Raw genomic sequence first — 143001 nt, 5'->3', positions numbered from 1 at the left:
ATGCAAAGCTCAGACACAATAAAGTTCCAAAATCAAATAACGGATCTTTTGCTGGGGCGCTCAAGGGAGTCAGTCGGGGCACAGGCCATTATCCTCATGCCTCGAGGCACTGGCAAGGTAGGGCTGATTTCTCGGTGTCCGGTGACTAGGGCCAAGGCACAGGAAAATAAGATGTCATAAGGTAAACGTCATGACACCTTGACACAAGGCGTCGCCCCCGCAACCATTTCCGGGGAGCTCCGTGGATGCCAGGCACCCGGTGACGAGGTCCACATGCACTCAGTGCCTCCGGTAGCCCTCTGCGCGGTCAGCGCGGCTCTGCTCTCCATCTCCCAGGTGGGACAACGGGCTCACAGAGGGGACGTAACTTGTCCCAGGCTGCAGAGGTAGTCAGCGGCCAACCAACCGGGACGAATGCCAGGGGCGGCCGTGAACCGCCGTGGCAGCCGGTTTCCGGTCGCCTGGGGTCCCCCTACTGCCCACCCCGTCATCGGAGCTGCAACCGCCCCCCCCCCCACCCCCCCCCCCGCTGGATAGCCACCAGCCACGTGCGGCTCGGGACACTTAAATTCATTCAAAGAAAATTAAATTAAAAATCCAGTGCCTCGGGCACCCTAGTCACATTTCAAGCGCTGGGAAGCCGCAGGTGGCTGCTGCCACCCCGTGACAGAGCGGCGACAAAGCCCATTTCCCGCCTGACGGGGCGTTTTCTAGGACAGCGCGCTCTCTCTGATGCGGCCGAAGCCTTCTCTCCGCTCTGCCAGTTGGGCTCCTCTCACTTCAGGGTCCTGGGGCAACTCGGAGACATACGCTAAGGTAATAACTCTCACGATTGCCCCCCCACCCCGGCCCCATCGTTCACCTCCTTGGCAATGTCACCCTTTCCATCCGCTGCCTGCAGTTCGTCCTCAGCCCCATCCCGTCGGCCCCCTCCTCTCTCTGGTTCTGGGAATGCGGAGCTCCGGTGGTGGTTCACTCTCATGCTGCCTCCCACCCGGATGATTGGGGGGGCGGGAGGGACAGCCCCTTTGGGGCCACAAGGCTGGAAGGTCCCCGAGAAGCAGAGACCCTGGCCACACCCCGCCTCACCACCTGCTGCCGGCTCCGCTCTCCTGAGGGAGGCCTCGCCCTAAGCCGGGCCCAGCTGGGGGCCACTAGGACTCCGATAGGATTTTGGAGCTGGTAAAAAAGACCCAGAACCTTTTTTTAAAATCCCAAGTTACCCGATGTAAATGAAAAGTGATAGGATGCTAGAAGGCAGGCAGGTTATTATCTGCCCTGCACACAGGGATGAGGGGGGAAGAAAGGAGACAAAGTACCCCCAGGGATAGTGGAGCTAACCAAGATACACTCACTCACCCATGGTCATGGAGGATGGATGTGGCGGGTTATTAAAGCCAGCCGATAATCCAAAAGGCACTCAAATACATGATGTGACCCATCCACACCCTTCCTCGGAACCCCGGCAGATTTATGCCTCTAATTAACTTTTCTCAGCTTGACATTAAAACGAGTATATATTTTCCAAGCTGAATCCGGCCAACGGCTAGAGGAGGTGGGCAAGAGCGTGCGGACTGGGAAGAGTAAAGAGTCTACAATGATCGAGTCACCATAGAAAATCTCCGTGTGGGTATTTGAGAGTCACCTGTACACACTGTCCAAAGAGGGGTTCTGTCAAGGTGACTAAAGAGTTGAGCCCCCCAAGACTTTTCCTGGAGGCCCACACCAAAGGTATACTAAAGAGTCAAGCCTGGGGTCTCCAGCTGAATGTCTCTCAGTCCATAATGAGTCCAGGCACATGGTATAAGGTGGCCAAAATCAGAGACACCCCCCCCCCGATGATTTCCAGAAGATTCTGAGGCAGAAGCAACTTCGATGCAGTTTGTGCCACTTAACAATGAGCTGTGGCAGGGAAAGGCAGGCTGGGCAGGCTCTGCCCCCTCCCTGTCCCTGGGATGTGTGGGGCACGCTATCTCTGAGAACACAGCTGTAAAATGGGGACAGTAAGCAACACTCAGGGTTCTGATGCAGTCATGCTCCAAGTGCTTAGAGCAGAGTGATAATGGAGCATGGGAAGGACCAGGGGGCAGAAGACAGAATCCATGTTCCTGAAAGCAAGAGTACTCGCTGGAGACATGTATTGGTTTCTGTCTTCCCTCTGAAGGGGAGAAAGTAGGTCAACACACTCAAAGAACTGTGACCAGGAACAGTGGGTCTGAGAGGGAGTCATTCGCTGAGCCCCTGCCAAGATGAAGCAGTGAGAGACACGCCTTTCATTTTAGGCCATTTGGCTGAGGTCACTTGGCTTCGGGAAAAACTCAGGCTGTTGACCCCCTGGTGTGTATTCCCTGCAGGCCCTGGGACCTGGGTGCAGGGGGAGGCTCGCATTTTGAAACCAACATCTAAATGCTTGGCAGGCGTGAGCTGGCAAGCACAGGAATGTTTATGAGCAAACTGTGTGCCTACTTTGGCGCTCAGACAAGGTGGACAAGGCTCAGGGCAGCTTGGCTAAATATAGACAGCACAGGGGGGCCTAAGAAGCAGGAGAGCGAGGTTTCATTTCCAGGTCTCGCAGTTAACCTTGGGGCAAACTCCCCGAGTGTCTTTCTTCCATATACTGATTTGTTCTTAGGAAGGCAGGGTTTTTGAATAAGCCTTTCCCGGGCCTGGAGAAGGGTTCATGCTGGGTCTACTGTGTTTTCTTGCCTTGTCTTCCCTCAGAAGATCCAAGTCTGGAGAAGAGATTGGTTGAGACCCGGTGGAAGGGGATGCAGCTGATACAGGACGAAGTCACGGTGACCCACTGGGAGCCGCAAGTCCTCCTGGACTAACCAAGGTTGTTCCTACCCAGAGCCAGAAGGAGGCTACCTGACCCCTGGCATGAAGGCTGAGGTGGCAGCGAAGGATACAGAAGCGCCCAATCAGAGCTCCTGCTGCCTAACGCACGGCTCTCAGGCAAGCAGTGTGAAATGCAAGAATTTAGGGAAGGCAGTTTTAGCAGAAAATTCAGAAAGCAGGGTGCCTGGGTGGCTCTGTCGGTGCAGTGTTGGCTCAGATCGTGATCACGGGGTCCTGGGATCGAGCCCCGCGTTGGACTCCCTGCTCCGAGAGGAGCCTGCTTCTCCCTCTCCCACTCGCCCTGCTTGTGTTCCCTCTCTCTCTCTCAAATAAATAAATAAAATCTAAAAAAAAAAAAAAAGAACATTCAGAAAGCAGACAGTTCCTGCCCTTTGTCACTGTCCACATGCCCTTCCTGTCCACAGCCAGATTCCACTTGTACAGAAGCAAGGAACCCAGACCAAGGCAGCTGCTTGCCAGTCTGTAGTTAGGTGGCAGTCAGTGTTCTGAGGAAAAACCTGGACTAGTCAGGGAGCCCGAGAAGCCGAGCCCAAGGAAACAATTTAGTATTTCCTGCCTCAAGACTCTTGGCCCTACTCCCATTCCTGGACACTTCCACTAGAAGTCAGAGAGCATTTCCCTGTGTGGCAGGAATATCTGGCAGGAGCTCCTCTTGTTTCCTGGTTGCAATATTGATAAGTGTGCCTTTTATAAAATTTCGACCATAAAGGAAAATATAAAGTAGAAAATAAGAATCACTCTACTCCCACCACCTAAATATTAGTACTGTTAACAGCCTTTCTGGAAATGCCAGTATCCAGGCCTGGATTCAGGCCCTGGCCCTGTTGCTTGGGTAAGTTACAGAACCTTTCTGAACCTCAGTTTTCTCATCTGCAAAATGAGATACTACTCGCTAAATAAAATGAGATACTACTAGACTAAATAAATTACTCTACCCAAGTGTTGCAAGGATGAGAGAATTCAGGTAAAGAGGTTTAAGAGTCCCCAGCAAATAGTAAGTGATCAATAAATGTTGGCCACCAGCATCATCATCATCACCATTCTATGTGTCTATGTTCCAAAGCATCATCTTGATGGCTGCATACTATTTCACTTGGGGATGTTACTACTTCCCCACTGGTCAACATTCCTCCTGCTTCCAAGACGTCGCTATTACAAAGCTGCTGTAAGAACATCCTTGCACGTTTATTTTCTTGAACATCTCCGATCATTTCCTCAACATAAAATTCCTAGAACTCCGTTCACAGGGTAAAAAACAAGTGTGAATATTTTTAAGGCCCTTGTTCTGGACCACAAAATGGCTTACTAGAAAAATCGTACTCATTTACATGGCTACCAGCAGGGCACGTAAGTACCCGTCTCTTCATATTTTCGCCAACACTGAATAATAACATCTTTTTAAGTCTTTGCCAATTTGATAGGGGGAAAAATGGTGTTTTGTTTTCATTCGTATGATTTTGAGTATAAGAAATGATATATGTTTTATGCTCTCTGTTAAACTTATATAAGAACTCACTTGTTCCCAGAGACAAAAATCCATAACAAAGTCTTAAGAGATGCTAAAATGAAAACACACAGGGACATCTACACAAAAATAATTCACATTTGAGTAGTTGATATGCTCATTTTTTAACCATTTTTAGTTGCAAACTATAACATATAGAAAACCATAGATCTTGATAAGGGTATTATAAAGTAAATACCTTTTTATAATCATCTACATCAAGAAATAGAACTTCACTAGCTGCTTCAGAAGCCTGATGCATATAGCCCAATCCTAAAATTAACCACTAGGCTGATTTTTATGGTAATCTCTTCCTTGCTTTTGTTTATAGTTTTATATCACCCAAATTACCACTTTTAATGCTGCAGTTTAGTTTTGCATTTTTAAAATATTTTAAAAGTCTCGGGGTGCCTGGGTGGCTCAGTCATTAAGCGTCTGCCTTCGGCTCAGGTCATGATCCCAGGGTCCTGGGATCAAGCCCCGCATCAGGCTCCCCGCTCAGATGGGAGTCTGCTTCTCCCTCTCCCACTCCCCTTGCTTGTGTTCCCTCTCTCACTGTGTCTCTCTCTGTCAAATAAATAAATAAAACCTTTTTAAAAAATAATAAAATAAAATATTTTAAAAGTCTCTTTCATGCTGCAGTTTAGTTTTGCCTTTTTAAAATAATTTAAGTCTCTTTGAATTTAGTAACTGATACACTGGTAATAAAAATTACACTGGACTATAATAGCATAAAACTTAAAGAAGCAGATGCTCGTTTTTTTTAATGGTGCTTTACAAACACATAAAACATAAACAATTTTCCCCAGGCATATGACTAAATAAATTACTCCGCCTCAAACTTGGCATGTCACTTTGATACAGTTATGTGTATTGGTTCGGTTTTGAAGCAATGCCTCCCATGTCCGTATAATTTTAACATTTTCCATTCAAGCTTCAATGTCGGTTACGAGTCAGGATTTTGATTTTCTTTTTTTTTTTAAGATTTTATTTATTTGATAGAGAGGGAGAGAGAGAGAGCACAAGCAGGGGGAGCGGCAGGCAGAGGGAGCGGGAGAAGCAGGCTCCCCGCTGAGCAGAGAGCCCGATGTGGGTCTCAATCCCAGGACGCTGGGGGGTCGTGACCTGAGCCAAAGGCAGATGCTTAACCGTCTGAGCCACCCAGGCGCCCCAGGATTCTGATTTTCAACCTTTTTTTTTTTTTTCTCAACCGATTAGATAGAATAGATTCTTAGTTGCAAACTACAGAATCCACTCTGACTAGTTTAAGCAGAACAGAAATTTATTAAACAATATCAGACCATCCACAGGATCTCTCGAGACCCACACGGCCAGGCTCTGAAGAAGCCAGAGGCCCGGGGCAAGCATAGTTGGGGCTGCTCCTCTGGCAAAGACCTCAGCTCCCACGATCTTTGTCTTCCATTTGGAATTTCCAGGCTGCCGGCGCCTCCCCTCAAAGAGCCCCTCGAAGCCAGTCAAAGAGAACGCTGGGCTGGGTAGACGTCAGCTGTGTGATACTGCCCATCGGTTGCTAGTGTCTCCTGCCCAGGACGCTGACCTGTCCTATGTTGGATGCCAGAAAGCATAGAAGTTTTCTGTAGATTTCGCTTTTTCCTACTCAACTCTTCAGTAGAATGTAAACCTTTAAGGGCAGAGACCAGTTCGTAATCACATGCTGATTACTGATTAATTACCTACTGCGCTCATTGACAAATATTCCTGAATCCCTACTCTGAATTTGGCATGGTGCCAGGGGCTAGAGCTACTACTGTGGGCAAGACAAAAAAAAAAAAAAAAAAAAGGAGGGTCTTCTCTCATGAGCTTCCATTCTAGGCAGTGTTGCATGACAACAAATACATAAATCAATAATCATGATTTCAGATGAGGGGAGGGGCAAGGCTGCCTTAGATAGGGTGGTCAGAGAAGGTCTCCGTGAGGGAATGACAGTGGAAGTAAAACGTAAAGCATGTGAGGGGCACCTGGGTGGCACTCTTGGTTTCAGCTCAGGTCATGATCTCAGGGTCATGAGATAGAGCCCCACATCGGGGCTCCATGCTCAGCGTGGAGTCTGCTTGCGACTCTCTCCCCCTCTGCCCCTTTCTTTTGGAGGTTGCCCTGGGAATAGGGAAAGATTGTTTAGAGAAGCGTAAGTGCTGGGGGTTTTGACTTAAATAAATAAATAAATAAATCTTAAAAAAAAAAAACAAACGTAAAGCGTTTGAAGGGTTAGGGGAAGAACAGTCCTGGAAGAAGGCAGATCACATGAGGAGGAAACCGATCCACTCACTGGTGTGAGGCTAGAGCATGATGAGTGAGCAGCAGACTACAAGGTTTGAATTTTAATCCAAGCCTGTTGAGAAGCCATCAGAGGTTGTGAATAGCAGTGACATATCTGGTATTACACTCTGAAGGATCACTCTGGGTGGTGAGTGGGGAACAGGCCATCAGGGAGACAAACAGAAACACTTAGAAGGCGAGTAATCCAGATGAAAGCTGATGGTGCTCTAGACAAGGGTGGCTGAGAGAATGAGAGGTAGTTACATCTGGGATGTGCCTCAGAGTTAGAGCCATTGGGAATCCCTGACTGGCTGTGGGAGGTGAGCAGAAGAGAGTCAAGGATCACAGCCTGACTCCGGCGCTTGAGCAACAGAGCAAACGATGCTGACAGTTCCTGAGACGGAGAAGAGCAGGCTAAGGGATTCGAGTGCAGATTCTGACGGGTGGGGGTGCCAATGCTTATGGGACCGGACATGGCAGGTAGATGGTGAAATATACGCGAGTCTTGAGCTCAGAGGGGAGCTCAGGTCTGGCGTGACTCTGTGCCAAGAGGATCTTCTGAGAGGATATGGGAAATGGAGAAGACACAGCTTAGAAGAGAACATTAATGCAGAAGGTCTTGTTGATCACTCCTTGCATGTCCCCAGGGGAGCCTCGAATCATAAGTGACCCTGGACCCACCCCTGGGAGCATAGCCCTCAGAAGGTTCTCTATGTCTCTGACTGATGATGTTGTTTTGTATGCCCAGAGCAATGGCGCCAGTTGTATGAGGACCTCTCAGAATTGTCTAACAAGATCCATGATGTACCTGGTTTCGATGCTGGAATCCTGAGCTGTGTTGCATAGAAGCCTCAGACCCTGAGGCTTGAGCAGGCTCTCCTGGGCAGAGACATGTCACAGGTGTCCCTGTAGTTTGCTGCTAGTTGCTGCTGGGTCGCCCTCGATGGGGAAGAACCTAAAAGCCCGGGCCTGGCTGAGGCCTACATTTTCCAGCCGCCTATCTCTGAATCCTTCGCTGTGAAAACCTGAGCTGCGGATAAAACCTGCTGTTGTGGCTTGTGAGTCCTTCTAGTGACTCGCCCAACTTGGAGCGGTTGTGGGACCCTCGAAACACAGCCAGCGCCCTCAGAGGGCTTAAGTTTCAGCCAGAGAGGAGAAAGGAACGAGCGTGAAGCAAACAGGATGATAGAGCTCGGTCCGCCTGAGGATAGGGACTAAGCCTTTCTTCATCTGTGTATGCCCCCAAAGAGGGCTGGGTAAGTGGGAGTCCTCAGGAAAAGTGTGCTGAACTTAGCGGAAGAGGTGGGACTTGCTGGATGGGCAGGATTTTGCATAAGCTAAGAGGAGAAGGAGGGCATGCCAATTGGAGAAAACAACTTGATGGAGACCCAAAAGCAAGAACAGGTAGGGTTTGTTTGAAGAAAGCTGTCCTCTTAGTCTCCCTACTCCATAATGCCTGGCTCAGTTGCCCAGCAGTGGGCACTGAATACAGTCGGTCACTTGCTGGGTATCCGTGTCCAAGCCTGCTGCCTCACCCTCCGCAGGCACTCCCCTGCTTTTTCTGGGCACGGCTGAGTACGAGAGGTGATGGTACGGCATATTCCTTCTGTGCCCCCCCATCACTTGCTAGAGAGCAAACTGAGGCTGAGTGGTCGAGCGGCCAATCTCACTGCGTCACGGACGGGGAGCTGGGCTCCTCTCCCTGTGACTCCGTGATTGAAATTCCAGATGGGACTACACTAACTATTCATCCTGAATTCCAGACGGCAGTTCCAAAGTCAAAACCCCCAGCACTTACGCTTCTCTAAACAATCTTTCCCTATTCCCAGGGCAGCCTCCAAAAGAAATCGGTTAACAACGACTTCACCCAAAGCGAGGCTCCCGTGAAGGGGAACATGGGTACCAAGGGAAAAAAGAGAAGACACTCTCGGGGATGGACCAAGAGGTTTCTGTCCGTCTGAAAAGGAAAGAGGATGGAAGGTTTCGTGCTTAGAGCTTAGGCGTCCTCTCCTAGAAGCATCGCCCCCACCCGCTCAGGCAGATGGCTATGAGATCTAAGATCACACAGCGGTCCCCGGCTGATGCGGGACCACACAGCATGGTCGGCCTGAGTCCCTGCGCAGTGCTCGACCCCATTTTAGTGCCCTGCTTAGTAGTTCTACCGCCCAAAGAATCATCCCCCCCTCCCCTCCGATGGTGGGTGCAGTGCAGTTCCCAATTAGCCACCAGCCCTCGCTGGAGCACGTTAAGGGCCAGAACAGGGAAAGCGGGAAGGGCGGCAAAAGGCTGAGCCAAGGCATTACAATTCCAAGGGCCAAGTGAGACCTGCTTCCGACAGCTCTATGGGCTCAGCAGCCTCGCTGTTTCTTTCTTTGCTCTGAGCCAAGTCAAGCATACTCTGTGTCACGGGATGGATGGGGGCTCGGGGAGAACAGCGAGCCAAACAGACCTTCCTGCTGGCACAAGGGTGAGGCCAGACTCTTAAATGACCAGCACAAGGCGGGGGGCGGGGAGGGGGGTGGTGATTGCCCTTGCACGTGACAGCCGCCCGCAAGCCCCGGCCCAACCAGCGTCGCCTCCCGGCCAAGGCCTGCCGGTTCACGGGGCAGCGGGGCAGAAAGCCCGGAGGCCACGCGAGCGCGACCAGCGGCCTCTGTGCCTTGCCCCGCTCTCCACCTCAGAGCCGGTGATGAATAGGCTGGGCTGGTTCCCGCCACAAGGGGGCTGGCAGGCAGCGACTTCTTTAAGGACTGAAGTCACTTCCTGTCGGGGACCCCAGGCCCTTGGCTGCGCTCCCACGCAGCTCAGGCTTCCTGGGAGGGTCCCAGGCCGGAGCCTGGGCCAATCGCAGAAATGTGGGAAAGTAACTCCGGGCAGTTGAGGGAGGCTGCCCAGGAGGTCTGAAAGGGGACACCTCTGTGCGGACCAAATCAGAGAATGAATGACTCCCGCCCCCTTGGGCATTCATTCTGCCTCAGTGCCTGAATCTCTCTCACAAAATGCGTGTTAGTTTCAGTCCCTCTCGGGACTTCCAGATCCTTACTCTAAAAAAAAAGGCATTATAATGTCATGACAGTAAATACCTCATAATTCTGGTTGAGGCGAGGTAGGGCAGAGTTAGAAGTAACTGGATTTGTGCAGATAAGGGAATCTTATCCTTTAAACTCCCCAAATTTTTAAACAGTATTTTTGATGACATGAAATATATACGTATATATTACATGATTCCCAGATTTCTTAACTCACTCAAATCTTTTTCCCAGCTAACTCAGGGTAATCAGAAGCAACATCTTGCATTGTGCTATACTATTTTGTTTTTCTGTCCCTTTTCAGGATATCGGGCCTTCAGTGGGCACGTCCCTTGTCAGTTTGTCTGAGCTTCTCCCCACCCCACCCCCATCCCCCACTCCAACATCTCTTCCTGTTGCTTTCTAATCTGTACAGCGGCGAGGAAACCAGATTACAGAACTGTTTAGAGCTAGTTGCAATTATAAACAAGGCACTAGAAAAGGCCTAGGGAATAAAGTGTGTGGCTTTAGTGCTATCTCTGTGTGTTTGAGGGAGTTTATAGCTCTTTTCTCCTTCCAGAATTGGGGCAAATTACCAGAGAAGAGAAGGTGCCAGAAGCCTGGCCTAGGGTTAAGTGTTGTGCTACTGAATATCTGCCTGGGATCAGGCCAGGCCTCAAAATTCCCTGTCCCCACACCAACTCCCTGGCTCGGACAGCTCTGAGTGACAGAAAATTGGGAAGAATAGCTAAGAATAAACATGAGGCCATGCCAGATTCTTCTTTCAGGAAATCAAGTGCTGACAAAGCAGGGGCAACACTGGCTTGGGAGATCTGCTCTAACTTCCAACACAGGAGCATCTCTGCATTGTTCCCAGAAACGTGAAGCGCTGAGGAAATGAAAAAGGTGACTTCTCGAGCTTAGACAGATCCTTAGGGAAACCCAATGGCATTTAAAAAAAAAATGCACTGATCAATTGTTTAAGTGCACAATACCCTATTGTTAACTCTTGGCACTATGCCCTACAGCAGATATCTGGCACTTACTCATCTTGTATAACTGTAACTTTATGCCCATGGAGCGACACCCCCCATCCCTGTGCCCCCCCATCTCCTGACAACCACCACCCTACTGTCTGCTTCTATATCTTTGACTATTTTAGACACCTCGAATATAAGGAATGGTGCAGCATTTGTCTAGTGACCAGCTTATTTCACTTAGGATAATGTCTTCTAGGTCCATTCGTAACTCACCAAATTATATATATTTATTATCTCCAGGTTTTTTTGTATACCAATTATACCTCAATGGAGCTAGGGGGGAAATGATAAATAAGCCATGGGTTCTACCTTCAAGAAAAAAAAAAAGGCACTTATCAGAAGGAAGCCAAACAAGGTGATTTTTGAAGTTTCCTAACTGTAGCAATACTTGAGATCTTTCCTAAAAGTCTTGGGAGAAAAGCGACACATGCAACTTACAAGGCGATAGCAATAGCCATCGTGTGTTCCATATTTTCACAATTCAGAAACCACTTTCATAGCCATTGCTTCATTTGACAAGCTGCAGAGAAGGCCATTCTGCCTCCCATCCTCAGCCACCCCTTACTTGAAGAACCAACACTTGAAAATGTTCGTTATTGACAGCGAAATCCCCACTGTGTCCACATTCTCTGTAGGGAAGGATTACCACCAGGTATTGCTGAGAGAGCTAGGCCAGGCCCCAAAGGCCCAGCTATGCGCAGGATAAAAAAGGAGGATGGCCTAGATGCTGGGGTCCCTGCCCTCTGGGGACTCCTAACCCCAGAGTTCTGCCTCTGCCAGGCCATTAACCCCCACATATTGCAGAGAAGGCTCCCTCAGCCTGTCCAGTATCATTGTTAGCCCAAGCTGGAAGTAATAAGGCAGAGCCCACAGGTTATCATTTTGTTATTTTGGGCTGGACATCCACCAACCAGCAGGATGATGATAGTGGAAAATGTTATTGATCATCTCTGAACCTTGATTTGACATTTGTAAAACAGGAAAGGTAAAACTCGTCCTCACCTAGTTTCCAGATATTTGGAGAAGACAAATGAAGTATCACAGTGGAATATTTTCATTTTTAAGGTGAATTTCTTTGAAGTCCTTGGAGTGATCACATAAGTCTGAGAGATTCTAACTGGCATTAAAGTTAAACATCCTCCACCACTTCGAAGTTTTACTAGAAATCATATGTAACATCTCCAACCAGAGATACGGAAAAGGGGAAAAAGCTTAGGATTTGATGTTGGGGGTGAGGAGGGACCTTAAGGAGGACAGTGGCGATCATAGCAGAGATATGAAATAGGAAGAGGAAGACGTGAAAGTGTCAAATTGAAGAATCAAAATTGTGTTACGGCAAAAGAAAAGGGAAATGTAAACAGCAACCCTCAAACGATGTTTTCACAACTAGATTTATTTTTTTAAAGATTTTTACTTATTTATTGAGAGAGATAGTGATAGAGAGAGCACATGAGAGGGGGAGAGTCAGAGCGAGAAGCAGACTCCCCGCTGAGCAGGGAGCCCGATGCAGGACTCGATCCCAGGACTCCAGGATCATGACCTGAGCTGAAGGCAGTCGCTTAACCAACTGAGCCACCCAGGCGCCCAAAAACTAGATTTAAAGATTACGTAAAGGAGGGGCATGGGTGGCTCAATCAGTTAAGTGGCTGCCTTCGGCTCAGGTCATGGTCCCAGGGGCCTGGGATCGAGCCCCGCATGGGGCTCTCTGCTCAGCGAGAAGCCTGCTTCTCCCTCTCCCTCTGCCCTTGCTTGTGTTCCCTCTCTCGCTGTCTCTCTCTCTCTGTCAAATAAATAAATAAAATCTTTAAAAAATAATAAAAATAAAAATAAAGATTACGTAAAGGAACTTTTTAAAGCAGTGCCAGCTAAAATAACTGAGACACAATTAAGAACACATTATAAAGGACATAAGGCTGAATTGTGTGAAATAAATTTAAATGGGAAACTCCAACCCAAGTGACTGCTGTACGCGGATCTTAGAAATCTTTGAACCATAATGAGTTTGGCAGTGATTCTATAAAGCGGATGTGATTTATATTTATGAACTGACATCTGGCTGAGCCTTGCCCCGATTCAAGAAAATGAGACCCACACAGAGTATAGCAATGAAGCCAAAGAGGGAAAGTGAAAACGGATCATCATCACCTCCTTGAGATACAGCCCTTCCTGAACCCCACCTCCTTACATTTCTGCCCCTCCCACCCTTCTTCACCAACCTGCTCATCAGCCAGCCAGCCACTCTGTGCATAGCTTACTTACAGCTGGTTCAGGGCTTACCCTTCAGAAGGGTACCTACGCCAGAGGCGCAGAAGCCAAGCTGCGGGTCTGGCTGATCTGCGCTCCTTGGGTTCATCTACACTGAGTCCACCCACTCCTTTCCTGTGCAAGACACTAAAGGCCCTAAGAGCAAAATGACTGCCTTAATTTGTTCATGCCTGAGATTCAAAGGGAAAACAACAGAAGTAAATTGTTGTAAGGGCTCGGCAACCCTACCCACCAAGTACCATAGGATTTATATATGTATGTATATGTACATAAATATATATATTATATATATATATAAATACACACACATACACACACACTCTAGTATACTCCAGTGGTTATGGTTCAGGTAAACACTGAATCACGTCAGGAACAACCAACCACTTTTTACCTCTCAGGTCCTTCTGGGAATTTGGTCTCCACTTCCAGCGAGAAATCTGGAAATGGCTCCACCTTCCCTCTCCCAGTGATACTCCTGGACATGGGGGGGGGGGAGGCGGCGGAGAGTACTGCTCACCCGATCTTGTCAGAGCACTCACCATAAATTAACTTAAGCTGAGTCAACCCTGAGGCATTAGGACCACGGCAGACATGGACGGCCTGCCCGGGCCTTGGGAGATCAACTTCACAAAGAGCAACTCTGGCACTTTCTTATCCAACTGCTCCCACAGCTCCAGGCAGAACCAGAACCTGGGAGGAGTGACAAAGGTGTTTGACCTGGAGGCAACTCTCATGTTTACATGGAGCTTGACTCTTAGGGACAGAAGCAGAAGGGAGAGTGGGGGTTTCATGGTGAGTGACGAGGGGGGAAAAGGACGGTAAGTGACAAACAGGGGTGTATGCATGTCCTGTCTCCTCTCCCTGGAGGAAACGAGCACTCTGGCACACAGAAGAGGGGGGTTGGTGATCGCAGTGCGGTCTGTTACAGAATTAGAACGTCAGCATCACTCCTACATTCCCTGAGTGGGATGGGAAGTTAATGGTCAGCTGGATCCCAGGGAATGCAGCAGAGGCCGTGTGTAGCTGCCATATGTAGCAGGTGCCCCTCTCCATATCCCCATCTCCCTTGCAGTTAGGTTGGGGCGAGCCGATTAGTTCCTGTCACTGAAATGCGTGAAGTGAGGTGCGTCCCTTCTGGGATGAGGCAATGAAGGCACGTGGGCTCTCAGCTGTCTTCTTCTCTGCCATGGTGCCCTTCGAGTTCATGTGTTCCAGATGGCATTGCCACATGACAGGAAAGGGCCAACCGGTCTGCCTCAAACTTTATTTATGCGAGCAACAAATAAACCTGTGCTGTTTATGTGTTCCTGCCTCAGAGGCTAGCCTATCGTGACTAATACAGGAGCCAAAGCAGGGGCCCATCCAGAATATTAGAGACCTTAGCGCAAGAAATTAACCTGGTCACACCCACGAACTCTACAAGGATGATCAGATTTCATATTTCCCAAGACGTTCTTCAACAAAATGTTATCTCTGAGGGAGGATGGTTCGTCCCAAAACAGTAACTTCAAGTGTAAAGTCTGCCTCTCCCAAGACACGTGTCTCCAAAATAGCATAAGACATCCAAAATTCATTCAGTAGCTCATGAACTCTCTTCCTAGGCACCCATCACCTCCCTACTTCCCATTTTCCTTCCATCACTGGACACAAAGCTGACTTAGAGCCTCTACATCAGAACTTCCTCACAAATTCAGGTTGCCATCAAAACCAAACAAGAGAAAAGTGAAAAAGGAGACACAACCAAGTTTCTCTCTATCAAGACCATCTCAATTCCTTGAGGGACCTGGCTCAATCCACTTTTAAAGTTTAAAATAGAAAGCAAAGCAACTTCCCTCATTCACTGTTTCTAAAATGTTGAGATCTCATTGGGGCGCCTGGGTGGCTCAGTCGTTAAACGTCTGCCTTTGGCTCAGGTCATGGTCCAGGTCATGGTCCCAGGGTCCTGGGATCAAGCCCTGCACTGGGCTCCCTGCTCAGTGGGGAGCCTGCTTCTCCCTCTCCCACTCCCCCTGCTTGTGTTCCCTCTCTCACTGTGTCTCTCTCTGTCAACTAAATACATAAAATCTTTAAAAAAAAAAATGTCGAGATCTCGTAGACCACCTAGGTTAGAAGGCACAATGCTTTAAAGCTGGAACCGAAAGAGCTGGGGACAATTTTGGTTTGGCACTCTTCACAAAGGAGGGAAGACCTCTTGACTATTTTTCACTATAAAACCCGCAGAAAGCCCTACCTTTCAGAACATCTACTCCCTGAGATGACAGGGACCCCATGTATGACCGCTGATAACAGATGACCAAAATATGGTCTTTAAAAGCATTTCTTTCAAAGGCAGGTCGCATCATCAGCATATGTTGGAGAAATTACACGTGCACATTTTTTCCTTGACCTAGGACTTAATGAAAACTTGGATGTATTCAGCCCCTGTTGAATGAGAAGGCCTGTCTGGTGGCTAGGGGCTATACAAAAGCCGTGGCCTGGGCCTCATCTGTAAGCTTGCCCCTCGCTCCGCAGCTAGAATCTGGTTCTGTTGGGAGGACACGGCCAGAAAAGTCCCTACTCTCTGACCCAGAAGGCCTCTTGTGAGCATTGCCCAATGCTCTGTTATACAACATGCAAAATAAATAATCAACTTTAAAAGTCAGGCAGTCAAAGCTCTGCTCAAATAATAAGCCCTTTTACAAGCTGCTTATCACCTGCCAAAATCAGCTCCAGAGGAACACCAGGAACTCTAAATTCTATTGTTCTCATTAACTACTTGGGGGAAATGGACAAGCTTCAATGGCTTTATTGATTTTCTAAGAGACAGAGGCGTAAAGGTTTTCATCCACCAGCACCCTGCCCTTGATCTCAATAATTTAAATATGGCTCCCATGCAGTGGTCTCTGAGAGGTCTCTATTACAAGCGTGAGCTAGAAAGGGGTCCTGTCCTTTTCTTAGAAAACATACCACTCTTTACATTCCCTCTCACCCGATTGTTGGGGTGAGAAAGGGAAGAACCTAAATGCCAACCTTTTCAGAAAGTTCACTGGGAGAGAGTGTGAAAGGGCAGGACAGAGGCACCTTTAAAGCAGTCTTCGGCCTGTGAAAGTTCTCTGGCTTAACTACAAAAAGGAAAGAGGAGTTTTGCTCAAGGAAAACGTCAAAACCATGTTTGGTGCCCTTGGGTAGGCCTGACGATACATCATTGTTGACCCAGATATGGCTTCTCTGGGTTTCAAAATACAGGATGGGGACTCTTGGGAAGGGGTCTTGTTAAGGAAATCTGTAATAAAACTCATTTCTGACGGACCACAAAAGGGCTTGTCACATCTATTTAATACATTAATATCCCAGGACCCTCAACCCACAGAGGCAAAGCTCAGGATGTACCTTCTATATAAACTTTACTACCCTCCCTTTTCCCCTCACTGATCCCTCTTATAGAGTTGGTCTGTTCCTCACTAGCCTCTCTACATGCTGACTTGCTCACATTTGCTTCCCGCACTAGCCTATGGGTTTTCTGAGAGCAGGGACCAAGCTTTATTCCTCTCTGCCTCCCTACAGTCTAGCACAGTCCCCAAAACATCATGGGTGTTCATTAAATCATGTACTTAACAATAAGATTAATAGTAAGCATAGTTAACACTTGAGCATTCAGTAACTCTGTTGAACTTCTTATATTTTTTTCTCATTTTCCAGTTGAGGAAGCTGAGGCACTGATAGGTAAATAAGCTAATAAGTGGCAAAGCAATGATACAAACTAGGTGATCAGGCTCTAGAACCTTCCTTCTTAGCCACATGGAGCAGTACACAGGAATAAGTGAGATGATAAAAGGGCTATCCACATATGAAAGCACTGAACATGAACTTAATCTGATTTAGAAACCTGGTTTATTCACACAAAAACTTACTAAGCACCTAGTATTCTATGCCAAACCCACTGCTAAGAATTAGTGGTGCAAAGATAAAGGTATGGTCGTATTCCTCGAGGAGAAGAGAGACAAGTAACAAGACGATATTGAGCACTGACTACATGCTGGGCACCGTTCTAGGTACTTCACGTGTCTTAGTTTCTGTAATCTTGACAAAACCCCTACAAGGGGAGTCCTAGTCTTTTTTTTTTTAAGATTTTATTTATTTATTTGTCAGAGAGAGCGCACAAGCAGGGAGAGCGGCAGGCAGAGGGAGAGGGAAAAGCAGGTTCCTCACTGAGCAGGGAGCCCGATGCAGGACTCGGATCCCAGGACCCCGGGATCATGACCCGAGCCGAAGGCAGACTCAACCGACTGAGCCACCCAGGCGTCCCTGAGGGTAGTCCTATTCTTATTAAATCAAGATGAAGCAGATGGGAAACTGCAACCCAAGGAAGTTAAGCAACTTGTGAGAAGCACTGCTTGAACACAGGCGGCCTAGCTCCTGAGCCCATGCTCTCCGCCACCACATTCTGCTGCCTCTTCCGTGACAACCACACTCGGCTCCTCCCAGAGAGAGGAAAAGTGGTTATGGAAACTCTGAGAAGGAAAGGATTCATCTTGCCTGAGATGGGGCTCAGAGCAGGCTCCGCAGAACAGGGGACGCTGGAGCTGGGCCTTGAAGACACGAGAAGAGGAAAGAAATTCAAATACGAATGGTATATAGAGACCAGGAAAACTCGTCTGTGTTTTCGAAACCATCACAACCAAAACACAGAGCTAAGCAGCAAGCCTGGTGCCTCACCGTCTTCTGCTGCTGAGGCCCACTTCTCACCAAGGAATAAGGAAAGAATTCGTGGAACTGTGGTTTGAATGTTTATGTCAGTTTTCCTGCTTGGTTCAAACTCTACCTGGGGTTTAGCCGTCCTCACAGTATCTGTAGGAAGTTCTTTTCCTCTTCCTTCCATACAATAGATAATGTTTTGGGAAGGGGACCCCCCCCCCACGCTCATTTTAGTGTAACTGAAGCCAGATCCTCCAAGGTTGGCAAAGGAGGCTGGAATCACCATGGGGGGGCAACTTAGAACAGCTAGATCTTATGGCTGAGATCTCCAATTCTTTTTTCCACACATGGAGATACTCTCTCCTTTGCTAACCACAGAGGTTCTAAGTCCAGTTTTATTAAAGGCTGTCCAGGGGTTTCCTTAGAGTCTGTTCCACTCAAACCTGCTGACAACGTCCCTTCCCTCAACCTCTAGCTTCTCTGATGACCGGCTACTATGCCAAGAAATGCAGGTGAATAAGGACAAGTAAACTCCAACAACCAGTGCAAGCGGCAGACTTGCAATTATTCTTCCCATTCTAAATACCCCCTCAAAATATCCCCCACACTGTTCCAGGGACTGCTCCACTTTTCCACTCTTCTTTACAGCAAAACTCTCTAAGAGGTTTGTCTATATTGCCTGTGTACGATTTTTCTCCTCCCCCTTCTCTCTTGAATCCACTCCCACCAAGCTTCTGTCCACAGAGATGGCTTTTATCCAGGCCCCTAGGTTGCTGAAGTCTACCGAGAATTCTCAGCTCCTCTCTTGCTTGGCCAACCAGAAATACTTTTCACAGTTGATCATTCCTTCTTCCCCGAAGCACCTTCCTCGCTTGACTTCCATGACATCATTCTCTTCTGGTTTTCCTTCTGCCTTACTGGCCACATCCTGCCAGTCTCCTTTGCTTGTTCCTCATTGTCTTGCTAACCTTTAAATGTGGGAGTGCCCTGGGGCTGGGTCCTTGGTCTCCTTCTCTTCTCTAACTGTTCTCATTACCTTCTGGTGTCTTCTTACCATCCATCTCAGGGCTTTAAATACTATCTAGATGCCTAGGACTAAAAAATGTTCATCTCCAGCCCCAACCACTCCTATGAATGCCAGGCTCACATAGCCTACAGCTTCCTTGATATCTCCATTTAAGTGTCTAACTGGCATCTCAAATTCAACATATGCAAATTTTTTTTAACATATGCAAAATTTAACATCTGATATACCCCCAACCTTGCTCTTCCCACAATATTTTTTTTTCAACAATTTATTTACATTTTTAAAAACTCAGTTCGGGGCACCCAGGTGGCTCAGTCAGTTAAGCATCTGCCTTCAGCTCAGGTCATGATCCCAGGGGTCCTGGGATGAAGCCCCATGTTGGGCTCACTGCTCAGTGGGGAGCCTGCTTCTCCCTCTCCCTCTGCCCCTCCCCTCTGCTCATTGTCTCTCTCTCAAATAAATAAACATTTTAAAAATAAATAAATAAATATTTAAAAACCCAGTTCAGGGCGCCTGGGTGGCTCAGTCAGTTAAGCGTCTGCCTTTGCCTCAGGTCATGATCCCAGGGTCCTGGGATTGAGTCCCACGTTGGGTTCCCTGCTCAGCAGGGAGTCTGCTTCTCCCTCTCCCTCTGCCCCTCCCCCCTGCTCGTGCTCTCTCTCTCTCACTCTGCTCTCTCTCTGAAATAAATAAAATCTTTAAAAAAAACCCAGTTCATCCATTTCTCCCACCCCCATCCCTGCCTCTGGCTACCACCAATCTGTTCTCTGTATCTATGAGCTTAGTTTTTGTTTGTTGTTGTTGTTTTTTTTTTTTAAGAGTCCATATAGAAATGAGATACGGTATTTGTCTTTCTCTGTCTGTCTTATTTCACTTAGCATAATGCCCTTAAGGTCCACCCATGTTGTTGCAAATGGCAAGATTTTATTCCTTCCTATGGCTGAATAATATTATTATATACACATATATATTCCATATATGTGTATATGTATGTATATATAATATATAATATTCCACTATATATGTGTATATATGTGTGTATACATACTATATTTGTATATACACATATATACACACAAAAATTTCTTTATCCATTCATCCATCAATGGACACTTAGGTTGTTTCCATATCTTGGCTATTGTAAATAATGCTGAAATGAACATGGGGTGCATATATCTTTTCAAGTTAGTGTTTTCATTTTCTTTGGATAAATACCCCAAAGTGGACTTGCTGGTTCATCTGGTAGTTCTATTTTAATTTTTTGAGGAATCTCCATACTGTTTTCCATAATGGCTGCACCAATTTGCATTCCTGCCAACCATGTACAAGGGTTCCCTTCTCACCACATCCTCGCCAATACTTGTTATTTCTTGTCTTTTTAATACTGGCCATTCTGATAGGTATGGGGTGATAGCTCATTGTGGTTCCGATTTGCATTTCCCTGATGAGTAATGATGTTGAGCATCTTTTCATGTACCTGTTGGGCATCTGGTATGTCTTCTTTGGAAAAATGTCTATTCAGATCTATAGGCAATTTTTAATCAGATTGGTTTGTGTTACTAAGTTGTATGAGTTCTTTATATATTTTGGATATTAGCCCCTTATCAGATATGTGATTTGTAAATATTTTGTCCCATTCAGTAGACTGTCTTTTACTTTTGTTAATGGTTTCCTTTGCTGTGCAGAAGCTTTTCAGTATGATGTAGTCCGGCTTATTTATTTTTGCTTTCGTTGTTTTTGTTTTTGGTGCCAGATTCAAAAAACTCATCACCGAGACCTACGACAAGGAGCTTACCACCTGTGTTTTCTTCTAGGAGTTTTATGGTCTCAGGTCTCACATTCAAGTCTTTAATCCATTTTGAGTTCATTTTTGTGTATGATGTTAAGATAGTGGTCCAGTTTCATACTTTCGCATGTGGCTGTCCAGTTTTTCCAGAACCATTAATTGAAGAGATATCCTTTTCCCATTGTATATTCTTGCCCCCTTTGCCATATATTAATTGACCGTATAGGCGTGGGTTTATTTTTGGGCTCTTGATCCTATTCCATTGATCTATATGTCTGTTTTTATGCCAATTCCATGCTGTTTTAATTACTATAGCTTTGGAATATAGTAATATAGAAATCAAGGGGCATGATGCCTCCGGCTTTGTTCTTCCCTCTCAAGATTGCTTTGGCTATGTGGGGGTTTCTGTAGTTCCATACAAATTTTAGGATTATTCGTTCTATTTCTTTGAAAAATGCTATTGGAATTTTTTTTTTAAAGATTTTATTTATTTATTTGAGAGAGAGAATGAGAGAAACAGAGAGCACATGAGAGGGGGGAGGGTCAGAGGGAGAAGCAGGCTCCCTGCCGAGCAGGGAGCCTGATGTGGGACTCGATCCTGGGACTCCAGGATCATGACCTGAGCCGAAGGCAGTCGCTTAACCAACTGAGCCACCCAGGCGCCCGCTATTGGAATTTTGATAAGGATTGTGTTGAATCTATAGATTGCTTTGAGTAGTACAGACATTTTAACAATATTGATTCTCCCAATACATGAGCATGGAATATCTTCCCATTTATTTGTGTCTTCTATTTCCTTCAAAATGTAGCTGCTGATATACTTCCAACCTTGTTCTTCCCACAGTCCTTACCAATGCAACTCCATCCTTCCAGTTGCTCAGAACAAAAACCTTGGCAACATCCTGAACAGAAATGCTGTGTTACACAACTCCAGAGGGCACCAGCCACATTTTAGTCAATGCTACTGGTGTTATGCAACATGGTGACCCTGTTTCCCTTCATTCCTCTTTCTCCAACATCCTACATCTGATCTGTTAGCAAATTCACTTGGCTCTACCTTCAAAATGTATCTCAAAATCCAACAACTTCTCCCCAGTTCTACTGCTATCAGCCCGGCCCAAGCTTGTCCCCTTATAACTTTTTATCCAAAACAACAACAACAACAACTAGAGCAATCCTTCTAAAATATGTCAAATCACATCACTCCTCTACTCAAAATTCCCCAATCCTTCCCCTCTCACTCCAAGAAAAAGTCAAGATTCTTACAATGGCCTATAAAGCCTTGAATTGTTTTTTTCTCTTTGGTATTTATCTCTATGTAGCCTATGTATTTTATGTGTTTGTCTCATTGATTATCTGTTGCCCACATATGAATATAAGCTTCGTGAGTCAGGAACTTGGTGTGTTTTGTTCACAGCTGAAGCCTCAGTATCTACAATAATACCTGACACAAAGTACACACTCAATATATATTTGTAGATGAAGTAAATGAAGCAGGTTACAAAGGGGGAAGTCTTCACACATGGGCCAGAATCATACCAAAACACATATAACAAGTGAAATGCTATTTGAGTAGCCAGCTAGTGCTGGGACCAAGTCAAATCCCAGGAGATGTTCAGTTCCAATCTCCTACTGTTCGTTTTTCCATTGCTTTGATATTTTACCTGATGCAGTCTCCTTTCTTTCGCCTCCTAAAGAAATGCACCTATATAAAGTAAGGAGCTCCCCCTGGTGGAGGCAACTCCAACGAAGCAATGGAAAAGAAAATCCTAGAGCAACAGGCTTTTAAGTTATAAAGGAGACCACGGGGACAAAGGAAGTGACTCCAACATTTCACAGAAAAAGTCCTCTATAGAAACAAGGGGAACCAATGATTAGATTCAAAGTACATTGGGGGGGGGGACTTATCAACTTATTTTGCTGTTGAACCTTTTTTGCAGCTGAAAATGAAAAAAAAAATTCACTGCAAGCTGAACAACGTAAGTACCTACTCCCAAGGAATTTTTAATCTGGTAGAGGATGTAAGTCATGCATACAAATAAGTACAAAGCAACAAGTATGGCTGTGAATGAGTGAATGCGGACCAAATCAGAGGAATAAACTAAGAGCTATAACTTACCCAGGAAAGAGGATAGCTTTGGGTGAGTAAATCCAGGAAGACAACTTGGAGGGGGTGGTTCTGGAGTTGAGCCTTGAAAGACAGATAAAATTTTAGTAAGAGAGTATTCCCGGTAAAGGCCTAAGTGTAGGGAAGGGCACAGCTGGTGGAAACCCAAGCAGGCCAACAGGGCCCTGCAAATGTCACAATCTGGCTGACAACACAATTCAAACCCCTCCTTGAAAAAAGCAGAGATAGATTCTCAAGAGAAAAGTCCTTGGCAGAGGTAAACACAGGAAGGAACCAAAGAAATCCCTTTTCTTTGTTTTCCCTTGGATGAGAGGAACACTACTAAAAACTATGGGGGGAAACAAAGATAAAATACGAACTCCATGATAAATTATCCAGCTTACATACTAGAGGATTCTGAATCCACAATATTGAGGTGCGCCTGGGTGGCTCAGTAGGTTAAGCGTCTGCCTTGGGCTCAGATCATGATCTCAGGGTGGCTCAGGTCATTTCTTTTTTCTTTCTTTTTTTTTTTAAAGATTTTATTTATTTATTTGAGACAGAATGAGAGAGAGAGAGCGCACAGGAGAGGGGGAGGGTCAGAGGGAGAAGCAGGCTCCCCGCCGAGCAGAGAGCCCGATGCGAGACTCGATCCAGGGACTCCAGGATCATGACCTGAGCTGAAGGCAGTCGCTTAACCAACTGAGCCACCCAGGCGCCCTGGCTCAGGTCATTTCATTTTCAACTTTTCATTTGAAACATTATAGACCGACCCCCCAAAAAGTTGCAAAACTAGTACGAAGAGCCCTTCACCCAGATTTCCCAAATATTACCATCTTATATAACCACAGTACATTATAAATCAAGAAATTAATGTTCATACAATGAACTATAATCGATAGACTATATTTTCATTTGCCCCACCAATGTCCTTTTTTCTGGTCAGGGATCACAGATGTTTTCTTAGACTCCTTTAACCTGGAACGGTTCCTCGGTCTTTTTTGGTCTTTCATTACCATGATACTTTTGAAAAACACTAGCTGGTTTCAATTTGGGGTTTATCAGATGGTTTATCATAACTCAATTTAGGTGATGTGTTTTGGCAAGAACACTCCAGATATGACGGTGTGTCCTTCTTGGTGCATCCTGTAAAAAGGCACGTGGCATTGGTTTATTTCATGACGAGGGATGTTAAACTTCGATCACTTGGTTAAGGCCGTGTCTGTCAGGTTTCTCCCCAGTGGCGTAACTATTCTGCCTTTGTAATAAACAAGCTTTTTTGGGGGAGATACTTTAAGACTATATAAACACACTGTTTCTCATCATACTTCTGCCCATTCATTTTACTATCCATTGATGGTTCTGGCCTGAAATAGTTATTACTGTTGTGCTGGCCAAATAAGTTTCTAGTCCCATTATTCTTTCTGTAGCTTATTAATTGGAATGCTATTATAAACAAGTGCTTTTCCTTCTCCCTCATTTATTTATTTATTCAGTTATTTCTTTATATTTGCATGGACTCATGGGTTCTTATTTTAGCCTCTGGGTTATGATCCATGACTACCATTAATTATCTTGTTGCTTGTCACAGATTTCACCATTAGAAACCCTTCGAAGTGACTCCTGCATCCTCCTGGCACATCCCCATTATTCCATGGACACTGTCTTACTTTCTGGCAGAGGAAGACATTCCTGACTCATTTTCTAGGCTCCCTGTCCCAGCCCGGGAATCAGCCATTTCTCCGAGATTCTGGTTCCTTTTATTTGGAGAATGGTATTTTGAAACCAAGATCTTGAGTGCGAGGTGTGCTCACTGGTATTGGGGTGTCGCTGCTTCCAGGACTTCTCAGCAGACAGAGCTAGGAAATATATGCATACCTACAAACCACTCTATTTCCGTACCTATCTCTGGGGGGGGGGGTGCGTGTGCGCATATAAAGTGATGCATGACGCATTCATACTGATAACCTCTGATCACCACCAGTCTTCCGTCTTTTCTTTTGTGTAACTCCTCCCAACAGAGTAAAAGCTGGCTCTTGTTATTCACAATATTTTATATGCTCAAGACTAGAATCTACGTAAAGTAGGTTCAGAATTGCCAACCCGTATCCCAGTGGAAAACAAACCCACTATCTAGAGAACAGGATTTGTGTTTGGTTTGGGGGGGGTTGGCGGTTGGTCTTTAGCCTTAGAACAGTGGTTCTTTTTTTTTTTTTTTTAAAGATTTTATTTATTTATTTGACACACAGAAAGCACAAGTAGGCAGAGAGGCAGGCAGAGAGAGAGGCAGAAGCAGGCTCTCCACTGAGCAGGGAGCCCGATGCGGGACTCGATCCCAGGACTCCAGGATCATGACCTGAGCCGAAGGCAGTCGCTTAACCAACTGAGCCACCCAGGCGCCCAGAACAGTGGTTCTTGAAGTGTTCTCCCTAAATCAGCAGCATCAGCTTCATCTGGGAACTTGTTAGAGATGCAAGTGCTCGAGCCCCACCCTCGACCTACTGAATTAGAAATGCTGGAGGGGGAGGCCATCACGCAGAAGTCCCCGAGCTCCCTAGGGGACTCTGATGCATACTGAAGTTTGAGAACCACTACTGTGGAGTACATAGTCAAAATACTCTTTTCTGGGGGCACCTGGGTGGCTCAGTCATTAAGCATCTGCCTTCAGCTCAGGTCATGATCTCAGGGTCCTGGGATCGAACCCCGCATCGGGCTCCCTGCTCCGCGGGGAGCCTGCTTCTCCCTCTCCCACTCCCCCTGCTTGTGTTCCTGCCCTCGCTGTGTCTCTCTCTGTCAAATAAATAAATAAAATCTTTTAAAAAATACTCTTTTCCAAAGTTAGTGCATTAGTCTGCTCGGGCCGACAAAACTAAATACCACAGATGGGTTGACTTAAACAGTAGAAATGTATTTCTCCCATCTTAGGGATGTGAGAAGTTCTTCAGGCCAGAAGTCCAAGATTAAAGTGCCAGCAAGGCAGGGGCACCTGGGTGGCTCAGTCGGTGAAGTATCTGTCTTCAGCTCAGGTCGTGATCCCGGGGTCCTGGGCTCGAGCTCCATGTGGCGTTCCCTGCTCAGCGGGGAGCCTGCTTCTCCTTCTCCCTCTGCCCCTCCCCCCAACTCATGTTCTCTCTCGCTCACTCTGCTCTCTCTCTCTCGCAAATAAATTAAAAATCTTTAAAAAAAAGTAAATTCAGAAAAGTTCTCATCCCTTCTACCTCATTCGCAGTCCTTTCAACCCTGTTCCCATCCACCCCTGTAAATTACTAATCCCATTAGTTTTTGGTTTCTCTTTCCACACAAGGAGCATTGGTTTTCCGTGGCTCCTGTAACAAATTACCACAAATTTAGTGGCTCAAAATGCCACGAATGTAAGATATTACAGTTTTGAAGGTCAGGAGTCCAAACTGAGATTCATAAGGCTAAATGTCCAGGCGTCGGCAGGGCTATGTTCTTTCTGGGGGCTTTAAGGAAGAAGCTGCTTCCCTGTCTCTCCAGCTTCTACATGCGGCCTGCACTCCTGGGCTACGGCCCTTCTTCTATCGTCAAATCGCTCTGACTGGGAGCCCTGCTTCCACAAGCACATCTCCTCCCTCTGACTCTGCCCCTTCTGCCTTCCTCTTACAAGGACCCTTGTCATCCGCTTGGACCCACCAGGGCAATCTCCTCAGATTTCCATCCCTAATCACATATGCAAAGTCCCTTCTGTCATATAAAGCCACATAGTCACAGTTCTGGGGATTAGTGTGTGAACATCTCTGGGGGAGAGGGGGCGTCATTCTCCCACACAGATATTTTTTAAGTTTTTAAAAACACAGAGTGACAGATCTTAGTATTCTCCTTCTTACAATCATTAAACAGCTTCCCTCTCTTCCTAGAAGGAGCCCAACCGCTTCACCCTGCCAGCCTCCTTCGCCTCCTTCCATGTCCTTGACTTTGCCAAATCCTTGATGGCTTTCAGCCTTTGCACGTACTCTTCCTCTGCCTCGAATATTCTTTCCCCAGCTCCTCTCATGGTTGGCTCATTCTTCCAGTCTCATCTCAAATGTCACCTCTTTAGAGAAGCTATCCCTGATTACCAGACAGGTAACAGCCCATCTCAATGACTGCAATTTAGCCTATTTATTTTCTTTATCATTGATCATGGTCTGTAATATATTATGTATCAGTTTGTTTATGGACCCATCTTTCTCACTAGAATGTAATCTCCGTGAGGGTGGAGACCGTGTATATTCCTGTACATCCCTAATACCTAGCATAGTCTTGATACCGTGTGTATTCCTGTCTATCCCTAATATCTAGACACTCAGTAAGTGTTGACAGGATAGATGAATGCTGCTTCAGTCTGGGCGGCCAACGGAGGATGAATGTGTTGCGGATTGAAATAGAGTAAACAGAAGAATCCCTGTGACTGTAGGTACTGCTGATGCAGACTTTCACAATCCCCAGTACAGCCTGAACAGTTTCCTATATGTCATTCATTCCTTCATTCATCCACAAGTATTCGCTGAGTAGCTAATATACACACATTTAATCCACACAACAATACCATAAGGGAGCTCCTATTACTATTATCCCCCTTTTACCGACAAGAAGACTGAGGTTCAGAGAAGTAGCGTGGCCAAGGACACGCAGCTAGGAAGCTACTACATGCTAGTATATGTTAGGCTTAACGCTAGGCTCAGGGGCTATACCAGGGAACGAGGGAACATGGTCGTTGCCCTCTCTGGTGGACAGTCCGAGGATGAATCCATGCTTACAGGGTGCTGTGCTAAGTGTTAGGATAGGGCTCTGCTAAGGGGGCCATGGGAGCACTGGCCTGGGACAGTGAAATCAGGGTGAGGAGTGAGAGGAGGCTTCTGGGAAGAGGAGGCGCTTGAACTGAATTTGAAGCCTAAGTAGATCTTAGCTAGAGGAATGGAAGACCAACTAGCCAGCTACTGATCAGGCTCACGGGCTATCATTTGCCTTGATGAAGTTTCTGGTTTTCTATGGTCTGGCCTTCACGGCCACTTTGCAGGGTGAGAAATCCAATACTGTGAGTAACCGAGAGTTATCTGACATTGGGAATACTGGCACATGCTAATAACGCTCAGGAGAGAATGAAGTTTATCAATCAGAGTTCGTTCACTAAACTGGGAAGTGGCCATTCTCTCCAAAGGCGTGCCTCCTGGGGCAGTTTCCTGGGGAGCCGAGACCCGGGGTCCCCACGCTTTCTCTTTTTTTTTTTTTTAAAGATTTTATTTATTTATTTGAGAGAGAGAGAATGAGAGACAGCCTGAGAGGGAGGAGGGTCAGAGGGAGAAGCAGACTCCCTGCCGAGCAGGGAGCCCGATGCGGGACTCGATCCCGGGACTCCAGGATCGTGACCTGAGCCGAAGGCAGTCGCTTAACCAACTGAGCCACCCAGGTGCCCCCCCACGCTTTCTCTTTAAAGGGCCAGATGGTAAACATTTTTAGTTTTGTGGGTCATATACGGTCTCTGCGCCACTACCCCACCTTTCCACTGCAGGGCAAAAGCAGGGACAGGTAACTCATAAACAAATAAGCGTGGCTGTGTTCCAACAAGACTTTATTTACAAAAATAGGAGGCAGGGTTTACGGAGCCCGGGCCTAGAATAAGAGAAGTAGTTACAAGATTCAAATGCTTCAGCACATTCACGTGTCCGCTGATGCAACAGAGCTAAACCCGCCTCCGGCATCAGACTGGGCATGTTCTCTCCTAGACAGTGCCCAGACCGACACCGCCAACATTGGCCTCTCTGGACCTTTTTTAATGCTCAGCCGCCTTACGAAATCCCACCCTTTCCTAAAGCGTTGGGTATATGAAGGCTCCACTCACCAGTAAAGCTCCAAGGAAAATGCCAGCAGCATCAGTTCCCAGCGACTTCACAGAGAAAGCCCTGCTCCTTTGTTACCTGCAGGGGGAAAGAGTAGTCTCCGTTCTTACAGATGTTTCCTGCAAAAAAAGTGGCAGATTCGGCAACGCTAACACTTAAAAGAGACCCACGAAGGGAGAGATTGTTCTTTTAAATTAGAATTTTTTATTTTTATAAAAGCAGTGTGGGTTCCCTGTAGAAAATTAGAAAACAAAAATAAGGGATAAGTAAATATTTATTATATTTTTATATAATTATATAAATAATTTTACATAACTATTATTTATTATATTTTTATATAATTATATAAATATAAATTATATGACTTATATAATTATACAAATATATGTTTATATTTATTATATTCCCACCTCCCAGAAACTACCCATATTAAGAGCTTAGTACAGGGGGCGCCTGGGTGGCTCATTCAGTTAAGCCGTCGGCTCAGGTCATGATCCCGGGGTCCGGGGATCGAGTCCCACGTCGGGCTCCCTGCTCAGCGGGGAGTCTGCTTCTCTCCCTCCCCTCTGACCCTCCACCCACTCGTGCTGTCTTTCTCTCTCTCTCTAATAAATAAAATCTTAAAAAAAAAGAGCTTAGTACATATCCTTCCAGATCTTCTTCTAAGTTTACATAATACATATCCGTACTTTCTACCAAAATGAGATAATACAGGTACAAAATGTTTTGTAACTGCTTTTTATCAGTCACCTCCACCACCACCCATTTATAAATTTTCATCTCATCGAATACCCCTCCATATTCAAATTTCCCTACTTTTCCCCCAAATGTCCGATAAAGCTGGCTTGCTCAAATCAGGATCCAATCTCAGACCACACTTTTCATCTTTAGTCTCTTTTCATTTAGAATAGTATCCTTTTTTTCAGGACAGGGATTTTGTTTCCTGGCCTAGCTCCAAAGCCTTTACGAGTTCTTGGTATCCAGTAGTAGCTCAAGAGATGTTTACATAATTAACTAATTAATATAAAACTTAGGGGAAGTGGGGTTTCACCCTAGAGCTTATCTCCTCCACCCATCACCCTTTATCTCCATTTTATAGATAATGAAAATTAGGACCAGAGAAGTGAAGTGACTTCCCAAGGTCACCCAGCAAGTACATGGCAATTGCTTTCCATTTCTCTATTTATTCTATTAAACCAAGAGTTGGCAAACTTCTGTGAAGGACAGAAAATCAGTATTTTAGGCTTTATAAGAAAATATAATGACAGAAATACAATAATACAATTACAAGGTTTTGTAATACAGGTCTACTAGTGAAAAAAAAAAATGGAATAGAAGAATAACATTTTGTTTAATTGTGGTTGAAAGTTAGTGTTCCCCACGATCCAAATGAGTGTAAAGGTTCATCTGATAAAACATTCTTAGTTTGCAGGTCATAGTTTGCCAGCCTCTGTCCTATGCTATGCTGCTTGTCTGTGATTTGGCTTTTTCTTTGTGTTTGAGTGAAAATAACATCCTTCTTAATTAAGTTATAAATGGGTTCCGGCTTATTGAAGTTATATGGTACTAAAGTACCAATGGGGAAAACTCCTTAGCCACACCCTTAAAATGCATTATTTTGTCTTACTTCAGCACCTAACTGTTGGTAATGTCTGTCTTCTTTCACTTAAATTGCAAGAAGGTAGGTTGCATTGTGATTGTGGCTTTCATAATTAACCATGTGTTAATGTTTAATGCGGCTGACCAATTTATAAATCAGTGCAAGTGAAGATGGTAATTGGCCTATGTCAGGGCTATTTTTTTTTTCTCAAATAAAAACATTCTATGCTATTCAGAGAACTAAATAGCCCAAGAGTTAAAAGAATAGAAAGTGGATGCTTTTGGGGGAGCAGGGAATGGGGAGAAAAGCCGGGGACTCCTCTCTTTAAAAAAAAAAACAACAAAGCTTGTAGAACTTTTGACTTTTAAAACTATGTACATGTATAATTTTGATAAAAATACAAGAAAGAAAACCAGAGGCACATTAAAGCCCCTTCTAGAAAAGGCTTCTTGAATACTTTCCTCCATCCTCCCAACTGAGGTTAGGGTCCCTCTTCTCTGCTCCCCACAGCATCCTGTGCTCAATTCCATCAGCACACGTAACACACTGTACTATAATTATGTTTCTCTGTCTCCCTCTTGGAGCCGTGAGCTCCTTGCAGGGATGGCCTATGTATTACTCATTTCAGCAACTAGATTTTATAATTTTTAAAAAGCTAGTCATTAAAGTGAAGTGAAACTAACCAAATACCCTCAATCTAGGCAAATTAACATCACAATGAGATACCAAACCAAAAGACTAAGCAGGTGTTGGTGAGGATATGGAGAAATTGGAACCTTCATACATTAACCAATAGCAATCTTAAATGGTGCAGCCACTTTGGAAAAAAGTCTGGAAGTTCCTGAAAAAGTGAAACATACAGTTGCCATCTGATGCAGAAATTCCACTCGTAAAGCAGGGAACGAGGGAACATGGTCTTTGCCTTCTCTAGTGGAGAGACAGAGAATGAATTCAAGCTCACGGGGCAGTGTGTTAAGTGTTATGATAGAACTCGGCTAAGGGTGCCAGGGGAGCACCAGCAAAGGGCAGTGAAATCAATCAAAGAATTGAAAACATATGTCCAGGGGCGCCTGGGTGGCTCAATCGTTAAGCGTCTACCTTCGGCTCAGGTCATGATCCCAGGGTCCTGGGATCGAGCCCCACATCGGGCTCCCTGCTCTGCGGGAAGCCTGCTTCTCCCTCTCCCACTCCCGCTGCTGTGTTCCCTCTCTCGCTGTCTCTCTCTGTCAAATAAATAAATAAAATCTTTACAAAAAAAAAATATGTCCACACAAATGTTCCCAATTATTAGATGACTCTTAATAACCAAAAAAACAAAAGAAAGAAAAAAGAAAACAACCCAAATGTCCATCAACTGACAAATGGATCGACAAATGTGGTATATCCATAAAGCGGTATATCCATACCATGGAATATTATTCAGCTATAGAAAGGAATGACATACTGATCCATGCCACAACATACGTGAACCTGGAAAACATGATGCTAAGTGAAAGAAGCCAGTCACAAAAGACCACACAGTGTAGGATTCCATTCATATGAACTGTCCAGAAGAGGCAATTATATAGAGAAAGAAGATGGATAAATGGTTGCTTAGGGCTAGAGGTCCGAGGAGAAATTAACTGCAAACAGTTTTATGGGAATTTGCGGGTGGGGAGTGTGAATGGGGACCAAAATACTCTCAAACCAGATTGTGGTGATGGGTACACAACTCCACCAATTTACTAAAAATAACTGTACACTTAAAATGAGTAAATTTTGGGGGGCGCCTGGGTGGCTCAGTCGGTTAAGCGTCTGCCTTCGGCTCAGGTCATGATCCCAGAGTCCTGGGATCGAGCCCCGCATCGGGCTCCCTGCTCCGCGGGGAGTCTGCTTCTCGCTCTCCCTCTGCCCCTCCACCTGCTTGTTCTCTCTGTCAAATAAATAAATAAAATCTTAAAAAAAAAATAAAATAAAAATAAAAAATTAAAGGTAGTGCCGCATGGGGCTCCCTGCTCGGCGGGAATCCTGCTTCTCCCTCTCCCACTCCCCCTGCTTGTGTTCCCTCTCTCTCTCTCTCTGGCAGATGAATAAATAGAATATTAAAAAAACAGTGAATTTTACCGTATGCAAAGTGTAAGGCTCTTTTTAAAATCCCTCAATCTATCCCATTACTTAGTTTCTCTCGAAATTAACTTTTCTCCCCCCAGCTGGCCTACCCGCGCGCGTTACAAGACCTGGTGAGAATGGTGGTGAACGAAGTTTCTGACGCATTCCTGGCGGCTGGGGCTGAGGGTTGTGCTGACAGACACATCAAAGTCAGCATCTGTGTGCGTGTGAAATTGTAAGATGTGTCGAGGTGTACGAGGCATTTCCGGCTGGCTGATCCAAGCGTGTGATCCGGGCAATCCGTGGCCGCTTCTGCCAGGCTAAGTGTGGAGTGTGCCCAAGGCCCCTACTCCAGGTAAGAAACGTCGTCAGGTCAGAGATTCACTTCTGGGCAGCTCTGAAGCCCTGTGCACGCCCAAGCGAACGTTCCATCAGGGCACATCCGCGGAACCGGTGAGGTGGGGACGGCGGTGGGGGGTAATTTGGTCAGCGCTTAGGGGGCAAGGAGGTCCTGCCAGAACAGCCAAATGACCCAAACTACGCCCCCACCCCCGCTCCCCGCGCTCGGCGCACTCCCACGGGGGTCCCCCTGGGAACAGCACGTCCCTCCACGGGGACGATGGGATGTGACAGCACCTCTCCGAGCTAGGGGAAAGCCTGGCACCGAGTCCCCCCCCCCCCCCGCTTGCCGGAAGGGCACAAACTGCCACAAAGCCAGAGGGAGGTGTCTCCTCCCAGGGGCTCCGGGCGCCTGGGAAACTCACGCGGCTGCTCGGCAGGGTGGCCGGGAGGTGACCGGTCAGGGAGCCCGGACTTGAGTCGCTGTCGCCGCCGCAGACCCACCGCGCGGCCGGCGCAGGGCGGAAGGAGAAGGCGGTGGAGGGGGCGGGGGGTGAGGCGGCGAGCGCGCCCGCAGCGGGTGGGGCCCCCGGCGGACCCCAGGACCCCGCGCGCCGCTCCCGGGTCACGTGGCCGCCGCCCCTCCGCGCCGGGCGCTTGTGTCGCAGCGCCCCCTGGCAGCCAGCAGCGGGCACGGCGGCGCGCACGGGCGCGGGCCGGCTTCCGGTGCCCCCGCAGCCCAGGTGAGGCCTCTGCCGAGGGGGGCGGGGGGCGTGCGGGGGGCGCGGCCGCCCGGGGAGCCCACGCAGACCCAAACGGGGGTCGCCCAGGGCTTTTGCCTTCCACCCTGGCCTCCTTCTCCCCAGGGACCCCAAAGAGCGCAGAACGGCCCAGTAATGACCTTGCACCTGGATCCGGGCTCCCTTGTGCAAAAGTGGAGCAGAATCAGGCAGTTTGGGGGCGCCTGCGTGGCTCAGTCGGTTAAGCGTCTGCCTTCAGCTCAGGTCATGATCCCAGAGTCCTGGGGTGGAGCCCTGTGACTCCCCACCCAGCGGGGAGCCTGCTTCTCCCTCTCCTTCTGCTGCTCCCCATGCTTGTGCTCTCTCTCTGTCAAATAAATAAATAAAAATGTAAAAACAAAAAAGGCAGTTTTGTTGTGGGTGGGTTTTTCTTGATGTGCTTGGAAAAAAAGGTATTTTCAGGTGCGTGAATGTGAGCCAATTATGACCTCCCTGAGCCTCAGTTTCCTCCTTTATAAAATAGGGGTAATAATAGCACCTACTTGACAAGGTGTTTGTGAGGGTGAGGATTAAATAAAATAATCCACCTGTTAAAAATAAGACCGCTAACCCAAAAATGGAGTCACTCATGCTAAGCCCTGGGTCACCAAAACCAGACCTAATATCGTTTTCCACCTCTCCCAGAAATGGAATCCTAGAGCAGTCAGGAATCACCAGGTCAGTACTAATGAAGTAACCGAAAGAAAAGTGACCTCAACCCAACCAATTCACTTCTTGCTAATATCTTCCTTGTTCCTGCTCCCTTTTGTATACAAAAGTCTTTCATCTTGTACAGCACCTCTGAGCTTCTTTTCTATCCGCTAGGTGGAATGCTGCCCAATTCATGAATCCTTAAATAAAGCCAATAACATCTTTAAAATGGACTCAGTTGAATTTTTTTTAAGATTGTATTTATTTATTTGAGAGAGAGAGAGTGTACGCATGAGCACAAGCAGGGGGAGGCAGAGGGAGAAGCAGACTCCCCACCAAGCAGGGAGCCCGATGTGGGGCTCAATCCCAGGACCCCAGGATCACGACTCGAGCCAAAGGCAAATGCTCAACCGACTGAGCCACCCAGGTGCCCCATGAATTTTGTTTTTTAACACACATAACGGGTTTGGCAGATTGGTTAAAGCTAGTTATATAATTTGTTTTGCAGGGCTTACTTAGCAAACTACCTAAGAGTAAGGGTCAGGTGCCTGGGTGGTTCAGTCATTAAGTGTCTGCCTTCAGCTCAGGTCATGGTCCCAGGGTCCTGGGATGGAGCCTCTTACTACTCGGCGGGAAGCCTGCTTCTCCCTCTCCCACTCCCCCTGCTTGTGTTTCCTCTCTCACTGTCTCTCTCTCTCTGTCAAATAAATAAAATATTAAAAAAAAAAAAGAGTAGGGGTCATCTTTCCTCAGGATTCAGGGAAACGAAAGGATTTTGACACCACAAAATAAACACATACCTAAGGTGAATTATTCATAAAAATGGTAAGTATATGAGAATGAAAACAGTCTCTTGCCACACCTTACTGTCCACATACACGGGACTTTGCTCATGTGCTATCTTCATTTGCACTGCTTTTCCAGGACTCTACTGTCCAGACAAAATTTCTTCATTGCAGGAACTTCCCCATAGTCCCATCAACTCTTCAATGGAAAGCATCAACAGTTTGTGCTCTAAAATCCTTCCCTTTCCTTGAAATTCTCCCCTTGCTGTTTCCACCAATCCTAGACTGTTGGCCTCATGATCCTTATCCAATCCTAATCAAGTGTCCATGTTGAAAGACCCTCTGCCTTAAATCAAAACCTTCATTTCTCAATAAATCCTGACCTCTCCTTTCCTCCCTGAAACACTACCGAAACCTTGTGAGGTGGGGGTCTTCCATACTGAGGTAAAGAATAAATTCAGCCTTGTCAAATCAACAGGTATGTCGGTGATATTTGGGGAGTTCAGCATTTGACAGCTTTGAAGGCCCCACAGAGATCCGGTGGCGGCTGAGACCTCATCGCTATAGTTCAAGACCTTCAACTTGAAATGAGTGTCCTCTTCTGAGGCCTCTTAAGCTTCCTGCTTGGGGCTCCCTGACTGCAAATGGGGGTTTTGTAGGTTTCACATTGGCTGAAGCTCTGATCCCTTTCTTTGAGCTCCCAGTTGCTAAGGATACTGGTCCTGTGGTCCACACATCACCCCCAATGAGAAGCCATTCCTAACTCCCTGGACTGTAGGGCCCTCTGTGTGCCAGCTGTCCCAGGCTCCTCCTTGCCGTGGCTCTCACTATAATGGTACATAAGGGTAAGCCTAGTGGGACCAAAGTTCCCTGCATTGTAATCATGAGGTCAACCTGTGATGTGGCTGGGACCTGGGTGATTTTATGGTGATCTCTTTCTCTCCACAGGCCCCATGCCCCCCATCCTTGAGTTCTCTTCTTCCTTTTGAGTTCTCTTCTTCCATTCAAATCTTCTCATTGAGTGCCCCAAAGAGTTTTAACATTTTCTTCTCAGTCTTTCAGATTTTATATTCATGTTCCTCATTATTTTAAGACATTCCCACAACTCTCTTGCTTTTCCTGTGAAAACAATCATACTCACTACAATTAATGCTCAGGCAACTGTGTTTATTTCTTGTATTTTTGTATGTTTCTATATTTGCTTAGACTTTACCCCCCTTACTCCTCTTTTTGCAAACGATCTTTAATTTCTGCTCTTGAAATGATTACATTTATCATTAGAAAAAGAGCAAAAACTGATAGCTATGTATATGTAAAATTCTAGAGAGTATAACCTCAATAAATTTTATATGTATCTACACTCACATACAGAGTTAGAAAAACATTTTAAGAGAAATATGCCAAAAGGTTCAGTGCTTACCTTTGGCTTTTTTTGCTCTTTCTGTGCACTTTTGTAGCTATTTAAATATGAACCATACAAAATCTTTTACATAGTTTTGTGTCATTCTGAACATCCTACTCTTACAACAACTCTAAAATTATTTAATAAATAAAATAGTTGTACAAAACATTCTGGCAGGCAGCAAAGGAAAAAGTTTGTATGTTGTCTCTTAAGTGTCAACTATCAATGATACCATAGAGATTCTATTTTCAATTATGTTCTCTTGAGTTAAAATAGATCTTGGTTCATCCAGGATATTTAAAATCAACCTTCATCAGGGTGCCTGGCAGGCTCAGTCAGAAGAGCATGTGACTCTTGATCTGGGGGGGGGCATGAGTTTGAACCCCACGTAGGGTGTAGAGATTACCAAAAAAAAGGTAAGTCAACTTAAAAAAATTTTTTTTAATCAACCTTCATCATATCTCTCTAGTAAAATTTATTTTACTTACAAATTTTCAAAGAGCTTTAACCTGTGTTTACCAGACAGGAAACTGGGCAAATATTTGTATCTGCCTATTACCCCTGCCCCAGTAACTAATCTTCCACTGCGATACAGTTTTTCTCAGTAATGTCAATACTTTGCCTTGAAATATATGATAGGAAGTTCACAGGCTTTGGTGCCAGGCTTACCATCTGTTTACTGCTATATCACCTTATCCTGTTGCTATCTCTTCCTGAGACTCATTTATATCCTTTAAAATGAGGTTAATAATTCTTACTCAATTATTGACATGTTCAACACCTCCCAATTGAAAAATAGTCATCGTTATTGTTATTACTCTTGATTATTCTTTAGTATAAGGAAAAGAGCAAACAGTACCGAAAACAGTCATATTTTACAGGGCAGTTGCTTTTTTTTTTTTTTTTTTTAAGATTTTATGTATTTATTTGACAGAGAGAGAGAGAGAACAAGAGAGGGAACACAAGCAGGGAGAGTGGGAGAGGGAGAAGCAGGCCCCTTTCGGAGCAGGGAGCCCGATGCGGGGCTCAATCCCAGGACCCTGGGATCATGACCTGAGCCGAAGGCAGACACTTAACTGACTGAGACACCCAGGCGCCCCTACAGGGTGGTTGCTTTTAATATTTACAAATGCACATGGAGTGACTGGGAATTTGAAACACCTAAACCTAAGGTCTGATGATGTCACAGCAATGAAGCTACAAAGAAACCCATCTCTCACCTTCTGCCATGCGAGGGGCGAATGGTCCAACTAATAAGCCACAGCCTGCGAGAGTGAGAAGCAAGCAATTGATCTAGAACATCTCCCATGTTTCTTACCTTATCAATGAGAGGCGGATGGCGGTTCCATGCGCGCTGTTCTCTCCTTGACCATCTCCTCCCCGGCAGCTCTGGTTCCAAGAGAGCAGCCTGGCACTGCATTCATTCCAGCTACAAACCCGTAAGGAGAGCCAGCTTGTGTTTCAGGCAGCGTACTAGGAGCTGGGGATGCGCCTGTGAAGTAAGCAGACTAAAACATCTGCCCTTTTGAGTTTATATTCCAGCGGGGAGAGACAGGAATAAATAATTGATATAATACATCAGTAAATTAGGTAGCCTAGAAGAGAGGCATGTGATGGAAGGGGCGTGGGCTTGCCGGGGGCCAGGTGTGCCATTGTTAATGGGCTGCTCAGGGTCAGCCTCACTGAGAAGGTGCCATTTGAGCAAAAGCTGGAACGTGATGAGGGATCAAGGCACAGGGACATCTGGGGGGACAGTAACAAAGTACCAAAATATCCAAATGGTGCGCTGTTAGGTATGGGGGTTATAAACTTAGAGGGGAGGACAGATATAAGCAATTATGACAAACTGGTAAGTACTGACTCTCAACTCTAGAAAACAAACTGAGAATTGCCGGAGGGGAGGTGGGTGGGGGGACGGGGTAACTGGGTGATGGGCATGAAGGAGGGCACGTGATGTGATGAGCCCTGGGTGTGATACGCAACTGATGATGAATCATTGAACACTACATCTGAAACTAATGATACACTGTATGTTGGCTAATTGAATTTAAATTTAAAAAATGATAAGGACTACCTAAGATATAAAGAATGACCTCGAGTGGAGTCAGGGAAAGCTAGCCCAAGGGGCAGATGATTTTAGAAGTTCGACAAGGGTTTGGCCAGGTGACAAGGAACACCGGGCCGATGGGACAGCACGTTGGGAGTCAAAGACGACACAGAGGACCGTAGACTGGTGATCTTTGAAGGCCCTTTTCCAGAGGGGCCACACTTCATTTGTGTGGTGAGGCCCCAGTCATGGGAGGGCACACCCAGAGTTCTGGATGCATCGCATTCCATTCGAAGCACGGAGCCTACTTTATTCAGCCAAACCTTACTAGCGGTCTTTCAAGTAGTTTGCAGCTTCCCACTATGACCCACGAAGGCTAGGGTAAACATCTTTATTCATAAAACTTCTTTACACTCGTTCAGTTATTTTCTTAGCATGAATTTCAGGAAGTTAAGCTGCTGGATTCAGGGGTTTTCATATTTCAACCTTTGATACATTTCCCGCTTGGCCTTCCAGAAAGAAGGTGTCAATTCTCAGTCCTACCAGCAGTGTGGGAGAGAGACTCTTTGCCCACATCCTTACCAACAGTTTGTTATTTTTAGTATCTTATCCCAGAAATTGAATATAAAAATAAATATGAGGAGAAGACAGTTTCAAGCTCTGAGAAGGAAGTTTCCGAAACTGATCGTTTTTCCTGTCTTGTTCAATAAAAGAAATGAGACGGAGGCCATCCTGCTGTGCAGACTCTAAATCGTGAGTATGACGGTTCAGAACCGCGAACTCAGGATGCAGCCAGCAGAATGATCAGACCGTTTGTACCCATTACCTTAGGAATGCCTCCTACAGCTTAGGCACCACTTCTGGCTCTGGGGTGGGGCAGATCTGAAGTTCAGGGCCAGCTCCACCCCTCATTCGCTGTCTGATCTTAGGCAAGTTACTGTAAGTGGGTGTGCCTCGATGTCCTGGTCTGTAAAATGGGCTGGTGAACACAGCACATATCTGAAGGAGTGGTCGTGAGAGACCACAGTGAGCTGTAGGTTCTGGTCTGAGATGAGCAGCTGCAGCCGGAGAGCCATGCATCCTGTCAGCATGAGGCAGAAGACCCAGCCCTACTCCTTCTGCTCCCTTTTATGCTGCAGGGTGAGGCCCCTGGTAGTAGTGACAGCATTTCAAGGTTACCTGGGTCATAAAGGACTCCTCGGACCGCAGTCCCGTCCCCTTCCCCGCCCCACACTGGGGAGGCTCGGTGTCCCTCTGACATGAGCACGCCTCGCCCCCATCTGTTGCTCAGGGGGGTGGCTTGGGTGGAGGAGGACTTGGCCGGTCTTGGGCTCTCCGAAAGGACCAAAGGACGTGTGGGGGAAGAAGACATGCCCTGGGGACACATAAAACAAGGAGAGATCCACCACAGCATTTAACAAGTGTTCTTTTCTCACCCGATATCACCGTCACCATCACCATCACCACGAAACTCTCAGGCATTTCTGAATCCACCCCGCGACTGTCGCTGCTGCAGCCAGGCGGTCACATTGTCAGACTGACGCTAAATAAGGCCCGTCTGCATGGCCTGGACAGCCTCTCATTTGCCCCTGTCTTCCCTTCTGTGGCAGAGTAATGCGTTCTAGCAGAGTAATAGCTAGCGTTTCTTGAGAGCCTATGACGGGCCACCCAGCCCCGTGCCCGTCATACACGGGGCACCCCTGGGAAAGGCAGGCCATCTTATCCTGAGTAGACAAACCTCAGTTTACCCAGATGATCACGGCTCTGCGGGGTTGTGATCCCAAGCCAGCCCTGAAGCCCACGCTCCTCGCCCCCTTCTGACCCCTTCTTTTTTTTTTTTTTTAAAGATTTTATTTATTTATTTGACAGAGAGAGACACAGCGAGAGAGAGAACACAAGCAGGGGGAGTGGGAGAGGGAGAAGCAGGCTCCCCGCAGAGCAGGGAGCCCGATGCGGGACTCGATCCCAGGACCCCGGGATCATGACCTGAGCCGAAGGCAGATGCTTAACGACTGAGCCACCCAGGCGCCCTTTATTTATTTAATTTTTTTTTTAAGATTTCATTTATTTATTTGTGAGAGAGAGAGCCCAAGAGGGGGTAGGGTCAGAGGGAGAAGCAGACTCCCCGCCGAGCAGGGAGCCCGATGCAGGACTCGATCCTGGGACTCCAGGATCATGACGTGAGCCGAAGGCAGTCGCTCAACCGACTGAGCCACCCAGGTGCCCCTGACCCCTCTGACGCTGCTAACTAGCTGCCCGACCCCTAGGCATGTTTCTTAACGTCCCCGCATGTTTCCTCATCTGAAATGTGTGCTCAGGGTAATGCCTATTTTCGGGGGTTAAAGGACTTTGGTGCAGGCTGCCCGGCCCACAGTAAGCTCTTCATAAAAGGCAGTTGTAAGGATTTTTTTTCTTTTTAATACGATCAGGGAGGGATCAAGAAGAGGAAGGAGATTCAGCAAAGGAGACCGAGCAGCGGTGGCACCAACAAGATAAGGGAGGGGGAACCGGGAGAGAGGGGTGTCATGGAAACCGAGGCGAGAGTATGCCAGGAAGGAGGGGGCCCTAACGCAAAAGGGTACTCAGAGGCCGGTTTCTTCTGACAAGACAAAAGAGCAATTTTCATCTCTTAGCGACCGATGAGAGTAAAGGCAGAAAGGAAGAAAATTGGCCTGTAGCTTTATTTTTTTAAGTTTTTTATTTAAATTCCAGATAGTGAACAATAGGTGTTATAGGAGTTTCAGGTGTACAATAGAGGGGTTCAACACTTCCATACATCACCCAGTGCTCATCATGACAAGTGCCCTCCTTCATCCCCATCCCCTAGTTCCCCCATCCCCCACCCTCCCCTCCCCGCCCATAACCATCAGTGTGTTCTCTGGAGTTCAGTCTGTTTCTTGCTTTGCCTCTCTCTCTCTTTTCCCCCTTTTGCTCATCTGTTTTCTTAAATTCCACGTATGAGTGAAATCATAGGGTATTTTTCTCTGACTGACTTGTTTCGCTTAGCATAACACTCTCCAGCGCCATCCATGTCACTGCAAATTAGCCTATAGCTTTCAGGGAAGCCTTTTTTTAGACTAACTCCATTAATCTGATCAGAATGCCCAGGTGTCAGTTCCATGTCTTCTAATTAGGGAAAATGCGTATTTCTTTGTTTTTCTTTAAAGTGAAACAAACAAGCAAAAAGAAATGTCAGGTTACATCAGGTTGGTGAGATAAAAATTCAGACAATCTCAAACTGACACTGCGGAGGGGAGGGGAAAAGAAGAAAAAGGGATGGATCACAGAACAGGTTTTCAAAGCAATGGTCTATACTGAACCCTCAGACTAACTCCCCTGAAAAGGAGGGTAGGAAATGGACAGAACTTACTGGTGTTTCATTCCATCTTTCTATTCTACCTGGTGCCACAAAGAAATTATGGCCGCCTAAACTGTGTCTTTGGACAAATATTCAACAAGTGTTTCTAGAGTAAAATTGAGAAAAAACGATCGGGAAGCGGCCCACTATTCTAATCGAGACTAGATGAGGGAGGTAGATAACTCCCGAGGGAAGATTTAGGGAGACATAGAAAGGAATTAAGGGTGAAAAATCTACACACGCTGTAAAGCATTGGGGGCCCCTGTGGCTTTGGGGGCCTGGGTGGAGCTGTCACTTACCTGGGGGTGGGGGAAGGGTCCCCTTTGGCTCGGGAGAAATGAGGGTGGCTTTCAGGGTCCCAGAGGTGCCCCAGAGGGATGCAAAGAGTGGCCCTGTCCTGGCCAGTTATCAGCTAAAGGCTCTGAGGCAGAGAGGCCCACCCAGTCTCCTTCTGGCCAGGACGGTTAAGAAGGCTGAAGCTTAAGGCAAATTCAGGGTGCTGAGGGTGGGGGAGGGAAGATGGCAGAGCACAGGAGGCCGAGCCTCCAACCCTCACCACCCAGGGGTGAGTGTGGGTGGCTGGACTGCGGGTTTTAGGGTTGGATTGTGAGGTCATTGATGGAAAAGGAGCAAGAAGCCAGGGAGGAGCCGAGGGGCTATTTCTGGAAAAAGCAGCACTTCAAGGCCGGTTCTGGGTATGGCAGCCCAGGGAAGGCTGCCCCGGCTTCTCCGCTCCCTCGGGGCCTCAGCCTGCACCCCCCCCACCCCTACGGCTGTCATCAGCTGCTAGCCTAACTAAAACCCTAGTGTCTCTCCCAGAGCCCCTCAACCTCCGCCATTCCTAGGACAACACAGCCCAGAGTTGTGTGATCCCCTGGGCTCTGCGATTCCTCCCAGGCTTCGTGTGGCTATGGATCTCCGTGTGTCTCCCTGGTCATCGCGCCCTCACCGGGGCTCCCCTTACCCAAACAGCTCTGGGCTTCTCCCCATGCCCTCCCCGCAACCCCCCCCCCTCCCGCTGCCACTGCTGTTTATGATAACCTCTCAGCTCAGTGGAGTCCCCATTTCAGGCACGACAAATGCCCCCGGGGGGCCTCAGGTCTGGCATTCAGTTCCCTCTCCGCACCCTGCCCTAAATGCAATCACCCCCCCACCCCCAGCCGTATCCTATTCACAGAAATAGGGACGTGTGCCCCTACACAAGACCCAGGGACCCTCGGGGGCTGGGGCCACACGCGTCCTCTTTTATCACCCTCCAAAATGAGATCCGGAGATGAGACAGGGCAGGTTCCAGGAAGGTCCACCTTTTCTTTCCCTCCATCCCCCGTGAGTGCCCTCCAATCGACTGAAAGGCGGGCTGGGGCTTCCCGGGTGCTGCGGGGCAACTAGATGGCAGCCAGTCTCAATTCTTGGGGTGGGGAGGGGTTGGCTTGGAGTCCACGGGGCGCCTGTGTCCTCCAGCAGATCCCTTCAGGGCTTATGGGGGGAGACTCTGGCTCTATCAGGAGCTGAGCCTCCTGGGCTGGGCTCCCAGGAGGAGATGCTCTCTCCTTCCCTTGACTGGGGAGTGAGGAGCGGTGGCATCGGGACCCAGGATGTCCACAAGCAGCAGTAGCAACAGCAATCCAAGGAATCCATCTGGAGGAGGAAGAGCGCTCCTCCCCGAAGTGACCAGGAACGGTGTCCCAGGAACCCCCCATTTGGGGGCTATTACCTCAGCGCCAGACTCCTCCATCAGACTCCTTTGGATACAGTAGAGAAGAAGAAAGCATTGGGGCGGTCAACAAGTGGGTGCCATAATCTGGCTGTATGACCTGCGGGACAGGCCAGTTGTGGCAGGGGGCTCTGTCCCTCTCCCTCTGGGGACTATTTCAGCCCATTTCTTCATCCCTTTACCACATCTGCAAATTGAGGTTGATCAGAACCCCACCTGGGGGTCCAACCCCACCCCTTTATAGCTTTTTACTATATTTCTCTTGTTCATTTTCTTTACCTTTTCCTAAAATAGTAACACAGACATTAAAACAGATGCTGATAAATATTTATTGACATAGAAAGAAGCCCACGACATACATTGTTTGGTGAAAAAATACAGACTATAGAACAGCACTTATATTTGATCACTTTTATCTATACATATATCTATCTGGGTACGTAGGTAGAGGGAAATATCCAGAAGGACATTCGTCAAAGGGTTGACAATGGTTAGATCAGGGCGGAGAGTTTGGGGTAACTGGTACTTGACTTTTGTGTACTTTTCTTTATTGTTTGGAGGTTTAACAATGAATTATGCCACTTTCACAGAGAATAAAGCCATCAAAGAAATGGGCACACAAAGAAAACAGACTCTTAGGCAGCAGAGAGGGAGTGGGGAAGCAAGGGCAGAGGTCAGGCTGTCTCCCTCCACTGAGCTGGTATCCAAGACCCTTTCTACTCCGCTCCGCAAAGAAAGCTGCTTGGTGGATTCATGCAATTAGAAGCGCCCCTCCCCAGTCGTCCCACTGCTGGACTCTGAGTTTGGGTTAAGGGTTCACTTAAGGCTGGGGGCTACCACCTCACTGCGGCTCGGAAGGGTCACTTTGTTCGCCAGGGGCCTCTCTCGGCCCCTCCTCCTCCGTATGGGTCAGCTCCTGCAGGGTGATGATCAGATTCTCAAACACCTGGGCCCTGTTGCTCTCATTGTCACAGGTCTCCTTCGAGTGGCCCTCCTCACCGCAGTATGAACAGCGGATCGCGTGTTTTCGCTTTCTGGCTCTACGCAGATTCCCAGAACCATCATTCTTATACCCTGAACCCCCACTGGTGGAAGGAGACTGAGCCCGGGAACTGCTGGGGGAGTCAATGACTAGCACTCGGTCCCGAGGTCTGGGCCTGCGTCTGGGGAGAGGAGAAGCCGAGAAGTGCAGTGGAGGGTCCGGAGACTCCACCAGGATCACATCCTCGTCGGAGTCATCAAGGGCATCGTCTATCTCTATGACGTTGCAGTCAGCACTGTCCACCACTATCGGGGGGGAGCCCTGGAAGGCCACCGAGCTGGTGGCCCTCTCCACCACGGACTCAGATCTTTTGGGCCGTTTCTGCTTAATAAAAGTGTCATCCCAATCCTCTTCCTCCCTTATCATCTTGATTAGCTCTAGGAAATTGGGGAGCCGCTCCTGCTCATTTGCATACATCCTAAGAAGATGCTTCAGCCTAAAGCGCAGGTCCCCGTTCAGCTCGGCCCCTAAAAGGAGCTGGTGCAGGCGAGTCTGGTTGGCATCTTTCTGAGCTATGATCCCTGCCTGAATAGCGTTCTGGAGCTGCACCTCTAAACGGATCACATACAGGGAAGCTTTCTCCCCCTGTGCCTGCAGGGTGTTAAAAAATTTACCGTGAGCGGACACACTGCTCTCAGATTCTCCAAACACCAATTTCATGGCGCGCAAGAAATCTGCCACGCTTAGATTGGGGTTGGCCGCCTGGAGCAAAAGCATGACCTCCCTGGCGGGGCCTCGCAGGGTTTTCAGCAAGCGCTTGAGCTTTTCCTCCTCAGACATATTCCAATCGGGTAGGGCCCCATTGACTTGGATCAGCCAGTTTTCAAAGGTTTCTTCCCCCTGGGCTGGCACCACCCTCCCCGAGAACACCTTCATGTTTCTCTCGGCCATGGTGGCCATTAAAGGACCGAGACTTCTCCCCAGGGCCCTCAGCATAGAATGGGCCCAGGGCGGCAACGGCGCGTTCTGCCGCCGGCTATTACCCATGCGCGCAATGATGCTAGCCATGACTGACGACGATCGACGATCGGGGGATCCGGAGTATAACAAGACGCTCAGGCTCTGTGGAAATGCCTAATCTGCAGGCGCGCTGGGGGACTCTGCCTTCCTCCTGTCTCAGGAGGGACTGTAAAAAAGAAAAAGAAAAACAAAACAAAACGGGGAAGGGTTAATAAAGGAACTGGCTGCAGTATTCTCTCCCTTCCTGAATGTCCTGCAGTACAGTTTTTATCTGCCCACTGCCCTAAAAATATCTTCCAGGAGACTGGCAATTACAAGCTCACGGAGCCAGCCGGTGTCTCCGTTGTTAGCAGGGTGATTTTTACAGCCACATGCATCCCCTCCCGCCGATCGCCCTGGAGGAGGGAGGGCAACTGTTGCTTCTAAGTGTAATAGTGGATGGAAGCTGATATTGGGCTCTCAAAATAGAGCACAGTGGTCACAGATTTGTAGGAATAAATAAAGTGACATCAGCCTCCTGGTCTCAGGTCCCAACCACACCCCCTTCTCAAAGTTCTCCCCTCCCCCGTTATTTCTCAGATTCTTACGGGAGCGCAGGAACAGGCGCGCGCGCCTTTATTCCGCTTCCAGCTTCTGCAGCCGGGGGCCTCCGTGAGAAAGCTAGTCTCTGGGCTCGGGCCGATCTCTGGCCACCGGGGGTCGCCGATCCGGGACCTCGGGGCGTCCAGACTGCGCCGCCGCGGAGGGCAGGGAAAGGAAGGGTCAGGTGCAGCCTCATCCCTCATCCCGCTCCCTCCCTCTCCGCTCCTCCCCCGTCCCCCCCCCCCCCCGCCCGCCCGCCCGCCGCCTCCGCCGCCTCCGTCGTCTGCAGGCGGAAAATTCCTCTCCCACCTTCTGAGTACGGACCAAAGCGACCCCCGCCCCAGGGCATTTCCCCCGGGGAAATCGTCGGCCTACCAGCTCTGCAATCGGCCGCGCAGAATTCAAGTTCGGATTCGGCTCTGATGGTCTGCCACGGAGACAGGGAACAGGAGTGGGACACGCACAGCCACACACTCCTCCCCAGAAGAGATGAGGAGATGCAAAGGGGGTTCAAGGCAGACAGCTTGCGTTCCTCCCCCCTCCGCCCCCACCCCGAAAACGCCCCCCTCTCTCAATCCAGGCAAATCCTACCCATTAGGCAGCATCCAGCGGCACCCCACCTCCTCCCTGAGCGCCGCCGGGCCACGGGAGTGCTCCTGACCCTCGCAGTCCTCGAGTCCCCAAGCGGGGAGCCGCCCAGGACTGGTGGGGCTTCCCCTCCTCTCTCGGCGCCGCGCCGATCGCGCCCCCTTTCTTTACCTGCGCTCGGGCCTTGCCCGCGGTGGACACCGCCTTCCGGTCTCCGCGGCCCTGCAGGGGAGAAGGGCCGGGTACGGCCTCGGCCCCCCAGCGACCGGGAGCTGCCCGCCGAGCGGCTCCGCACGGCCTCCCAGCGACGGGTAGCCGAGTCCAGACAGCGCGGTTCCCACGGCAGCCGCCGCGCCTTTTATCCTCTGCCCACTGAGACAAAAGAGCGTGACGAGCGGGCCGGCGCGGCCAATCAGCGGGGCTCGGGGGCGGGCTCCCGCGCGGTCTCCAGCCGGATGCAAATGCACGCCCGCGGAGGCGGGGGCGGAGGCGGGGGCGGAGGCGGCGGTGGGGGTGAGTTGCCGGGCGGGGGGGGGGGGTGCCGGGGGGCGGGGGCGTGAGGTGGGCAGCCGATCCGCCGGGCGTCAAGCGCAGCTGCCTTGCCTCGACTGGAAGAGTTCGCGACTCTTCCCTTCGCCTTCTCTCTCCCTCGGCTCAACTCCGCGCCTCGGGGCCGGGTGCATTAAACACGGGATGGAAATCAAATCAACGATAAAAGTAGTTCACCTTTGTATGGGGCGGGGGGAGGGAGAGAAGAGCGTTAGCGCTTTCTGGGTGCAAACCCGCTCGCCCAATTCTTTTACTGTGAAGAAGGTGGGAGTGTGTCCGTTGAACAGTGAAGGTCCTCAGGCATCCAGGCGCTTAACCAGTACTCACCGAAGGATGGGTGCAGGCTGGCTGCATGAGAAGCATTTTGGGGCGCTTGTTAGATAGGCAGACTCCTGGGCCCCGAATCGGGGGGATTCTCCTTTCCTAAGACTAGAGCTGGGCGTGGTTTTGCGCTTCGTATTTTTAACCAGCGCTGCAGTTAATTCTGAGAGGATGCAGGGAGGATGGTGAATGAGTAAATGGACCTGCCCTCAATGTATCTATCTGTTCGTAGCATATCTGTGGTGAAATGCAGCTCCGGGGCAGATGCCCCTACCTGGGCGGGGGTGTGTGTGTGTGTGGGGGGGTCCATGGTCTTGCTGAAATTGTATGCAAAGATTCTGGAGTCTGTAGGAAACTAAATCACGGCCACCCAAATATACCAAGTCCTCATCCCTGGAACCTGCAAATGGTACCTTGTAAAGTTAAAGAGTCTTTGCACTGGTGGTTAGATTAAGGGTCTTGAGGTGGGGAGATTATCCTGGAGTATCTGGGTGGGCCCTAAATGCAATCACATGCGCTCGTGAGAGAGAAGAGGGAGAGCTGACCGACACTGAAGAGGAGAAGGTGACATGAAGACAGAGGCAGGGAGTGGAGTGGTGTGGCCACAAGCCCAGGAATGCTGGCAACGACCAGAAACTGGGAGAGGCAAAGTTCGGAGCACCGCCCTGCCCACTCCTTGCGTTCGCCTGAAGAAACTGATGTTGAACTTCCGGTCTCCAGAACTATGAGAGTATACATTTTTCTTGTTTTAAGCCGCTGAGTTTGTGGTAATTTGTTATGGCAGCTGAATCCACAGCTTTGTCGATTTTTAGAGGGGCCTGTGGTCCAGTAATGGTTAAAAACCCCTCTCTTCCGATCTTTCTTCATTAATATCTTTCTCCTTCGCTTTGTACTGCAGGGAGAAGTGTGAGGAATAACACACCATTCGACCAGACCCCCGAACTGCAGCCGGTGATAACGGTTCTTCCGTTTCTCACCTCGAGGACAGGGTTCTAGGTTGCCCTTCTATGAGCTCCTGAGTGGACCTCTCCTTTGCTGGATTGGGCATCCCTGGCCCCAGAGAAGGAGCCACCCCATGAAAGATGAATGGGGCGGAAGCTAGGGGCTCCATGTACTAGCCTGCTAGGGCTGCCATAACAAAGTGCCACAGATTGGGTGGCTAAAACCACAGACATGGATGTTCTCATAGTTCTGGAAGCTAGCCATCCAGGTCGAGGTGCCCACGGGTTTGGGTTCTCCTGAGGTCTCTCTCCTGGGCTTGCAGAGAGTTACATTCTCGCTGCCTCTCCACAGGGTCGACGCTCTGTGTGCCTGCTCTGATGTTCAAATTTCCCCTTCTAAGATTTTATTTATTTACTTATTTATTTATTTGAGAGAGGAAGAGAGAGTGAGTGAGAGGGAGAGAGAACCTCAAGCAGACTCCGCACTGAGCACAGAGCCTGATGCGGGGCTCGATCTCACAACCCCGACATCACGACCGGAGCCGAAACCAAGAGTCGGATGCTCAACTGACTGAACCACCCAGGCATCCCTCGAATTTCCTCTTCTTATAAGGACCCCAGTCATGTTCGACTAGGACCCACTCTCACAGCTTCATTTTGACTTAATCACTTCTTTTCAGGGCCCATCTCCAAATACAGTTACATTCTGAGGTACTGGAGGCTAGGGCCCCCCCACACGTACTTTGGAGACACACAATTCAGCCCATCACGCCCTATTTTCCCTTACTTCTGGTTCTGGGAAAGCGTATCTCTTTTCCCTAATGTACAGTGTAGCCAGGAGGTGCCCGTGGGACTTTCGGGGCTCAGGGTGGTGGCGGCATGCACTGTCCAAGTGGACCACCCAAGTTCAAGGTTGTTGCTGTGTTGTTCTTGACCGGTGATGCTTGGAAGTAAGTGAACAACTGGATGCCTTTCAGCTCCTGTTGGATTCTTCTTTAGCCTGTCGAGATACTTCACCTGCTCCTTCCTGCTTTCTTATTTCCAACCCTACTACTTAGAATCCCTTGGAGTATACAATCCAAATTTGGAGGTGAAGCCCCTTCCATCTCAGGATTGTGGCCTGTCCCTTGTGGATGGAACAGTGTAGGGTGGGGAGAATGGTAGAGGTAGGGAGAAGGCAGGCTGGCCACCTTGCCGAGTCAGGGGTGAGCTGGCAGTGGCTTACGGGTTAACTTCAGACTGTTCCTTTGGCTCCCCAGCCCTAGGACATCTGACCCTGGCCTCTAAGCAGATTCTTTTTCTGAATTTGAATGGTTTCATCACCACGTCAGGTCATCTGCAGCTGGACCTGGTGGGTGGCATCCAAGAAGACAAAGACGAGACCTCAGAGCTCTGGCAGAAATGTTGAAAGGAAACAGAGGGTGTTTCAGGTGTCCAGGTTGGGTCATTAGAACAAAGAGAGGGTCTTTCCACACGGGGCTGGGAGGAGCATTTGCTAAGCCAGCTCCAGTTGGTTACTGAGCATCCCTTATCTCTGGCTTCCTGTTTTGGGGTGTCCAGGGACACTTCCAGTCACAACGATTCAGGCTCTGGTGGCTCTAAGGAGGCCACATTTTGTTTTCCAATTGCAAAAGATAAACTTTAAAAAACCTGAAGATTACGAGCTAAAACTTTCAGTCGAATCAGTAATAGGTACCTTTGGTTGCCTCGCTCCTCTTTGTCAGGAATTTTCCATCCATTATGTCCCTTCAGCATCTCCAGCAGTCCTGTTGAGACATTGTTCTCCCACCAAAGTAGCTAAGGGCTTGCAGACACTTCACACCGGAACTCTGGCTCATGGGAAGTCAGAGCCGAGTGGCGATGCTTACGAAAGACCCTCCCCAGACTAAGCTGGGACCCCGTGGGTGGCATCTCTCATGAAAATATTCCATGAGATGGTGATAAAAAGCTATTTTTAGACAAACAAAAACTAAGAGAGTTTGTCACTGGCAGACTGCACTAATGGAAATTCTAAAGGATGTACTTCAGGAGGAAAATTATCTTAGAAGAGTGAGATGCAGGACGGAATGAAGAGCAAGGAAAGTAATAGTACGTGGGCAATACAAGTGAACATTGATGGAAGAAGGAATCATAAAAACGTCCGTTCTGTTTTTTTAAAAAATAAACTTAAAGTACTTTACAATATGAAGAGACGTCAGGAGCGACATAAGTGGAGCTCAAGTTTTCTAAGAACCTCATTTCATATTGGAAGCGATTTAGGTACTTACTAAATCTAGACTTTTATCAAAGGTAATTATGTATGTAGGAAGTAATAGGATGTAATTATTAAAATAAGAGCAACAAAATGTAAATCTTCAAACCAGGAGACAGGGGAAAATAATTTAAAATTTTAAAAATTCTCAATTCTTTTTAAGTCAAGAAAGAAGAGGCAAAAGAAGCATAGGCAGAACCAATACAAGCACAGAATAAAATGGTAGCTTGGGGGAAAAAGGGGTAGCTTGAAACCCCAATCTATCGATAATTTTATTAAATGTTTATGAGCTAAATGCTCAAGTATTGTCAAATAGGATTATTAAATACATCCATATGCTGTTTAGGAGAGACAAATCCAGGGCGCTTGGGGGACTCAGTTGGTTAAGCCTCCAGCTCTTGGTTTCAGCTCAGGTCATGATCTTGGGGTCGGGAGATCGAGCCCCGTGTTAGGCTCCACGCTCAGCGGGGAGTCTGCTAGATATTCTCTGTCCCTCTCCCTCTGCCCCTGCTCACACAAGCTCTCCTCTCTCTCCCTCTCTAAAATAAATAAGACTTTAAAAAAAAGGGGGGGGTCACCTGAGTGGCTTAGTCAGTTAAGCGTCTGACTCTTGGTTTTGGCTCAGGTCGTGATCTCAGGTTCCTGAGATCGAGCCTGCATCCTGCTCGGCGCTCTGTGCAAAGTCTGCTTCCGTTTCTCTCTCCCTCTCCCTCCACCCCTCCCCTCTCCAGCACTTGGGGAGAGAAATCCAAAATATAAGGATACAGATAGGTTGACAATAAAAAGGTGGAGAGAGATAAATCATACAAATAATTATGTAAGTGACAGAAAACGTGTATAGTGATATTCGTATCAGACAAAATAAAAAGCAAAAAGCATTATTAGAGATATAGAAGTTCATTCATAATGATAAAAGATTCAATTCACCAGGAATGATTATGCATTTATAACAAAACCTCAAAGGAAAAATTAACTTACTAGAAGGAGAAATAGACAAATATACAATCAGAGTGGGAGGTTTTTCCCCACCTCTCTCAGTAGTTCATTAAAGAGACAAAAAACATGTCTCTAAGGATATAGAATTTTTGAACAACATAATTAATAATCTGAGCTTATAGCCAATGTATAGGACACTGTAATCAGTAACTACAGAAGACACATACAGAACCTTTATAAAATTTGACCATGTACTAAGCCAAAAAGCAAGTCTCAACACATTTCAAAAAATTGGAATCTGATCATAATGCAAATAAGTTATAAATTGATAACTATAAAAGATAACTGGAAAATCTCTGTATGTTTGGAAATTAAGATACACATTCTGAAATAACTGATGGGTCAAAGAAGAATGATAATGGAGTTACAAAACATTTGTAGTTGAACAACAATGAAACTACATCAAAACTTGTGGGATGCAGCTAAAGCAACGCTTAGAGGGAAAAAGTATCTCTTAGCAATGATGAAAGGCCAAAAGCTGATGAGTTAAGTATCCACTGCAAGACTTAAAAAAGCATGGGGCGCCTGGGTGGCTCAGTCATTAAGCGTCTGCCTTCGGCTCAGGTCATGATCCCAGGGTCCTGGGATCGAGCCCCGCATCGGGCTCCCTGGTCCATGGAAAGCCTGCTTCTCCCTCTCCCACTCCCCCTGCTTGTGTTGCCTCTCTCACTGTGTCTCTCTCTGTCAGATAAATAAATAAAATGTTTAAAAAAAAAAGACTTAAAAAAGCAAACAAGATAATCCCAACAAAAGTAAGAAAACATGAAATTATAAAGAACAGAAATTAATGAACTAGAAAGCAAAAAAAAAAAAAAAAAACTCCACAATTCAATGTCCTCTCTTGACAATTCTATTAAACATTGTACTGGGGTATGATCTAATGATTTATAAGAAATATATATTTTGTCATTCAGATGACCAAAATATATTCCTCAGATATATTGATTCTTCATCCCCAGTTCCTGTAAATGCTTCAGAGGCATAAAGGTGAAGTGGATGTCTTGTTATTAATGAAGGTTGACTTTTGGACCCCACACAAGGGTAGGGGCTGGTTGCCAGGAGGACCAACCAAGTGATTCAAGTGTTGGAACTGGGCCTGGGCGCCTGGGTGGCTCAGTTGGTTAAGTGGCTGCCTTTAGCTCAGGTCATGATCCTGCAGTCCCAGGATCGAGTCCCGCATCGGGCTCCCTGCTCAGTGGGGAGTCTGCTTCTCCCTCTGACCCTCCCCCCTTCTCATGCTCTCTCTCTCAAATAAATAAACAAAATTAAAAAAAAAAATAAAGTGTTGGAACTTTCAGTCCCACCCACTCTGGAGAAGGGGGAGGGGCTGCAGGTTGAATCAGCCAATGGCCAATGGCTTAGTCAATCAAGACTGTGTAATGAAGCCTCCATAAAACCCAAAAAGGACAGCTTTTTGAAGAGCTTCCATGCTTGGGAAACCAGAAGGCTTCCACATGCCACAGAACCAGGCCCCAAGCTCCGCGAGGACAAAAGCTCCTTTGTTCGGGACCTCACCCTATATATCTCTTCATCTGGCTGTTGATTCGTATCCTTTATCATATTCTTTCATAAACTGGTAAACATGTGTTTCCCGGAGTTCTATGAGCCACTCTAGCAAGTTAATCAAACCGAAGGAGGAGGTCATTGGTACCTCCAATCCATAGGCAGACAGAAGCACAGTGAACAGCCTGGGCTTGAGACTGGCATCTAAGGTGGGGGTGGGGGACCCTCTTGTAGGACTGAACCTTTAACCTGTGGAATCTGATGCCACCTCTGGGTAGACAGGGTCAGAATTACGCTGAGTTCTCAGACCCCCTGGTGGTGGTTGAGACTTGCTTGGTGTTGGCCGGGGGAATCACCTCTCCATGGTGGAATTGGGTCCAGGAACCCTGAAAAGATGGGGGTTCTAGCCAGGGAAATTAGGTCAGAAAAAGAAATACACAACATCCAGATTGGAAAGAAGTAAAATGATCTCTATTTGTAGATGATATGATTTTGTACATAGAAAAGCCTAAGGAAACCACTGAAAAACTACTAGAACAAATAGATTAGTTCAGCATGATTGTAAGATACAAGATTACTATACAAAACTCACTTGTATTTCTATACACTAGCAATGAACAACCCAAAAATGAAATTAAGAAAACAATTCAATTTACAGTAACATCAAAAATAAAATATTTATGAATAAATTTTAAAAGTGTGAGACTCCTACCATAGGAACCACAAATCATTGCTGAAAATAATTAAAGATCTAGGGGCACCTGGCTGGCTCAGTCAGTAGGGCATGTGACTCTTGATCTCAGGGTTGCAAGAGTTTGAGTCCTACATTGGGCATGGAGCCTACTTAAAATTTTTTTAAAAAGAAATTAAAGATCTGAATAAATGGAAAGATATTTCATATTCATGAATTGGAAGACTTAGTATTGTTAAAATCATGATCTACAGATTGACCTACAAATTCAATGTGATCCCTATCATAATCCCAGTTGGCTTCTTGGTAGAACTTGACAAGCTGATGGTAAAGTTCATGTGGAAATGCAGGGGACCCAGAATAGCCAAAACAATCTTGAGAAAGAAGAGCAAAACTTGAAGATTCACACTTCACAATTTCAAAACTTATAAAAAGCTACAGAATCAAGACTGTGTGGTACTTGCATGAGAATAGATATACAGATCAGAATAGAATAGAATTGAGCGTCCAAAAATAAATCCATACATTTATGGTCGATTGATTTTCGACAAGGGTGCCAGATCATTCAGTGGGGAAAAATAGTCTGTGCAAGAAATGACACAGGGACAGTTATATATCCACATATAAAATAATGAAGTTGGACCCCCACCTCACACCACATATACAAATTAATACAAAGTAGGTCATAGATTTAAATATAAGAGCTAAAATTATAAAACTCTTAGAAGAAATCATGGTAGAAGTTTATATTTGTGACCTTGAGTTAGGCAGAACCTTCTATGACACCAAAGCACAGGCAACAAAAGAAAACACAGATAAATAGACTTCATCAAAGTGTAAACCTTTTGTGCATCAAAGGACACTATTGGGAAAGGGAAAAAACAATCCACAGAATGAGAGAAAATATGTGCAAATCGTACATCTGATAAGGGACTTGTATCTAGACTATATAAAGTACTTCTATAACTCAATAATAAAACGACAAATAATCTGGGCACCTGGGTGGCTCAGTTGGTTAGGGGTCTGCCTTCGGCTCGGGTCATGATTCCAGGGTCCTGGGATGGAGCCCCACATCGGGCTCCCTGCTCAGCGGGAAGTCTGCTTTTCCCTCTTCCTCTGCCCCTCCTCCCAGTCGTGTTCTCTCTCCCTCAAATAAATAAATAAAATCTTAAAAAAAAAAAAGACAAATAATCCAATTAAAAACGGGCAAAGGAGGGGTGCCTGGGTGGCTCAGTTGTTAAGCGTCTGCCTTTGGCTCAGGTCATGATCCCAGGGTCCTGGGATCGAGCCCCGCATCGGGCTCCCTGCTCCATGGGAAACCTGCTTCTCCCTCTCCCACTCCCCCTGCTTGTGTTGCCTCTCTTACTGTGTCTCTCTCTGTCAAATAAATAAATACAATCTTTAAAAAAAAAATGGGCAAAGGATCTGAATAGGTATTTTTCCAGGGAAGATACAGAAATGGCCAATAAGCACATGAAAAGATGCTCAACATCATTAGCCATCAGGGAAATGCAAATGGAACTCATAATGAGAGACCGCTTTATACCTACTAAGATGTCTACAATAAAGAAGACAGACAGTAACAAGTGTTGGCAAGGCTATGGACAAATTGGAATCCTCAAATATTGCTGGCGGGAATGTAAAATGATACAGCCACTTTGGCAATTTCTGGAATTTCCTCAAAAGGTTAAATACAGAATTACCATACCATGCAACAATTCCACACCTAGGTGAATACCCAAGGGAACTGAAAACATCCATCCTCATCAAAACTTATACACGAATGTTCATAGCAGCATTAAAAGTAATAGCCAAAAGGTGGAAACAACCCGAATGTCCATCAACTGATGGATGACTAGAAGGAATGAAGTACTGATCCACACTACCACACCCATGAACCTTGGAGACGTGATGCTAAGTGAAAGGAGCCAGTTGCCAAAGGCCACGGATTGTATGGTTCCATTTATATGAAATGTTCAGAAGAGGGGCACCTGGGTGGCTCAGTTGGTTAGGCAGCTGCCTTCGGCTCAGCTCATGATCCTGGGGTCTTGGGATTGAGCCTCACGTCGGGTTCCCTGCTCAGTGGGGAGCCTGGTTCTCCCCTGCCTGCCATTCCCCCTGCTTGTGCTTGCTCTCTTGCTCTGTCAAATAAATAAATAAAATCTTTTAAAAAAATGTTCAGAAGCGCCAAATCCAAAGCGACGGAAAGTAGGCTAATGGTTGCCAGGGGCTGGGGGGAGGAGAGAAAAGGGGGCGACTGCTAATGGGTACAGGGTTTCATTTCAAGGTGACAGAAAAGTTGTAAAAATCAATCGTGATAATGATTGTACAGCTCTGAATATATTTTAAAAACCACTGAACTGTATACCTTAAAAGGATGAATTGTATGAGTGTGCACTGTATCACGATAAAGTTGTTTTTTTATCATTTTTTCATTTTTATGTATTTATCTTTTTAACTAGGTTCCACACCCAACATGGGGTTCGAACTCACAACCTGGAGATCAAGAGTTGCACAGTCTACCAACTGAGCCAGCCGGGCGCCCCTACATTTTTATTTATTTTTTCAGATCGCTTTAACATTTGTGTTTTTAAAAATTTTAAGTGGCTTAGATTTTCTTTTATTCTTGAAGTATAGGTGACATGCAGTGTTGTATTAGTTGCAGGTGTACAACATAGTGAGTTGACAATTCCACACATTACTCAGTGCTCGCCACAAGAGGAGTCTCTATCGGTCACCACACAGATGTTATTACAATATTGTCGACTAAATTCCCTGTGCTGTACTTCTCATCTCCGTGACTTATTTATTTTATAACCGGAAGTTTGCATGACTTAATTCCCTTCATCGATTGCCCCCCGCCCTCCCCTCTGGCAGCCACCAGTTTGTTCTCTGTGTTTTAAGAGTCTGTTTGGTCTTTTTGTTGGTTGATTGGTTGGTCTTGTGTTTTAGATCTGCCAGAAGTGCAATCGTATGCTATGTGTCTGTCTCACAGACCAATCTAGAGCAAGAGAGGGAGGAGGATGTTGTGCAGAGGCGGAAGGCAGGCCGGACAGCCCTGGCTGTCCCCCTGGTGGAGGGAGGCTGGCGGGTGAGCAGCCGGTGAGGCTGCTGGCCATTCCGGTGTGTGTGATCAAGGGGAACACTGAACCACAGCCTGGAGGCCTGGGTTCGAATGGCAGCTCTGCCGCTCTTGGAATAATTCATCAGTCTCTGGGTGTGTCAGTTTCCTCATCTAAAGGGCGGATGTAGTAACAACGGGAGCTCTTTCATCAGACTGTGGCGGGGACCACGTAAGATCATGCTATAAAAGCACTGTGAGGGGCGCCTGGGTGGCTCAGTTGGTGAAGCGTCTGCCTTCGGCTCAGGTCGTGATCCCCGGGTCCCGGGATCGAGCCCCACATCGGGCTCCCCGCTCAGCAGGGAGTCTGCTTCTCCCTCTGCCTCCACCCCTCCCCTGCTCGTGCTCTCTCTCTCTCTCTCTCAAATTAAAAAAAAAATAAAGCACTGTGAAAACTCGCGGTATACAGAAAGACGAGGTTATGTGTTTGCTTGCTTTCTTTACTTGTGTGTCCCTGGCACCTGGGACAGGGTCTGGCACACAGAAAGTTCTCAATAAACACTTGTTGAATGAATGAAGAATATATGTGCTAGATTATGAGCACTATTTGGAAGACTAGGTGCTCGCGATAAGCAAAAGTAGGAGAGAGGCAGAAGTAAGTTTCTGCACCCTTCTCCTCGGAGCCCCGTCCCCTGTCCCTTGACAAGGAGGTGCCCCGGAGGTGTCAATACCCAGTGTGTGCTCATGCTACCACGTTTCCCCTCGCCCAGCCCACTTGGGACCGGCCATGAAAAGGGCAATGGCTGCCATTCATCCAGAGCTTATTACCGTTCTTGGCACTAGGCTTTGCATGCACATCTTCAGCTTCAGCTTCCAATCTACCCCCAGGTTGCATGACTATTTTTCTTGGGGGAAAAAAAATACATATTAATGGCTCTAAAGCTTGAGTTTTCTCATCGAAGCTGTAAGGCAAATCGTACCACAGAAACTCAATGGTGTCCGGCAAGGGGCCCAGCCGCCATAGCTGTGCCATCAGGCCTGGCTGTGATCGACCGGGGCGAGAGCAGGGACCGGGGGGGGGGGGGGGCACGCGAGCCGCTGGGGCTCTGCTTCCTGAGGTGGTCCCCAGTGTTGTGACGAGCCGGCTAAAGACCCCTCCTGTTGTTGGGTTCCAACCTGCACCAAGGCGCCGAGGCTTTTCTCTTCCTTTCATAGCTACGTCTCTGGGACACGGCAGCTGTCATTCAAATCCAAGTAATCTCTTTTCAGTGCTCTGTGACATTTAAGGTAGCAGATGGAACGGCTTGTCAGATGCTTGTCCGAAGCTGCTCACCTGGGCCCACAAATCCTTCCCCTCAGCCAACATATTTTTCATAAAGGAGTGCTAATCTCTCTGGCTTACTGCCCTTTGCATCCCTGCAACCTTAAATGCTGGGGCCATTGGCTAGGTTCAGAACCTTCTGGTAGGCTCTCCCATACCACCACCTCCACCCTTCCTTTGTAATTCTATCACAGGTAGAAAGAATAGAACTACTTGTTGATTACCTTGGGTCTTCCCTAAGTGCCCCCAAGTTCCATGACAGTAGATGGAACTGACTACCTTCTCTGCTGGACTCATGGTGCCCAGCTCTGGGCCTGGCCCAAAGCAGATGCTTAATCCATATTTGTCAAAGGATGAAATAATGAATGAACGAACAAGTGAGTGAGAGAGAAGAGTAGAATCACATAAATGTAATTGTTCTCAAACCTTTGAAGAGCTGTCATATGGAAGAGAGGATTTTTTTATTAACTTTTTCTTTTGAGATAATTTCAAGATTACAGAATAGGTCCAAGAGGGGCGCCTGGGTGGCTCAGTCGTTAAGCGTCTGCCTTCGGCTCAGGTCATGAGCCCGGGGTCCTGGGATGAAGCCCTGCATCGGGCTCCCTGCTCAGCGGGAAGCCTGCTTCTCCCTCTCCCACTCCCCCTGCTTGTGTTCCCTCTCTCGCTGTGTTTCTCTCTGTCAAATAAATAAATAAAAATCTTAAAAAAAAAAAAAAAGAATAGGTACAAGAATACTACGAAAAGGGGTGTCTGGGTGGCTCAGTCGGTTAAGCCTCCAACTCTTGATTTTGGCTCAGGTCGTGATGTCAGGGTTGTGGGATCAAGGCCCGCGTGGGGCTCTGTTTTCGGCACGGAGTCTACTGGAGAGTCTCTCTCTCTCTCCCTCCGCCCCTCCCTCTGCTCGAGCTCTAAATAAATAAATAAATAAATAAATAAATAAATAAATAAATAAATAAAACCTTAAAAAAATACTATGAAGAATCCTCCTAGACTATCTATCCAGATCCCACCAATTGTGAATATTTTGGGACTCTCTCCCTACTTATGTATTAATGTTCTTTTTTCTGAACCATTTGCAAAACTATTGTATATGTCATTTCACTTCTCTTCATATTTCAGTGGGTAATTTCCAAGGACAAGGACATTCTCAGAGGTGACTACAGCACGGTTATCAAATTCAGGATCTACCATCTACAGTCCTTGTTCCAAGTTTGCCAATAGTGTGGAAAACTTTTTTGTTCTCTTTGGTTCCCCAGGGCAGAAGGATTCACAGGTAGATGGATATACGAGGGAGATGATTTTTGACCATAGAATGTAAAGACTGATCTAAAAAAATTAGAACAGACTATCAGAGAATGAAACAGGCTCTCTCCAATAACAGAGAACTCCCTGTCGCTGGAGGTATTGAGGTGGAGACCAGATTACCTGTCAGGAGCGGGGGAAGAGGAGATCCCTTAGGAACATGAGCTACAGAATAAGCTTCTCTCTGTGTGCACCTCTCCAAACGAGCTGACTTACATGCAACATTCTCGGCTTCTTTTTTTTCCGCTTAGCGTTTCTAGTGTCAGGGTTGGCCCTTTGTGTGCGGCTGGAATAGCCAGTCTTTTCCATGGCATGGTGTCGAAGCAACCTCATTCCATCAGCCTGATAGCCTTTCCCCTGACATGTTCTATGAACAGGTCAGACCCGAAATATACTACTAATGTGTATTATGTGCTTATGATGGGCCAGGCACTGGTTTAAAGTGCTTCGCAAGGGTTAACTCATTATGTCTCAAAAAAAAAAAAAAAAAAAAACCCAGGATGTATCTACTATTATCATCCCTATTTTACTGATGAGGAATCTGAAATTCAAGTAGATTTTTGATATCTTGCATTGGTTCAGATCCAATGTGTTAGCATATTTAAGACATTGTGTTCCAGTTCAAATGAGTATATGTGGAGATTTTAAAAATTGGCTCAATTCTTAGGAAGGAAAAAAAGTGAAAGAAACTGAAACATGGTACTTCAGGACTTCAAGAATATTAGTATTTCTTTATCTTCTTATATGTATTCTTTTCCAAAAAGGGCAGGCTAATACAGAGTTTGGGGGGTTATTTTTGTTGTTGTTGTTCTGTATTTCTTTTTTTTAAGATTTTATTTATTTATTTGAGAGAGAGAGAGTGCGCGCAGAGGCGAGAGGGGCAGAGGGCAAGGGAGAAAGAGTCTTAAGCAGACTCCAAACTGAGCGTGGTGCCCGATGCGGGGCTCAATCTCACCACCTTGCGATCCCGACCTGAGCCGAAACCAAGAGTCGGAAACTTAACCAACCGCACCACCCAGGTGCCCCTGGTTCTATATTTCTATGTTTCCTGATTTTCTGATTGTTGTTGTTGTAATTATTATTTTTATTTTAAACACCTACTTTTCACTTTGACATGCCAATTCCAGACTCAAGACTCTCCCGAGGGACTGTGTGTATAAAGCTGATGAATCTCCCTATTGCACTATCATCCCAGAAGACAGAGGAACCAGGACAATGGCTCCTTATTTCCCAAGCCTTGGGGATTTCATATTTTTCAGAATAGTTATCTCCTGGCCAATTTGTACGAATTGTTCAAATTTCAGCTTAAATGTCAGAAAAGTTTTCACTACCCTTCAAGATGTGGTCAGATTCCCCTGTTTCCTGCTCCCACTGCAGCATCCATCTTTCCCTCAGAGCAACGATCACACTTCTTATGACTGTCTTCTGTCTTTACAGTTAGACTGTCATACAACTTTTTTTTAAAAGATTTTATTTATTTATTTGAGAGAGAGCGAGAGTGAGAGCACGAGAGTAGGGTGAGGGGCAGAGGGAGAAGCAGACTCCCCGCCGAGCAGGGAGCCCGATGCGGGGCTCGATCCCAGGACCCTGGGATCATGACCTGACCAAAGGCAGATGCTTAATGACTGAGCCACCCAGGCGCCCCTGTCATACAACTTCTTGAGGGGCCGCATCTGTTTTCCCCCCCAACGTGGCTTCAGTGCTTAGCACAGTGTACCCACTCAATAAATGTTTGCTGAATGAATGAACGAAAAGACGAAGACCCGGTTCCACTCCAGAAAAGGAGGTTGGCAAAGGAAAACATAGAGGAGGAAGCGGTGCCCCTGGAGGCAAAAACGAGGGTGTCCTAGTATCAAAAGTCAAAGCCAACCAGTGACTCGGTCAAAACGAGGGATTTGGTGGGTCCAGCAGAGAGCCGTGGTCCCAGCCAGAACCTTGGTCAGCAGCTACAGGACAGCTGCGGTGGCAGGAAAGCTCTCAATTCGGCGCTCGCATGCCATAGCTGGCCGGAAGTAGTCTGCTGTCAAGGGTTAAACCCTTCCAGAAAGAAAGGATACTACAGAACACATGCCCCCATAGTTTTCTCCACTGGGGATGGAGGAATAGAGCTAGCCTAAAAAGACTTCGAGGAAGGGGCGCCTGGGTGGCTCAGTTGGTTAAGCAACTGCCTTCGGCTCAGGTCATGATCCTGGAGTCCCGGGATCGAGTCCCACATCGGGCTCCCTGCTCGGCGGGGAGTCTGCTTCTCCCTCTGACCCTCCCCCTCTCATGCTGTCTCCCATTCTCTCTCTCAGATAAATAAAATCTTTTTTTTTAAAGATTTTATTTATTTATTTGACAGAGAGAGACACAGCGAGAGAGGGAACACAAGCAGGGGGAGTGGGAGAGGAAGAAGCAGGCCTCCTGCCGAGCAGGGAGCCCGATGCGGGGCTCGATCCCAGGACCCCGGGATCATGACCTGAGCCGAAGGCAGACGCTTAACGACTGAGCCACCCAGGCGCCCAAATAAAAATTAAAAAAAAAAAAGACTTCAAGGAAGAACTATAAAAGGTTTTTGAGAGGAGGGGTCTTGGTGGCCCCCAAATCATGTCCCCTCTCCCTAAGTGGCAATCACAGAGCTGCCATTACCATTTCTCCACGCAGCCCCCAGATGGCAGCAGTGTGTTACTCTGGAGCTGCGAGTTGCTGGTAAGGGCTCTGCCTTGCGGTCTCGCTTGCCATTGCATGACTGCCCTGTAACAAGCTCAGATTTGCAGTTTCTTCACCCTGTGCCCAGAGGCTTGCCATGTGTCTTCTGGGAGTGAGGCCACTGCTCTTTCCCCGGGGGCTGGCTCCCGCACCCCTGACTCTTGAAGTTGCTTTGCTCTCATTGCCACCCGAGTGCCCTCCAACCTTGTTGGAAATCATGACCCAGTGGTTCCTGCCAACAACCTATAGTCCACATGTCCAAAACAGAATTCGTATTTCTCATCCGCCCCCTCCCTCACCCCCACTCCAGGCTTTGCTTCTCTATAGCATCTTGAACATCTCCCGTTCATTTGTCAAGTCCTGGTGAGTCCACCTCTAAAATATTTCAGATCTGAGTTCTTTTCTAATTTCCCTGGCACAGGAGAGCCTCGCCACCTCTCAACTAAGCTCCTACCTCATCGGCTTATCTCCATTGTCTTCCTCCCACAATCCATCCTGCTACCACCATCTGTGACTTTGCCCAACCTCTTCCCAGGACAAGAATGCCCCCTTTTGTGAATCTGTTCAGATTCGACTCACACTTCAAGGTTCAGATCATTCCTTCTACTGCCTGTCTACAGCGCTTCATTTGGACCTCCTTTTATAGCTCTAATTTTTCACACTCTGCCTTGAAGATTATTCATTATTTATATATATGGATTGCTCCCTCCCTCCCCTAGCCCAGGATGGCAACTACGTGGCACAAATTCTTCAAGTCATCCCCCCACCAGTACCCAATGAGAGGCATCACTAACGGATCTTAGCTGTCTTTCTGCTGAGCCTAAACTCAATCTCAAAATCCTTCTCAAAACAGTATCTCCAGGCAGAACTGGTTCACCAGATGGAACAGATGTCCCGTCCCTAGCTCAGACTCTGAGAAACAATGAGACAGAAAGCAAGTCCTATTCTTCTTTGAACCCACCACAGCATCTTATACATACTCCGTACTCATGTAAAGGCCTCCTGAATGAAGGAATAAAGCAGTGGACTAGAGCAGACCCTGGTAGAGGGAATGCTGCTCCCAGACTCCACGGTTCAATTCAATCAGCTTTTTTTCACTCCAGTGGATCCACTCCATCCTGCTGGTGGTAGTCACATGGTGCATATCAATATTTCCCAATGCTATCCAAGCCAACAACTTACCAAAAGCTGCATGACTAAGTGTTCACTCAGCAGGTGGAAGGAGCACGTACTTAACCACACGTAATTTTCCTCAACCTACCATGCAGACTCCTAAGCCTGTTTTTCCGGCCTGCTTTCCAGTTTTCAGTACATTTAGAAATATCCTAAAGGGGTCATGCCATTTTGGTCCTAATGAATCCATGCTGAAGTGTTTCTTCATTATCACATTTCCAACATGCTTATATCAGTCCTTACCCCGAGGGGGGAGAAATGATACAACACAGATATGCTTTTGATTGCCACGTGCACAAACATTCCCTACGCGTATTAAAAGTTGGCATTTGGTTGTGTGGGGGGTGGGGCAGGGTGTGCGTGTGTATCAGGTTGTTTTGTTTTGTTTTGCCCAAGGAAAACTGAGTGTTGGTTGTGTAAGAACTTCCAAATTTCAAGGCCAATCTTGAGTTTTCACTTCTTTCATGGCTGACTTACTGTCCTTATCAAGAATTTCCAGAGCCCAGTGCAATACACAGTGACCCTAATGTGCAGTCAGAGCAATCTGGAAGGTGCGGGGGGAGCTACTTTGTGGTGACAGGGCCATACTCATTACTAGATGCCAACGCAGTAAGGTTTTGAGGGCCAAACAACTGTTTGTTCCTAAATCCTTGCACCTATATATAACAAAGTATTGGTATTCAAAAATCCACCATGAGCCTTGCTGGATCCTGATTCGAACAAACTATAGAAAAAAAAAAAGTGAGACAGTTGGGGAAGTGTAAACACTGACTGGATATTTGATAATATTAAGCAATTATTGTTAATTCTTTTAAGCATGATAATGGTATTGCAGTTTATTTCTTGATTGATTTCGGTACTTCATGTTTTCTTTTTTTTTTTTTAAGATTTTATTTATTTATTTGAGAGAGAGAGAACATAAGCAAGGAGACTGGCAGGCAGAGGGAGAAGCAGGCTCCCTGCTGAGCAGGGAGCCCAATGCAGGACTCATCCCAGGACCCTGGGACCATGACCTGAGCCGAAGGCAGTCCCTTAACCAACTGAACCACCCAGGTGTCCATACGTCACGTTTTCTTATCTTACCTTTTTGGAAGTGATCTAGATAGTCCATGATTTTCACTTTACTCATCATTTAATTTGGCAAAACTTTAAAGTTACCGGTTACCAAAGATTTTGGAAGCTATTTAAAAGTTTGCCTATAAACCTTTTAATCTTATTTACATCTATTTGATTTACTTGTTCTTAACAATTATGTTTAGACTACCCACAACACTTCGGGAGGCACTGGACAAAGTCAACCATTATTTTAAGTTGTTTTTTTTTTTCTGACAAATTTGCAACAGAGAGAACATGAACTTACGCGATTTTCAGTAAATACAGGCAGAAGAGAAGTTGTATATTTAATCCCGGTAGCTCTAAAGACATGTCAATTTTCATTAAACCCACAACCTTAAATTAGCTTTAATAATGAATACTTTCCCTATTGTAGTGTTTTTTTTTTAATAAAAGGGGTCCTTAGTTTTTAGAGATGTGTACTGAAGTATTTACAGATGAAATGATACAATGTCTGGGATTTGCTTCAAAATAATTCATTGTCTGTGAGATGGAGAATGGGTGGAGGTAGAGACGAAGCAAGACCGATCGTGTTGATCATTGTCAACGCTGGAGGATGGTCATTCATCGTAACGGTCTCTCCACTTTTGTTTGTTTGAACTTTTCCATAATAAAAGATTTTTTAAAATCCACCACTAAAGCGGCAGCGTGATTTTGGAGAGGCTCCTCGGACGATGAATCTCACCCAGGAGAGGGAGCCCACAAACACGTTGGCCTTCCTTGACCACGTTAGAAAGGATGAACAGATCAAACGTCTTGTATCAGGAGGCAGAGGCCAAAAGGGAGGAGAAATGAGGCGAGGCAGAGTTTGAAAAGAGAGGAAGGTAGGAAAGGCCTGGAACATGGACTCTTGCCAGACTGGAGAAGCCACTGTCAGCCACCGAAAGACAGCACTGAGGATGGTGGCAGCTGGGGAGAGAATGCTAAAAGAAAGGAGTCGACTTGGGGCACCTGGGTGGCTCAGTCGTTGGATGTCTGCCTTCGGCTCAGGTCATGATCCCACGGTCCTGGGATCGAGCTCCGCATTGGGCTCCCTGCTCGGCGGGAGGCCTGCTTCTCCCTCTCCCACTCCCCCTGCTTGTGTTCCCTCTCTCGCTATCTCTCTCTGTGTCAAATAAATAAATAAAATCTTTAAAAAAAAAAAAAAAGGAGTCTACTTGGAAGGGGGAAGTTATCCTGTCTACGCACGCTAGCGGGGGCTGGTGGGATGCAGCTTGAACGTCCAAGCTATAAAGCAGACTCACGTTTGGGAGAGAGCTGTCCTTGTTGCCCCTCCACTGCTTTTGGACACAGCACGGAGATAAGACGCTTGGGATTCACTCTTAGTCCAATTCTCAAGTCAAACAATAACACACAGAATCATCTCGTTTTGTCTGCATTTTCAAATCTACAAGTCTTAGGTCAGCTGCTCTTTTTCGATGTCTGCTCCCATTATTTTTCTAAAAAAACAACTCCAAATTGCCGTTTTCTTAACTGTGAATATTAGACCTGAAAGGCCCCCTGTAGATTGCTTACTGCTTTTTTCCCAGGTGAGAAAACGCAAACTAAGAGAAAGGAAGTGACTCGCCTAGCAGGCGCATGGTAGGTGCTCAGTACCTATCTACTGAGTACGGTAGCGGGTCATACTAATCTGCCTCTACCAAGAAATTGGCATCAGATCTGGCGGGTTGGTGCCCATGACATATAGTTTGCACATCACTCCTGGTCGAAAGTGATCCCATCAACAGAGAAGGCAAGCTTAGATTGTTCCTGGCTTAGGTACCTTCTTCCTCTATGATTCTAGTTCTAGTCTCTGTGGGTCCCCTATGTGCTGGCAAGGCAGCTCCTGGGTGTGAGGCTCACAGCTAACCCAGGCCTCCTCTTCAGGCTGAGGCTTGTCAATTGTCTTTTAGCCTCCTCAGTGCCCCCAGGTACTGGCCAGCCTTATTTTGGGCTGCGTGGCAGGGCGCACATTAATCCCCGTACATTAGATGTTTACACTGCACTCCCATCCTGAGAAAATGGTTAGTTTGGGCTCCAAACAGCCTATTGTACCGCCAAGGAGCAGCTATCTAGCATTATCTCTTCAGTTTCCATCTATCGCAGGGGAAGGAAGGAAAGGGAGGGAGGGAGAGAGAGAGAAAGAGAGAATGGAAGAAAGAAAGAAGAAAGAAAAACGACTTTTGATTTGGGGGCGCCTGGGTGGCTCAGTCAGTTAAGTGACCAACTCTTGATTTCAGCTCAGGTCATCATCTCAGGGTTGTGAGATCGAGCCCTGAGTAGGGCTCAGCACTCAGTGGGGCGTCTGCTTGAGGATTCTCTCCCTCTGCCCCTTCCCCCTCCTTCTTTCTCTCTCTTTCTCAACCAAATCTTTAAAAAACTACTTTTGATTTTAAGTGTTTTTAGAAGCATAAAAAGAGCTAAGATTCTGACTTCCTAAGAGTTGGATACAGAATTCTTTTTCTCAAAACAGTGCAATTGGAAAATGTCATGCTACTACCAATTCAATACAGTGAAGGCAAATAGTGTAACATGATACTGTTAAAGCAGGATACATTGCTGCCACCACGATTCTCATTTTCGCATAAAGGAAAAGGAGCAGCGCCTGGCCGGCTCAGCCGGTCGAGCGTGCGTCTCTTGATCTCAAGGTTGTAAGTTTGAGCCCCACGCTGGGCATAGAGAGTACTTAAAATCTTAAAAAAAAATTACATGCCCAAGAAGACATCTCACTGTGAAATTTTAAAACACTAGAGACGAAAAGAAAACTTTTAAGCTTGCAGAGAGAGAAGTTACACCCAGAAAATTGGAAATCAATAAAGGAATCAGACTTTTCAAAAGCAACGCTAGAAGCAGGAACATAGTGGAATATGGCTTTCAAAAATCTGAAGGGAAATTGTTTCTATTTAGGAATTCTTCACCTAGGGCTAACTTTAATCATATGTGAAGATATATTCAGATACAGAAGGGTTTTATTTAAAAAATTACCTCCCTCGTGGACGCCTGGGCAACCCAGTCAGTTGAGCATCTGCCTTCAGCTCATGTCATGATCCCAGGGTCCTGGAATCGAGTCCCGCATCGGGCTCCCTGCTCAGCGGGAAGCCTGCTTCTCCCTCTCCCACTCCCCCTGCTTGTGTTCCCTCTCTCGCTGTGTCTCTCTCTGTCAAATAAATAAATAAAATAAGGGGCGCCTGGGTGGCTCAGTTGGTTAAGCGACTGCCTTCGGCTCAGGTCATGATCCCAGGGTCCTGGGATCGAGCCCCGCATCGGGCTCCCTGCTCAGCGGGGAGTCTGCTTCTCTGCCCCTCCCCTGGCTCGTGCGCATTCTCGGCATTCTCTCTCTCTCTTAAATAAATAAATAAAATCTTAAAAAAAAAAAAAATACCTCCCTCGCAATCTTTCTAAGGAAGTGAGTACAGGATGTAGTCTGGCAAAACCAGGGCATAAAGCAAGAAAGAGGACCACCTGAAATGTGGAAAGCAGAGTCAAACAAAGAAGAGATGCAAAGGGCACTCCCCGGATGACGACAGTTGGGTGGCAGGCCCGGAGGGCAAACATTCCAGAATGGATCGGGAAGCCAGCAAACTCCACGAGGGTTGTCTCCAAGAAAAACAAATGGAACTCACTGATTACGTGTGATAGGTGACCATGCCGAATGGAGTTTTGTGGTTCTGTCAGCAAGTTTGGGGCTGAACTCATGACAGGTACTTAGAAAAACAAATCAAACCAAACAAAAGAGACAATTTGGGGAAGACAAGATAAAGGAAATACAATTTAATGGTACTGTACATGGATCAACTGTGCATAATGATTATACAAATATTGCAAATATTAAATATTTTAACCAAAATTTTTTGTATTTGTAGAAGTGTGAGTGCATGTGGGGTATGTCTGCGTGTGTGTGTGTGTGTGTGTGTGTGTGTGTGTGTTGGGGACATATAAGAGAGCTAGTTCCTCATCTTCCATAGCAGAAATTCAGAAATAGGTAATTTCTTTTTTTTTTTTTTTAAAGATTTTATTTATTTATTTGAGACAGAGAGAATGAGAGAGAGAGAGCACATGAGAGGGGGGAGGGTCAGAGGGAGAAGCAGACTCCCTGCCGAGCAGGGAGCCCGATGCGGGACTCGATCCAGGGACTCCAGGATCATGACCTGAGCCGAAGGCAGTCGCTTAACCAACTGAGCCACCCAGGCGCCCAGAAATAGGTAATTTCTAAACCTAAATAAAAATAAGAAATATCATTAAGTATTCGGGCGTTAGTCAGAAGAGTTAGATACCAAAAAGAACCAGCTAAAAACGTTAAAAGCAGTTTAAAACAACACAAATGTATTTATACTTCTGTAGGTCAGAAGTCCAACAAAGTATGATTGATTTTCTGCTTCGGGTCTCATAAGGCTGAAATCATGTAGTTAGCCAGCCTGGGCTCTTATCTGGAGACGTTAGGGGGAGATTCAGCTGCCAGGCTCATTTCACGTTGTTGGCAGGATCCAGTTCCTTCCAGCACTTTCTAACAGCCTCTTCCATTCCCAAGCCCATGACAACACTTTGAGGCCTTTCTGTGCTTTGACTCTTCCATTTCCAGCCTGAGAAATTTCTCTGCTTTTAAGGGCTCAAGTGATGAGATTGGACCCACCCAGATAATCCAGGAAAATCTTCCCATTTTAAGATCTATAATCGTAATGACATCTGAAGCCCCTTTTGCCATGTAACATAACATTTTCACAGGTTCCAGGGATAGGGTGAGGGCGTCTTTTCCGGGAGCAGGAATCAGGGGTCAGGAGCGGTGGGGCAGGAGACCACTGTGTTTTATAAGCCCTGTGGTATTCTTCGATTTTTAAAATTATGTACGTTGGGGCGCCTGGGTGGCTCAGTCATTAAGCATCTGCCTTCGGCTCAGGTCATGATCCCAGGGTCCCGGGATCAAGCCCCGCATCGGGCTCCCTGCTCAGCGTGAAGCCTGCTTCTCCCTCTCCCACTCCCCCTGCTTGTGTTCCCTCTCTCGCTGTGTCTCTGTCAAATAAATAAATAAAATCTTAAAAAAATAATAAAATTAGTTTCATTTTGATCAAATAAAAACCAAAAAGTTAAATCCAATGACCAAATTTGCAAGTATTGAATTCAAAGGGACTCTATTTTAGGTAACGTATCAAATGTCATTATAGAAGCAATCTGTATTATACAAAAATCCATTTTTGTGTCTCTAGGCAAAATGACCTACGATCTGCAAAGCATGGTAAGAAATAGTTGTTGGGCACCATCATGGTTGGGCCCTTGTGGAAAATTCTGATTTGGATGGACCCCAGGGCTCATCCAACGTATCAACCCCTCTGTTCGTACTGTTGTATTGAAGGACCCACTCTGGTTATTTTTGGCAGTTAACTGCTCATGGCTATTTCCTGTAGCAACAGGAGGTGACCGTAAATGCATTTTCTTGATATGCAAAACAAGTCATTATCTCAGTTTCTGTTGGATGTCAGAATAGAGCTCATCTAGTCCAGTCTCCTTATTTTACAGATGAGAACACTGATGCCCAGAGAGAGGAAGGGACCTGCCCATGGCATTGCTTGTGTCTGTAGCAAAGACCCCCACTTCTGAATGAGTTCCACAACTTACGGCCACTGTTAGGAACTTTGGATGGGATGAAAAATCGCGAAGTCTAACATCTTCATCTACAGGTAGGGAAGCCGATGCAAACAGGAAGAAATGTCTGCCCAAGGTCATTTGGAACTCGGACATTCTACTCTAGGTTACTTTGCCCTGTGCAAAGCACACAGATGAATGGAATGCACAAATGAATCTGAAGACGCTGTAAAAAGCTCGCTTAAATGGTTTACATTCTCAAACAACTTCTGTTTGATAAGCAATTTGGCAACAATTTGAAAGAAAATGTTTCTTCTTTAGGTAGCTTTCTTCTTAGGACAAGTAAATATTTATCACTGGCCTTCTAATACTGGCTCTCATGTCAGGCTGACTTCGTTTCCAATTCTGTCTCAGTCATTTACTAGCTGGGTGATCTTGCATACACAACTCAATCGTTTTATTTTTTTAAAAGATTTTATTTGAGAGAGAGGGAGGGAGGGAGAGCGCACGAGCTGGGGGAAGGGCAGAGGGACAAGCAGACCCCTCACTGAGCGCAGAGCCTGCCACGGAGCTCAATCCCAGGACCCTGAGACCATGACCCGAGCGGAAGTCAGATGGCTTAACTGATTGAGCCATCTGGGAGCCCCCAACTCAATCATTTTATGTCTCAGTTTCTTCATCTATAAAATGAAGGTAACAATGCCACCTATCTCATGGGCGTCACGTGGGAATTTAGTGAAATAATACATCTAACTTGGCACCTGGTAGCCACTCAATAACTATTTTCTCTTTTTATGTAATGTTTATACCTAATAAATGTTGAAAACTAGCAGTCAAATATTTTCCTGTTGCTAATAGTAAACTAATAGTGTGACAATTAGGAAAGACAGCTAAAGGCCAAAGAACCTTCAGGAAGAATTCATCCTGGGGATTGATGTCAAAAATATCTAGCATATCCAAATGCCAATAAATCTCCTCCCTCGCTTAAAGTAAAAGCATGCCAAGACTTAGCTACAGTATTTACAAGAAACTTACTGCTTGATCTAATCATCAGGGTTTAAAAGAAGAGTCTCTGAAATAAGTGTTCTTGTTTCCTTGCTTTCTTCTGAAACTAATACTCTGATGGCATAATGTGTTTCTCATGTGAGCTTGTAAATGAGCAGGACTTCATGGAAATGACAAAATGGTAAATTACTCTGGAAATCAAATGTACTTCAATCATTCTGGCTCCTCTCCCCGAGACAAGGTGAACATGTTTATGACTACAAAAATGTGTTTTCCATAGATCTCATATAGATAAGCAACCTCAAGTGTCTGTACTCAAATGTTTTCTGTCATAATACTCAGTATATTGATGTATTAAGCAGCAAAGCTTTCTTATTAAAAACACAACTATACTTACCTGGAGACAGATTTCCAGACTCTTCTTGGATCATTCCAGATGGTTACAGAAATAACCCCACCGAGATCAGCAGCCCCTACCCACTCCCTAGGGTTTGGATCTTGTAAAGATTCAGGGTAATTAATAAATGTGGTCTGGCTAAAGATCCATTCCTAGAGCTTAACACCGTTAAATAACAAAAACTCAACTACGTAAATTTGAAAGATCTAATTGGCTTTATTATTTGACTCATGAATCCAGCAGCATCCGCACCTAATAAGTAGAGAAGAGTTCAAAAGAGCCACAGAGGGGCGCCTGGGTGGCTCAGTCGTTAAGCATCTGCCTTCCAGCTCAGGTCATGATCCCAGGGTCCTGGGATTGAGCCCTGCATCAGGCTCCCTGCTCGGCGGGGAGCCTGCTTCTCCCTCTCCCACTCCCCCGCTTCTGTTTCCTCTTGCTGTCTCTCTGTGTCAAATAAATAAATAAAATCTTAAAAAAACAAAAAACAAAAAAAAAGAGCCACAGAAAAGAAAAGGCTTTTAAACGTAGAGAGTGAGGGGCGCCTGGGTGGCTCAGCTGGTTAAGTGTCCGACTCTGGATTTCAGCTCAGGTCATGATCTCAGGGTCATGAGATTGAGCCCCACATAGGTGGCTCCATGCTGGGTGTGGAGCCTGCTTAAGATTCTTTCTCTCTCTCTCTCCCTCACCTTCTGCCCCTCCTCCACCTTCCCTCTCTAAAAAAAATTAATAATAAAGATAGGGAGTGGAAAAAAGGAAATTATTAGCAAGGAATCCATTGTTTTAAGCAAGGTCACCCTCCTAAGGGGAACGGAAAGGGTCTATCAGTAAAATTCCTAGTACTGGGCAGGAAATTCCATGTTGGCTGGTTAAAGGTTAAAGGCTGAAACTGCAGTTACGTATTAAGTCTTGGCTTACTGACTTGGGTAAGTGACACCATGCTGGGCCCGTGGTTTTCCTTTTAACAACACGAATGAGAAAGAAAAAACCCTCCATGACATTGAAACCATTTTGCTGTAGTTATAGAAAATATGAAACCACATTACCATCTCTTAAGAGGACAGCTTTTGAAAACTGATTATTAGGCTCAAATCTAACCTGCTCATGTGACTAATTTCTAACTGGGGGTCCCCCATCATGTATACCAGGACAGTCTCCTTAAGAATGTGCATGTGTGTGTGTGTATTTCTTTTTCTTTTCCCATAGGTTTCCTGCCACTGGTTGGGGGTCACGATCGGGTTGGTGACGACAGACACTCTCTCCCCGCGGTGGGATGACATCGTGGGCAACAGGCCAGAGCCGCTCCCCAAGCTCTAAGGTGGTGTTGGTGAAGGTCACGCCTTTGACTCTGGTGACACACTGCTCTGCCGGGAGGTGTTACAGTCTTGCTAACCCTTCTTCACCAGGACCACCCAAACCACCAGGTATGTCAGGATGGAGACGCGCAGGCAGCCGGCAGAGGCCTCCCCCCACCCGCCCCCGTCTTTGGCAATGACATACTTTGCCGTCCCACCCTTGAACGCCGACAGCTGGAGCCCCTTGCAGCTGCCTGCCCCGCGGAGGTGCCTCAGCTGCACCTGCGGACCCCGCTCTCCCTCCCGGGCCCCCAACCCCGGCACCGCAGCCGCCCCACGGTGCATTTCCCTTAATTACCACAACTACAGTTTATCAGATACTTGCGTCCCTTTAGGTACTGCTGATATTAAACTCGGTGAGTGCTCTTATCAGAAAACACAGGTGCACCGAGAACAGCAGAGCAGCTTATGAGAAATGACTGTAAGATAAAATAGCTGTCTTGGATTTTTTTTTTTCCCCCACACTTATTCTTTTAACTCCAATTTTTCCACCACCCACTCCTCACAATGCTTTACACCAAAGTAAGACCAAAGGAGAACATGTGGGTGACATACAAAAAGACAGTATTTATTTCACTCAAGCTTTCCTATAAGAAGTTAAACAAAATGATCCCTAGTTGAAGGCATTACCAAAAATATTCTTAACATTGTTTTGTGTATCCCTTCAGTGCCCAGATAGAGGAAAAACTTATCTGAATGAAAGAATAAGAATGACCATCCTTACACTGGGTTTACTTAGGTGGGTGGAGGGAAAGAAAATCCATATAGTTTAGGCATAACACAGCGAATGAAGCTATGCGTTTCCTACAGGTGATGGAAATCCCACTGATGTATTCAAGTTCCCGAGAGCTCCCAACACTGGGGGAATCACTCTTCAGCAATTCTCCATCAGCCATAGGTATTCCCGTAGTTTGCTGCCCCCTTTTCCCTCGACTATCTGACAGCTCAAAGCGGAGAATGGAAACCAAGTGCGATGTCCTCGCTCCCGGGCTGTGACTGTCACCATCTGCAGTCCCTTGGGGAACCGTGATCCCAAAGCATCCCCTCCCTCACTGCCATCTAAATAGGATACCAGGAAAAATGGCCCTGGCTGAGGCGTGTAGGTGTTTTGCTTTCCAGAATTATAAAAGACTTGACTGGGAGAGAATCTCATTCCGACACAGGAAAACCAAATGCTCTTTCTAGAGAACCGTAGAACAAGGTGGGACATCTACTCTGCCTGTCTCCCACCTCAATCTGACCTGAAAAAAAAAAAAAAAAAGATACAGGGAGGAAACACGTTGACGTCTACCCCTGGCCTGCAATTTCCTCCGACAAGCCAGGGCGCCCTCCTCCTCCGCGGCCGTGCCAGCCGGTGGCCACCTGGGCCCAAACCTCTGACCTCCTCCTGTCGTCCCCTAAAAGCAGGAGCTGCAAGTCGCAACATCTGATTGCTGCCCACGGGTGAGTGTCTGGAGAACTTGTGGTATCACATTTTCAAGTTCTTATCAGGAATCAGAGTCCGTGCATGTGGGGAGAGAGACTCTGGGGGGGGGGGGCGGAGTGGGGGGCTTCTCGCTTCCACGCTTCTTTAAATTTGGAGGAAGGAGGAGGAGTGGAGGGAGCATCTCTGTGGGTCTGATGCAGGGCTGGGTGGGAATGGAACCCTGAGTATGCAAAAAAAAAAAGAATACAAATGTTGGAGCCTCAGATGCTGTCCGTACAAGCAGCAAAACCTACTCACAACCAGTCGTGGCCGGAAGGGAAAAGGGGAAGACGTAGCTGAAACCAAGAGCAAAGCTCAAAGTGAAGATAATACCTCCTTTCTGCTTAGAAAATGCATAGAGAAATAGTAAACGCTGAAAACCTTCCAAGAAATGCAGACTCACGCAGAAGTTACAAAATATGCAAGAATCAGTCATTGTTTCTTAGTCTCCTCACACTTTACCTGAGATGCAAATTACTCCCTGCCCCTCTAGGTGTTCTGAGCAGCTTTACATTCTAATTTCTAGCCAGAGGGGAAAGACCCGCTGGCTGCCGGGAATGAGGGTGCACGCGGCCGGGGAGACTGGGCAGGGGAACCGGGGAGTCGAAAGGTCTGGCACCTGACCGGTGGAGATAAAGTGGTAAGGACAGAGGGGTCTCGGCCGACTGTCCCCCGTCCGAGTGAGCGGCGCCTCCGGGCTGGGGGCCGAGCGCAGGGGCGCGGGGGTGAGCATCTGCTCTGAGCAGCGGAAGGGAAGAAGGCACGGGCTGCACACCCTCACACCCAGCAATCCCTGCCACCCTCCACTGGGGCCCCCAAAAGCCTGCCGTGGCTTTGAAAGGTGTCGGGAAAGGAGCGGCCTCTGCTTTTTCTGGAGGTGTCCTCCTCGTGGCCAGCGCTGATGTCCGAGCCTTTCCAAGCGGAGACACCTGCTGCTCACGGCGCTGAGGCTCCCAGGCTGCTAAGAGGTTTCAGAGCCACATACATTCCTCCACGAGATCCCAAGGAACAGATGAACAGATTTTATCAATTTCGTTTGCTAGACGTTCTCTGTGACTCAGGGGCTGGCATGAGCAACTGCACCCAAAATGAGTTTCACACAACAAAATCGAATGTGTTGGTTTTGTCGGACACAGAGAATACAAAGCAGGCACAGATCCCTCAGAAGTTGTCACAACTCTTGGTAAGATGAACTCTACCGCCATCATCGCTGTTGGCTTTGTCCCTGACTTTGAAGCTGTCGCGAGGGCGGTCTGCTTTTACAATTCAACAACAAGGACTCCACTCTCTTCGCCAAAGAGCCCCTCAGGTTTAGTTTCTCAGTGCTCGCCTCAACAGAAAGACCGCGGCTCTTCTGAGCTGCCTGTTTTTAAATGGCCCCAGTAGTTTCAATTTCCGTTTCACGAGTTCCCAGATAACAAACGCAGAATGGGATGAATCTTCACAAGGTCACGTTGAAGGTTAAAATAAATATCCCCGTCACTGAGAGTTTCTCTTCAGGTTTTCTATCAGCACCACAGAGTCGGTCTCTTCTTTGGTTTGCTTCTCATAGATGTCATACTTCTTCCAGTGCTGGAAGGAAGGAAAACACACACACACACGATGACTCTTCTAAATAATGTTCTCTCCCTGAGGACCAGTGGCCAGGGCTTATTTTTAGGTTTCTGTGCATGGAACCAGGAGTGTATGTTATCCTCTTATGGTTTTGGGTTTTTTTGTTTTTTGTTTCTTGTTTTTTACTAAGAATCTTCATCTATTTGAACAATTCATGCAACAGAACAATCAGGAATTAACATTCAAGGGGGAGGGGAGAGCGTGGGATTGTTACATGATGTCTGACAGCTCTCTCTCGAGAGAAATGTGGACATCTCCAAAACTGGAAACACAGTCTTTTGAAGAAGAAGAATAAAAGGGTGGCGTGCTTTTCTTACATTAACTCTTACTACCTTCATTTTCTTGCCACTCAAATTTGCCCATTGCTCCAGAGATAATAGGCTCAAAAAGTCAACCAGCATCGAGGTCAATGGCAATATATAAAATGTCCCCAAAAGTCTTAGTGCAGTTAAAACTTTTGAAAGACCCTATATTAACAGTTTCATGCTAGACATGAATTTGCTAGAACCGGGAATCATGCACTCAAAGGGAAGCTCACCCTAAACTCAATGTTAAGTGTGTCTCTTAACGGCAAAAGCCAGTATCCCGGCCTTTGCCTTCTTTACTTACAAATCAAGGCAAAGGGTAGAACCTGAGCTCAGTCCCCTCATCTGTAAAATAAAGTTGCTGGACTAAAGCAGGGGTCAGCAAACTGTGGTGGAAGGGCTGGATCCAGCAGGCTGCCTGTTTTTGTAAATAAAGTTTTATCGGCCCCCAGGCACGCCTCTTGGCCTCTGTGCCATCTGCAGCTGCTTTCACGTTACCACAGCAGAGGTGAGTTGCCTTAAGACCGAACGGCCGGGTGAGTCAAGAATGTTTCCTCTCTGGCTCTTTACAGGAAAAGTTTGCCACCCCTGCACTAGATTATTTCTAAGCTCCTTCTCTGCGCTGACGTTTTCTGGTTTGAGAAGCCTAGTAGGAAAGGAAAGGGAAAGCAGAAAAACAAGCAAGAGCAACAGTGACTCTTCCGCTGCCTCGCGCTGTCCAATGAGAGATGGACCAAGCAAGTTGGGAGCGCCCGGTCTTAGAAAGCACAGGCAGGGATGAGTTGAGAGACACTGCTGAAAATATCCCAATTATTCTAAAGAAGTGATTGAACCCTCATATTCCTAGTAGAATGGCTAAAATAAAAAATACTGACATCCCTAAGTGCCAACAAAGATGCAGAGTAACTGGGTCTCTCCTATGGTTCCTTATAAAATGAAGCATAATACACCTGCTCCATGACCCAGGAGTCCCACCCAAGAGAAATGGAAACCTATGTCTACACAAAGACCAGTACGTGAATGTTTACAGTAGCTGTCTTCGAAAAAGCCCCAAACTGGAAACAAGCCCACTGTCCTTGAATAAGTGAACAGTTAAATAAATTGTGGTACAGCCATATCACGGCATGCTGTTTGACAGCGAAAAGGAATGAACCGCCGACCGATACACGCAACACCACAGAAGTCTCTTAAATGCACTGTGCTAAGTGAAATGAGCCAGACCCCAAAATCTATGTGTTTGAGGATTCCGTTCGTAAGACATTCTGGAGAAGGCAAAAATTTAGGGATAGAAAACAGATCAGGGGTGGCAAGAGTGCAAGGTCAGGGGCGAGGGGACTGACTACAAAGGGGCATGGGGGACCCTTTTGGAGGACGATGAAAACGTTCTAGATCTTGACCGGCATGAGCGGTGGCGACAAAACTGCACACATTTGCTACAACCGTGACCGTACAGAATAACTGTGTGCTTAAAAAGGAGAAATTGTATTTTACATAAATCAAATCAACAAACCTGGCTTTTGAAAATGTGAAATGCACAGGATCTAATAAACAGTCTGAAAAAAATTACGTAACCTTGAAATAATGGCTTATTCAATAAATGGCACTAAGACAACTGGCTAAACATTTGAAAAATAAAGTTAAACCCTACTTGACAGCCCACACGGATAAATTCCTATGGACGAAAGACCCAAATGTAAAAAACAAAATCAAATAAGAACTAGAAAAATATATTGGGCAACGAGTGCATCAATCTGAGACGGAAAAAGGCTTCCTGCACACAAAAAATACAGGAAGATGTGAATGCATAAAAAAAAGAAAAACACCATTAATCACCCTAAATACCACACAGAGGCAAACGGACAACAAGCCAAAGGATTAATGGCTGATAGATAAAAAGAGCTTTACAGGGGTACCTACCTGGGTGGCTCAGTCAGTGAAGTGTCTGGTCATGATCCTGGGGTCCTGGGATCGAGCCCCCCCGGGTTGGGCTCCCTGCTCATCGGGGAACCTGCTTCTCCTTCATCTGTCCCTCCGCCCTGCTCATTCTCTCTCTCTCTCTTGCTCTGCTCTTTCTATCTCCCAAATAAATAAAATCTTTTTTTTTTTTTTAAAGAGCTTTACGAACTACCAAGTTTCCAAAACATGAAAATGGCAAGGAAAAAGAAATGGACAATGGACAAGAATTTCACAAAAGAATTCAAGCCCATAAACATACAAAACAACACAAAAGTTGATATATAAAATGAAAACAAGATGCCCTTTTCTTGTCTGTCAATTGGCAAGAATTAAAAAAAAAAACGCTGACAAAACCTCGGCAAAACCACCGTTCAGACATACTACAGCCAGGTGTGTAAGCTGGTACAACCTACTTGTAATCTATGCTTCTTGTGAAAAAGTGAAAAGTATGCATTCTAATTGCCCCCCTTTCCTTAATATGAAGGAATCATACTCTACGTGTGTAACCAGGGTGTTTAACAGCATATATTACAGATTTTTATATATCAGTAAAATTAAGCTACCTCATTTTCTTTACCCTCTGCACAATATTTCTTTTTTTTTAATAGATTTTTATTTATTTATTTGACAACGAGAGAGGGAATACAAGCAGGGGGAATGGGAGAGGGAGAAGCAGGCTTCCCGCGGAGCAGGGAGCCTGATGCGGGGCTCGATCCCAGGACCCTGGGATCATGACCTGAGCCGAAGGCAGACGCTTAACGACTGAGCCACCCAGGTGCCCCCCTCTGCACAATATTTCATTGCATGAAGGCACCATAATTTATTGAATCAGTATCCTTAATAGATATTTAGCCTGTATATCCTTTCTGGATGACAATTTGTCAATATTAATCAAAGAGTTTAAAAAGAGTTGAACAATCTCCTCTGATCCAGCAATCTTACCTGTAACAATATATCCCTCCCCAAAATAATAAAATATATACACTAATATAAGCTATGAAATGATGCCTATAATGATGAAATTTAGAATTGATCTAAATGCCCAATAATAGGGACTTGGTTAAGTACATTATGATATATTCACACAATGGAATACTATTTAGCCATTAAAAAGTATATTATAGGACCAGGGTTGGCAAACTTTTTCTGTCAATGGCCAGATAATAGATATTTTCAGCTTTGAGTCTCTGTCCCCAAAACTCACTCTGCTGTTACAGCATGAAAACAGCCACAGAGAACATGTAAATAAGCAGGTGCGGCTGTCTTCCAACAAAACTAACGGATGCGCTGACATTTGAATTTCAGATAATTTTCATGTGCTAGGACAAAATATTCTTCTTTAGATCTTTTCAACTATTTAAACGTATAAAAACCATTCTTAGCTCGCAGGCTGTAGACAAGCAAGCAGGAGACAAGATTTGGCCCGTGGTCCGTAGTTTACAGAGAAATCCTGGGAGGAAGGTAGTGGTCGGCAGCATAGTTTTGTTTTTGTTTTTAAAGATTTTATTTATTTGACAGAGAGAGAGAGAGAGAGCAAGCACAAGGCGGGGGAACGGCAGGCAGAGGGTGAGGGAGAAGCAGACTCAGGGAGCCCGACGCGGGGCTCGATCCCAGGACCCCGGGATCATGACCTGAGCCAAAGGCAGACGCTTCACCGACTGAGCCCCCCCAGGCGCCCCGGCAGCATAGTTGTTTTGGGTTTTTTTTTTTTAAAGATTGTATTTATTTATTTGACAGAGACACAGAGAGAGAGGGAACACAAGCAGGGGGAGTGGGAGAGGGAGAAGCAGGCTTTCCGCTGAGCAGGGAGCTCGATGTGGGACTTGATCCCGGGATCCTGGGACCATGACCTGAGCCGAAGGCAGACACCCAATGACTGAGCCACCCAGGCGCCCAGCAGCATAGTTTTTAAATGTCCCCAAATGCCACCATAGAAGACACAAGTAGAAAAGGTAAGTAGGGTAAGGAGGGAAGCAACAGCCAAATCCACAGACACAATCTATGACAGAACCAGATCAAGCTGAGTCCCCTGTGAACCCTGAAATACGAATGGGTGGGACAAATTCAAGACAGCTACACGAGCACAGTGGAATCAGTTATGGAGCGGTACGGAGAGGTAACCAGCCAGACATCTGATAGATCTGAGAACTCTAAAATAACTCAAACCTCAGCAAGCTAATTTATGAACAACAACTAAGACCGGCAGGGGTTTGCCCTTTCAAATAGTGACTGAGTGCAAGGAGTCCCGTGGTAGAGCCTGGGAGCTGCCTGGGCCCCAAGAACTCTCAAAACCATCCAAAGCTCCCTTCCAGGGCCAAGTCCCACTCTGAGGAGCAACTGGGCACAAAGACGCCACACTGACCCAGACAGAGATGGGGTGGCTCAGTGGGTTAAGCGGCCAACTCGTGACTTTGGCTCAGGTCATGATCTTAGGGTCCTGGGATCCAGCCCCGAGTTGGGCTCCACACTCAGCAGGGAGTCTGCCTGAGATTCTCTCACTTTCACTCTCTCTCCCTCTGCCCCTACTCCCGCTTGCACGCACACACACACACTCTCTAAAAAAAATTAATTAAAACGGCTCTTTTCAATAATCATCAAAACTTAAAAAAAATGAAGGTGGATAAAAATTATTCAAGAGGATGTGACAAATACAGAAGACAGGCAAAGAAAACAAGGGAACAGAGTAAGTGAAGTCTGTAAGTGAAGACATTTTTACTGAAATTAAAAACAAACATCTGAGACTGCATACTGAATGGGTACACCACCTACCTCAGAAATCAAGCCTGGATGACCAACAACACCAAGACGTATTCTGATAAAATTACTGGACTTGGAAGAAATAAAGCTTTTGACAATCAGACAGAAGAGAACAAGTGTTTGTTGGTTTGTTTTTAAAGTAAGCTCTATGCTCAATGTGGGGCCCAAATTCATGACCCCGAGACCAAGGGTCACACACTCCACTGACTGAGCCAGCCAGGCGCTCCAAGACTGAGTATTTCAATACAGAAAATTCCATTGTCAGCAGACTTTGACAACGTTTTATGCCAGAAGAAAATGGATGCCACATTTAAGATACCCAAGGCAAGAACACGTGAGCCGTGGATTTTATATCTAGCTAAAATGACTTTCAATTATTAATGCAGCAGACTCCATCCATGTGTAAATAATTCAGGAAATGCTGGTCCCAGGAATCCTCCCTGCGAAAACGTTTAGAGCTTCGAACAACCGAAGTGACTGGAGAGACATGAACATGAAGACTGGCAGCGAGCATCACGTATATATGGCCACCTAGACGGAAGAGCACACAAAGGCTCCAAGGGAGACACCGTGGTATAGCACAGTTACCCGCGCGGACTAGGCAGACACCGGGCAACTTCAAAAAGGGAGAGAGAACAGGGAGAACATAGAGAAAAATGGCTCTTTTCAATAATCATCAAAACTTATTTTATAATTTGTCAGAAGTTCAGAAATTCCTTCAGTTCCACCTGTTTCTCATCCGTTAAATTCAAATAAAATTAAATATGAGCACTGTATTAAAACATATCTATGACTGCCTCAGAGTCTAGACTGGAGAATCAGGATGCCTGGGTTCAGACCCCACGTCTGACTCTTGTCCGTTAAGTTTGGACCCTAGCTCTGTTGTGTCCTCGCACTGGAACCTGGAGCAAGCTACACCTACTCCCCCTCTGGTACCTCACCTTCTTCATCTGTGGGCTGGACATGAGGCCAACTGCAAGATGGGGACACGCTAATGAAGGAGGTGCATAGAAAAGTGTCTGACACATAGCAAAAATTCCGTAAGTACAAACTGTTTTTATTGCTGTCGTCTCTTACTCCATTTGTGATTAAAAGTTCCATTTCTCTCTGTTGTTCACATAACATTAGAGATGGTTATGTCAGGGTGATAGGATGAAGAGTGATGTTATTTTTCTCTTTTGGTGATCTGTATTTCTCATTTCTCTATAATAAATACATGTTGCTTTTAAAAAATATATTTTTATTTTTAAAAATGCATGCTGAAGATTACACCTTCATTGGTTTCTAGTTGTTAGATCTAATGGTTAGCTGGGTTGGACAGGGGGGAAAAGAAAACAATCTATTTTAATGAGGTGAACACTGCAGCAGAAATGGCTTCCAAGAAGACATTAATTTTTTCAATTGCCTTTTTTTCATTTCTAAAACTCAGATTACTCTCATTTTCACTCATCATCAGCATTGTGGCCTTTTCCTGAGGACTGCTTTTATGAATAAGTCCGTGTAAGAATAGGGAACAAATGCTCTGACCTATTATTCAATTTTATGAATGATATGCCAGTCTTTTTAAAACTACTTGCAGAAAAAAAAAAATCCACAAAATTACCCATCTGTAATTTGATCCTCACACTGCCAATTTTTTAAAACAAGGTAATCAACAACAGAATAATGGCCAAAGATGAAAAACAACATAGACGGAAAAAAGAAAAATCAGTGTTTGGGAGGCTAACACAACTGGGTTTTAGTCGTTAGTCATCCAACCCTAGAAAAGCAGCAGGCTACGTAGGCTTTTATATTTTAAAGAAATAAGTAAATTTCGTGGTTTCATGGAACACTAAATGTCCAGTTAAGAATACTTTCAAGGTTTGGTTGGTTCTCACAGTGAATTTTCCCTAGAAGCGAAGTGGGTTTTGTGCCCCTAAGCCCTGTGCCAAACAGTGGCCTCTTGTAGGAATACAAGTCAACAGATTACATGCCCCGGTTTTCTTCAGATCAACATCCACAATAGGAAGTTGAACAATATGAATTGGGGATCGCCACTGCCTTAAAAATCATTGCCGCTTAAAAAAGAACCAGTTGAGGGGCGCCTGGGTGGCTCAGTTGGTTAAGCGACTGCCTTCAGCTCAGGTCATGATCCTGGAGTCTCGGGATCGAGTCCCGCATGGGGCTCCCTGCTCAGCAGGGAGTCTGCTTCTCCCTCTGACCCTCATGCTCTCTCTATCTCATTCTCTCTCTCAAATAAATAAATAAAATCTTAAAAAAAAAAAAAAAAAAGAACCAGTTGAGGGGCGGCTGGCTGGTTCAGTCGGTAGCATGTGAGATTCTTGATCTCGGGGTTGTGAGTTCGAGCCCCACATTGGGGGTGGAGTTTACTTACATTAAAAAAAAAAAAAAGAACTGGCTGAATGTGGTGTGAAGGGGACGAAGGTGGTACCATTTAAGGTGGCTATGGCTCCAACCCTTTAAAAATGTCTTTAAAAATTGAGAAGTAAAGGGAAAGAATTAAACACGTACTTGCCTTCCTAGCAGAAACAGAATTTCAGAACAACCAAAGAGCTGAGTTAATGACTCAAAGCAGTGCTTTAGAGAAAAGGGGCAGCTTATAAACGTAGATTAGAGGACAGATGAGAAAAATCGTCACTTTGAACGCCTGCTGGAATTATTGATTCACTCAAGGAGACCAACGAGCACAGAAAGCATTAGCTACGGAGCTGAGCTAAAGCGCCAACAGGACGCTCACTGACAGGGTGCTGACCCAGCGCCGCGCAGACCGTCTTCAGGCGGCGAGGGGGGAAATAAGCATCAAGGGGCAGGAGGGGACACCCCGTTATCGCCCTACACACAGCGCTCCCTCTTCGCGTCCCTAACGGTGCCGTGACTGGATCCGACCTGGCTCCCCACAACTGGGGGACAGCTGGAAAAATTGCAACAGGGGCTGAATATTAAATGATATTAAGGATTATGAATCCTTTTTAAAAGGACAGCCATGCTATTTTGCTTATGTAGGAAAGTGTTCCTAATTTTTTCTTGCGTTCCTAGTTTTTAAAGATACATGCTGAAGTGAGAAAAGAAAAAAAAGTTAGAAACAACTCAGCAGCATCTGGAAGTCGACTCCCAGTTAGAAAGCCGCTTTCCAATCAGGAATGCGAAACTGGCACGGTGCTGACAACCTAGTTGGTTTCCAAGAAGCGGGGAAGAATAGATAATTTTTTAAGGATGAAACAGAAACGCAGATGCGGAGAAGCAATCCCCTCCGCACAGCCCCCGCCCCCCAGACGTGGCCCACAGCCCAGTCAGTCACAAAGGAAAGGCAAGCAGCAAAGCCACAGGAAGAAATGTTGTTGGCCACAATGTTACCATAGTGATGAACAAAACACTGTCAAAACACTAGGAACCTTAAGGAAAACTATACAGAGAATTTCACTCCTCCGTGGCCACACCTAAATGAGGTTTTTTTTGGTTTTGTTTTCTTTTTTTTTTTTTCCCTAAAGAACCACTATGGATGGTGTAGTGGGGAAGAAGAGTATTAAGAAAGGGCAGGGATTATTTCTCGGGATTAGGAGATGGTAACTCTGGGCTACCGTGGCTTCTGGTTCAGGTTCTGCCATGACCTCTCTTGGTGAAAGTCCCTGAGAAACGTCTCTAGGGCCCCCACCGCCCCTGTCTCTAAAAATGAGGGGGTAGGACTAGCATCTTAGTGTCTTAACAATTCACGGTTAAAGATAAATAATTCAACACGTGAAACGTCCACCTCACTGGATGACCTGTAGGGCTATGTTCATTGTATAATTTGATAATTCTAGAAGTAAAAGGTTCATCTTTCTGCTGCATATGCAGTTCCACGGCTGCCATGTAGAGAAAAGAAGATTATTCATTTGCTTAAAAAGAAAACATGAAAATTTGTTCTTTTATCCTTTCCCCTGTCTGGCATTTTTATTATACTTTCAGTTTTAAACACTGATTTTATTTAATGGTCTGCAACCACCACAAACAAAAACATCTTATGCTTTTAGTGGTCCATCTTGTCAGTGTATCTGCCTCGCTAAATTATAGAATTCTCTGACTCATCGGGACAACATATTATCCTCTAGACAGCAAACTGAAAAAAAGCAATTTTCCCATCTCTGAGAAAGATAATTGATCTGATTTTGCTGTCAATGTTACCGTCGTTCACTCTATCACTCAGGCTCGAAACCTTGAGATTATTTTTACTTTCTGTACCTTTCATCGCCCACAGAGTCCCCACGTTGTAATGAGTTGCCTTTAATAATGTCTCTTGCGTCAATCTTCTCTGCTGCGACCTAAGTTCAAGTCCCTGTTATCTCTCCAACCCGGATGACCAAAATATTCTCTTTCCCCTTAATGACTTGTACAGGGTTCCTTTTTATTATGAAAGTAATACCTGCTCATTAGAGGCAATCTGGAAATCTCACAAAGGCAGAGAATAACATCAATTATCTGCGCGGCCCTTCTGCCCCGAGATGATCATTTTGATTCCTTTCCTTCCACTCATTGTTCTATGTGTATGTTCATGCGTTTTTATCCAAATTAGGATCGCAGTGTACTCTGTAGGGATGATGTTTCTTACTCTTGTATCGTGAGTATATTGCTGTGACATTAAATGCTTTGAAAGCCTAACTTGTTTTTTATGAGGACACGATAAGGAACAGAAGCCCAGCACCTGATATGGCGTATGCACACAGCGGACTTTCAAGGACCGGTTAGAGGTGTCCGAGGACCTGCACCATCTCCAGCCCCCGGCAGCTAGCACACTAGCTGGGGAGATGAAGAAAGAGATGGGGTCATCCTAAGGAAAATAGCCACAACAGTGTTTTTCAAAGTGGGCTCTGTAAACCATCTCACCAGAATAGGAATCCTCTGTGGGCTCCTGTTAAATACGCAGATTCCTGGGGCCCTTCGCAGACCTGCGCAGTCACACTTTCTGGGGGCGGGGCCCCGGATGCTCTATTCTTGCAAGCGTTCCAGTTGGTTGTGACTCAACTAAAGGTGAAGAGCCACCAGTGGCCATATTCCCTCTTGGTGAGTGTACCATCTCCTCATCAGGCACCTGACTTTGGGACCCACCTGCCTGGTGATGCCCTATTCACCCAGGGTCTGGCAGCGTGACCATGACTTAGTGAGAAAGTGATCCAGATGCATCCTCCCCTGAAAGCACATCGGCCTCCCTGCCTTCCTTCCCCCACTATACATCATCGTTGCTATTGTGAATCACTTGTTATGACAAGAATTGTTTGGGGAGGGGCGCTGGGCTGGCTCGGTTGGCACAGCATGTGACTCTGCATCTCGGGGTCATGAGTTCAAGCCCCATGCTGGGCATAGAGCTTACTTTTTAAAAAGAAAAAAAAAAAAAAGAACTGCTTGGGGATTAACAATAAATGGAAAGTATCAACAGTAAGACTAATCACCGACACTGAGCACTCACGAATGCCTGCGTGCTAAGTGGTTTTTATGGTATTAAGTTAATCGAACGCACATACCACCACCGTGAGGCAGGTGCTATATCACTACCTCCACTTCACAAATGAGAACACTGAGGCACAGAGAGGTTAAGGAAGTCACCTAAGGGCAGGCAGATGGTAAATGAGATTTGAACCCAGACAATCTGACTCCAGAGCCCAGGCCATTATGTGCCCTGTGTCTGATATTACTAATTTAAAATATATGTAATAATACTGATATTTATTCCATTTAGTGTCTTTATTATTTTATTTGGGTGAATGTACTTATCAGGGAAACCTGAAACTCTTTGGTTCCCCTGAGGTCTTGGGTTTTCCAGGCACAAATTCTAGCATGAGAGTCTGCAGCAAACTAACTGTAACAGTTCGGGTGGGTTTGCCTTGTCCTCAGAGGCCAGCTTTCCAGGCAACAGCACAAACAGAATCTATTTCAACTGTTCACCCTATCTTTCTATTTCCCCATGTCTCCAAGAGTCAGAAGCTCTATGGACTGGTTTCATCAGGGAGGCTCCACTCCTTGAATGTTTGGATTAAACAGATTCCCTGCTTCTGGGACAGAATGAAGCCCTGTGAGACGAGATAGGCAAAGCATTCTGAGGACTTCTCAAATGGTATGCTTAGTCTGAGATACCACATTTTTTAAATTAATTATTTTTTATTTTAAGCAGGCTCCATGCCCAATGTGGAGCTCGAACTCATGACCCCGAGATCAAGAGTCACACGTTCTACTGACTGGGCCAGCCGGGCGCCCCTGGGATACAACATGATAAACTGCCTCTTCTTTAATCTTTTAGATAAAATGAAGTTTAAAATAACCAATTTTAGGGGCACCTGGGTGGCTTAGTCAGTTAAGCGTCTGTCTTTGGCTCAGGTCATGATCCCAGGGTTCTGGAATTGAGCCCTGCATCGGGCTCCCTGCTCAGCGGGGAGTCTGCTTCTCCCTCTCCTTCTGGTGCTTACTCTGTCAAATAAATAAATAAAATCTTAAAAAAAAGTAACCCATTTTGAAATACAGTTCTGACACACACTACCACATGGATGAACCTTGAAAATATTATGCTAAGTGAAAGAAGCCAGATACAAAAAAGGACAAATACTGTGGGATTCCACTTACACGAGGTACCCAGGAGAGGCAGATTCAGAGACAGAAAGTAGAAAAGAGGTGACCAGCGGCTGGGGAGAATGGGAACTTAGTGTTTAACGGGCACAGTTTCTATCTGGGATGATGAAAAAGTTCTAGAAATCGTGATGATGGCTGCACGACACTGTAAATGTACCTAATGCCATCGAGCTGTGCATTTAAAAATGGTCAAAATGGCAAATTTTATGTTTTGTGTATTTTACCAAACTCTTTACAAATCCCATAGCCTCCCAACAAAAACCAATTTCAAACTTCATGGAATCAGGACTTACCAGAGTATCATCGTTCTGGTCTCCAAACATTTCCTTAAAAATCTTGCCAGGATCAGGAATTGGAGGGAATATAATGATCTTGAGCCTTTAAGAAAACAGAGACATTTTTTGATCAAATCCTCCAGCCCATAGGAATGCCCCACTTAAAAAAAGCCACATTAAGGGCGCCTGGGTGGCTCAGTTGGTTAAGCAACTGCCTTCGGCTCAGGTCATGATCCTGGAGTCCCAGGATCGAGTCCCGCATCGGGCTCCCTGCTCGGCAGGGAGTCTGCTTCTCCCTCTGACCCTCCCCCCTCTCATGTGCTCTCTCTCTTTCTCAAATAAATAAAATCTTTAAAAAAAAAAAGCCACATTAAAAGAAGACTTGGACTAAAGACATGGTACAGAAGTCATCTTGAATGATGAAGCAGCTGTGAAGAAATTTCACAAGAAGCTGAGAAATCGATGTCCTGAGAGCACCCAGTATGGGCTGACCAAAGGGGCCATCAGGAGAAACAGACTGCTCATACCCTATCATTTTTAAAACTTTTTTTCCAGCTTTATTGAGATATACTCAACAAATAAAAATTATATTTGAGATGAACAACATGACGCTTTGATATATGTATACATTATGAAATGATGACTACAATCAAGCAAATTAACACATCCATCACCTCACATGGTTATGACTCTGTGTGTGTGTGTGTGTGTGCACCCTCCCCTAGTATTTAAATAATAATGGTGCTTTACTCATCGTAGACCTGATGGGGGCTTACTGCTTATAATTTTGAAAAAAATAATCTTCTGAGAACAGGGTACATTCTTCTTTAATTTTTTATTCTTCTCCCCCTGTCCATCTTTGTACCTTAGAGTACCCTTTGGTGGCCCCACCTCATCTCCTGGGCCCTAAACGTTGGTGTGGCCCAGGGCTCTGTCCTTCGCCCTCCATCCCACTCGCTCTGCGAGTGATCTCTTCCAGTCTTAGGGCTTCGGGTCTGTTTACATGCCGAGGGCTCCCCAAATTCGATCTCCGGCCCAGACCTCTCCCTTGTACTCCAGGTTCATCACACAACTACCCATTTAACATCTCTACTTGGGTATCTACTAGGCATCTCGAACTTCCATTCAGACCTGAAGTCCTCACCTTCGCCCTACAGCCAGGGCTCCTCGCAATCTTCTCCGTCTCAGCAAATGGCTCCCGCGTTCACTCAAGTTGCTGAAGCCCAAAGCCTGAGCTCTCCTTGAACCCTCAGTACCTGCCTCAGACCTCCACGGGCGGATGAGCAGCTTTCGGCATGTACCCTCAGTTTGACCTTCCAAATACATCCCGCCTCTGACCACATCTTACCAACTCCGCTGCTAACTTCCTAGGTTAGGCCGCCCTCACCTTTCCCCCGCCACCCCCCACAGCAAGGCCTCCTCACTGGCCTACCCGCTGCCATTCTTGCCCAAGCCAGTTCCTCATTCAGCAACTGCGGTGACGTTTTAGGACAGTACAATCAGGACAGTACAATCAGGTCATGGCCCTTCCCTGCTCAAAACTCTCCAATGTGTCCCCGTCATGCTTAGGAAAAGAAATCTCAGTTCCTTGCCACGGCCTCCGGGAGCTGGCTCCGGCCTCCGCTCCGGCCTCCGCTCCCGCGGCTCTCCGCTGGCGCGCACAGAGCACCATCCACCCGATGCGACTTGCTGAAGTGCTCTTTCCCACAGCTTTAGGCCGCAACCTGCTCTGCAGGAATACTAGCCGGGTCATTTATGGCCAAAGCGCTCCTGATACCCGGGCCAAACACCCAACACCCTCACAGAGAGTAGTAACTGCAGCCCGCAGGCTAGCAGAAACTGCCAGGCCAACCCGGGCCGCTGCCTCACCTTTTGAGATAAAGCAGAAGGACTATGATTGTGCCCGCGACAATGACCGGAGTGGCGAGCAACATGCTTATGTAGAACGTGGGGTCGGTGTTCTCACCTGGCAAATGGAAAGCAAACACAAAACGTGAGCAATCAACCCCTCTGAGAAAAAAACACCAAGCAATGGTAGGCTCAAACTAGTGAGATCACAGATATGTCTGCGCTCCGCCCCAACCTATTTTCCAAAATTCTTTGATTATCTTATCTTCCGCTCCCTTAATCGTGAGCAACACAGCCCTGCTCTAGGGCCTAAAATGCCGCCCGGAGGAATAAACACCTTGAGGGTTATCCGATACCAGGATATCTTAACTAGTTTTCAGACACTATTCACAATGTTAGACCTGTTAAAAAAGGTCATCTCATTAACTGTGACTACCTTTTCTTATTGGTTACTTATCACTATTAGAACATGTAAATTAACCCTAACTACCACTCCTTCTTAACTGAGCATCTACTATATACGTGATACCATCCCAAGGGCTTGTACATGTTTATATCTATGCAATAGAGATACGTAATAGTATCTCCCATTTATACACATGAGAAGGACAAGGCTCAGAGGGGTTCAATGGCTCGTCCAGAAGGGTTTCGGAAGTGATGCCATCAAGCCTCAAATCCGACACTGTCCAAAAAGTTCCAGAGCTTTTTATTAACTGCCTTGCTATATCTCACACACAGAATGTCATGTCTACTTACATGCTCATCTTTTCCACTAGGGCATGACCATCTAGAAAGCAACATCAGGGCCTAGCATCATTGTGTTAGCCTCTAAGGTGACCCCAGATGATCCCTGCCTCCTGATAGTCACACCCTTACATAATCTCCTCCCCTTGAGGATGGGCTGAACTGACAGACTTGTTTGTAAAAGAAATGAATAGCAGCGCTGATGTCATTTCCAAGATTAGGTTATAAAAGACTGTGATTTCCCCATGGGTGTTCTCTCACACACTCTTGCTTGGGTCACTTACTTGAGCAAGCTAGCTGCCATTTCATGAGGCAGCCCCGTGGGGAGGTCTAAGGGGCAAGACACCGAGGGAGGCCTCTGCATTAGCTCCCTAGGGCTGCTGTGGCGAACCACCACACACCAGTTGGCTTAAAACAGGCATGTATTCTCTCACAGTTCTGGAGGCTAGAAGTCCAAAATCAAGGTATCCGCAGGGACATGCTGCCTCTGAAGGCTCTAGAGAAGATCCTTCCTTGCTTCTTCTTAGCTTCTGGTGGCCCCCAGGACTCACTGGTGTTCCTGCATCATTCCTGATGGCCGCAGTTGCATCACTCCATTCTCTGCCTCCATCCTCCCAGGGCCTTCTTCCCTGTGTGTCTGTGTGTCTCTCGGTGTTTCTGTGCATCCTCTCTTCTTACGAGGGTACTAGTCATTGGATTTAGGGCCTACTCTAAGACAGTGGGACCTCATCCTAACTTGATTACATCTCCAAAAACTCTATTTCCAAGTGAAGTCACATTCACAGGTATAGGAGTTGGGACTTGAACGTATCTTTTTGAGGGATATGATTCAACCTGCCACAGCCTCCATCCAACAGCCAGCAAGGAATGGAGGCTTTCCAACGACCACAAAAGTGAGCCTGGAAGTGGGTTCTCCAGCCCTAGTCAAGCCTTCAGATGAGGCTGCAGGCCCAACCAACAGCTTGACTGTAACCCCATGAGAGAACTTGAGCCAGAGGTACCGAGCTAAGCTGGGCCCTGATTCCTGACCCACAGGAACTGTGAGATGGTAAATATGTGTCTCTTAAGCCACCAAGTGTTGAGGTGCTTTGTTATGCAACAATTCATAACTAATACAACCATGCCTGGCCCATAGCTTGTTTAGTCCCTCAATTAATAGGGAACTGCCTACCTCAACAATCTGTTTCTCTGACTGTCAGAGAGCTATTAGAAGGTTCTGCAGTTGGTCCTATTTTGCCCCGTGGAGCCACGAAATAAAATAACCTATTCCCTCTCCTACCTAACAACAGCCCAACTATTAGAATTCCACAATCAGGACTCCTTACCCCTGAGCTTGCTTCATCAACCACTCCTCCCGAAGTTTTGAGATTCTTTCACATCCTGATAGCCCTTTCGAGGATAGATTCCAGTCTGCCACTGAACCTCCTACAGTGTTGTGCCCAAAATCGAATACCACACACTTGTGAGGTGGTTGGGACACTGCGTCCCCACCCCGTAGCACTCCCTTGTTCTGGGTGCTGCACCCTCACTGCAGCCTATGGCTGCATATGCCTTTGGGGGATATTTAAGTCAATGCTGAGTCACTCTGAGCTTACAGTTCAATAAAACCCTATTCCCCCCCGCCCCCCCCCCCCACACATCCATAAAGCATAGGTCTTTCCAATCTTGTACTTGGGCCGGACACACAGTTTGCTCAGCCACTCCATTAATAAATGAAACTGTTGTTTTCAAACCTAGATACAGTTTGATCTCTATTAAATGACATCAAGGTCACTGTTCTACTCTCGATTCTGTCACCAGCACACAAGCTAGCTCTCTAGCATTGCACAATCTGCAGATTTAATCGTGCCTGCCTTCTGATATTTTTGTTCAGGTTGTTAAGAAGATGGAGACAGGACGGAAGAGAGAATAACACCTTTTGGATTGTGGATTTTCAAAGAGCTGTACATTGTGAATTAAACCTGGGTGATTTGACATTAATTAAACAGAAAATACAGTTCAATTGTAGATATTCTCTGGATGACATCAATAACGCAGAACAATCCTTTACCCCAATCTATTTTCTGCTTCAGCTTAGTTTCCATGCATCAGTCGTTTAAATTTTAATGAAATCCTGTTCTCTTACCTATACTCATCGCTTGACTCCAATTACTCCAGAGTTTGTCATCCTCATAGCATAATTTATTTGTTCTGACTCTTATTCTGACCGTGTTCAAAGTATCAGGAAGAACACCAGGGACCATGAAACAAATTGTACCCTTAGATATAAAATAAAAACACACAGGAATGTTATCAGCTTATTCTCTTTCTCTGCTTCTGAATCCTAAATATAATTATCTGCCAAATTCTGTATATGATTAAGACTTGGACTGCAGGGGCGCCTGGGTGGCTCAGTTGGTTAAGCGACTGCCTTCGGCTCAGGTCATGATCCTGGAGTCCCAGGATCGAGTCCCACATCGGGCTCCCTGCTCGGCGGGGAGTCTGCTTCTCCCTCTGACCCTCCCCCCTCTCGTGTGCTTTCTCTCTCTCATTCTCTCTCTCTCAAATAAATAAATAAAATCTTTAAAAAAAAAAAAAAAGACTTGGACTGCAGTCCAAATTCTCTGACTTTAACTCCTCAAATAAAAATTGGCAATAACCCAGAGAATAAAGGAGTCTGTTTTTCTCAAAGCAGTTCAAATTTAGGCTATGGTCGCCCTGCCCCACCCCCAATTATTCTATGACTTTAAGCCCAAATAGCTAAAGTTGAATTTACTGACCTCCAGGTTTCCCTCAAATTCTGAATTCTGACATTTGGCCTCTTCAACCTTGAAGATATAAAAAACAAATAAATTCAAAAAGTTTAAGAGACTACATTATATCATTTAACCATTTCTAACAAGGTTCCCTTTTATCCCATCAAAAGAGGACCAGGTGCAGTGAAAGAAGGTTTTTTTTTTTTTTTTTTTAAATAAGTGGTGCTGGGTCAATTACATATCCATACAGGAAAAAAAAAGAATCTTGACCCCTACCTCACACTATTTATGAAGTCATTTCCAGATGGACTGCAGATCTAAATGTGAAAGTTAAACTGAATAAACAAATACATAAATACAGCAAGATTTTAGAAGAAAATGTAGAACATCTTCATGACCTTGAAGCAGATTTCTTAAATAAAACCAAAAAATATTAACCCTAAAGGAAAAATTGTTATAAAGTCATCTATACTAAAATTGCAAACTTCTTCTGTTCATCAAAGATATCCTATTAAGGAAATTAAAAAAAAGTCATGTATAGAGAGAAGTTATTTGCAATTCCTGACAATGGACTTGCATATATATATATCATATAATATATACTTACATTTATATATAATACACACACACATATATACCTATATCCCACCAATTAATAAGGAAAAGACAGACAACCCAACAGAAAAACTGGCAAAAGATGTGAACAGGCGTTTCACAAGAGGGTATTCAAATCGATAAGGAACATGTGCAAAAGTGCTCAACTTCATTAGTTATCAGGGAAATGCAAATTAAATCCACAAAATAACAATACACACACCTACCAGACAATACCAAGTATTGTTGAGGATGTGAAGCATCTAGCACTCTCAATTTCTGCTCTTAGAAGTGTTGGTGGGAATGTGAATTGGTGCAGCCACTATGGCAAACAGTATGGAGCTTCCTCAAAAAGTTAAAAATAGAACTACCAGCATAGGGAATATAGTCAATAATATCGTGATAACATTGTATGGTGACAGATGGTGACGCTTATGGTGAGCACTGAGAAATGTACAGAATTGTTGAAAAAATATGTTGTACACCTGAAACTAACACCATATGTCAATTATACTTCAATTAAAAAAAAATACCATATGATTCAGTAACTCTACTACTGGGTCTCTGAAGAAAATGGGGGCGCCTGGGTGGCTCAGTCGGTGAATCCTCTGACTCTTGGTTTCAGCTCAGGTCATGATCTCAACGGTTGTGGGATGGAGCCCCGCATCAATGGGAAGTCTGCTTAAGATTCTCTCCCTCTCATTCTCCCCTCACACACGTGCTCTCTCTCTAAAATAAATAAATCAATCTTTGGGAAAAAAAGAAAATGAAAACACTAATTTGAAAAGATACATGCACTGCTGGGGCGCCTGGGTGGCTTAGTTGGCTAAGTGTCCAACTCTTGACTTCGGCTCTGGTCATGATCTCAGGGTTGTGAGATCAAGCCCTGCGTCGGGCTCTGCGCTGGGTGTGGAGCCTGCTTGGAATTCTCTCTCTCCCTCCGTCCCCTGTCCCTGCTCACGTGCTCTTTCTCTGTCTAACAAAAAGAAAGAAGAAAAAAGAAAGAAAAGATACAAGATATACACACCCCTATGTTTGCTGCAGCGTTATTTACAATAGCCAAGATATGGAAGTAAGCCAAGTGTGCACTGATAGATGAATAGATAAAGATGTGGTATATATATAATGGAATATCATCCAGCCATGGGAAAGAAGGAAATCCTACCATTTATGACAACATGGATGAAACTCGAGGGCACTGTGCTAAGTGAAGTAAGTCAGAGAAAGACAAACACTGTATGACCTCCATTAAACGTGGAATCTAAAATGAGCTCACAGAGGCAGAGAGTAGAATGGTGGTTGCCAGGGGCTGGGTGATCGGGGGAAATGGGGAGATGTTGGGCAAAAGGGTATATAAACTTCTAGTTGTAAGCTCTGGGGACCTAATGTACAGCATGGTGATTATAGTTAAATAATGCCACATTGTATACTTGAAATCTGCTTAGAGAGTAGATCTTCAGTGTTCTCACCATTTAAAAAAAGGTAACTGTGTGATGCGATAGATGTATTAATTAGCATGATTGTGGTAATCATCTCAGAAGACATGTATATTAAGTCATCACGGTGTACACCTTGAAAATAATCACACCGTACAACCCAAATATATATGGTTTTACTTGTCAATCGTACCTCAATAAAGCTGGAACAAACAGTCAACTTCTTTCAAAGAGACGTTTAAACATGAGATGAAGACCAGAACACACAGCACTGATTTTTGACCTTGAATGTTATTTACTAAATGGTCCCTAGCCACATCTGTGAGGAGCTGAAAGGCCAACTGAATGATAAAGAGCATCCTGTCGATACTTCATATGCGGCAGAGAAAAAGCCACTTGGGAATCAGAGACCTGGGGGCGGAATCCCAAGTACCAACTACCACTTGAGGGATCAGGTTGCAGGTTCCTGTCTCCCTCCCCTGGGCCATCTCCCAGATACATGTACGTTCCAAAACTGGCACATCACTGTAAATTGAAGGTTCTGGGCTCTTGTTCAAACGTAAATTCCCTTGCATAGTTTATCAGCTGCTCAGATAACTCTGTGAGAAAAGGAAAACAAGGGCACAGAGGACTGAGTAGATAGATCATCTGTGGAGAAGCGGGGTGGTCAAAGGTCGTTCCTTGCTTTGTGATTCTGTCATGAGCGACCTGTGACCAGAGTTCCCATGTGATGGCACCAGGTCATGTCCCAGCCTACTTCCCCCTCTTAACTACAACACCAGGCAAAATAATTCCTAAAAAAATCTTGCAAAAAGGGGGAAAAAAAAGGTCTAACCAGCAGAGCTCAAAATCAGTGAGCACACAAAAAGCTGATGACATTTTAGGAGAGGAAGCAGCTGGTGAACATCTGCTAGGAGAAAGAACATTCAACTCAAATGTATCAACAGAGTTAATTCCAAACAGACTACGGTTCGGATTTAGGAGGATAAATTCCATAGTATGTACATTCTCTTCAGTGCGGAAGTTTGTGGGGAAAAAAAAAGGTAACTCAGTTCAACAAGAGTTTCTTAAGTGAGGACTATGCACATGGTGTTAGACCAAACGCTCTTGGTCAAAGTTTAATACGTGAAGACCAACCTTTGAATACATAAAGACCAACTTATCAGCTGTGTGGCCTGCAGCAAGTGACTTTACCTCTCTGAGCCTTAGTTTCTCAATAAAATACAGGTTAAGATAGAAGCATTTCATGGACTGTTAGAGGCTACTGTAGAAGTGCCGGGAAGAGGATCTGTGCAGCCCATCATAAACACTTAACAAGTGACCGCTGGGACAGTTAAAAGGAAGTACTGAGGTGGCCCCCGGGGTTAGGGACACAAGCTTTAGAGTCAGACCTGCTGAAATCTTGATTCTACCACTTACCTTAGGAGTAAACCTCTGAGATTGCCTTTTTCTCATCTGTGAAACGGGGACAAAAGCAAGGCCCCAGATCCTCAGGGTTACCGTGAGGACTACACAAGACAGCTGAGATAAGGTGCTTATGAAAACGCCTACTCCATAGTAATCGCTCCATCCACGTCAGCCACTATTAGCAGGAGCCGCACAAAGTAAACACCACCTAACTCCTGCCTACGGGAGCTTTTATTTTTAGTTGGGACACAAGGCCTACCCATGTGATCAGGGGAACCAGCAGGACGTAATTCGGTGCCAAGTGAGTAATACAAGCAGCATGTGTCTCAGGATTTCAGACAGAAGAGAACAGTAAAGGCCGGAGTAGTCGTTCTGACAGCTGACTTCGTTGTAAATCCAAGCCTCACCTTCTCCCCACTTGGAAGCCCTCTGCTTTTTCCCTTTGCAGTACCATATGGGGACACCGGTTTCTGGCATGGAGAGTGATTATTCTATTTCAGCAAAGATTCACCTGCGATTGCCCAGAAATGCTCTGGTCAGCTGTGGACCTGGGCACTCCCTCTGGGGTTACAGCCCGTCAAGGCTGGCTTGTTTTAGTAAGTATTTTGAAACTCCCACGGCGAGCTCCAACAACTGGACCAAGGAATTTGTCCCTGTGCAAGATGTGGGGCTCCTTTAAAAGCCAATATAAAACCCTTGGTCTCGAACTTCTCCAACTCCAATGCACCCCGGGGCCTGGAGTGGCTGGCACGCCAGTGACCAGCACAGTCCCTGTGGTCTTGAGGTGCCACCTTATGGAAACTACACTCCCTGGGGACCACGGTATTTAAATCTGGGCAAAAATTTTTGAATTTAAGCAAAACCCCACTTGGTTTGTAGCTCAGACAAAAGCGTTGAAGGCCCGAGCGTGTGACCTCTACCGTAAAGCGGAACAATGGGACCGATGCTCTGAGGTTACACCACATCCTTTTATGCCCAGTGGCCCACAAGGACCTCTCGTTAGTATGTTTTGTACTAGATTCCCAATGGCGTAAATGTACCGAATCCAACAACTACGGGCTACTCACATTTGACGACTCTAGCTGCCATGAACTCCAAGACCATGGAATGGCCACCACCAGAGCCTCGAAGTATCTACCGGATCGGACCCCGGCCTCCTGCTTACATGTCTTTCCCTACTCTATTTTGGCCACACCAGTCTCCTTTCTGTCTCCCACACATGCCAAGCTCATTCTTGCCTCAGAGTCTTTGTACTTGCTGTCCCTTCCACCCCCAGATATTCACATGGCTAGCCCCTGCTTGTCACTCTGGTCTTATCTCAAATGTCGTCACTTCGGATGACGACCCAACCTCATATTCCCGCAGGCCCTCCCATCGTGCTACTACATGACCCATCTGATTTTCTTCATAGCATTCATGCTCTGAGATTAGCTTGCTCATTTACATACGTACTTCCTAGTAGGTAGGCTTCATGGGAAAAACGGACCTTTTCGTCAGGGTCATGTGCACATAAAACAGTGCCTGGCACGTGGCAGATATGTAATAAAAATTTGTTCAGCAAATGAATTGATGAATGGCTTGAATCTTACAGCTAATGCTCCTACCATAAACCATCAAACCTTCCACCATGCCCTATTTCAGACAAGAAATTTCATCATCACCATCATCATCATCATCATCAGGTGACAAATCTAAGAGCTACATTTCACCGATGTTTCCATTTCTTACCCTACAAGAAATTCAAGTGAAAGAAAAATATCCAAATAAAATCAACTAGCTAGGAAAAACTTACGTAGAAAATATCATTCGTCTCAGTTTGGCTGTTATTGACTTCTACTTGATAAGATAAACATCTGCTGTAAAAATTCTGTGGATTCTTCCATTGCACATACAAGTTACCATTTTGGAAGAAGAGACGTTTAATATGTGGGGGATCAGGTTTCACTGAAAGACAGAAACAGAAGAACACAAATTAGCTTCCAGAGTATTTGTGATGAGGTTCATATATGGGTAGACATAATGAAGGTCACAATTAATGTAGAAAGCTTATTTTAAACTGCTCATAAAATGGATCCAAAGAACATCTCTGGGGTGTCTGGCAGATGACGTGAACTCTGACCTGCATCGATCCGGTTAGAACACGGCTGGGGTATAATCAGGATATCCAGCTGTGACACAGAGAATAAAGAAAAGAAGCACTTGGGTCCAGATGTGCATCCACCTAACGGATAATGAGGGGCACCAGGGGTTTCCTCAGCTGCCACTCACTTGCGTCAATCAAAGACCACAATTAAAACATTAGCCTAGTCTCTGTCACATACTGCAACATGGACAAACCTCAAGGACATTAGACTAAGTGAAATAAGCCCATCATAAAAGGACAAACACTGTAGGATTCCACCCATATGAGGGATCTAAAATAGTCAGAATCATAGAAACAGAAAAGAGAAAGCTGGTTACCAAGGGCTACGGGATGGGAAATTAGTGTTTAGGGGGCATCGAGTTTCAGTTTCAAAAGGTGAGAAAGTTCTGGAGATCTGTTGCACAACAATGTAAATATACTTAACATTACCGAACTGTATGCTTAGAAACGGTTACGATGGGAAATCTAATGTTATGTGATTATAACCACAATTAAAGTAAAAAAAAATTAGCCTAGTCAATTTAGTTTTTCAGGAGTCAACTACACTTAAGACTAAGTGACAGAAGAGAATGGAAGATGAGCAGAACACAACTCGAAGATATCATCTTCCAGCTGAGAAGGATCTCCCTTTATGTCACCACTAATCTCCAGGAAGAAGAGCAAAATGAGCTTTAAAAGGTCCACCGAGGGGGCGCCTGGGTGGCTCAGTCATTAGGCATCTGCCTTCAGCTCAGGTCATGATCCCAGGGTCCTGGGATCGAGCCCCACGTCGTCAGGCTCCCTGCTGGGCGGGAAGCCTGCTTCTCCCTCTCCCACTCCCCACTGGTGTTCCCTCTCTCGCTGTGTCTCTCTGTGTCAAATAAATAAATAAAATCTTTAAAATAAATAAATAAAATAAAATAAAAGGTTCACCGAGGACAATCCGCCAAGCAAGGGGGAGGACAGCAAAGGGCTTTGCTTCAGATTATCCCACTTGGCAAGTTACCACGACCTCACTCCCCTGGCCTTCGGTCCACAATTAGAATTCACTTGCGTGACTATCTGAAGGGGTAGTAAATAGTGTTCTGCTCCCAGACTTGGGAACCTTTGTCAATTCATGGCTATGTGCCTATAAATTTTCTGTATACCACTTAACCAGAATCTGCGCTCCCTGTTGGAATCTTACAACAAATAAATAAACACGATGCTTATAGTAGTAGTCTGCTTTAGAGATTTACAAAATACTTATATACCTCACATCATTTGAAACTTCAGACAATCCTTTGAGGTCAAGAAGGACTTCGGACCCTGTTTTACAGATGAGGAAACACTTAAAGAGAGTTTATATGCTTTGTCCAAAGTGAAGACCTAGGAGCTCAAGCAGATACTGTGTTTTCAAGTCAAGGCCTCTTTCTAATAGGCCAACATTCAGCTGCGTTGGCTGTTCTGAGTGGTCAGGGCCTATGCCACCCTGCACGTTAGCTAGTTTAAATCATTTCTGATCGCTCCTCCTCCAGTCGAAGCCTTTTTTCAACTAAGAGAAAGATTATTCAGGAACCATATTTGATTTTATTCTGCAGCATCATCCTCTCGAGTATCATCAGCAAAAGAGAACAGATCTTAAGAGTCAGAGAGCCTGGTTCCAGTCTCGGTTCTACAACTGACTGCGTGTTCGAAGTCTTGGCACACTCAGAAGCAAACAAGAGCAAAGCATGTGGCACATATACTCAAGAAATATTAGAATTTCCAAGCCTGCTGCTTTAAAAAAAATCAAATAAAGGTATACATAAATACAGTCCTTTTTTTTTTTTTTTTCTGGGAAAATCTTAAAACCAAAGTCATCCCTTTTTTATTCTCTGTATTGACTGTTCAAAAGACATAACACTTTTATCCACACTGTTGTACAGGATTTCTAAAACTTACCATGAGAAGTTAAAGGCACTATATTGAAGGACGGTCTAATTTTTCCTGCATTATCCTTGACCACTATTTGGACACTGTGTTGTTCAAAACTGGAATCCTTCAAATTAGTCAGAGCAAAGGAACAACCAATGTGTTGACCTTCCCTATAGATGTCTTCACATTGAAGAATGTTTCCCAGGCTGCTGTGCCTGCAAGATATAATGAGACAACCTTCTGGATTATTTTTCACAAGGTGTTTAGGAAACAAAGGCACACGTTTGTTTTCTTTTAAATGGCTGAAGAGGACCATGAAAGGGAACATTTGCAATATGGAAAGAAAACTTTTCTTAAAACCCTATTTTATAATGTGGCTCCATTTCATACTCTAGGAAGAAACGAATGCTCCTTTTTGATGAACACTAGTACTTTCTTCTTTTCTTTTTTTTTAAGTAAGCTCTACACCCAATGTGGGGCTCGAACTCATGACCCTGAGATCAAGAGTCGCCCAGCCAGGCGCCCCAAACACTTGTATTTTCTTTCTTTCTTTTTTTTAAAAGATTTTATTTATTTGTCAGAGGAAGAGACAGAGAGCACACAAGCAGGGGGAGTGGCAGGCAGAGGGAGAGGGAGAAGCAGGCTCCCTGCTGAGCCGAGAGCCCGATGGGGGCTCGATCCCAGGACCCTGGGGATCATGACCTGAGCTGAAGGCAGACGCTTCACCGAATGAGCCACCCAGGCGCCCCAACACTGGTGCTTTCAACAGCTATGGAAACTGTAGGAGCTCCGACTCCTTATCATCTTCTGTATGAGAGATGTTATGAGGCCAGCATGAGAAGTTTCAGGCTTCTTGAAAATGCCTCATCTGCTGAATTCCATGGTTTTCCTCTGGCCCTTCTGCCTGCCTGCCTTGTTGTCATGGCTTCTCCTCCCTTTCCCCTTTTGAGAGGATTCACATTCGGTCCTCCGCCCTCTGCACATTCCTTTCTACCACTTACTCTCTCATCCATTCTCCCCCAGTTTATCATGTCTGTCCCTTGACTAGAATTTCTACACTGGGGATTCCTTGGAGCTAGTCCCAGATTTCTAACTGCTCCATTTGAGTCCTCCACTCTGGCCTCAAAGTCAACGCCCTTATGCCCTCTCTTCCCTGCCAAACTGCCTGTCTTCTGACCTTCTCCATTCCCATCAGTCAGAGCTCGTTTTCTCTGGACTCCTTGATTACGGCCTTTGAAATCACCCTTTCCCCCCTCCTCTTTCCCCATATTCTGTCACCAAATTCTGTTACTTCTTCCTTCGCAAAGCTTCTTGGATTCTCTCCTGTGACATTCCTGGAACCCTCACCCTGTTTCATGCCCTCATCACTTCGGGCTTCATGTCCTTTCCAGAAGGACCTCTCTGACCTTCATTATTAGTGCCCCCTGACCCCTGCCAGATCAACGTTCCAGAACACAATGGTTTTCTACGTGTCTTACTCCAGGTGTGGCTTTAAATGCCTTCAATAAGCAGCAATGCTGGCACCTTATTTCCCATCCCGAACCTCTACACACACCTTTCCCCAGTGAGCATTAGCACCCAGTGCGGTGCGGGCCCACAGAAGGTGCTCGTGACGCTTCTCTGTCTAGGGTGTCAGAGGGTTCTGTCTTACAGTAGCTGGCAGAAGCCAGAGTCAAGCCCTACCTCAGCCATAATGGGAGCTGTGCAAAGGTTCTACAGAAAAGGAAGGCAATTTTAAGAATGACCTAACAGTGATGAGTCCCAAACCCTTGACTTATTACCTCCGAGTCATCTGTAGCTGTATAAAGTGCAGATCCCTCAAGCCCTCTCCCAGGAATCCTACTTACAGGTTCTGCCCAGGGCCGAGGCATCAGCATTTTGACAGCGATTCTCCAGGGGATTCTTTTGCACATCAGATACTCTCATAAATGCAGTCAACTGATCTTTGACAAGGGGGCAAAGACAGTCTCTTCAACAAATGGTGCTGGAACTAGACAGATGTCCATATGCAAAACAATGAATCTAGACACAGTCCTTACGCCACTCACAAAACTAGACTCACAATGGATCACAAACCTAAATGTAAAGTGCAAAACCATAAAACTCTTAGGAGATGACGTAGGGAAAAAGCTAGATGAGCTGCAGCGTGGTGACGACTTTTTAGATACAAGACCGAAGACAGGATCTAGAAAAGAAATAATCAGTCAGCTGGGCTTCGTTAAAATTAAAAACTTCGGCCCTGCAAAAATCAGTAGTAAGAGGATAAGAAAACAAGCCACAGACTCAGAGAAAATATTTGCAAGACACATCTGATAAAGGACTGCTACCCCAAATATACACAGAATTCTTAAAACAATAAGAAAACAGGCACCTCACCAAAGAAGAAATATAGATGGCAAAGAAGCATCTGAAAAGATGTTCCGCACCATATGTCATCAGGGAAATGCAAATTACAACAACAAGATGCCACTCCACACACCTATTAGAATGGCCATGACCCAGAGCAGTGCCATCAGCAAATGCCGGGGGCGGGGGGGGGGGGGGTGGGGACATGGAGCGACAAGCATGCTGTCTCGCTGCTGGCGGGAATGCAAGATACTGCAGCCACTCTGGGGGCAGAGTTTGGTAGTTTCTTACAAAACGCCACATACTCTTACCATATGATCAGCCATCACATTCCCCGGTATTTACCTAAAGGAGTCAAAAACTTATGTCCATGCGAAACACTGCACACAGATGTTTACAGCAGCTTTATTCATAACGGCCAAGACTCAGAAGCGATGAAGACATCCTTCAGCAGGTGGATATTTAAACTGCAGTGCACCCAGACAACGGAATATTATTCAGCCTGGTAAAAAAGAGGTATCAAGCCAGGAAAAGACATGGAGGAAATGTAAACGCGCATTATGAATGAAAGAAGCCAATCAATCTGAAAAGGCTGCACGCTGTAGGATCCCGAACCACAGGACCCTCTGGAAAAGGCAGCACTGTGGAGACAAGGAAGGATCAGTGCTGTAGGGGCTGTGGAGGGAAAGATGAACAGGGAGAGGACAGAGGAGTTTGAGGGCAATGAAAATACTCTGTACGAGGCTATGATGACAGACACGTGTCATTATACATTTGTCCAAACCCATAGTACAGACGACACCAAGAGGGAGCCTGAAGGTAAAGTATGGACTGTGAGTGGTTAGGATGTATCAACGTAGGTTCATCAGTTGTGTCAAATGTACCACCCTGGGGGGGGGATGCAGATAATGGGGGAGGCCATGAATGGTGGGGGCAGAGGGTACATGGGAAATCTCTGTACCTTCCCCTCAGTTTTGTTGTAAATCTAAAACATCTCTACAAAAATAAAGTCTTTAAAAACAAACCCCAAAACTCAGATCTAATGTATTTACTCCTTCAAAGGCTATGCAAAGAAGTATTTAAATACAGAAAATGCAGGGCGCCTGGGTGGTTCAGTCGGTGAAGCGTCTGCCTTCCGTGAAGCGTCTGCCTTCGGCTCAGGTCATGATCCCAGGATCCTGGGATCGAGCCCTGCAGGGAACCTGCTTCTCCCTCTCCCTCTGTCACTCCCTCTGCTTGTGCTTTCTCGCTCTCAAATAAATAAAATCTTTAAAGAAAATACAGAAGATGCTCTTGTCCCTTAAGAGATGGTACATAAAGTTTTTCTCCTAGTTGTAGGCCCCTGTAGTTCAGTCTTAGAAACTGTAGTTTCTAAGTTAGTGCCATGGTTAGTTTTTAGATCAGACAGGCCTGGAATGTTTTTCACCCACACCCAGAAACAGAAACTGAAGAAATTTATGACACTTTTGTTACATAACTTAAAAAAAAAAACTAGGCAGAAAATTAATTTTTTTCAACCAGTGAAAGGAACTTCTCTAATGGGCAATCTTTAAGATTCCTTTGTCACTTCTGTACCTTGGGTGTTTCACATACTCTCATGGACCCCAGATAAGAAATTTTTCAAAAAATTTTGTTGTTGTAATTTGGACAAAATAACAAAAGGGGAAATACTGGGTTTTGAACAGACAACTTTTGGGGACTTCTTGCAAAATACTAGATAAGAACCTGAGCCAGAAGGCATTCAGGTGCTTCCTGTGAAGATTCAGACACTGAAATCCTCCACAGAATCACACTATAGACATAAGGAGGAAATGGACAGATTTAAAGACAATTTCCCCAACTCTGAAGATGATTAATGTGGTAAGAAATGCCCTAAAATTCATTGGCAGAGCTAGTCTGTGGCTACTTTTTTTAAAAATAATTTATTTATTTATTTGAGAGAGAGAGAATACAAGCTGGGGAGAGAGGAGGGAGAGGGAGAAGCAGACTCCCCGCTGAGCTGGGAGCCTGACATGGGGCTTGATCCCAGGACCCGAGGATCATGACCTGAGCTGAAGACAGACGCTTAACTGACTGAGCCCCCCAGGCGCCCCTAGTCTGTAGCTGTTAAGCCCCCCAGCCTTGCCCTGCCACCTCCCCCAAGCTTTCCTTTCAATGCCAGACTAGCCCTGCAGAACCACAAGTCATTGCCCTGGGGCTTCAAAGTGATTCCAGTTTCTAACTGGGGAGTAGGGAAACAGTCTCTGGCAGTTCGTTTGACATGATTTAACGATTGGTTAAATAACTGGTACCTAAACCAATTCCAAGTGCTTGATAATGAACGACCCAAGCATCTGCCTTTCTTTTGTGGTCTTGATTGGAAAGGATCTCTCTAGGGGAGGGCAGGGGTAGAGGAGGTAAGGACTAGCTGCTAATTCTTCCAAGTGGGGGAAGAAGCCACCCATGCGTACCGGCTACATCTACAAGGGAGTGGGGATGAATAATAGTAATAAAAAAAATACACAGCTCTCACACACTCATCACTTACTCTGTATGTGGTAGCAGCTGGGCACAGCTCCAAATACTTCTCACCCAATAACAGCCCTTACCCCAACCTTACGAGGTAGCACTAATATTACTATGCCCATTTAACAGAATAATCTGTTAAAAGAATAAGCTGCGGAGTGCTGAGGGCAGAAGAATATAGAATCTGTACCAGCACTGTCCGAGGAAATTTTCTGGGATTACAGAAATGTTTTCTATCTGTGCTGTCCAAGGCAGGAGCCACTGGCCACGTGTGAAAGTGACCAGTAAGACTGAGCAACTGAAGTTTTAATTCGACTTAATTTTAATTAATTTAAAGTCGTATCTAAGTAGTCACAGGGGAGTTGTGGCTTCCGTATCGGACAGCACAGGTCGTATGTACTACAGAAAGAGTCCACGCTGATGACCGATGCTGGGAACACACATGACAAGAAGTGGTGTCCCTGACACCCGCCCCCTCGGGCATCAGTGAACCACACTCTCTTAGGATGGCTTTGTGAGCCACCCCCAATGGCTGCAGGTTATACTCTGCACAGGGGCATCAACTGAGGGCTGATAGCCAGCCCAAGCACCATCTGCTCTCAGCTCTGGCAAGATGCTGCATCAGCCCAGAGGAAGAGGAATCTTTCAACCGAGAGGAAGAAGAATGCTTGTTCCAATTGGTGGGGCCATTTTTTTTTTTTTATAATTTATTCACCCAGAGGGGGCGCAGGTTTTGCCATTGGCACAGACTTGTTTTGTGCTAGTACACGCCTCAAGGCACTTCCCTATCTTTGGCTCAGAAGAACTCCAAGCACTGGGCCCCTGCTCTCCTCCAGCCCCGCGCTGACTCCTGCATCCGGATTGCTTTCTGGCACGGGCGGCCATGAAATGAGGGACGGTTTTCACGCTTTTCCTTCCTTCCCCTGCACCTTCTGTAGACACAGATTCTAAAGGTTTTCCCTGCGATTTTACCAATAACTACTCCAGGGAAGGCAAGAGAAGTTAACAGCATAATAAACACAGGGATGCTACCAACTTCTAAGACATCTTAAAAGCCTGTACGAACGGCTCTCCCCAGACTTCTTCCCAGCAACATCTTCCGAGCCAGGCTACTCCTCGTAGGGCTTAGTTCTCTGGCCCCTTCACTAGCAATTCCTTGGGGGAGTCCGACCGACTCGGTCCTTCTCTCTTTCTCCTCCTGGACCATAATGCTCCTGAGTTGCTTACCCCTCCTAAGTCCTCACGCTAATCCCAAATGTTCTCTAAGCTTTGGAACCTACCCCGCATTTCAACCTTATTTCTGGAGCCCCTACCACGTTTCGGGCCCTGAGGGTAACAAGACACAGCCTCAGCTCTCAAGGGAGACGGCAGCCCGGGGAGGACTACTGCTAAATAAACAGGAAGTGACAACACAATGTGCTGAGTACGATGACACAGGAAAGTGCAAGGTACCGCGGGACACGATGACCCAGCACGTATCTAGATATGAGAGGTCAAGGGAGGCTTTCTGGAAGGGAAGTGATGTCTGAGCTGAGCTGAGGACAAAGCAGAGGTGTCCAGGTGAAAGGACGAGGTCCTCACTGCGCGGGGACGCGGCGTGCTGCCACTGTTCCGTTCGAGTGGCCGAAGGGTCTGTTTGAGGAACTGAAAGGCGCTGGGCGCGGGCTGGACGGCAGGGAGGATGCGAGAGGGTGGAAGTGCACAGAGGGAGGAGGAGGAGGAGGCTGGGGCCAGACGGGGTGGAAGGAGCCAGGTCAGAAAGGACTTTTGTCCGTAGTGCTGAGGAGTTTGGACTCTATCCCAAAGCCACCGGGGAGCCACTGCAGGGCTTTAATGAAAGGAAAAACAAGTACCACAAGTGGGCAAGTGAAACTACAAAACCTCAAACGAGAATTGTTGATCTCAGGAGAATAAAACCACCCTCGAGACTGAGCCACACGGTCTCAGTGCCGCAGGGCTTCCCAGGCGGGACTCGGCGGGGAGCACCCCGCGCAGCAGGGGAGGAGAGTGCGGGCTTTTCCCGGCGAGCCTGCAGGGGACAGGCCAGAGAGTCCTGCGATGCCGGGATTCGCAGAGCGCTTTGAGACGCCAAAAATTCGTCTCATCACGTCATCGGGCAAAATGGACGTTCCGGGAGCCAAGGCCATGTTTATCCTATAGTTTCAGAAGACCTGGACGTGGCCCCCCGCACCCCATTCTCTCAGAAACAGTCTGAATGAAGCACAGAAGGAGGGACAAGGCCATGGGGAGAGCACACTGCTGACGCGAGTTCTCCCTCTTCCCCAGCCCGGTATCACACAGACGGAACATGGCCCTTCTTCCTCCCTGCTCTTCCCCAGTGCCCATGCTCAGAGAAACCCCCCATGGGTGCAGTCCAACCCCTTCATCCCAGCCTCCCAGCCTTGCCCTGCCACCTCCCCCAAGCTCCACCCTAGCTTCTAAAGAGCGTTTGTGCCTCTGCTAGCCTTCATCATACACTGTTATTTTTACACAGGTAATTGGGCTGGGGGCTGTCTCTCCCCCTCTACATTTTAAACTTATGAACAAAGAGCCATGTTTCTTATCTCTGCTGCCTATTCAGTGCTTTACCCACAATGTGTGCCAAATAAAGTCTTACTGAATTGAACTGATTACCCTGGTCCTTTCTTCCTTGTTCCGCTGCTAATAATTCTAGGCTCTAAAAGAAAGGAAATGCTTAAAGATCAATTTAGAAATTTAACCCATTTTGTGGATGTGCTCACAAATCTCAGGTATGTTATTTTGTGGGGAGCTAATCTACTTTTTTTTTTTTAATAGTTGTTTTCTCATCAGTTCCTTAATTTTTTTTTAATTGATGTAGAGTTGACATACAATGTTACATTAGTTTCAGGTGTTGAGTCAACTTACTTTTTATCACTGGGCATGATATCGTTTTCCTTTTTAAAGGTAGATACCAATCACTCATACGTTGCTGGTGGGAATGTAAAATGATACAGCCACCCTAGAAAATAGTTTGGCAGTTTGCTATAACACAAAATATGCAATTACCATATGACCCAGCAATTGCACTCTTGGGCATTTCTTCCAGAGATATGAAAAGTTATGCTCACATAAAAACCTGAACGTAAGTATTTATAGCAGCTTTACTCATAGCTGCAAACAATTAGAAAGAACCAAGATATCCTTCAATGAATAAATGTTTAAACAAACTGGCACATCCACACCATGGAATAAAAAAAGAAAAAATGAACTACTGATACACACAACTTGGAGGGACCTCAAGGGTATTATGCAGAGTGTTTTGTTTTTTTTTTTTTAAAGTCAGCCTCAAACAGTTATATGCTATGTCTATTCTAGTAACATTCTTGAAATGACAAAAATATAGAGATGGAGAAGAGTTTAGTAATTGCCAGAGGCTAGAGACTTGGGGGAGGGAAAGGCGGGGGGAGGTGCGGAAGGGAAGAGGGTATGGGCATAAAATAGCAACTCAGGGGATCCTTGTGGTAATGGAACTGTTCTATATTTACACGTGTGATAAAATTAGATAGAACTCACACACACACACACACACACCCCCAAGTGCATGTGACACTGGTGAAATTTGAATAAGGTGGGTGGATTGTAACCACAGCAACTTTCTGGTTTTGATACTGCTTTCTAGTTACAGACCATGTTACCTTCGGGAGAAGCTGCATGAAGGGTGCCCTGGGATCTCCCTGTACAGTTTTTGCAACATCCTGTGGATCTACAGTTACTTTTTAAAGAAAGTAGACACCAAAAGCAGATGCACCTTCCACTGAATCAAACTGCCCATCTTCTTGGATTTGTAAAAAGAATATGTGGTATATATACACAATGGAATACTACCGTTAAAAAAAAAAATGAGATCTTGCCATTTGCAACAACATGGATGGACCTAGAGGGTATTATGGTAAGTGAAAGAAGTCAGACAAATACCATATGATTTCACTTCTATGTAGAATCTAAAAAACAAAACAAACAGACTCTTAAATACAGAGAACAAACTGGTGGTTGCCAGAGGGGAGGTGGGTGGAGGGTGGGTGAAACAGACAAAGGGGATTAAAAGGCACACACTTCCAGTTAAGTAAGTTAAATAAAAATAAGTTAAATAAAAAATAAATAAGTCAGGGAGATGCAAAGCACAGCATAGGCAATATAGTCAGTAATACTGCAATAACCTGGTATGGTGACAGGTGACAGCTGCACTTACCGAGGTGAGCACTGAGTCATGTACAGAATTGTTGAATTACTATGTCATACACCTGAAACTAATATAGCATTGTGTATTAATTTATACTTCAATTAAAAATAATGATAATTAGGGGATGCCTGGGTGGCTCCGTCGGTTAAGCATCCGACTCTTGGTTTCTGCTCAGGTCACAGTCTCGGGGTGGTGAGATCGAGCCCTGCGTCGGGCTCCATGCTCAGCAGGGAGTCTTCTGGAGACTTTCTCTCTCCCTCTGCACCCCCCTCCCCGTGCTCATGCTCTCTGTCTCAAAATAAATAAATAAAATCTTAAAAAAGTAATGATAAACAAAGCCCCCAAAACCAGGATGTTCTTTTTTCGGTTTCGGTTTTTAAGTAGGTTAGATCCCAACGCTCCCCAAACAATCACAATCAGTCCTTCCCCCACACGTCTCCCATACACACTCACCAATAGTAGAGAGTATAGTTGGTGTCTGGACTTGTATTCCTTCCAGGGAGCCAAGTACACTTCATGTAGCTCAGGTTGTGCCAAACGCATTGTAGTTCAGTCACAGCAGACTCGGGATCACCTAGAAGACCCAGCCAAGGGTTTAGGATGCTTCTTTCCCTGTGAGCCAAACCCGCCAAACCCTCTGGGGCATGAGGGATGGTGAGAGTGTTTTACCAGAAAGCCAATTCCTAATTTCTCATACCATTTTACCCAGAAGGCACCCAGGATGGAGAAAACCCAAATCTAACTTGTTACAACTTTCTCTCTCACCTCCAGATCCCAAGAAAATATCTTTACTATCACTGAGGGACCCTAACTTTGTATTCCTAACTGGAGAGAGTGTTTCATGGTCAAATAATATTTCAGTGGTAGGAAATGAGTATGGCATTCCTAAAGGAGTGTGAAAACACAAACAACCCATATATCTACCTGTCTTTAAAGAAAACAAGTCTATTGAGTTAAAATTTACCTTCCTGTCTTTTGACCAATACTAACACATGTTGTTTTTTTAAAGACGAAACAAACATTCTTCCTGAAGCAGCTTGGGGGAAAGTCAGCATTAATACAACTCTTGGTAGTTGTTTACTGTGTGTTAAGACTTTAGGAGCCATATAATCTTTATCATCTGAAATCCCTACCTTTATAATATAGCCTTTTGAGTTAAGGCATCATGTCCGGATTCTTGAAGGAGTATTATCCAGGGGCATCATCAACCATTTTAATGTCATAGTACAATTTAGGCTTTTTCGTATTATTTATTAAACTTCTAAAGAAATGAGAATGGGGCGGTAAGTTGTTTCAAACCAGGCTCCCAGCCTTGTGGCAGTACTGAATTTTATAGTTTTACAAATGGGACTTCATATACTTCTGATCCGTGCAAGGCAGGTAGAGGGAAAGGCCTGGAGAACGGGCCACATAGTGCTAAGGTTTGGAAGTGGGAGAGATGGGACCCTCCAAACAAGGGGCAACATGGGATTACTAGATGATACGCATGCAGCCTTTACGCATTGCCGGGCGCTGTTCTAAGCCCCTCGCCTAGACTGACTTCCGTAACCCTTTCGACAGTCCTGGGAGGCAGGTGCTATCATCAAGCCCATTTTACAGCTGAGCAAAGCGAAGTAGGGAGGGGCTAAGTCGTCTGCTCAAGGTCACGCAGCTGTTCCCTGGCAGCACTGCGACTTAAGCGTGGACATCCAGGCTCCAGGAGCCCTGCCCTCCATCAGGATAAGCTCCTCCCTGTACGCAGCCCAAGAGCCAGCAGGACCTGGGTGATGGGCAGGAAGGGGCCTGGGGGCCAAGGCCCAACCTGCCCACGTGGCCACATTTCCTAGGGCTCGTCCTGAACTGGAGCTAGGCCAGCAGGCCCGTTTTCCTTTTCTAACATCTTTCCCCCAATACATCTTGTCTATCAAGCTAATCTTTCTGTCGAATGAGGAAGACAGTATTGGGGGGTTTTCTTAAGGCACTGGACCTGTAATCTGAAGACCTAGAGCAACCCACTCAGTTCCTTTCTTGCTCATAAAATGGGGCGGGGTAATAATCCATGCCTTGCTCGCTTCGCAAGATAAGCTTCTGAGGCTCAATTTAGGGGAGGATGTCTATATGTGTACATCACATGCCGAGTGATTAAATGCTCTAGAACTCTGAGGCACAGTTAGTCAAGTCGTGAGCACCTCGAAGGCAGGGACGTCCTCGTATTTATCACCTAGTACACGTGCCTGGAACTTATCAGACTCAGCAAATATTTGAAAACTGAATGAATTAACGAACACTGAACATAAACATATGGATAATTTGCCTTTCTCCCCCATGTACCAACAAACAGTGCTTTCGCTGGTTACCTTCCGGGGGCGGGGTGCACTTCTCCACCAAAATGCTAGGATTGTCACTTTCATTGGTGCTGCACTGGGACCCCACTTGCAGACAAATCCTCTCGTTCAGGGGCACTTCTTTTGAACGATGAGTTTCAGGAGCAATTTTCTAAGGTTCGGAAATTGTAAAAAGGTATTGCTCTAGCAAACATATAGCAAAACACTTAGGTAATAAAACATGAGCATGTTCAAATGTGTAAAAAAAAAAAAAAAAGGGAAGGTTATCAGATGGCACAGGTCAGCGACTCTCAACCTCGGTGATTTTGCTCTCCCTGCCCCCAGCCCCAATCCCGGGACCGTGCTTGACTGTCACAGCTTAGGAGGGCGCAGCCACTGGCATGTGGTAGGCAGATGCCAAGGATGCTACTGAACATGCCTCGGTGCCCAGGACAGCTTTCCCTCCCCCTATAGCAAAGAATTAGCCTGCACCAAATGGCAGTGGTGCCACCATTGAGAAACCCTGGTATAGATAAAAGACAATTTCCCACATTTTAAATGTATAAACATCATGACATTTGCCTATAAACCTACCATGCTAACACATCAACTGTCTAAAAGCAATTTTAAAGGAAACACAGTAAGATTAGCAAAATTAAATTCCTAGGGGCACCTGGGTGGCACAGACGGTTAAGCGTCTATTGGTTTCGGCTCAGGTCGTGGTCTCCGGGTCGTGAGATCGAGCCCCACATCGGGCTCCGCGCTCAGCATGGAGTCTGCTTGGGTTTCTTTCTCCCTCTCTCTCTGCCCCTCCTCCTTGTGCTCCCTCTCTCTCCCTCTCTCTCCCTCAAAATAAATAAATCTTTAAAAAAATTCATTTCCTAACTAGATGCAGTATACTATCAAGATCAAGGTAAAAACTGCTTTAAGAATCCAGTAATCCGGGGCGCCTGGGGGGCTCAGTCGTTGGGCATCTGCCTTTGGCTCAGGTCGTGGTCCCGGGGTCCTGGGATCGAGCCCCGCATCGGGCTCCCTGCTCGGCGGGAAGCCTGCTTCTCCCTCTCCCACTCCCCCTGCTTGTGTTCCCTCTCTCGCGGTGTCTCTCTCTGTCAAATAAATAAAATCTTAAAAAAAAATCCAGTAATCCTGGTCACTTCTGAGGACAGAAAGTAAAGGAGGCCCTGAGGACCAAAGAGAGACGTCATTAAACATCTTTCTGCACTGTTTGACCATTCTGACTACCTCACACAAACACAGAAATTTTAAACGTTGCTATATGCACTGAGTATACCACACTCTTATTCTGAAAAGTAGATGGGCTTGTGGAACTACAGAAAGCCAACTTATAGACGGCATACAGATACAAATCACAAATCTGGTCAGTATGACTCAGAATAATGAGATTAGAGGGCTCTTTAGGAAATTAACATTTCCCAAACGGACAGAGTTGGATTAAGAATGAAGCTGCTTTTAATCAGAGCTCCAAGGAGCTTCCTGTTTTGCAATGGTTTCTGACTCAAGTTGGAGATAGCATTTCCTTTTATATACGTGCTGATGGCCCTGAAGGGGAAGATTTGTCACATTTACCTCTATCTGCCCCCCTAAGGAGCTACTCTGCCATTTCCCATGCCTGAGGTCAGCTGAGCATGGGGGCAACTGTGAGATACTCCCAAAACCAAGACATAAGGATGCTCTGAGAGAGGTAGCTAGCAAACCAACAATTAATGAATCATAGCAAAGACATGAAAAAAAGTCACGTTAGAGAGACTGAATATCTCTTAGGCCCAGGCAAGACAGCACTCTGAAAAGGGAGCCAGCTGGTCAGCTCTGAAGAAAAGACAAACAAAGGTGTGTGAGCAAACTTCTGGCAGGGAGAAAAGAGGGGGATTTGGGCCCATAGACAATGAGTACTTCTGTCCACTGGCAAAGCTATGCCTACCTTCAATGAGACCTCTAGCTACTCTAAGCCAAGTACATTTGCACAACTAATTTCCGATTCCTTCACAAGAAACCTACTTATCATTTGGCTTTCTATATAGTTGCTGCCTACAGGGATGGAACACACCAGTTACGCCAACAGAAAGCTTTCTAGAATGTTTTTTCACCGTGACAGTTCTTGTGGCAAAGTAAGGAACTGGCCCTTGAGAGATGAATGTGTGCTGAGCAAATGAGGGTTCTCAGCCTGTGAAAGTGAAGACCAGCCCCAGGATCACGGTAACGGTGGCACAAAAGTTCCAAGTGCAAATTTCACCGTCACAATTTTACAAAGCTCAAGTCCTATATACCCCTGAAGGAGCCACCCTGACCCAAGGATCCTTGATAATTCTTGTTTGGAAGCAGCCTCTGTTCTCTGAAGATACCAGGTGGAACATGTATGGTTAAATGCCATAAATTAGAATCATCATGGGAAAAACCCCAGTTCTCTTATTATATTAGATACCGTTCCAGTGAGAAGGCTGAGGAATTTTATTACACAGAGATTTTTATTATAATCAAATTTTTTAAATTAAAAAAATACTTTAGTACTTAATCTGAACCTTGTCCTTGGGGGCATATAAATAAAAACTGAGAGGGGCGCCTGGGTGGCTCAGTCGATGGGCGTCTGCCTTCGGCTCAGGTCATGATCCCAGGGTCCTGGGATCGAGCCCTGCATCAGGCTCCCTGCTCCGCAGGAAGTCTGCTTCTCCCTCTCCCGCTCCCCCTGCTTGTGTTCCCCCTCTCGCTGTGTCTCTCTCTGTCAAATAAATAAATAAAATCTTTAAAATAATAATAATAATAATAACAACTGAGAAAAGAGACAGTGGGGGAAAAACAAAATCATTTTTAAAAATCTCTTTCAGGGGCGCCTGGGTGGCTCAGTCGGTGAAGCGACTGCCTTCGGCTCAGGTCATGATCTCAGGGTCCTGGGATCAAGCCCCACACCAGACTCCCTGCTCATAGGGAGCTTGCTTCTCCCTCTCCCTCTGCCGCTCCCCCTGCTTGTGCTTTCTCTCTCTCTCTCTCTCAAATAAATAAAATCTTTAAAAAAAAACTCTTTCAAAGTTTAAGGTAAACAATATTAAACTGGCATGAAGAAAAGGAGAAACCCCAGTTGTCAATGATCACCAAGTCCAGCACATCTCTATCAGACAAGGAACTAAATCCCTCCCGGCAGATCTTGATGAGATAAGGCTGATGGCTCCCACGTGACTTTCGGCTGTGGTGACTCATTCCCCTGGTAGCTGCTGTAGGACACTCTGCTCCACCCCTTGGGGAATCTGGGCTTCTTTGAAAATTTATCAAAAACCAAGGCCAGGGCGCCTGGGTGGCTCAGTTGGTTAAGCGACTGCCTTCGGCTCAGGTCATGATCCTGGAGTCCGGGGATCGACTCCCGCATCGGACTCCCTGCTCAGCGGGGAGTCTGCTTCTCCCTCTGACCCTCCTCCCTCTCATGCTCTCTCTATCTCATTCTCTCTGTCTCAAATAAATAAATAAAATCTTTAAAAAAAAAAAAAAAAAAAAAAAAAACCAAGGCCAGAGTCCTGAACTGGTCCCTCCCTGCTCAGGACCAATGTTCATTTGGCTGGATCACACCTTTCCCAATTCCAGATTCCTTTCTCAGTAGAAAAAGAGAGTTGGACTCAGCTCCTGCCTCTCTGGATGCCTGGATGGAGCAATAGCTAAATTTATTCACCTAGTGAGACTTGCTATCTCTGGGTGATAAAAGCGATCTAATCTGATGCCAAAGCACATAAATCAACATTCTTTTTAACAACAACAAGCCAAAAAACAAAAACAAAATCAAAACTTGATGCCAGATCCTCCTACTTGGCAGATTGGGAAACTAGTAGATATCGCTAAAACAATGGTGGAGGGCAGCCACTTAAAACTGACCTTGTGTTTTTATTTTTTATTTATTTATTTGACAGAGAGAGACACAGCGAGAGAGGGAACACAAGCAGGGGGAGTGGGAGAGGGAGAAGCAGGATTCCTGCTGAGCAGGGAGCCCGACGCCGGGCTCGATCCCAGGACCTGGGATCATGACCTGAGCCAAAGGCAGCTGCTTACTGACTGACCCACCCAGGCGCCCCTGGCCTTGTATTTTTAAAAAATCATCTATGAATCCCTATCTCTCGTGTTAATGGTCCTCCAATTCGAAGATTGAAAATGACCTCAAGGGTTTATCTCATTTAGCAACTTAGGATCTTTAGATGGTCGCATAAGCCCCCCTAACATGTACAAACTATCCGAAAGCCGTTCCTTCAATATGCTTCAAAGCACATATACGCCCCAGTTTTGTCTGATGATGGCAATGCTTTGTCTAAAGGATGGAAAGGGGAAAAGGAAATCACTCCTGCCGTTCACGGTCAGCCTCAGGATTATAAACTTCAAAAGGTTGGCCAGGAAATCTCCCATCATTGATTACAAGGGATAATCCGTGTTTATCACGAGTGGACAGCCATGAACACTGTCAAATGGCTGGAATATAAAGGAGCAGGCCTTAGGCAGAGGTCTCCCTTTGTGGTCTCCATCTGGTCTCCTCAGGGGCAAAATGGAGGGTAATATTAGGTTGAACCATATGACCTAAAAAAGCAACAATTTCACGTGATTCAACTTAACAATAATAATAAAAGCTGACAATTATTGAACGTTAACGTGGTGCCAGATGCGTTACAAACATCATCTCCTTGAATACGCGCACCATTCACACAAAGTAGGTCCTACCCCAGCATTTTACAAACAAGGAACTGGAAGCTCAGAGAGGTTAAGTGACTTGCTCAGGGTCACACACCTCCGAAAGGCAAAGAGGCAAATGTTCAAATCCAGTTCTGTCTAATTCCACTGCCTCCTAAAGCTACTTTCAAGTCTAAATGTCTGTATGTACACTGTGGAATGAGCCCCATTTCTAGGCTAAACTACCACCATGTCTACCTGATCGATCCTCGGGTGTGCTTGGCTGCCTAATGAATGTGGACCTGTTAGGAAAAAAAGGTGACCTCTCCTCAGTTTCAATGAGATACTTAGGCGAAGGACTTCAAGGTCTTTCCCAGAATTTCTCAAGGCTGAACTAGGAAAGTGGCCACCAAGAATCCAAATGCCTATGGCCCCTCCTTAGGAACAAGAGGAAGCCAACAGTGTGAAAAGGGGAACTCAACTCCTGAAAGCATTACAGGCTTCTTTTTGCGTCGACAGCATCTCTTTTTTTGTTTGTTTGCTTTTATTTAATTGAAGTATAGTTGACCTACAATGTGATATTAGTTTCCGGTGCACAACATAGTGATTTGACATTTATATACCTTACCCGGTGATCCCCGTGATAAGTCTAGTTACCAACTGCCACCACACAAAGTTATTACAATATTATTGGCTATATTCTCTATGCTGTACTTTTCATCTCCATGACTTATTTATTTTATAACTGAAAGTTTGAATGACTTAATTCCCTTCACCTACTTCACCCATCCTCCATCCCCTGCAACCATCAGTTTGTTCTCTGTATCTGTGAATCTGTTTCAGTTTGGTTTTGTTTGTTCCTTTTGTTTTTTAGATTCCACATGAGAGAAATCATATGGTATTTGTCTTTGGTTCCATCCATGTTGTCACAAATGGCCACATTTCATTCTTTTTTATGGCTGAATAATATTATATACATATAATATGTGTATATATATATATATATACACATCTTTATCCATTCATCTATCCATCTATCAGTAGACACTTAGGTTGTTGCTTCTATCCCTTGGCTATTGGAAATTGGCCATTGTAAATAATGCTGCAATAAACACAGGCGTGCGTGTATCTTTTTAAATGAGTGTTTTCATTTTCTTCAGGTAAATACCCAGAAGTGGAATTGCTAGATCATAGGGCAGTTCTATTTTTAATTTTTTTTTTTTAGATTTATTTATTTATTTATTTATTTGAGAGAGAATGAGAGAGAGAGAGCAAGCACATGAGAGGGGGGAGGGTCAGAGGGAGAAGCAGACTCCCCGCCGAGCAGGGAGCCCGATGCGGGACTCGATCCAGGGACTCCAGGATCATGACCTGAGCCGAAGGCAGTCGCCCAACCAACTGAGCCACCCAGGCGCCCCCTATTTTTAATTTTTTGAGGAACCTCCATATTGTTTTCCATAGCGGCTGTACCAATTTACATTCCCACCAATGGTGCAAGAGGGTTCCCTTGTCTCCACATCCTCGCCAACACTTGATATTTCTTGTCCTTTTTTTCCTAAGATTTTGTTATTAAGTAATCTCTACAGCCAATGTGGGGCTCAAACTTACAACCCCGAGATCAAGAGTTGCATGCTCCACTGACTGAGCCAGCCAGATACCCCAATATTTCTTGTCTTTTTGATACTAGTCATCCAGACAGGTATGAGGTGATTTATCTAATTGTGGTTTTGATTTGTATTTCCCCAACGATGAGTGATGCTGAGCATCTTTTCACATGTCTGGTGGCCATCTGTACGTCTTCTTTGGAAAAATGTCTAGTCAGGTTTAGAGAACCTCCTTTAAAATGCAAATACTTCGGGCGCCTGGGTGGCTCAGTTGGTTGAGCGACTGCCTTCGGCTCGGGTCATGATCCTGGAGTCCCGGGATCGAGTCCCGCATCGGGCTCCCTGCTTGGCAGGGAGTCTGCTTCTCCCTCTGACCCTCCTCCCTCTCATGCTCTCTGTCTCCCATTCTCTCTCTCAGATAAATAAATAAAAAATCTTTAAAAAAAAATGCAAATACTTCTGGGGTACCTGGGTGGCTCAGTCGGTTAAACTGCCAACTCTTGATTTTGGCTCAGGTCATGATCTCGGGGTCCTGGGACTGAGTCCCCTGTCGGGTTCCATGCTCAGTAGGGAGTCGGCTTGAGATTCTCTCTCCCTCTCCCTCTGCCCCTCCCCACTGCACTCTCTCTCTCTCTAAAATAAATAAATCTTTACAAAAATTAAGAATAAATAAAATGCAAATACTCCTGAGTAGCCTCAATTCTTCATCAGCGAACACCTGAGCCATAATTAACACCTCAGCAGAAAAGGGGCAAGAAAGGCAGATTAGCAAGTTTCCCTCAAGAGGAAGAACCTTTTCCATCCTCGCTTTATTAAGCTTTCACATACATTATTTGCCGTGTCCCAGCAAGCCAGGGAAGTGAGTAAAGCCATACTTTACACAGCAGGAAACTAAGGCTCAGAGAGGTTAGGTAACTCGCCCAGGCCACAGAGATAGCTGAGTGGTCCGCCAACTAGAACCCAGTTCTCCTGACTCTCCCTGCCGCCGAGCTGCATGAATCTGCTGATCTCGAAATTCACTGAGCCAAAGCCCTGTCACTAATAACAACTTCTCATTCAGCCTCCTCACAATCCTGGACAAATTCAACCCCAAATGTCCCTGACCTCCCCCTTCACTGAAAGAAGGCATAAAGATATAAAACAGTTTTGGACAGATGATCTGATGCTTTGAAGAACCTGTCAATTAGAAGGGGCTTCAAACCAATCAGGCCCGAGCGAAAATTCCGTTGAATAAGACTATCATAAGGAATCTGAAATGATCCAGTCCCGTTAACAAAAATTCACGTATGCCCGTTGACCACATCTGACTGGGAAGGCTGAATGTTCCCCTCATTTTTCCTCAGGCATCGGGAAACCTAGTCAAGCCTATCTGCCACAGACGTCTTATTTTTTCACTTGCCATGCGGCCATTTACTCTTGCGTTGCATGGTTCCTGCATATCTGTGTGCATGTCATTAGCAAGACGGTGAACGTGAAAGCTCCCTGAGAAACCGGAAGTGTGGTCTACATACGAGGCTACAGGCAGGAACACGGGAACACAGTTTAACATAATTATCTGTTCAGTGCCTAGTAGACAAAAGATATCTGGTAGTTCCTAACAGAGTAATCTCATCGCATTTGACTATCAGATAATGAGCAAATATTTTCAAATGTTTAAATGCTCAGTTTTTTTCCAACAGTCTTTTCAGCCATTTTCCCAGGTAAAATTGGGACACGACCCAAAACAAAATTCCCACTTTGAAGTAAGATTGGAATTCCGTTTATTCTTGGCTCCAATTCATAGTGTTCACTTTACCTCGTCAATGCAATACGTTCCAGAACACTTACCTTATCCTGCTTGTTGTCAAAATGACTAAAATACCGTAAGGTGCAATTCGGGCTGGCTCTCTCAGGAGGATCCCATGTCCAGATGACCGTGCAGAGGTTTTCAACAGAAACACTCAGATTTGTCACAGGTGGCTGCGTTTCTGCTCAAATCAAGCACAAGAAATAAATTTAGCAACATCAGCCAGTGCTTTTCAGTGGGCCACGTGAGCCATTCCTCCCAGTCCTAGAGGCCAAGAACACTAAAACTGAGTTAACCACAGCTAACATTTATTGAGCCAGGCACTGTTCTAAGTACTCTCCCCACTAATCCACTGGCTCCTCACAACCATCTGGCGAGATAGGGACTATCAACCTCATCTTAAAGATGAAATGACGGAGGTCAAGAACCATGAGTCACTTGCCCCATGTCCCATAGCTCATAAACGCCAGAGTCGGGATACAGACCCAGAAAGTGTGCCTCCAGGGCCACATTCTGAATTACTTGCTATAGTGTGGACACAGGGAAGAGTATAGTCTTAAATTTCCGCTTCCCTCCTGCAGGAATTTGGGGTTCCCTATGCTTGGGACCTACACCTCACTCGACAGAGCCACGTCAATCTCAGCAGTTCTGTGCGTGAGTTTAAGCAGCATATCTTTTCCTCATGCTTGCTAACGTGACCTGGTAACAGTTTTTAGAACTTTTCCAAAGAAGTCCTGAAAGAGATTTAAGAGTCCTTGTTGTTCCCTTGAGGTCTGACAATAAACAGCTGGGACTGTAGCCTTGACTAATCTGAAGAGGGAAGAGAAGAGGAGAAACTGGACCAGTGTCTCAAAAGTATGTTTCATTTGGAGAAAACCCACCACTGCCTCTACCAAATACTTAGTGACGCTACTATTTTGGACCAAGTTCTATCACCAGGGAAAGGAGTTTGCTTCTGCCCAACGCAGGGAAATACATAGAGCGGGGGTTGGGGGAACGAAACATCATCTCAAACTTTGCTGACAGCTCCTGTGACCAGGACGACCAGGACTGTCCCCCAGAAAGTGGATGAGGAGCGTACAGGGACTCTCTGCCCTATCTTTGCAACTTTTTTGTAAATTGAAAATCACTCCAAAATAAAGTTTATTAAATTAAAAAAAAAAAACCCTCCAAATGGTCCAACGTTGCAAGCAATCATTAGTAATTACTTACGAGCCACAGTTGTCTTAATTTGTCAATCCACAGAGCTGTATTTTTTACTCTATGCCAACACTCTGGAGTGCACTGGGCCTCTTACGGGATCTGTAAATACTTATATCATCACCTTCCTCTTTAACTGAACAAAAAATGCCTTTTGTCCCCAAACAGGAGCCCCACAGGCACTACATAGTTGGCATTTCCCCAAACGTCAGTTTTAGTCATAGCAGCCTGCAAAGGCCCTGGACTTTGGGTATTCATTCCCTCTTTCCCAACTCTTCTACCATTAGTTTTTCCACAAGGCTGACCAAAGGCCCAACTGTGGGCAGGAGCAGCCCACAGCAGGACCAGCAGAAGCAGAAAATTCCTACTGCACTGCATCAAAACCCAGCTAGTGTCTGGAAGCCCCCACGGCTCGGGCAACAGTGCTAACGTAAGGATTCGAAGCAATGACTAGCGAGTACAGCTACTCCATTTTGGTCTTTCTAACATCACGTGGATGAAACTTTGGAAGACAAATCATTTGTCAGCTATGGAGCCTCTAATAAAACCTTTGTTCCGGGGCACCTGGGTGGCTCAGTCGGGTGAACGTCGGACTCTTGGTTTTGGCTCAGGTCATGAGATCGAGCCCCGTGTTGGGCTCCGCGCTCAGCACAGAGTCTGCTTGAGATTCTCTCTCCACCCCTCCCTCCCCCTGCTCTTTCTCTCTCTCTCTCTCAAATAACTCTTTAAATAAATAAATAGTACATAAATAATAAAAAAAATAAAAACTTTGTTCCTCCTAAAGACTATAATCTACTTTAGGTGTCTCAGTCTTATTCTCTACTTTCCAGAAACAGAGTACAGCAAACTTGCTGACGCTCTACCTTCCTACCCCCACACAAAAATTAAAGCTCTGATAATAAAAAATATACTACCTATTTATGGTTCACATAAATCACACTTCAATCTTCAAGACTTATAAAATCTACTTTTTAACCTCAGTATTTTGATAGAACAATAGCCTGCATTATTTCCAATCTCTCCAATGGGTTTATTTTCCCCCCATCTGTTCTGAAGTGCCTTTTAGTCAAATCTTCTAATTGGTTTGCATTTTAGGACTTGTGGCTATCTGCCATCCTTTTTCTCCCCCCCAATGGTTCCTTCCATTTCCCTTGAGATTTTTCTACTTCTTATACTTTAAAATACATGCACGTGCACACACACATACACACACTTGTCCAGAAACTTTAAATACATAATCTCCAAACATTTAGATAGAAATGAATACGTGTGTATATGCATATAACACACTGAGATATGTACATAAATAAGTGGTGACTGTACTTCTTGTAAAGATCTCTGACAGCTCCTCATGTGTAAGACATAATATACTTTCAGTAGAGTGTAGGATTAAGAGCATGGACTCTGGAGCCAGACTGCCTGAGTTCCTGCCCCAGCTCTGCTACTTACTAGCTGGATAGTTACTTAACCTCTCTATGCTCTAGTTTTCTTATATGTAACACAAGGATAAAAATAATAACCCATCAAAAAAGGGTCATTTTGAGGATGAACTGAGTTAATACAGATAAAATGCTCAGAACAGTGCTCGGCCCAAAGCAAGTGCTATGAAAATGTTAGCTATCTACTTTCTTTTTGAAGAAACAAAACAGCTCTCAACAGTTGCTTTGGTTGGCTGTGGAACGTATACGTGCCCGCAGCCTGTGAGACAGAACAAGTTAGACCATTTCTTAGAGGTTGATCACTGCCTTCCGAAAAGGGGAATGGGCAGGCGGGAGGGACTCAAGTGGGTGGCTCCCCCCAACTCAACTTCAGACCTCAAGTGAGTCTGTATGGTCATGAAGCACAGCGTCCCATTCTACTTAGGAACTGACATGGTCCGTGCTCTTTCTAATAAGGCATGTTGATTAGGGATTCACTTTTGCTCTCCCCTACCCCATTCCAGGAGCTGGCAGCGGCATGCATATTCCGGGAAAAGTTAATCACAACAGTCATACATGAGTCACTGCCTCCTTCCCTTACATCTAGTCAGTCATCAATGTCTGTCCATTTCTTCTTGCAACATCTCTTCTAATCATCCCAATTACACCAGCGTGCTCTGCTGGGCCCCTCGAGGCAGGCTGACCCCAGTTAAGTCCCGGCCCTGGACAGGAGACACTTACAACACATCTTTCTAGCAGACATCTTCAACCCTGGAGCCCTGCATAGCTTTACATTCCAGCGATTCCTGTCACCCGGTCAGGTCTCCCTGCTTGCTTCTCCTCCGCTGTCATGTCCCTCGTGCCGTGCCCCGCTCAGCGCCTTCGTGGGCAAACGAAACTCTTCCGCCTCGACTGACTTTGCCAACACACCCTCCTGCCAAGCCGGGCTGCTCACTGCCCACAAAGGAACACCCTCTGCCCCCGCACTCCTGCGTCTCTGCTCCTGCTCTTCTCCCCCAACTAGGAAGAATTTCTCCACCCACTCAAATTCCACCCATCCTGAAGGTCTAGCTCAAGTTTTTACCACTTCCCGGCAACTGCCGGCCCTCACGGCTCTCCCTCTTCCAGACGCCTACAGTGCTTACGGTTTGGACCACGCGCTGTGGCCCTTATAAAGCGAGTCTCCAATATACGGTCAGTCACTTCTTAACAGATGACCTGGACATCTGTTCATGGGTCCCAACCAATCCTGCCCTGCTGCTCTGGGAGGTGCCCAGCTCCTCTCCCAGCCAAGGACTCCCCTCCCTTCAACAGAGGGAGGCAGTGAATACAGTGGTCAAGGGCATGAACTCTGGAGTCTGGCCACCGGGACTGGAAGCCTCGCTCCACTCTACCATAACCCACGAGGCCTGGAGCAAGGCTCTTTTTTTTTTTTTTTAAAGATTTTATTTATTTATTCATGAGAGACAAAGAGAGAGAGAGAGAGAGAGAGAGAGAGAGAGAGAGGCAGAGGGAGAAGCAGGCTCCCAAGGAGCAGAGAGCCTGATGCGGGACTCGATCCCAGGACCCCGAGATCATGACCTGAGCCGAAGGCAGACGCTTAACCATCTGAGCCACCCAGGCGCCCTGGAGCAAGGCTCTTAACCTCACCGTGCCTCAGCTACCTCATATACAAGATGGGACTCACAGCAGCACCTACAGGATAGGTTTTGTGTAAAGACGAAATGAAACAACGTTAAGTGAAAAAACTCACAACACTGCGTGGCACAGAGTATATTAAACACTATAGAATGCTAGTTGTGGTTATTAAGACACGCCACCACGTGGACCAGCAGCCTAAACAGACTAAACAAAGCTGGTAACCTAATCATTTTTATGAACACTGAGAAGCTTAGAGCTAGGAAGAGCCCTTAGAACTTACGGATCAGGTAACTGCCACGTGAGCACGGGGAAATGACTAGCCCAGAGCCCCACAGCTGGGAAATGTCAGAAAACTTAAGTCCCCTGTTTCTTTTTTTTTTCCTTCACCATACCTCCTTGCAATTCTATCAATATTTTTTTAAAAGATTTTATTTATTTATTCGACAGAGAGCACAAGTAGGCAGAGTGGCAGGCAGAGGAAGAGGCAGCCGGACATGGGGCTCGATCCCAGGACCCCAGGATCATGACCTGAGCCGAAGGCAGCCCCTTTTAACCGACTGAGCCACCCAGGCGCCCCTATCAATATTTTTTCTAATGGGAAAAAAGTTTCTGTATTCTAAGTAACCAAGTTACCAATGAACCGCTGAGACAAAACTGATTAAGTGGGGGGTTGCCGGGCATTATCTAGAAGGCCAGCTGTTGTTACAGCTGTTTGTGTGGGAGTCTGTAGGAGGGAAGGTGTTGGAGCAGGGCGGTGAAAATCAGGAACCCAATGAGTGGGGTGACCCTCAACAAGTCCCTTCCCTTCTCTGCACTGAGCTTCCTCATACGGGTTTAAGAATCCGATCTTGCCGCACGTAGGGGGCGGCAAGGATTATGCTGTACACCCTAAGGCTCTCCGAGAACCCCCAGAGCCTGGCTCAGAGCTCAACAACGCAGACGCTTGAATAATTATTAACTGGAAACTTCAAACCTGCCTCAGGCCTCCACTTTAAATGCCACCTTTTCAGTAAGGGCTTCCCACTTCACCCTATTTATAACGGCAAACCCCTTCCCGGCTTTGTTTTTCTTCCTTGTACTTGGTGCCATCTGACAACCTGATATTTTACTCCCCGCCTCCGCCCGCACCCCCCAACCCCGGGACTCTGCCAATAGCACGGAAGCTGTACAGGGCGGGACCTGGTCTGTTTCACTCACCCCCAGCGTCCTCAGCCCCTAGACCACCACCTGGCATAGAGCAGCCTGCATACGTTTTGTGGACTGAATCAATAGAGCGCATCAAGATTTCCCAATCAACACTTCAACTTGGGTTTCAAAGCCCAACACACTGGTGGAAATGCAGTGAGCAAATTGTGGGCGTCTGTGTCAATATGGTAATAAAACCTCTCAAATTTGGAGCCACTGTGGTCCCCCGACGTGGCCAGAAGGCCACTCGAGCCGGGAGCTGTCCGTGAGGAAGTCATTCTACTTTTCCCGGTAGAACTCTGCCCGGCTGATTGATGAAAAGCTGCCACACAGGGCGAGGGGTATATGCGAACTCCCTGGAGTACCTTGGCAACTCTCCTGTAAACCGAAAATTATTTCCAAATCTAAGGGCTATTAAAGAAAACAAAAAGGCCTTCACGCCGATGCTGCTCCGGGTTTCCCAAACGGATTTCCCGAACGCCAGAGGAGGCCGTGGCCCCCACGTCCTTTCTCCGCGAGCACCGGGGTCTTCGGGAGCTCCCTTCAACTCCACCCCCGCACTCGACCCGCGAGGTCCCCGGCAAGGAGCCCCGGGGCGATCCCGGCGCGCCCGGACCTCGGTCGCCAACCCCGCCGGTTCCTGGCCCCCTCATCCCCTCCCGGGCGACTTCCCGGGTGCCGACCCGCCGCCCTCGGACACCGCGGCCACTTTTCTCTCCCGCGCCTGGGCCCCGGGCTCCTCGGCTCTTCGCGACGATGCGAGGCAAGTGCGGCGGCGAGTCGTCCCGCTCCGCCGCCGCCGCCGCCGCCACGGCCGCCCGCGACCCGGGAACCCCAGCTCGAACCGGGCGCCGGAGGCTGCGGTCTCCGAGCGCGGGGCGTCGTGAGGCCGGCCCCCCCCAACCAGCGCCCTCCCTCGCCGCAGCCCCCGGCCCCCGTCGGCCGCGACCCCAGCCGCCCCCTCGGCCGCCGCCCCCTGCCGGCGGCCAAACTCACCGGTAGGCGCGGCGCCCCCGCCGCCGCCGCCGCCGCCGGCGCACAGCAGCAGCGCCCACAGCCCGCAGAGCCGCGCCGGCCGCTCCATGCAGCCCCTGTCCTCGGAGCCCGGCCGGGCTGCGGGGCTCGGCGGTCTCCGCCTCCTTCGCTCCCTCTCCCACTTCCCGGCTCCGCCGCCCTGGAGACTGGGGGCCGGCGCAGAACGCAAAGGCCGCCCCGCCCACCCGCCGCAGGTAACCCGAGCCGCGAGCCGCGAGCCGCGAGCCGCGGGCGTAGGGGGCGGGGCGCCGGGGTCCTCGCGCCTCCCGCGCCTGCCGCGCCTGCCGCGCCTGCCGCGCCTCGCGCCGCGCCACCCCTGGCCCCGCCGCCGCCCCGGCCGCTCCGGAGCCCGGCTCGGCTCGGGCCAGACTGGACTTCCTCGAGCACGTCGCGGCCCAGCCCAGGCGCCCGCCGGTCCCGCCCTCCGCGCGCCCGAGCCAGCCCCGGCCGGCGCCGCCTGTGCGCGCGGAGCTGCGGGACCTGGGTCGCGCCGGGGCTGCCGCCGTCCATCGCCCCCCGCCCCGGGGCCCCGGGTCAGGGCCACCGCCGGGAAGGAGCCGCGGCCTGGGAGTCCGGAGAGGCGGCTCCCAGTCGTCGGCCTCTAAGCCCCTGTTTCCTAAACTCTGACTCCAGCCTTCCTAATCCCAACCCCACCTCCCAGGATGGGCTCGGGGCCCAAGACCTAAGGGGGGACTTAGCAGGGGCGTGTTTGGCGAAAAGGCCGGAAGGTGTATTGGAAAGCTGGCAATACAGAATGTTGAGTCGGGGGGGGGGGTGGTGGTGGGGAGCAAAATTTTAAATGGGAAGGACGGTGCCATACTATGTCCAGTACTTGCATTCTGAAAAGCACACAACCAACTTTCTGCATTTTTCTTTTTCACAGGTTTAGAGTCAGACGGTGAGTCAGAAGGACACACAGAAAGTGAGTGACTATGAAGGTCGATGAGGCTGGGGATGGAGGAGAACGGGAACCCCTGTTACTTTCCTATTGCTGCTATAACCAATTACCATAAATGTAGTGATTTGCCACGGGGTTTTTCTTAGAGTTCGGGAGGTCAGAAGTCTCACTGGGCCAAAATCATGGCGTGAGCAGAGCTGTGTTCCTTCTGGAGGTTCTGAGAGAGAAGCAGCAGGGTTTAGCTTCTCCAGGCGGCCCAGGCCACTGCTCAGGTCACTTCTCTGATTCTGACCCTCCTGCTGCCTTTTTTCATTAATAAAAACCTTAGTGATTAGATTGGACCTACCAGATAATCCCCATCTCAGAATCCTTTATTGAATCACATCTACAGAGTCACCTTTGCCATATAAAGTCACGTATTCCCCGTTGGCTGGGACTAGGGCATGGACATCTTTGGGGAGGGGCATTATTCTCTCACCACCCCCCAAAAAAGGGTCAGATCTGGATGGATGATGAGACCCACTAACCCAGGTGTATTTTGGTTGAATTAAGCCAATGTGTACACCCGAAATCTGTCGCAAAAAAATATAGCAGTAAAAATGCTGATAACACCCCTAGTCTCCAGGCATGGGGATGTTTAACCTACCCGAAACAACGGCCTCACTCTGAGAATTATGGCCCTTGAGTTCAATAAATATTTACTGTCCTTCCAGGAACTGGGGTAGCCCCTAATTAAAAGCAGGCCCTGCCAACAAAGAGCTGCCACCAGTGGGGGGGGGGGGCTCTCATAAGGGCAAAAGCAAGGAACTGTGGGGCACAAAGAAGGGGCACCTTCTGGGAGAGAAGGAGCAAAGGAGGCTTCCAGGAGGCAGGCCTCCCTGTGCAGAATCTTGAGATAAGTCTTGGCATTCAAGGTTCAGAATCACTCCTTGTCTGCATGTATTACTGAATGATGTAATGTTTATGAAAACACTTTGTAAGCTATGGAAGCTGGTAGAACTGAGAGATATTACTATTATTTCTGAATCCCCTTGCAGATAGGCCAGCCACTTTCTAACCTAAGACCTCTCCCCCACCCCCGCTCACATCACCACACACATATATACTTGTTGACATTTGCTATAAACATTATACAGTAAGTTTATAATAACATTTCCAAAACGATTATGTCATCGGCCTTTTACGAAGTCTCCACTTGGAACAGGAGCCCCTGGGGACTGGCTTAGTGCCACCGTGGGCATTGTCTGGCACGGATTGAGGGAGTGCCTAATGAAATGAATAGTAATGGCAGCAAATGGCTAGAAAAATAAGGCTCACGACGGTCGTTAGCCTCCAGAAAAGGTCCCGAGAATTGTGAGAGTTGTGAGGCAAAAGACAAAGGGCAGAGGCATGACCATAAGAGTACTGAGCTGCTGACCGTGAGTACAAGTGTTCCAGGCAGGGGTGCCTGGGGGGCTCAGTCGTTAAGCATCTGCCTTTGGCTCGGGTCATGATCCCGGGGTCCTGGGATCGAGCCCTTCATCGGGCTCCCTGCTCCGCGGGACGCCTGCTTCTCCCTCTCCCACTCCCCCTGCTTGTGTTCCCTCTCTCGCTGTGTCTCTCTCTGTCAAATAAACACATAAAATCTTAAACAAAAACAAAAACAAGTGTTCTAGGCAGTCCCACTTCCTCTCTACCCTAAATTTTAAGCCACGTTTAAAAAAAAAAAAAAGGTTTAGGAATGCTCTCTCTTCAACATCAATCTTTTATTTGTAATTTCCGTGTACTTTTACTCAAAGAGCATCTTAGATTGAATTAGGCCACTGCTCTGGTCTGCGGGAGGATGAAGCCGAAGGGATGGGTTCCCAGGCATTGCAATAAACATCTCTTACTTGGGCTTTGTGTAATCCAAGTCACGATGAGTCCGCATCATGTTTAGCTGTAATTCGTAATTCATTGAGCCCCTGACGATTTGGGTGTGAGACTACCGATTGTCTTTCCTTTCGCTTTGGCCCTGAGGTGGCTGGAATTCTGGACTGCCCCAGGTACCTTGGCCGCTCCCATTGGCTTTTTGGATCTTTACCCTTTTCACTAAGGCTTCCTCCTTTTTTGTGAGTGGAGTTGGGAGAGGGCACAAACAAGAAAATAGTTGGGGAGAAAGAATGATGTTCCTCTTTCCAAAGTCAGCTCTCTTTCCAGCCAGTTAGAAACACCCTCCTGAATTCATCAAGGATGCAGACTTCAGCATATATACCAAGGGCTTAGCTAAGAATTCTGGCCCCTTAGGTAAAAATCTCACAAAGGGTCTTATGCCTTTTATCAGGCCAAAACCGAACAGATACTCACCACCACTGCAGTGAAAAGAAAAAAGGGAAACAGCAAATAGGGAATTTCCCTTCTTCTGACACTAAAGCAATAGGTCCCCACGAGGGTTGATTTGTCCTCTTCAGGAGACATTTAGCAACGTCTGGAGATATTTTTGGTGGTCCCCACTTGGGGTGCGAGGGTGTGCTACTGGTATCTAGTGAGTAGAGGTCAGGGATGCTGCTCAACACCCCACTATGCACAGGACAGCCCCCCCAACCCCTACAAAGGATTATCCAGCTCAGAATGACCAGAGTGCCAAAGTGGAGAAGTCCTGAGCTAGTGTACTCTTTGTTATATTTGCACTTGGCCCCTATCCATCCATTGTCCTCATGCCCACCAAAAATCAGTGAGAGGTTGACACTCAAAGTATTTAACCTTGACACATTCCTTTCCTGTATCTGGCGTGTGTGGTTTCCCCCGCCCAGCCATCCAGCCACGCAGGGCTTCTATCACAAGACATCTCTCACGTCAGTTCTCCCCCTTCCTCACCTCCACTGGTCTCTTCAGGTCCTTATTGCCTTTTCCTTACAAGGGTCTGCCCTTCTCCCCGCCAGGTGACAAATCTTCCCGATGTGCAGGTCGGATCATTTCACTCCCAGCTCAAGCTTCTTAAAGGGACACCTCCTCCCCTCAAATGCCACAAAAGGTAGTCTTGACTCCTTTGTCTGCCAGCTTGCTTCTTCATGACGGATTCCCCGAATTTCTCACAGTCCCCTCACCAGCCAGGCTCCCCCAGTCACTCCGCGGCCCAGCCCTCTCAGCCAACCGGCCAGCTTTAGGCTCAAAGTCCTTTGCAGGCAGTTTTGTTTGGCCCACATCGTGTTTAAATATATTTGGGTTTAGATACTAAACATGAAAAAAAAAATCAGGAGATTTTGCATGACACCCCGGATTTTCAGCTTCTCTTAAGAAATCAGAAGTTCTGGGGATGCCTGGGTGGCACCGTCAGTTAGGCGCCTGCCTTCAGCTCGGGTCATGATCCTGGGGCCCTGGGATCGAGTCCCGCATCGGGCTCCTTTCTCGGCGGGGAGCCTGCTTCTCCCTCTTCCTCTGCCTGCCGCTCCCCCTGCTTGTGCTCTCTTTCTCTCTGACAAATAAATAAATAAAATCTTTTTTTTTTTTTTTTTAAAGAAATGAAGATACCAGAAATTGGGGTAGCATTGGACCTGAGTTCCAGTGCACCAGCGGTCCGCGGGTGCTCATCAGGTGCTGCCACCTTAACAATGGGGCATGTGCTCCCAGTCGGCACAGGCCCCATGCTCCCTGGCCTGGCCTGCTTCCCCCACTTACCACTTGCCTGGCCCCCGTTTGTCACCTCTGATGATTTCTCCCTACAAACCTACCCTCTTGCTGTTCTCTTTAACCAGAAAGCTTTTCCGTTCCTCCAATGTCACATTTTTTAAGGTTCTTTAACCCCCAAATGCAAAATTCTTTACTCTCTCTCGACAAATGCTTCTACTGTAGCAATTAACAAAGAGGTTTGTGTGCATGTCCTGAGCTGCCCCCAGATTCAAGCTCCTGGAGGCCGGAGACTCTGCCCAGGGTAACTCTCGGATTTTCACCTACGAGGAGCTTTGGGGCAGTAATCTGACTGGAAGGGACAACCACCGGGGGGCTTGTCCTGAAACCATGTGCGTACAGCAAGTGTGGACACGCTTCTCTTACTTAGATTCTGAGTTTGTTTGGGGTGGCTCGAGCAAACACGCTGTCTGGCACCACAGAGAATGTAAAACTGAATGTGACGCGGTCAATGTCAGTGCCATACCACGCTCTCGGGGTCTGGGTTTCGGTGACTTGGAGGTTCTTGCTCTTCCGTAAGTGGTTTTCCTTGCAGGTTTAGTGCAGCTCACTCGGGAGAGTGCTGTTTGCACGGGGGCTCGGGACTGGATCCTCCGGCTTTCGCCTGAGGCTGAGAAGTGTGCTGCTAGGGTATCTGTCGGGGTCAGTGTCCTGAAGCCGATTGACTTCAGGTCTCCAAACTTTACAGTGATTATTAAATTGACTCTTGGATTCAACAGGGCACTCATGTGCTCAGGACCCTCCATGAGCCTCCAAGGCCCTACCCTAACCCCCCTTCTCAGGACTCTCTACAGCCTCCAAGGCCCTGCCCTACACCAGCTGCTCAGGAGCCTCCACGAGCCCCCAAGGCCCTACCCTAACACCCCTTCTCAGGACTCTCCACCAGCCTCCAAGGCCCTGCCCTACCCCAGCTGCTCAGGAGCCTCCACGAGCCCCCAAGGCCCTACCCTAACCCCCCTTCTCAGGAGCCTCCACGAGCCCCCAAGGCCCTACCCTAACCCCCCTTCTCAGGAATCTCCACCAGCCTCCAAGGCCCTGCCCTACCCATCTGCTCAGGAGCCTCCACCAGCCTCCAAGGCCCTACCCTAACCCCCCTTCTCAGGACTCTCGACCAGCCTCCAAGGCCCTGCCCTACCCCATCTGCTCAGGAGACTCCAAGAGCCCCCAAGGCCCTACCCTAACCCCCCGTCTCAGGACCCTCCACCAGCCTCCAAGGCCCTGCCCTACCCCATCTGCTCAGGAGCCTCCACGAGCCCCCAAGGCCCCAACCTAACCCCCCTTCTCAGGACTCTCCACCAGCCTCCAAAGCGCTGCCCTACCCCATCTGCTCAGGAGCCTCCACCAGCCTCCAAGGCCCTACCCTAACCCCCCTTCTCAGGACTCTCCACCAGCCTCCAAGGCCCTGCCCTACCCCATCTGCTCAGGAGCCTCCACGAACCGCCAAGGCCCTACCCTAACCCCCCTTCTCAGGACTCTGCACAAGCCTCCAAGGCCCTACCCTAACCCCCCTTCTCAGGACTCTCCACCAGCCTCCAAGGCCCTGCCCTACCCCATCTGCTTAGGACTCTCCGCCAGCTTCCAAGGCCCTACCCTACCCCATCTGCTCAGGACTCTCCACCAGCCTCCAAGACCCTACCCTACCCTGCCTGCTCAGGACTCTCCACCAGCCTCCAAGACCCTACCCTACCGTGCCTGCTCAGGACTCTCCACCAGCCTCCAAGACCCTACCCTACCCTGCCTGCTCAGGACTCTCCACCAGCCTCCAAGACCCTACCCTACCCTGCCTGCTCAGGACTCTCCACCAGCCTCCAAGGCCCTGCCCTACCCCCCAAGGCCCTGCCCTACCCCATCTGCTCAGGAGCCTCCACGAGCCCCCAAGGCCCTACCCTAACCCCCCTTCTCAGGACTCTCCACCAGCCTCCAAGACCCTAACCTACCCCAGCTGCTCAGGACCCTCCACCAGCCTCCAAGGCCCTGCCCTACCCCAGCTGCTCAGGAGCCTCCACGAGCCCCCAAGGCCCTACCCTAACCCCCCTTCTCAGGACTCTCCACCAGCCTCCAAGGCCCTGCCCTACCCCATCTGCTCAGGAGCCTCCACGAGCCCCCAAGGCCCTAACCTAACCCCCCTTCTCAGGACTCTCCACCAGCCTCCAAGGCCCTGCCCTACCCCATCTGCTCAGGAGCCTCCACGAGCCCCCAAGGCCCTACCCTGACCCCCCTTCTCAGGACTCTCCACCAGCCTCCAAGGCCCTACCATAACCCCCCTTCTCAGGACTCTCCACCAGCCTCCAAGGCCCTGCCTACCCCATCTGCTTAGGACACTCCACCAGCTTCCAAGGCCCTACCCTACCCCATCTGCTCAAGACTCTCCACCAGCCTCCAAGACCCTACCCTACCCCATCTGCTCAAGACTCTCCACCAGCCTCCAAGACCCTACCCTACCCCATCTGCTCAGGACTCTCCACCAGCCTCCAAGACCCTACCCTACCCTGACTGCTCAGGACTCTCCACCAGCCTCCAAGACCCTACCCAACCCTGCCTGCTCAGGACTCTCCACCAGCCTCCAGGGCCCTGCCTTACCCCATCTGCTCAGGAGCCTCCACGAGCCCCCAAGGCCCTACCCTAACCCCCCTTGTCAGGACTCTCCACCAGCCTCCAAGGCCCTGCCCTACCCCATCTGCTCAGGAGCCTCCACGAGCCCCCAAGGCCCTACCCTAACCCCCCTTCTCAGGACTCTCCACCAGCCTCCAAGGCCCTACCCTATCCCACCTGCTCAGGACGCTCCACCAGCCTCCAAGGCCCCGCCCTAACCCCCCTTCTCAGGACTCTCCACCAGCCTCCAAGGCCCCGCCCTAACCCCCCTTCTCAGGACGCTCCACCAGCCTCCAAGGCCCTGCCCTACCCTGCCTGCTCAGGACGCTCCACCAGCCTCCAAGGCCCTGCCCTACCCCAGCTGCTCAGGAGCCTCCACGAGCCCCCAAGGCCCTACCATAACCCCCCTTCTCAGGACTCTCCAACAGCCTCCAAGGCCCTGCCCTACACCATCTGCTCAGGAGCCTCCACGAGCCCCCAAGGCCCTACCCTAACCCCCCTTCTCAGGACTCTCCACCAGCCTCCAAGGCCCTACCCTAACCCCCATTCTCAGGACTCTCCACCAGCCTCCAAGGCCCTGCCCTACCCCATCGGCTCAGGAGCCTCCACGAGCCCCCAAGGCCCTACCCTAACCCCCATTCTCAGGACTCTCCGCCAGCCTCCAAGACCCTACCCTACCCTGCCTGCTCAGGACTCTCCACCAGCCTCCAAGACCCTACCCTACCCTGCCTGCTCAGGACTCTCCACCAGCCTCCAAGGCCCTGCCCTACCCCATCTGCTCAGGAGCATCCACGAGCCCCCAAGGCCCTAACCTAACCCCCCTTCTCAGGACTCTCCACCAGCCTCCAAGGCCCTGCCCTACCCCAGCTGCTCAGGAGCCTCCACGGGCCCCCAAGGCCCTACCCTAACCCCCCTTCTCAGGACTCTCCACCAGCCTCCAAGGCCCTACACTAACCCCCATTCTCAGGACTCTCCACCAGCCTCCAAGGCCCTGCCCTACCCCATCTGCTCAGGAGCCTCCAAGAGCCCCCAAGGCCATACCCTAACCCCCCTTCTCAGGACTCTCCACCAGCCTCCAAGGCCCTGCCCTACCCCATCTGCACAGGAGCCTCCACGAGCCCCCAAGGCCCTACCCAAACCCCCCTTCTCAGGACTCTCCACCAGCCTCCAAGGCCCTACCCTAACCCCCCTTCTCAGGACTCTCCACCAGCCTCCAAGTCCCTGCCCTACCCCAAATGCTCAGGAGCCTCCACGAGCCCCCAAGGCCCCACCCTAACCCCCCTTCTCAGGACTCTCCACCAGCCTCCAAGGCCCTGCCCTACCCCATCTGCTCAGGAGCCTCCACCAGCCTCCAAGGCCCTACCCTAACCCCCCTTCTCAGGACTCTCCACCAGCCTCCAAGGCCCTGCCCTACCCCATCTGCTCAGGAGCCTCCACGAACCCCCAAGGCCCTACCCTAACCCCCCTTCTCAGGACTCTCCACAAGCCTCCAAGGCCCTACCCTAACCCCCCTTCTCAGGACTCTCCACCAGCCTCCAAGGCCCTGCCCTACCCCATCTGCTTAGGACGCTCCGCCAGCTTCCAAGGCCCTACCCTACCCCATCTGCTCAGGACTCTCCACCAGCCTCCAAGACCCTACCCTACCCTGCCTGCTCAGGACTCTCCACCAGCCTCCAAGACCCTACCCTACCCTGCCTGCTCAGGACTCTCCACCAGCCTCCAAGGCCCTGCCCTACCCCATCTGCTCAGGAGCCTCCACGAGCCCCCAAGGCCCTACCCTAACCCCCCTTCTCAGGACTCTCCACCAGCCTCCAAGGCCCTGCCCTACCCCATCTGCTCAGGAGCCTCCACGAGCCCCCAAGGCCCTACCCTAACCCCCCTTCTCAGGACTCTCCACCAGCCTCCAAGGCCCTACCCTAACCCCCCTTCTCAGGACTCTCCACCAGCCTCCAAGGCCCTGCCTACCCCATCTGCTTAGGACACTCCACCAGCTTCCAAGGCCCTACCCTACCCCATCTGCTCAGGAGCCTCCACGAACCCCCAAGGCCCTACCCTAACCCCCCTTCTCAGGACTCTCCACCAGCCTCCAAGGCCCTGCCCTACCCCATCTGCTCAGGAGCGTCCACGAGCCCCCAAGGCCCTTACCCTAACCCCCCTTCTCAGGACTCTCCACCAGCCTCCAAGGCCCTGCCCTACCCCATCTGCTCAGGAGCCTCCACGAGCCCCCAAGGCCCTACCCTAACCCCCCTTCTCAGGACTCTCCACCAGCCTCCAAGGCCCTGCCTACCCCATCTGCTCAGGACTCTCCACCAGCCACCAAGACCCTACCCTACCCTGCCTGCTCAGGACTCTCCACCAGCCTCCAAGACCCTACCCTACCCTGCCTGCTCAGGACTCTCCACCAGCCTCCAAGGCCCTGCCCTACCCCATCTGCTCAGGAGCCTCCACGAGCCCCCAAGGCCCTACCCTAACCCCCCTTCTCAGGACTCTCCACCAGCCTCCAAGGCCCTGCCCTACCCCATCTGCTCAGGAGGCTCCACGAGCCCCCAAGGCCCTACCCTAACCCCTCTTCTCAGGACTCTCCACCAGCCTCCAAGGCCCTGCCCTACCCCATCTGCTCAGGAGCCTCCACGAGCCCCCAAGGCCCTACCCTAACCCCCCTTCTCAGGACTCTCCACCAGCCTCCAAGGCCCTAACCTACCCCATCTGCTCAGGACTCTCCACCAGCCTCCAAGACCCTACCCTACCCTGCCTGCTCAGGACCCTCCACCAGCCTCCAAGGCCCTGCCCTACCCCATCTGCTCAGGAGCCTCCACGAGCCCCCAAGGCCCCACCCTAACCCCCCTTCTCAGGACTCTCCACCAGCTTCCAAGGCCCTACCCTATCCCACCTGCTCAGGACGCTCCACCAGCCTCCAAGGCCCCACCCTAACCCCCCTTCTCAGGACTCTCCACCAGCCTCCAAGGCCCTACCCTAACCCCCCTTCTCAGGACGCTCCACCAGCCTCCAAGGCCCTGCCCTACCCTGCCTGCTCAGGACTCTCCACCAGCCTCCAAGGCCCTGCCCTACCCCATCTGCTCAGGAGCTTCCACGAGCCCCCAAGGCCCTACCCTAACCCCCCTTCTCAGGACTATCCACCAGCCTCCAAGGCCCTGCCCTACCCCAGCTGCTCAGGAGCCTCCACGAGCCCCCAAGGCCCTACCCTAACCCCCCTTCTCAGGACTCTCCACCAGCCTCCAAGGCCCTGCCCTACCCCATCTGCTCAGGAGCCTCCACGAGCCCCCAAGGCCCTACCCTAACCCCCCTTCTCAGGACTCTCCACCAGCCTCCAAGGCCCTGCCCTACCCCATTAGCTCAGGAGCCTCCACGAGCCCTCAAGGCCCTACCCTAACCACCCTTCTCAGGACTCTCCACCAGCCTCCAAGGCCCTACCCTAACCCCCCTTCTCAGGACTCTCCACCAGCCTCCAAGGCCCTGCCCTACCCCATCTGCTCAGGACGCTCCGCCAGCCTCCAAGGCCCTGCCCTACCCCATCTGCTCAGGACTCTCCGCCAGCCTCCAAGACCCTACCCTACCCTGCCTGCACAGGACTCTCCACCAGCCTCCAAGACCCTACCCTACCCTGCCTGCTCAGGACTCTCCACCAGCCTCCAAGGCCCTCCCCTACCCCATCTGCTCAGGAGCCTCCACGAGCCCCCAAGGCCCTACCCTAACCCCCCTTCTCAGGACTCTCCACCAGCCTCCAAGGCCCTGCCCTACCCCATCTGCTCAGGAGCCTCCACGAGCCCCCAAGGCCCTACCCTAACCCCCCTTCTCAGGACTCTCCACCAGCCTCCAAGGCCCTGCCCTACCCCAGCTGCTCAGGAGCCTCCACCAGCCTCCAAGGCCCTACCCTAAGCCCCCTTCTCAGGACTCTCCACCAGCCTCCAAAGCCCTGCCCTACCCCATCTGCTCAGGAGCCTCCACGAGCCCCCAAGGCCATACCCTAACCCCCCTTCTCAGGACTCTCCACCAGCCTCCAAGGCCCTGCCCTACCCCAGCTGCTCAGGAGCCTCCACGAGCCCCCAAGGCCCTACCCTAACCCCCCTTCTCAGGACTCTCCACCAGCCTCCAAGACCCTGCCCTACCCCATCTGCTCAGGAGCCTCCACGAGCCCCCAAGGCCCTACCCTAACCCCCCTTCTCAGGACTCTCCACCAGCCTCCAAGGCCCTACCCTAACCCCCCTTCTCAGGACGCTCCACCAGCTTCCAAGGCCCTGCCCTACCCCATCTGCTCAGGAGACTCCACGAGCCCCCAAGGCCCTACCCTAACCCCCCTTCTCAGGACTCTCCACCAGCCTCCAAGGCCGTGCCCTACCCCATCTGCTCAGGAGCATCCACGTGCCCCCAAGGCCCTACCCTAACCCCCCTTCTCAGGACTCTCCACCAGCTTCCAAGGCCCTACCCTTTCCCACCTGCTCAGGACGCTCCACCAGCCTCCAAGGCCCCACCCTAACCCCCCTTCTCAGGACTCTCCACCAGCTTCCAAGGCCCTACCCTATCCCACCTGCTCAGGACGCTCCACAAGCCTCCAAGGCCCCACCCTAACCGCCCTTCTCAGGACTCTCCGCCAGCTTCCAAAGCCCTACCCTACCCCATCTGCTCAGGACGCTCCACCAGCCTCCAAGGCCCCACACTAACCCCCCTTCTCAGGACTCTCCACCAGCCTCCAAGGGCCTGCCCTACCCCATCTGCTCAGGAGCCTCCACGAGCCCCCAAGGCCCTACCCTAACCCCCCTTCTCAGGACTCTCCACCAGCCTCCAAGGCCCTACCCTAACCCCCCTTCTCAGGACTCTCCACCAGCCTCCAAGGCCCTGCCCTACCCCATCTGCTCCGGACGCTCCGCCAGCTTCCAAGGCCCTACCCTACCCCATCTGCTCAGGACTCTCCGCCAGCCTCCAAGACCCTACCCTACCCTGCCTGCTCAGGACTCTCCACCAGCCTCCAAGACCCTGCCCTACCCCATCTGCTCAGGAGCCTCCACGAGCCCCCAAGGCCCTACCCTAACCCCCCTTCTCAGGACTCTCCACCAGCCTCCAAGGCCCTGCCCTACCCCAGCTGCTCAGGAGCCTCCACGAGCCCCCAAGGCCCTACCCTAACCCCCCTTCTCAGGACTCTCCACCAGCCTCCAAGGCCCTGCCCTACCCCATCTGCACAGAAGCCTCCACGAGCCCCCAAGGCCCTACCCTAACCCCCCTTCTCAGGACTCTACACCAGCCTCCAAGGCCCTACCCTAACCCCCCTTCTCAGGACTCTCCACCAGCATCCAAGGCCCTGCCCTACCCCATCTGCTCAGGAGCCTCCACGAGCCCCCAAGGCCATACCCTAACCCCCCTTCTCAGGACTCTCCACCAGCCTCCAAGGCCCTGCCCTACCCCAGCTGCTCAGAAGCCTCCACGAGCCCCCAAGGCCCTACCCTAACCCCCCTTCTCAGGACTCTCCACCAGCCTCCAAGGCCGGGCCCTACCCCATCTGCTCAGGAGCATCCACGAGCCCCCAAGGCCTTACCCTAACCCCCCTTCTCAGGACTCTCCACCAGCTTCCAAGGCCCTGCCCTTTCCCACCTGCTCAGGACGCTCCACCAGCCTCCAAGGCCCCACCCTAACCCCCCTTCTCAGGACTCTCCGCCAGCTTCCAAGTCCCTACCCTACCCCATCTGCTCAGGAGCCTCCACAAGCCCCCAAGGCCCTACCCTAACCCCCCTTCTCAGGACTCTCTACCAGCTTCCAAGGCCCTACCCTATCCCACCTGCTCAGGACGCTCCACCAGCCTCCAAGGCCCCACCCTAACCCCCCTTCTCAGGACTCTCCGCCAGCTTCCAAAGCCCTACCCTACCCCATCTGCTCAGGACGCTCCACCAGCCTCCAAGGCCCCACACTAACCCCCCTTCTCAGGACTCTCCACCAGCCTCCAAGGCCCTGCCCTACCCCATCTGCTCAGGAGCCTCCACGAGCCCCCAAGGCCCTACCCTAACCCCCCTTCTCAGGACTCTCCACCACCTCCAAGGCCCTACCCTAACCCCCCTTCTCAGGACTCTCCACCAGCCTCCAAGGCCCTGCCCTACCCCATCTGCTCAGGACGCTCCGCCAGCTTCCAAGGCCCTTCCCTACCCCATCTGCTCAGGACTCTCCGCCAGCCTCCAAGACCCTACCCTACCCTGCCTGCTCAGGACTCTCCACCAGCCTCCAAGACCCTGCCCTACCCCATCTGCTCAGGAGCCTCCACGAGCCCCCAAGGCCCTACCCTAACCCCCCTTCTCAGGACTCTCCACCAGCCTCCAAGGCCCTGCCATACCCCATCTGCTCAGGAGCCTCCACGAGCCCCCAAGGCCCTACCCTAACCCCCCTTCTCAGGACTCTCCACCAGCCTCCAAGGCCCTGCCTACCCCATCTGCTTAGGACACTCCACCAGCTTCCAAGGCCCTACCCTACCCCATCTGCTCAGGAGTCTCCACCAGCCACCAAGACCCTACCCTACCCTGCCTGCTCAGGACTCTCCACCAGCCTCCAAGACCCTACCCTACCCTGCCTGCTCAGGACTCTCCACCAGCCTCCAAGGCCCTGCCTTACCCCATCTGCTCAGGAGCCTCCACGAGCCCCCAAGGCCATACCCTAACCCCCCTTCTCAGGACTCTCCACCAGCCTCCAAGGCCCTGCCCTACCCCATCTGCTCAGGAGCCTCCACGAGCCCCCAAGGCCCTACCCTAACCCCCCTTCTCAGGTGTCTCCACCAGCCTCCAAGGCCCTACCCTACCCCATCTGCTCAGGACTCTCCACCAGCCTCCAAGACCCTACCCTACCCTGCCTGCTCAGGACCCTCCACCAGCCTCCAAGGCCCTGCCCTACCCCATCTGCTCAGGAGCCTCCACGAGCCCCCAAGGCCCCACCCTAACCCCCCTTCTCAGGACTCTCCACCAGCTTCCAAGGCCCTACCCTATCCCACCTGCTCAGGACGCTCCACCAGCCTCCAAGACCCCACCCTAACCCCCCTTCTCAGGACTCTCCACCAGCCTCCAAGGCCGTGCCCTACCCCATCTGCTCAGGACGCTCCGCCAGCTTCCAAGGCCCTACCCTACCCCATCTGCTCAGGACTCTCCGCCAGCCTCCAAGACCCTACCCTACCCTGCCTGCACAGGACTCTCCACCAGCCTCCAAGACCCTACCCTACCCTGCCTGCTCAGGACTCTCCACCAGCCTCCAAGGCCCTGCCCTACCCCATCTGCTCAGGAGCCTCCACGAGCCCCCAAGGCCCTACCCTAACCCCCCTTCTCAGGACTCTCCACCAGCCTCCAAGGCCCTGCCCTACCCCAGCTGCTCAGGAGCCTCCACCAGCCTCCAAGGCCCTTCCCTAACCCCCCTTCTCAGGACTCTCCACCAGCCTCCAAGGCCCTGCCCTACCCCATCTGCTCAGGAGCCTCCACGAGCCCCCAAGGCCATACCCTATCCCCCTTTCTCAGGACTCTCCACCAGCCTCCAAGGCCCTGCCCTACCCCATCTGCTCAGGAGCCTCCAGGAGCCCCCAAGGCCCCACCCTAACCCCCCTTCTCAGGACTCTCCACCAGCTTCCAAGGCCCTACCCTATCCCACCTGCTCAGGACGCTCCACCAGCCTCCAAGGCCCCACCCTAACCCCCCTTCTCAGGACTCTCCACCAGCCTCCAAGGTCCTACCCTAACCCCCCTTCTTAGGACGCTCCACCAGCTTCCAAGGCCCTGCCCTACCACATCTGCTCAGGAGACTCCACGAGCCCCCAAGGCCCTACCCTAACCCCCCTTCTCAGGATTCTCCACCAGCCTCCAAGGCCGTGCCCTACCCCATCTGCTCAGGAGCATCCACGAGCCCCCAAGGCCCCACCCTAACCCCCCTTCTCAGGACTCTCCGCCAGCTTCCAAGGCCCTATCCTACACCATCTGCTCAGGAGCCTCCACGAGCCCCCAAGGCCCTACCCTAACCCCCCTTCTCAGGACTCTCCACCAGCTTCCAAGGCCCTACCCTATCCCACCTGCTCAGGACGCTCCACCAACCTCCAAGGCCCCACCCTAACCCCCCTTCTCAGGACTCTCCGCCAGCTTCCAAAGCCCTACCCTACCCCATCTGCTCAGGACGCTCCACCAGCCTCCAAGGCCCCACACTAACCCCCCTTCTCAGGACTCTCCACCAGCCTCCAAGGCCCTGCCCTACCCCATCTGCTCAGGAGCCTCCACGAGCCCCCAAGGCCCTACCCTAACCGCCCTTCTCAGGACTCTCCACCAGCCTCCAAGGCCCTACCCTAACCCCCCTTTTCAGGACTCTCCACCAGCCTCCAAGGACCCGCCCTACCCCATCTGCTCAGGACGCTCCGCCAGCTTCCAAGGCCCTTCCCTACCCCATCTGCTCAGGACTCTCCGCCAGCCTCCAAGACCCTACCCTATCCTGCCTGCTCAGGACTCTCCACCAGCCTCCAAGACCCTGCCCTACCCCATCTGCTCAGGAGCCTCCACGAGCCCCCAAGGCCCTACCCTAACCCCCCTTCTCAGGACTCTCCACCAGCCTCCAAGGCCCTGCCCTACCCCAGCTGCTCAGGAGCCTCCACGAGCCCCCAAGGCCCTACCCTAACCCCCCTTCTCAGGACTCTCCACCAGCCTCCAAGGCCGTGCCCTACCCCATCTGCTCAGGAGCATCCACGAGCCCCCAAGGCCCTACCCTAACCCCCCTTCTCAGGACTCTCCACCAGCTTCCAAGGCCCTACCCTTTCCCACCTGCTCAGGACGCTCCACCAGCCTCCAAGGCCCCACCCTAACCCCCCTTCTCAGGACTCTCCGCCAGCTTCCAAGGCCCTACCCTACCCCATCTGCTCAGGAGCCTCCACGAGCCCCCAAGGCCCTACCCTAACCGCCCTTCTCAGGACTCTCCACCAGCTTCCAAGGCCCTACCCTATCCCACCTGCTCAGGACGCTCCACCAGCCTCCAAGGCCCCATCCTAACCCCCCTTCTCAGGACTCTCCGCCAGCTTCCAAAGCCCTACCCTACCCCATCTGCTCAGGACGCTCCACCAGCCTCCAAGGCCCCACACTAACCCCCCTTCTCAGGACTCTCCACCAGCCTCCAAGGCCCTGCCCTACCCCATCTGCTCAGGAGCCTCCACGAGCCCCCAAGGCCCTACCCTAACCCCCCTTCTCAGGACTCTCCACCAGCCTCCAAGGCCCTACCCTAACCCGCCTTCTCAGGACTCTCCACCAGCCTCCAAGGCCCTGCCCTACCCCATCTGCTCAGGACGCTCCGCCAGCTTCCAAGGCCCTACCCTACCCCATCTGCTCAGGACTCTCCACCAGCCTCCAAGACCCTACCCTACCCTGCCTGCTCAGGACTCTCCACCAGCCTCCAAGACCCTGCCCTACCCCATCTGCTCAGGAGCCTCCACGAGCCCCCAAGGCCCTACCCTAACCCCCCTTCTCAGGACTCTCCACCAGCCTCCAAGGCCCTGCCCCACCCCAGCTGCTCAGGAGCCTCCACGAGCCCCCAAGGCCCTACCCTAACCCCCCTTCTCAGGACTCTCCACCAGCCTCCAAGGCCCTGCCCTACCCCAGCTGCTCAGGAGCCTCCACGAGCCCCCAAGGCCCTACCCTAACCCCCCTTCTCAGGACTCTCCACCAGCCTCCAAGACCCTGCCCTACCCCATCTG

At 47.9% G+C, this 143001-nt stretch overlaps 2 protein-coding genes and 2 long non-coding RNA genes across 14 annotated transcripts in view; 1 reads left to right on the top strand and 3 right to left on the bottom strand.

The window, feature by feature from the left end:
- The window catches only part of LOC123837289 (uncharacterized), a 57408-nt gene extending 23905 nt beyond the window's left edge, over window positions 1–33503 (bottom strand). Inside the window, exons 1-4 of one of the 2 annotated variants that reach the window (XR_006789190.3) lie at window positions 32840–33503; window positions 32204–32480; window positions 28390–28465; window positions 22560–22631 (exon numbers count right to left, since the gene is read on the bottom strand). This is a non-coding gene — a long non-coding RNA (uncharacterized LOC123837289). The remainder of the gene's footprint in view (window positions 1–22559; window positions 22632–28389; window positions 28466–32203; window positions 32481–32839) is intronic. The other variant, XR_010406232.1, reaches the window with a different exon arrangement.
- A 9962-nt stretch (window positions 33504–43465) lies between these two features.
- On the bottom strand, window positions 43466–46721 carry ZCCHC12 (zinc finger CCHC-type containing 12). Of its 9 annotated transcripts, none has more exons than XM_064574503.1 (4): window positions 46326–46720; window positions 46110–46207; window positions 45740–45881; window positions 43466–45318 (listed from the first exon to the last, which is right to left on the bottom strand). In XM_064574503.1, the coding sequence occupies exon 4, from the start codon at window positions 45198–45200 to the stop codon at window positions 43992–43994; it is 1209 nt and encodes a 402-aa protein (XP_064430573.1). In that variant the 5' UTR covers window positions 45201–45318; window positions 45740–45881; window positions 46110–46207; window positions 46326–46720; the 3' UTR covers window positions 43466–43991. The 9 variants fall into 9 exon arrangements, with proteins under 9 accessions (XP_064430573.1, XP_045722003.1, XP_045722027.1 ...); XM_045866047.2 differs by having other exon boundaries at window positions 46110–46210; window positions 46494–46720; XM_045866071.2 differs by having other exon boundaries at window positions 46494–46720.
- Window positions 46722–68281: 21560 nt separating this feature from the next.
- IL13RA1 (interleukin 13 receptor subunit alpha 1) lies at window positions 68282–126491 on the bottom strand. 2 transcript variants are annotated; one of them, XM_064574502.1, is made up of 11 exons: window positions 126129–126491; window positions 119730–119869; window positions 111679–111817; window positions 109796–109916; window positions 100318–100505; window positions 98065–98216; window positions 92860–92907; window positions 92226–92358; window positions 89378–89474; window positions 87527–87611; window positions 68282–68426 (listed from the first exon to the last, which is right to left on the bottom strand). In XM_064574502.1, the coding sequence occupies exons 1-11, from the start codon at window positions 126214–126216 to the stop codon at window positions 68421–68423; spliced, it is 1197 nt and encodes a 398-aa protein (XP_064430572.1). In that variant the 5' UTR covers window positions 126217–126491; the 3' UTR covers window positions 68282–68420. The 2 variants fall into 2 exon arrangements, with proteins under 2 accessions (XP_064430572.1, XP_064430571.1); XM_064574501.1 differs by lacking the exon at window positions 68282–68426 and adding an exon at window positions 73090–75579 and having other exon boundaries at window positions 126129–126489.
- A 550-nt stretch (window positions 126492–127041) lies between these two features.
- On the top strand, window positions 127042–131521 carry LOC123841852 (uncharacterized). Its single transcript, XR_006790308.3, has 3 exons — window positions 127042–127089; window positions 129966–130057; window positions 130543–131521. It is a non-coding gene; the product is annotated as an uncharacterized LOC123841852 (long non-coding RNA).
- The last annotated feature ends 11480 nt before the right edge of the window (window positions 131522–143001 follow it).

Source organism: Mirounga angustirostris, unplaced genomic scaffold (assembly GCF_029215605.1).
Source record: "Mirounga angustirostris isolate CCGP_5_RB_7025 unplaced genomic scaffold, mMirAng1.0.hap1 SCAF_11, whole genome shotgun sequence".
Classification (NCBI taxonomy): domain Eukaryota; kingdom Metazoa; phylum Chordata; class Mammalia; order Carnivora; family Phocidae; genus Mirounga; species Mirounga angustirostris.
Note: the sequence above shows the minus strand (reverse complement) of the source record. Positions and strands in the feature narration are given on the sequence as shown.

Bases quoted from the DNA above. Each gene is read 5' to 3' on its own strand.
- IL13RA1 (XM_064574501.1), bottom strand. From the start codon at position 126,216: ATGGAGCGGCCGGCGCGGCTCTGCGGGCTGTGGGCGCTGCTGCTGTGC. The intron at 119,870-126,128 runs GTGAGTTTGGCC...TGATTTGAGCAG, and splicing joins CGGGGGCGCCGCGCCTACCG to AAACGCAGCCACCTGTGACA. The intron at 87,612-89,377 runs GTGAGGCAGCGG...GTTTTCTTAAAG, and splicing joins CTTCTGCTTTATCTCAAAAG to GCTCAAGATCATTATATTCC.
- ZCCHC12 (XM_064574508.1), bottom strand. From the start codon at position 45,200: ATGGCTAGCATCATTGCGCGCATGGGTAATAGCCGGCGGCAGAACGCG.